The 141,775-nt window shown below is 44.6% G+C and overlaps 3 protein-coding genes across 6 annotated transcripts in view; 2 read left to right on the forward strand and 1 right to left on the reverse strand.

Annotated features, from left to right (window-relative positions):
• Positions 1-8,258: 8,258 nt before the first annotated feature.
• Positions 8,259-87,713, forward strand: RREB1 (ras responsive element binding protein 1). 2 transcript variants are annotated; one of them, XM_009990343.2, is made up of 11 exons: positions 8,259-8,623; positions 19,999-20,118; positions 21,493-21,695; positions 26,726-26,815; positions 28,158-28,321; positions 46,959-47,103; positions 48,224-48,363; positions 63,063-63,252; positions 65,041-67,783; positions 82,098-82,844; positions 86,015-87,713. In XM_009990343.2, the coding sequence occupies exons 1-11, from the start codon at positions 8,593-8,595 to the stop codon at positions 86,533-86,535; spliced, it is 5,094 nt and encodes a 1,697-aa protein (XP_009988645.2). In that variant the 5' UTR covers positions 8,259-8,592; the 3' UTR covers positions 86,536-87,713. The 2 variants fall into 2 exon arrangements, with proteins under 2 accessions (XP_009988645.2, XP_086464561.1); XM_086608435.1 differs by having other exon boundaries at positions 82,098-82,303; positions 86,015-86,108.
• Positions 87,714-103,844: 16,131 nt separating this feature from the next.
• SSR1 (signal sequence receptor subunit 1) lies at positions 103,845-114,960 on the reverse strand. 3 transcript variants are annotated; one of them, XM_086608981.1, is made up of 8 exons: positions 114,888-114,960; positions 112,631-112,749; positions 110,806-110,893; positions 110,366-110,628; positions 109,431-109,507; positions 107,673-107,751; positions 107,268-107,361; positions 103,845-104,096 (listed from the first exon to the last, which is right to left on the reverse strand). In XM_086608981.1, the coding sequence occupies exons 1-8, from the start codon at positions 114,958-114,960 to the stop codon at positions 104,029-104,031; spliced, it is 861 nt and encodes a 286-aa protein (XP_086465107.1). In that variant the 3' UTR covers positions 103,845-104,028. The 3 variants fall into 3 exon arrangements, with proteins under 3 accessions (XP_086465107.1, XP_086465108.1, XP_086465109.1); XM_086608982.1 differs by having other exon boundaries at positions 110,366-110,422; positions 110,795-110,893; XM_086608983.1 differs by having other exon boundaries at positions 114,876-114,960.
• An 18,237-nt stretch (positions 114,961-133,197) lies between these two features.
• RIOK1 (RIO kinase 1) overlaps positions 133,198-141,775 on the forward strand; it is a 17,196-nt gene continuing 8,618 nt past the window's right edge. The window contains exons 1-10 of the mRNA XM_086608436.1: positions 133,198-133,295; positions 134,455-134,647; positions 136,037-136,127; positions 137,146-137,215; positions 137,914-137,956; positions 138,661-138,753; positions 140,157-140,269; positions 140,396-140,476; positions 140,998-141,084; positions 141,604-141,741. Of these exons, the coding sequence (XP_086464562.1) occupies positions 133,225-133,295; positions 134,455-134,647; positions 136,037-136,127; positions 137,146-137,215; positions 137,914-137,956; positions 138,661-138,753; positions 140,157-140,269; positions 140,396-140,476; positions 140,998-141,084; positions 141,604-141,741 (980 nt within the window). The 5' untranslated portion in view covers positions 133,198-133,224. The remainder of the gene's footprint in view (positions 133,296-134,454; positions 134,648-136,036; positions 136,128-137,145; positions 137,216-137,913; positions 137,957-138,660; positions 138,754-140,156; positions 140,270-140,395; positions 140,477-140,997; positions 141,085-141,603; positions 141,742-141,775) is intronic.

Here is a 141,775-nt window from a genome sequence, read left to right on the forward strand (position 1 = left end):
GCTGGAAACTCAGTCCCACGCTGAGTTAGCAGTTCAGCCATCTTGTACACCTCTGTATTTGTCCGCTCTTTTCACGTGCAAAAACCACGTGTGGAACGCGTGGCCGTTTCTCTTGCAGTGTGATGTACAGGTGCAGGTGTAGAGTTTCTGGTTGAGGGGTTTGTCAGTGTAAGGTGAACACGTTGTTCTCCTCAGCATGCTTGACTTTGTAGGCGCTTCTGTTCCATATGGAGTAAGGGTAGCCTGAAAGTTGTCTGACAAGATTTGCGCACCTTGCCAAACACCACTGCTCTCCTAAATAAAAACAAAGGCCCAGAAGTTCATAAATACGTGTGCATGTGATGTAAACAAAGTTCCTGATGCAGGGGCCACATAGCCCTGCCTTGCAGATCACAGCTTTACCCCGGGAACTTTGTAGCTTCTGTTGAAGCTAATGGGTCTCTTCCATAGAAGGGGCCTGTTAGTGTCAATTAATTAGCAAGACTGAGGTCTTGATTTGTAATGAGCCCATAAGTGTAATTTGCAATAACCTGCTGACTGTATCTTATGAAGCTGCTGTGGGTGCAAGAGGGAAACAGATTGCGGCTGGAGTAATATTTGCCTTCTCTTCCAGTCAGGAGGAGTATCTGGAGCAAAAAGGAATGTGCCACACCTAGGATCTCCAGAGTTGGGTTTTCTGGGAACTTTGGCCACAGAGAATTAAATACCCTCGATGCTGTATACGCAGCGCGAAGGCGGCTGCTGTCTTTAAAAATATGCATATGAAAACGGAACTGGGAGTTACTGCAAAGCTGCGTTTGCAGGTATCGTAGCAAAGAAATTTTTAGAAACCAGACCTGAGAGGTTTTACAACAGTAAAACAATGACGTTTCTCATTTGCTTTGCTGAAAGGTTAAAAGTACCCCTGGTTTCCATAGCTATGGCTAGTGATTAATAAATTACTTTAGGGTTTTATTTTGATTATATACAGTGCGTATGTATAATATGTGGTTTAATGTGCATTTAAAAACTTTTTTTGCTTAATTATGGAAGGGGAGACTGTGGAAAGAGTATTTTAAGTTCTTTGACAAGACACTTGATTGAAGTCATTTATTCATGTTAAGCACTCTAGAGCAATATCGAATAGCTTGGTCCTCCTCTTTTTGAGAAGTTCCTTAAAATGAAAGAAAGATCTCTTTTTTGTTTGTTTTCCAAGAGAGAAAAAACTTAATTTCAAAATGGGTTAAAGAGTTTAGTGATGTGTATTCCATTTCTTGCAAACTTCCCTTTCTCTCGTGAGCCCAAACACTCTTCTGCTCTGCTCTTGCCCACAGAATCACCGTGCAACTAGTTTTAGAGGTGGGTTTGCACGTTTGTTTTAAAAGTGCTGCAGTCTCCATCTCTGGTAATCCACCAGGTGGAAGCAGATGTGTAGAATATCTGTACATGTATTTGTAAATCTGAGTTTGAGCAGAGGGGTTTTCTAAGAGGACAGCGTACATTCAAAAGCAAGGGAACCCTCAGCAGTGTAATACGGTCAATAAAGCAAAAATTTGCAGTTAACTACTAGCTGGGTTCGTTGGTGGTTTTTGTTCATGTGGTGGGCTGGGTGACTTTGTATTAGCCAATTCTTCTGATGGATGGTTAGAGATCAGTTGCCTGGCTGTTGTGAATTACAGTAGGGAGAAGGCTGTCAGGGAGAGGATGGGGAGAATAAGGTAAGAAGTGGTTTATTAGAGATGGGTGCTCTTGTACTAGCAGAAGTTTTGTTCTATTAACCTTGAGTGTGCTTTTCTGACCTACGAGCTCGTTTGTAGCTTACTGATGTCTTCCCTTCCAGCTGCCTTCCCCTTAACCACCTGGCATCTCTGTACCTCTCTGCTCTTGAAAAAAAATGACATCTTTGAAGTTTGAGGGATATCCCTTTTGTATTCAGCTCTCACAATGATTTTGCTTTGAGTGCATCTTTGTCAGGAGATATGCTAAAACTGCTAACATTTTTCTTTGGTTTAGTTGAGGGATGGCTGAGAGGGCAGGAGATGTCCATGTGGTGTCAAACGGAAAGCTTGAGGTAGCTCCGAGTGACCTCTTGAAAGCATCCCTCCGACCTAGGAATGCTCATGGTCTCCTAAAGGCAATCATTTGGAAAGGGGCTGCGCTATCCGGATTTACACTGCCTGCTACGTTTCATGTAACAGAATCACTTTGGCTGTGTACTGCTGCAGGTTCTTGTTCTGGCCTTCTACAATTTTTGTTGCTTCTCCATTGACCTGTTACACTAAAATCCACCTCACTGCCTAACAAACTCTGCTCTTAATAACTTAAGCTTTACCTATAGGGCAAAGCCTGGACAGTAAGACATGTTGAATATATATTGGCTTAAATAATTTCCTTACTGACGTGTACTCTTTGAGCTTTGCTTAATTCTGAGCATGTTACAAACAGTCAATTGCCTAAAAGTGGAGTGTTCCTTTCCAGCTTTACCAGTGAAGATATTTGCATTTTAAGTCTAGAGTTGCAAAACTTAGTTCTGTGCTTGTACTCGGTGCGTGTTAGGACAAAAATAAAATGGAGGAAGAGCTGAAAGAAACCGTTTGCATCACTTGAGGCCCAGTGGGAGCTTAGGGTCAGGACCACCCTGAGAATTAATCAGTTTACTGGAGAATATGATAATACAAGGAAATGATGGTATTCCAATAACGTTTTCTTTTCTTTTTTTTTTTTTTTTATTAGTAGCAGAAACTTTAAAAATAAAAAGAGGGCGAGAGAAAGCCTGGGAGCAGAAGTGGCCTGAAGGGGAAGTGACCAAGAGCAGTGTAGAAATGCAGAGGATGGTGGTTCGGCAGCGCTGCTTTGCCGCATCTTTGTGTGAAGCTCCTTTCTGCCTTGAGGAGGGGGGAGAGAGAGATCACAGCCCTGTGAAATCCAACCTCTTAATGCTGTTTTGAAGAAAACAAAATAGTTCTGGGCCTTTCACTTTCCTTGCGGATTGAGGATTTTAAACAGGAAAAAAAAAAAAACAAAACAAAAAGTGACTGTAATCGCAAATCTGAAAGCGGCGTGCGGCCTTTCTTGTCATTTTTAACAAACCAAAATGTCACAGAAATCTGCCTGGGCAACCTTTTGATCGTGCTGTGCCCCAGTGCAATAATTATAATGCAGAAACAGCTGATGGGTCACGTCTCCAGCCCTGCGCAGAGTTATGACTTGCTACCTACATTCCATGTTTAGCTTTGAGCGATCAGATGGTGCAAGCAACGTGAGCTAGCAGCGCCTGGGGACATGCAGCCAGGCAACACGTCCTTTCCCTCTGCAGCTTTGCTTTCTTTTCTCCACTTCTGTCCCATCCCTTCCCCTTAAGGTGATGCATTTTACAATAAATGCTGCTCTCTGGAGAGGGTCAGCTGCCTGTGCAGGAGCATGTGCGCAATTCCCACTGTGTTGCCTGTTAATTCCAAGGGCCCAAGGTTTGTAAATATTGTTTCTAAAGTACCTGAGGACTCCAGGTGAGCTGCTTGCCCTACTTACTGGGGACTCTGGAGCTGTGCTTGGTACATGTGGTGGCACACAAGTGGCAAACTCTTTCAGTATTGTTACTGATGCAACTTAACGAAGCATGAGTTGTATTGGAGGGGGTAAATTTCGTCTTTGTGCATGGGGAAAGGGTCATTTACAAATGTTTATGAACAAACAAAAAAGTTGAAAATTATGCTTGATTCAGCCCTGTAAAGACTGAGGGAGGTGGGGAGGGAGGGGGATATTTCGGACTTGTGTTTGTTTTGTGCTTAGCACTGTGCAAAAAGTACACCCAGTCCTTGATGTAGGAAAAATTGGATAGGTAAGAAGAAGATTACTAACTCATTGCCTGAGACTGCTCTTGCTCTGTTGCTCTGCTCTTCCAGGGATGCCATGAGAGAGGTCTGGTGCAGACATTTTAACTGTGGTAGTTTATTGTGAACTTATTTTCACTGGATTTAATTGGAGAACTGAACTTCAGGTAGACTTTTAAAGGATAGGAGTGTTCTTTGTGGCAGAGGGGTTGCAAACGAGCTCTGAGCTGGAGAGAAGGGAGTGAGGGATATCGGGAGGAGAGAGTTTGGAGATGGTGCCGGCTGTGGGTTCGTTCCACTACATCTTTTCATCTTTCCCTGGTACTACAGCACCGCGGGAGTAGAATTACCGACAACATTCTTGGTCAGGTCTCTCATCCCTCACTCAAATAGAGGGTGTAATTTGACGATGTCTCAGCTTCCCTGTGTGAAGGCTGTTGATGAAACTATATGTGTGTATGTTTTTAAGTGAAAAACAACAAAAAACCCAAACAAACGCAAATCCCAAAGGAGATCAATTCCGTGATCTGGGATCACCGTGTGGTTGTTCAAATGCGAGAACTGGCACGAGGCTGGAGGGAGAACGTGTGGCTGGAGCTGCAGGGTGAAGCAAGGACTGGCAGTCTGTCCTTCTGAATGACAGCCGTGGCTTACATCAGGTTAAATCAGTCTGTACACTGCAGGCTGAGGCGAGGCAGAATGGATTAAAAACAGGTTTTCACTTCTAGCCTTGAGTTTCCTCGCAACTGCACTCCTCCATCTGCTTGCTTGTATCTGTATTTGTGCATCTCAGCTGCCGGGAAATACAAGAGACATCTTTTTACAGGACAGTTCTCACAAACTTTAGTGTTTCCTAAAGTTTTCCGTATTTGAACTGCTGTGTTCACAACTTTCACAAATAGATTTTGAATCTGGATTTTTGTCTCCTCCTTCTCCATCTGTATCTGCCGTTATCGGCTGCAAACAGGTTAACAGCGAGGCCTGCTGGGCTGCTTGATGGGTGGCCGCCTGGCCCTGCCTTTGGGCTGATGCAGATCGTTTCTGTTGGCCAAGGTTATCTCCCCGCTGACCTTGTAGCCAGAACTGAGCCTCTCGGTGGCATGGTAATTGTGAAAAGCAGGGCTCCTGAAAGAATTCGTGAAGGCTGGAATATCCTTTCTGGTTTTGTAAAAGCCATGTTTTCTTTTCATCACTGCTCTGAACGAGGAAGGACAGTGAGTGCCTTGATGTTGTTTGCCAATTCAGAGACGGTCGTGTTTGAAGATTTTTTTTTTTCTTCTAAAATACACTGTGGAGACTCCCCAGATTTAGCACGGCACGAGGCTGCCGTACCACAGCTCGTCTCAAAAGCCATGTTTTGCTCCGTACTGTCTCGATTGTTTGCACACTGAGCATTGATAGGTTGCTGTACGTGATACACCGCATCTGATTTCTCCCTGGCTGTAGCCTTTCATACCAGAACGTCTGTTTTCTGGGTTGTAGTTGGTTCAGTTTACTGGACTAAATAGGTTTGCATGCTTTTGGGATGAAGAGGGACTTCTGTTAGCTGTGTAATGGAATGAGGCACGGGGATTAATGGGGGGAATGGAGAGAGAGGGAGGAGTCGGGTGGGTTTCCTTTTTTTTTCTAGAGGCATCAGGCTCCTCCCGTAGCCAGGGAGAGCATAGTACATCGAACCTAAAGACCTTTAAAGTACATGCTGAAATGGATGCTGGGAAGATACAGTACAGTGCTTGGGCACAACTCCAAGGCTCCCAAGGCAAGTAATATTTAAACAAGCTGAACAGCCCCTTTAGGCAAGCAGCAGGAAATCCAGCACTGAGCTTTGTGTTGTTGCATGGTCAGCAGAAGATAAAAGCTCGGGCTATGCAGCTGGGGTTCCCTCCTATCACTGGATGGCAAACTGTTAAGAAAAGATAAAAGGACAGAAAAGAACAGGGGGTCGTCTTATTGAAAAGCATTCCTTCATATTTTAAGCCGTCGAAGTACGTTGGGCCTGGTGTAAGTCAGAAACGGCACCACCGGTCGCTGTGGTGTGTGCTGGAGCTTGTACATCATTTGGCAAGCGAAAGGTGAACTCATCCCGCGGCTTCACCAGGGATAAATGTTTAACGTGGGTAGGATCGTGATACGCATAGGTGCCTCACTGTGAGCCTCGCAGCGGCCGGGAGCTTCCCAGACTTTTTGAGGAGGAGCAGGGTGTATAATGGTGGGTCTGCTGCTGACTGGGGGTTTGATTCTGAAATGCAACCAGCATTCAGCCATATACGGCCTTTCCTGGTCCTGCTTTCTGCAGCTGATCCTCGGTTGGGGACTATTTCAACAATGAGGAAGAGAATTCAGATGAATGAGATTGCTAGTTCGTCTAGTCATTATTTACTGTATTCCTCCCCTCTGTCCCTCCTTTTTTCCTGCATCACAGTGCTGGTGTCTTGGGAAAGAAAATGCTTCAGAGCATTTGTTACCAATTTAGCAGCAAGTACGTGCTCAAGTTTGGGATTTCTGAGGTCTGTGTGTGCCATATGTAGGCAAAATGTAGTATATGCTAGTTCCAGTAGAAGGGAACAAACACAAATTTGCTGTTCTTCAGATAGTATTTCTTTAATCTAGTGAGACTTACATTTGTGCAGCCTTTTTGTTTTGGTAAGACGGTTAACTGTCCTCCCTAGGGTGCCTGATTGCTTATCATGAACTAATCAGTCTCCTGGGTATATGAAGGGATGAAACACTGCCAAGATAGAGCCTGTGACTTCCCCCAGAGGTGTGATAACCCTCCCAATTACCCCACCCTTTGGGGAGCTTGCTTACTGCTATTTTAAAGACCTCGTCACTTCAGAAATTATCCATGTTTAGAGATTTTAGGAAGTTTTAAAGGGGTATATTTACTGAGGAACCTTTGAACTTGTCAGCTTTCATATTTTTTATGTCAAATCTGTATTGAATAACGTTTCAAGTTCGGTGTGAAATAAGCTGAACGTGTTGCTGCTGCCACTTGTGCTTATGGAAGTGCCTGCCTCCATATAGCTTCCATGGCATGCCAGACCCTGACAGATGAGGAAAGGGCCAGTTTCTGTCTTCAGCTGTCAGTAAGTAGGGATGACGAAATCTTCTAGCTTCAGAAACCCTGTTTGAACTTTAGATGAAGGAAGGAGTGAAACAAATCTGGTGGTGACTCTGTTCTAATTTTTGGTAAAATGATAGTTGCACATTACCATGTGTGAAATGAGTGGGTAGATTAAGAAAAGGGTTTTTTTTTTTTTTACAGTGAAAAATAATTTATTTAGCTGGTGGTTTTGCTTGCTTTCTCCTTGTAGTTTCTTGTTTTAACTCATTCAAATACACGCTTGTCTGCTCTACAGGTGAGACAGCTAACTTGATTTCTTGAATTCTTCTCTTGTATCTCTTTATATGGAATGGTTGAGCTCCATAAGGCATATAAAACTTGGGGCAAAACAATAATGTCTGAACTGGAAGTGGAAAATAGCTTGTGCTATTTAGTATCTTAGTGAAAGTTCGAGTTCTGGTGTTGAGGTTTTCTTTGTCCTTTACTTTTGCTCTGACTGAACGCCATTTTTATGTGAAGTTTGGAGGATGGGATCTGTCAGTTGGGTAGAAATACAGTTTGTTCCTATAAAGAGTTGTAACCTAATCAAATAAGAGTATCAGATTTTTTTTTTTTTTCTTTTGTGACTGTTTTAGAACACTTTAGGTCTTGGACATCTCTGGTCATAGAATAGATTCTAAGTAACCTCAGCAAGATTAATGTAAAAGTATATATATATATACACTGTCTTAAAACTGTAAAGCAAGGTGATTTCATTTTTAGAATTAAAAGGAAGTGGCTGTGTGGCTGTGTATGTATATAGGGCTGAGAAAATATTCGTGTGGAAACATCACTCCTCAAAAGATGTATGAATTTCAGTATCATAGGTCTGATTATGATACTTCAATGCTGCTTCGCTGTGTGTGCATATATGAAAGTGATTAGTCAAGGTTCCTCTCGCAAACTCTTGCTGTCCTACTGCAGAAATCGGGGTGGGTGTGAGTGGATGCACAGGCTACTTGGTCACCTTTATCTTTTTGTTCGTTTTTTCCCTATGATGAACATTTGCAACTACTACTTTACCTAGAATTGGATCGAATCTATCCATAATTCATGCTAGTTTGTTTCAGGCTAACGTTTTTGTATATTGTATGTCAATGGGAGTCAGCAGAAGGAAATGAGGTTCTCTTTTCATGTATGAATTGTGGGAAGAATTGTCTGTATCATCTGTTTGATGGCAATGTGTGAAGCACTAGCGGTGGAATTGGTTTTTTGGAAGAGGAGGGTGGTTTTGGACTAGCAGCAGACATTTTTGGCTGGAGGAATAGCAACTTGAAACTTCACTTACTGAAGAAACCTGTTCACAATTTTGTCTGTTTTTTTTTTTTTTTCTTCCCCAGCGTTCCTGAAATAAACTTCCTGCAATTCTTTGCAGTGTGCAGGTGTCCAGACTCCCCTTCACTCATGGTCGCCTGTGCAGCTCGTAAGGCGACTGAAGGCTGTACCTAAAATTCTGCCAGCAGTGTTGGGCACTGCAGTGGTCTTGATATAGTTGCGGTGGACACCTTGTACAGCTACAGGCTGTAGCATCCCCTCCTAGTCCGAACAGCTGAGTATTGCGTTCCAGGAGTCTACACGTGTGGAGGACTGCCTGGAATACAAAAAGGAAAGCTGCAGAGATTGTAAGCTGCTGCTTGATCCGTGTGGCTGTTGTGCCGAGGAGCATCAAAACTTTGCTGGATGGATCCGACAGCTCGTTGCAGAGTAGAGGGTCAGTCTCACTGGTTATTTGCAGTTATTAACCTTAGTGGATTTTTTTGCTGTTTGTTTGCTTTGTTTTTGTATTTTTCTCTGCGTGCATAAGAGGATTGTGGCCTCTCAACCAGAATGCTCATGTTCAGGAAACTTAAGGCTGTTCCTACTGAAGGGCTTTGAAGATCAGCAGGCGTTTCCTCCAGGGTTTACAGCATTGTTGGAGAAACCAGTTGCTGCAGAAGTCTTCAGGCCTGTCTGCCCAACTTTGGTCATTCCTTACCTCACCAACACATGGATTATACTGTTTGCAGACTGTCTAAGCTCCACGATGACCTCCATGGATTCCTCATGAGCTTTTACAAGGCCGGGCCTGTGTACTTTGTAAAATCCTTTAGAAATGCCTGCTAGGCTTTTAAAGTCCCAGAGCAAAAGCTATACTACAAGGAACTTGGAAGGTCAGCAGCTGGATGTGGTTGTGGATGAAGGGGGATTTGTGTGTGTGTGTGTGTGCAGTTCTTGTTTTGAAAATATGTCTTTTTCAAGTCGGAGGTATGTCATTTCTGAGAAGGTTTCTTGTACTCATCTGGTAAAGCTGAGGGACTTTTGAGTTCCATAAGAAAAAATTGTCAAACTGGATCCCTGTGCCCTTTTTTTGCATGTGTGGTGCAGTCTATGAAAATTAACAGATGCTGTTTCATTTTGTAGGGTGCAGGAAGCACCTCCCACAGGTTAGTTTCGCTGTGTGTACTTCAAAATAGAAAGAAAACTGGTACTGAAGAATACCATAGACAAGTAGCACTGCTGTTTAAAATTTTCCTAGTGACTTTCCTGTGAGGATCTCAATTTGGAGAGGCTTGCCGACACCATCTATTGCTGTAATTAATTCACCTAACTAAACCAAGAAAGAAACGTTGTATTTCAGAATTTAGAGCTCGGCAAACAGCCCGGAAGGCTACCTGCCCAGCTGTTACAAGCCAGTGGGTGTGCTCACAAGACTGTGGCAACTCGTTCATCGGTGATGAGAGAGAGACATTTTTCTCAAGGCTGGGTTCTCCCTTCACCTGGAGGAAGCAGTAAAGCTCAGTTTGAGTGATTTGTGGTACTCTGGCAAATACATATCTAGAATAACCCCAGATAAAATTAAACAGCCAGCTTGTATCTTTCAACTCGGGTTCAAAATAACAGGAGAATGGCAACCGATGGTCATCTATGCTTAATGTCACGTGGAGTTGATGTCGATGGTGCGTATCTGTTCCTAGTCCTTAGCAGGCTTGTGGAGGTGGTTGACTTGGGACCTGTTTGTGCCTCATACGGTGCAGAGCAGGGGAGTGGCTTTGGCTTGTGGGTCTGTGGAGGATCTACCTGGTGTGGAGACACAAGCTAGGAAGGAGTGCTACAGGTTACCTTGCTTATGAAAAAGCTGCGTAGCCGCTTTGGATTTTACAGTGGGAGGCTGGCATTACAAATGCCTCCTAGGCTGGATGGGAGAGCGAGGGTTGTACAGCATGATTCTGAATCCTTTTGCTCCAGCGCATCTCTCTTTCCTCCCTGTGGCATGTGGTTTCCCCTCTTAAAATTTCAAGCTATAACTCTCTAATTAAAAAAAATCTATTTCAGGGGATATGCCTGTTTCTGAATGCTTTAAATTGTCTTGATTATAGATTTGTTGTTGTTGTTGTTGTTGTTGTTGTTTGGAGAGTGCAATAGGGGGGATAGTTCCTGTGCTGACCAGAAACAGAAGACGGGAAGATAATGATGTTAACAAGGTGGGGGAGAAAAGGAGGTGTTTGTTTAGAAAAAGCCTAGTCACTAAAGCCTGTGGAGCAGAGGAACCCTGCTGATAACACAGATGAAATAGTCTGCCTCTTTCCTAACTTTAGAGGAGTGGAGCTTTGTAATAAATGGCTGCCATGTGGCAGCTGTCTCCCAGCTTCGTGAGCCTGGCAGTAGTTAATCCTGTCAGCAAGTCATACTCCCTGGAAAAGAGCAGCGAGAAGAGCTGCAAACTCTTGAATCATTTTCTCTGCAAAATATTTGCGTGTTGAATCTCTTACCGCTTAAATGAGTTTGGTAATTTGGTGGAGGTTCTCATCTTTAAGTAGCATTAGAGTGCAGCTGTGTTGGCTTTTAAATAAAACGTTAGAAACGTGCTGAGATGTTGTGATTCTTTTCCCTCTTTCAAGAAGAAAAAAATCCATTTCAGTTTTGGAAGGTATATGCTCCAGGGTACAAAACGTGCCGTGTAAAGAAGGGACGCTCTGTGTTGCTAACCCTGTGTGCTAAGAAATTACAGGTTGAGCATCTGAGATCATGATTATCCTTAAAAGCTTGAGGCTTTAAAATTAATCTGTTCACTTTAATTTGCTTTTTGTATTTTGCTGAGCACGTAAAGTTTCTGTCCTTTCTCCACAACCTGGAAAACTAGAACTTTGACTTCAAAAAGCTAGGAGATTTTCGTACAGTAATGTAACACCATCAGATTTTTACAGGGCTTGTGATAAAATCGTGATGGTTTGACACTACCACCAGGAAATGAGTTTTAATCCTTGTAATTTCTACTCTTTATTTTCTCATGTCTTGCATCGTTTTACTGCGTTCTCGTGCGAGGCGTGAAGTGCTTTGGTGTGCTACCTGTTACGGTGCTCCAAGCGGAGAGGGTGCGGGCGTCAGGCTGCAGAGGATGCACTGGGGGCTCTGCTGTAAGCAAACCAGTGCTTTCCCCCTTGAGCTTGCCTGTGCAAGGAAATGTGCTAGCATGTGGATGCTGTTACAGTGGTGAAATGCCGTGTGGGACATAGCTACTCTGAAAGGAAAGAGTCTTTTCCTGGTTTAGGGTACTATTTCTAGAATGGTTTTTGTAAAATTGCCCATGCGTTCAAGCCCTCTGTGAAGCTCTCCTTAAATGTGTCCTGGAGGAAGAGGATCACAACCAGGGCGCCGCACAAGAAGCAGGGCACTAGGACAGGAGATTTTCTGTATCTTCCTCAGCGTGATTCATCCTGCCCCTCTCTAATCCCTGCTGAACCTGTCCTGCTGCACACACGCAGCTCTGGCTACGTGTGAAGAGCAAGGCATGAAACGTTTGCTCGTTTCTCCCTCCAGAGATTTGCTTTAAACCTTTACTTTGAGTCCCAGCTCCAAAGCTGCCCTTGGCTGAGCTGCTGGCTGTCAGGGCGAGGGATGGGGACCGGGATGGGGATGGTGAGAGGCCATTCCTCCCTCCCTCCCTCCCTCCCTCCCCGACAGCTGCAGGCGCCAATTGCCAGCGAGCAGCCCGGCCGCATGGTTTCATGGCTTTTTCTTCCTCTCGTTACTGTTCCTTCTTGTTTCCGTGATGCTGTGTGGAGGAACAACCGGATGGATTGTCCCCTGTTGGGATGGGTGCCTGGGCATCTGCATGGCCAGTTGGTACGGCGCAGGAGCCTCTGTTTTTTCAGTGACACTGGGGGCTGTTGATGGCAGGCTGGGGCTGTGCTGCTGTTGCTGCACAGATGCTTGCTCTTGGCCCACCTTAAAAGGACAAGATATCCCGTGGTTTAGACTGGCCATATATTGTCGGGGATGTCAGCATCTCCGTCACAGCTACCCGGCTGAGCCCAGCGTCCCGCTTCGCTCGCGCTGCGTCCCTGCAGCCTCTCTTCTGTGGGAGCTGCGGGGTGCTGTAATTCGGAGTTTTTGGAGGGGAGGTCGCTTTTCTTCTCCGTTACTCAGAAATGTTTTCCATCTGGCTCTCCCAAGTGCAATCCATCTAGCTCACCCCTCGGGCTCTTGGACGAGTATCCCTCCCATTCCCTCAGCACACTGCTTGCTTAGCCATGTAGGTGATGGGACATCAACCTAGGGCTTCCCCCCCAACCAGGGTTTTAAGTTAACTGGGTTTGCTGGGGCAAAGGAAAAGTATAAAAAAAACCCCCAAAACAAAACAAAGCCCAAACCGAAGCCACAGAGCTACGTTTTAGGTTGTTTCCTCATTTTACATCCCTCGTCCCCTCTTGTTTGTGCGAGGCGGCAGCCGCAGCAGACGAGGTTTTGTGTCTGGGGTTGCCGGGGCTCCCCTCGGGCAGCGCGCCTCCCCTTCTCCGGGGTTTGGCAGGGAGATGCGCACAAGGGGGTGCCCGCCGCTCCTCGCTTTGGCTCCCCCTGCCACTCTGCTCCCTTGCCTCATCCTCGGCTCCTTCGGAGCCATGTGGGCTGTGGTGGTTTTGGCTGGCAGAGCGACTCCGCTCGCCTGACCTGTTTGCCACCTTTGCGAGACACCTCCATCCCGCCCGCGGAGGGAAGAGCCTTCAGGGCCTGCTCCCTCCGATCCCTGGCTCTGCTCCGGGCTCCCGCCCTCTTCCACACTGCATCCCAAGACCGTCCCCTTCCCCGGTGGGATGTAAGCCAGCCCTGGCCCCAGGGAGAGCAGCGGCCGGAGCGGGGAAGGCCGGTCGGTGTGGGGAGAGAGCCCGGGCGGTGTCCGAGGAGCGCCGCCCCGCTGCGGCCGGTGCCAGCCCGGGAAGGGACTTTTCTCGGGTCGCCACTTCATCTGAGGCGAATAAACTGGAGTCGAAGCCAAGAAACACATCGACTTCCTGGAACTCTGCGAGCCGTCCGCACAGCTGTCCCCGCTCCCCGAACACATGCGAAGCGGAGCTTATAAGGACAGACAGTATTGCTTTTGTGTCCCTCCTCAGCCAGCGGGGAGGGGGTGTGCCGGGTAAGGCCCAGGCCCCCCGCATCCCGCCCGCATCGCCGTGGCTCCCGGGAACCGGGCAATCGGGCCTGGCTCTCGGGGACTGGGGAAGGCTCCCGGCACTGGGGAACTGGGCCTGGCTCCTGGTAACTGGGGCCTGGCTCTCGGTAACTGGGGAATCAGGCCTGGCTCTTAGTAACCAAGGAATTGGGCCTGGCTTTTGGTAACCAGGGAATTGGGCCTGGCTCTCGGTAACAGGGGAACCAAGCCTTGTCCGCATTGGCCTCCTGAGGGCTGCATGGGCAGGCAAGGATGAGAATGGAGAGGCGTTTGTAGTTGTCCACACGGGAAGGAGCGGAGGATTGTCTGCTTGCAGCCACTTGTTTCGCTCTGCTGTTGGCCTGGCTTTGTTTTTTCACCTGTCCAAAAGTGATGCTCGCGGCCCCAGGTTTGTTGAACCATCTTCAAGTCTCAGTATCCTTTCTGCTTGAACAAGCTCTCAGAGCTGACTGCAGTTGGGTGACAGAGGCTTCCTGAAGGGCCAGGTGCTCGCCCACAAGCTGATACAAGCCGTGAGGATGAGGAACATCGTAGATACTTCTTTGGTCGGGGGGGAGGGGGGCCAAGGTGTTAGAAAAATCTCAGTTCACCAGCAGCTGTTGAGCCTAAATGCGGCCACAGGTTACTGTGGCTCTTGTGGTGCCGTGCGTTTGGTGTGGCACTGCCATCCCTGAGGATGGCAGTGCTGGTCAGGAGCTCGGATCGAACCCTCTGAGGTGCCTGCTGAGCGTGCTGGCAGAGACCTGGGCTTTCCTGTTGGGAGCCACCGGGTTTTGCTTTCGCTCTCGGCGCTGCAGCAGCGTGTGCCTCGGTTCTCCTTTCTAGCCGAGCAAGACCACAGGCTCCTGCGCGAGGGCTGTTCCCATGGCACACAGCACTTGCAAAAGGAGCAAACGTGGGTACCCTGCTCGAGTTAGCAAATTGAGCTCAGAGCCAAGAAGATAGGTGTGAATGCATTTTATGTTAAGGCTGCCCGAGTCTCCGTGCATTGCTGTAAACCAGTTGGACCATACAGGCGAATTTCATCTAGGAAACCCCTGCTTTGCCAGTACGGCATCTCACTGTTACATTCATATAGCTTCCTTGTTTCCTGTGTGTTGCATCAATGAGATACCAAAGCATCATGGTGACTCAGAGTTGTCGTTCACTTAAGGCATTAACTATGTTCAAATTCTGGTCTGCTTTATGGAGAGATGCTTTTGGTCATCTGAGCCAAAGTCCTGAGGATTATTAGTGGTCCATAAGTCCATCAGAAGGTGGTTGTCAAAACCTACATAAAAACTACATGCGTATCTCACTATACACGCGAGGAAATAAAACAGGAGGAGTAAATATATTTGAATATTTAAAATTTAGCCTAACTGTTAGGTGGTGTAGCAACAGCATACAAAATAATCTGGAAGTGCAGGGGTCATCTTGTTCTTGTTTGGTGCTTCTTCCCCGCCCCATCCCCAAAACAGAACGTGGTCCCTAGTTCAGTTTTAAGGCAGGGCCATGAGCATGTGCTTCACTTGGTTATTCTGTGTCTGGGCGATGCTGTCAGTGTACGTGTTAGGTAAGAAAAGGCACGTGGATGTTGTGGATTTGTAATTATTTTAGGAAGCAAAGTGTTACACGTGCGCTAACACAGGTAAAGCACTTGTGTCGCTAATAGCTCAGAGAGTTCATAGCAAGAAGAGCAGTCTTGTCTTTTGGTGCTCAGGGAGTACCTTTCAAGAGATGTTGCTCCTTTTGGTTGTTGTGTTTTAGCGTTTGCTTTGTTTAGTTTTGTTTTTCCCTAGAGGAAACCAGTAGTTACAGGTGCAAGTTCAAAACCTTTGGGATAGCACTCTTAGTTTTTACCAAATGCTAAGCGAAAGAACGACCACCAGATGAGATACTCCCATGCCACTGTCTTTCTTTTATGCTTTGTCTTCCTTTCCCCATAGGCTGCTCTGTACTGGTGCTCCAGCAGTGGTGACAGTGAGGTGACGCTGCCAGTATAATTCTCTACCGCTGGGGTGCCGAGTCAGCACCAACCCTTCAGTAGCAAGGGCAGGGTTGGTATTAAAAAGGTCAGTCGGGAGAGCGTTTTTCCTTTGGTTTTCCTTTGCCTTGCGGCAGTGCTTTGAATAGTGTTAACCCTTTCTTCTTCCCACACAACGCCTTTTCACCCTCTTTTCTTCCTGCCAGCTTGGATGCAAAATCACGTTCAGAATGGAGCGCGGGTGATTGTGCGTGTCTCTTGGGGTGGGAGCGACCGTTTGTGCTTGGGAGTGTGGCCATGTGCTCTGGGAGTAAAACCTGCTTCTCTGTGTAGAAGCTGAGTGGGAGAGCAGTGCATCGGAAACCACTTGGAGCGCGGCGTAGTGGTTTTTAGGTATTATAATCTCAAGGGTAAACGGTAAACTTTTGTTTATTCAAATGTGATATCCCTCTTTGAAGTTCTGTTCTCATCTAAATTTGTATACTAGAAGGTCTGGCCTTCATTTAAATGATCCTTGGGGTTTTTTCTACCACTTAGGAAAAAAAAAAGCAACAGTGGGAAAGCCTTGAATAAGCTAATAGCGTTGCTAAGATGGAAATGATGAAGAAGGCTCAGGATTCCTGTTTGGCCCTCACGGGAAAAAGTGGTTTGAAATGCATGTGTGTGTGGGTACACATTCCTAAAACTGTCATTTGTTTCCCCTGTTTCTCCTCCCCCCCGTGTTCTGCGCTCCGTACTACAGCATGTTTAATGAAACCCATAAAAGTATTTGGCTGAGAGTGCTAATCTTTCCCTGGCCCAATTAGCGCATGGCTTCTACTTTAACATTAATGTGGATTTTTTTCGGAAGGTGGAACAATGAGCAGCTTTGTGCTACACACCAGGTTTTCCCCCTCCTTGCCTGTATTGTGTGTTTCTTCCTATCTATTCCAAGGGGAGAGCTCATGTGCAAAGACAGCAGAGCAATCTGGAGCAGAGACTTGCACCAGCTCCCAGGGGCCAGGACGCGCTGCTCCGTGCTTGTGCAGCCACCTCTCGACGGCAAGTCAAGTGACTGTGACTCTGAAGACTCATAATTTCTTCTCCTTTCTTCTTCCTTCCCCTGTAGGCTGTGTTCTCCTTTTTGCTTCATCTGTGATGCTCCTCACCAGAAGGAGAAGCGGCTGTAGCTGTTGAGAGAGTGGTCTTAAACAAGAAAATTAAATAAAATATGTACACATAAGCGAAGAGGGGAAGTAACTGTTGATGGGCTCAGCTTTAACATACAGTGGAGTCACACTTTATCCCAAAGGAGGAAATAGGTCTAGCAAGTGTCTTCCTGTACAGACTGAATGGGAAGCAACAAGGCTTTTTTCTTTTTTTTTTAGCACTCTGCTTTCTCCGTGACTCTCCCATTAGCTGGTTATATGGGGCATCAGGAGCGGGCCTGTGTCAGGAGCTAAAGGCCCCTCAGGGTTCTCTGTGGGATCAGAGTTGCCCCAGTTTCATGGTTGCAGCAACACGAAACAGAGGGGACATGTTCCCACGGAAGAGCCAGGTTTCTTGGTGTGGCTGCGCAAAGAGGGCTGCCGCGATGTTTTGTTTGGTTCCTCCCCCAGCGCCACGTGTCTCAGCGCTGTTGCTTGCTCTCTGCTTTTTCTCCTTTTCACAGAGGATGGCGGTGACACTGGGGGGTTTCTTCAAAGTAGAAGATGACTTGAATGCTTGTGACCACTTCCCTGGTTCCTAGAGGCTTTGGTCAGATGTTGAATGCAACCTGAGGCTCCGCTGTTTGCCAGCTTATTTCCTGTTTGTCCTCTTTCCTGGAGGTCTTTGTTTTCTTTTGGGGAGAGGGAGGAAGAAGGCTTCATCAGCGTGACCTCCAAGTAGGGGCATCTGGTGTGAACTGAGAAGTTTTGCAGTCCTGAAGGCAGCATGGCATAGGGGGCATCCGTACTGGTTGCTGCCTATTTGATTCCCTGAGTTTCATAGGTGCTGTGGAAAAAAACCCCACACTTCCCCATCCTCAGTGATGCATTTATTTAAAGAAAAAAAGGGAAAAAAAAGCTGCAAGAGAAGTCTCTCTGTATGTTTCTGCCTCAAGGCGCTCTGCCGCGGGTTTTCCCACAGGAAGGAGTGATTTGGCCCAGTATTCTTATTGTTTCTGTATCCTATTGCAAATAGAAAGTTATGCTTCTGAGATCGGTGTGTGCTGCTCATGCAGTTGTCTTTGTTTCAGTGGTGCATTTTTGCTTCTTGCGAGAGAGTGGAAAATAAATACGTAAATAAGAACATGCAACCGTAACACCTATTTTTGCAGAAATTAAGTTGCAGTCTTTCAACTGCTTCCAAAATAGGAAACTTTTAATGTACAGAAAATGGTTTTAAAACCAAAATCTGTGACTATACATCTTTGTTTGCGTTAGCAGGAAGATGCTTAGATTCAGAAGCAAAATAACTGTTGGTTCATAGAAATTATGAAAGGCTGTAATAGCACAGTACAGAGTTTTCCTCTGGAAAGAAGAACTGAGAGCAAGCTGGCAGGTGTTTCTAAATGAGGAGGTAGGTTTGTTAATGTATGCATGGATGCCTGCCTCTTCTCTTTGTGATGAACATTTCCCATTTTCACGGTGGCTAAAAGCAGCACTAGGAATTCTGACTCTAGTTCTCTGGGAAGCTCCTGAGCTATCTTAAAGTTACCTTGACCAACACAGGAGTCTTCACAGTTACGCAATTGATTGACTTTTTCCAGGATGAATCAGTGGTGACATTAATGTCTTAGGTATTGACTGAAGGAGGAATGAATAGGTCTACTTTGGAAGGAAGAGTTGTTTGGTTGGTTTTTTTTAAGGACTAAAGCGCTTACTTGCATTGTTTTAACAGAAATCCCTCCAAATAATTTAAACTGATTCTTATTTTTGGTGGTACTAAGCAGATACAGCAAGCAACTTAGAAGATTTAGGCCAGTCTCAAATATAACTTTTGTGTTTATTTTATTGAAAATTAAGTCAGCTACCACATAGGTGGTTAAAAAAAGGCCGGGGGGGGGGGGGGGAGAAATTACTGTGTTACTGTCGAATGAGATGGACCTTTATTAAAAACAACAGCAAAGTTATAACGGCTAAGGACAAACAAAATAAAGACAAACAAACAGCTCCCATAATTACTGGAGAAAATGGGTGCTTGGCCTCACTTTGGATCAAGAAATCTCTGTGTTGCAGGGGCCACTAGTGTTTTCTTAGCGGAAAAGTACAAAAATGACTAGGGAAGTTACCTTGAGTTGTTCGGGTTAGCGTAAAAATAGTCATTTTGTCTGGTTTTGAAGATGTAGATTGAAAACAGTGTTTGTTAAAAAGTTGATGCTATCCAGAGCCTTGGATAGTGGGCTTAGTTGGGTCCTAGGATTTGTCTCTAGTCTGCGCTGGCTCACTGTGTCATATCATCCATGTGCCGCTCCTAAAAGGGTGGGTGGTTAAACGGAGGAAGGTTGGATCTGCTGCTTTGTCCGGCATCGCGTGAAACGAGGAACTGCATGACACGAGCCGGGCCCTTTCTCCGTGTCTGCCTTTTCTTGTGCGCTCTAAGGTGTCAGTAGTTGGGATAACGTGGTCATTTATTGTTTGCAAATGCTGTTCAGACATCATTTGAAGATGTGTTGCGTGACTGATTTGCATGTCATCCTTGAGAATATAGTTTTTTAAAAGGAAGAAACTCTGTTAACGGCTGTTTAAGGCCGATGGTCTCTGCTTCCTGAATAAAGGAAAACCTGTACTAAGTTTGCTGGATGAGATTTGTAAATCTGAGATGATGAAATGCCCACAGTGTGTTCATTTCCATAATGAAATAAATATTTTGCTTGTAAGGTTATAAAGGTGTATTTCTCCATTAAAAAAAGTATCACTAGTTTTCCATATTACAGATAACCTTTTCCAGAGGCTATTGCAGTGGGTGCTGCGGGCAGAGAACTCCTCTCTTTCTCATGCCTTGATCGTTCCCCATCACCTTAAAAATGATGTTTAACTGCCCTGTCATTCTGCAGCCAGAACAGGCATTCTTCCTGAAACCCCAACGATAGCATGATAAGTTTGTGGTTTCAGAAAGGGGTGTGGAGAAATTCTGCCGGCACGTACGGTGGTTGCTTGTCTTCAACTCATCTGGAAACCTTGGGCAGTGGGTGTGAGGAATATGCCAAATGGTCCCAGAAACCTCAGTAGTCATTTCACCACTGCTAGAAGGAAGAGAAAGGTCACCATGAATTCATGTATTGGAGTAAATGTTAATCCTAGAAGAAGAGAAGAGAGGAGGAGTGTGTGTGTGTGAAACTGAATTACTTAAATTCTCTAGCTGCAGAATATTCTTCCAATTTCTTAACCAAATGTCACGGCTGTCAGTGATACGCTAACTTGCTCTCTCCTCCTCTCCCTCCTCCTCTTTTTTGCTGGCTGAATACTGGGGACCAAGCCAGTAAGGGTTTCGTCTCTTCCTTTGCCCAGGTTTCACCACAGGCAGAGGCAGCAGCATCTCCCAGCCCAGTGCTGAGCCACTCATGGGAGCGGGCGCTTGGCTCCGCTGGCACTGTTTGTGTGCTTCTGTTGTCAGACCTGCATATCAGTCAGGGAGCCCTCAAACTAAAAGGCTGCAGTCTTATTTTACTAAAATGGCTTCCAGAAAAACTGACTCCCTTTCTCTTTTTCCCTTCTCCCTCGCATAGTGCTAGAGGGTGCTGCTGAAGAAGAGGCTGAAGAGCCAGACGCTACTATACATACTACACTAAGTGACGAGACCAGCAACCAAGAAGAGAGCCACAGTCAATCAGGGGATAAAAATGAAGGTAAGTGGTTTGACTAGCTAGCTCTGTGCAACTCTAAATTAAAGGCAATTAGGGCATTGATTAAGGCTCGTAGAAACATTTCTTATCCATCCATAGCCCTTATCTGTGTGAAGAGTATAAGATTCATTGAGCAGAAGCACTGGTGCATACGTTTCCATCCCCATCCCTAACCTTTATCTGCCTGAAAAGTATAAAATAGGTTGAGCAGAAGCATCGGCACATAAATACTTGACTACCACTGCAGGCTTCCAAACCAAGATTTTCTTGGCTCCCAGTAACTTGGCACCACATTAGTTAGCCTCAAAAAAGCACCTGTTTATAATGCTCAAACTTATCTTCCAAAGACAGTACTATGCAGAGATCAAATGTTGGGAGACAAACATGTTCCTCCTTGTTCACCCTCACATCCTCTTGTGTTACAGTGACTTTCTCACAACACACATTAAGATTCTGTGCTCTCCACCAGAGATGATGGAGCAATGGACTTGCAGGGTGTTCCTGTTTGTTTAGGAGACTTCTTCTGAAGGAAAGAAGTGTTGAATTTGAAAGTGTTTTCCTTTTCAGACTTGTAGAGAGGAGTGGAAGGCCTTAGCTGTGTGTTTGACATGTCTGTATGTTGAGAAACCAGAGATGAGATTGTAGGTGTGTGTTGAATTTGGTATCTGAGACAGGAGCATCCCTGCTACGTACAGAATGTGATGGAGAAGTCTGAATCTTGTTGGGGCATTAGTTGTGAATGTGACACATATGCTTCATGGGCTAATGTGGCTTGGTAGACCAAAAAGAAAAAAAAAAATCTACATAGATGCCAGCTGTGGCAGTAAAGAGGCACTTGGGGAGATTTGGGGTTTTGTTTTGGTTGGATTTTTGCAAATTTAGCTTATTCCATATACAGAGCTGGCTTAAGCTATGCTAGAAAGAGAACCCAGTACCCTACACTGTGTTACTAATGCCTTAATTGTGCGGTTCTGCTCAAAACACGTGCTTGCTTGAATGATTGTGCTTGCCAGAGCGTGCATTCATCAGTACTGCTCTAGTAGTTCATGGTGATCACAAGGTACCATGAATAATTCCATTTTACAGCAAGAGAGTTTAAGGTAGATCACTCTGTAAGCCCCATACTGAATTAAGGTTGAAAATGAAGGTAACGTGAATGTCGTAGGATGAGAAGAAACGTCCACCTTGTCCTATGTGTTCCAATGTGAGAAACTTTTCCTGTTGCAAGAATTCCCATTATTACGGGCTGTTGCCTGCACTCTGTGATGATCCAGCAGAGTGTGATGCAAGTTACAGGCAGCTGGAAATACAGTGGTATTTTATTTTATTTTCAGATGGCCTAGCAACTCTTGCATATGTTTTTGTTTTTAATTCCAGAGAAGCAGCTGGAAAGCTTAAACAGCTACAAGGTATCACCAAGTTCACCAAACAGTTTGGACGGAGCAGACTTGTCCTCCATTGACGCCATGATGTCAGCAGTGATGAATGTGGGGAAGATTGCTGAAAATGGCGGGAACTCTCAAAATGTCAAATCCCCCTCAAAGTCTCCTGCACCAAATCGGATTGGCAGGAGGAACCAGGTATGTAAACCCAAACACGGGGAGGGGGAAGAGGAGACAAGCAGCTCTTTTTTTTTTCCTTAGTGGGTATTTCTTGCCTCCACCATTGCTCCTTAGTGTATGTTTTTTGGTGATTCTCCAGAACGTAACTTCAGAAAACTGGGAATCGAAGGGGTCTATTTGCTTGGATTCGCATGTAAAACATTTGAGCATGAGCTCCAATGTCGTGCAATGGTGAGTGGGTCTAGCAGGTTTCACTAGCAGTGGTAAAGCCACCTGAAATTGCCACTTCTTCCCCACTGCGTCCTTTCTCCAGGCTCTTGCATTTCCGTAATCTGTTGGGGCACCAGCTCATTTCATGAAACTAGGAGAAAAGACATAGCTCAGAGAGGAACAGAGTGATGTGGTAGGGAGCTTGGCTCAGCCATCGTGTGGGACCCCTCATGAGGTGTGTGGCTGTCCCTGGGGAAGATCCAAGTGATTTAAGGTAAAGGTGGTGCTAGAATGAAACGTCCATCAGGATGCTCAGTTCACACGTGTGTAGTGTAAGGTGCCGGTACCTCATTGTCAATAAAATTATGAAGAGCTATTGCAGAATGCTTTGTACAAATCGTGCAGAGCAAATATATGTAGCTTTTATCAGTTTTTTTCCATTTACCAGTTGATGGCACCAGTTGATAGCAATATTGATCTAAACAAGTGAAAGGAGAGAGTTGTATCAGTTAAAACTGTGATTATTTATATCCATGTTTTTCTCCTGCTGAGCCATGCCCTACCAATGAAGGTGCTGCAGAACAGCAAGAAATACCCCAAATCCCTGTGTCCGTTTGACATTAGGGCTTACAGTGAAGCATGGAGAATTTGTAAATTAGTCGAGATGTAACAGGGACCAGAAAGGTTGAGAGGCATGACTCATGTGATGTTCCTATAGTAGTTTATTAATAGCTTGCTGAGTAGCTGCCCAGTTGACAGACTTATGACTTGTCTTGGATTTTTTTTTCTCCAAAGGAGTTAAAAGCCATTAACTGTAAGTGAACATTCTGAAATGAAGAGCCTAGCCAGTATAATGGCAACTGTGTGTGTGAGATTGTATTATCTACAACCTGACTTTAAGGTTTATTTGCAGTATTCCCACTTAGGGGCTGCCCTGGTTCCTTGATTTCATCGTGTGAAGTAAGTCACTGGAGTTCAGTTCAGTCTCAGTGGCAGTGCTGTTACACAGCTGTCTGCTGGAACACCATGTGGTTTGGCTTCAGGGAAGTTTAGTAGCGTTAGTGACCTTTATTCCACCTGATATTTCGATGGGCATCAAATCAAAGGAAGCTTGAGAGTAAATGTGACAGGATTAAGAGGGATTCTTACAGCATAAAAATAAACAAATAAATTGAAAACGTAGTAAATAGCCTGTTTGTTTTTACGCTGAAAGATGATTATCACCAGAGGGGCAAATGGCTACATTACTGAGGAAACAGAAGTGAGATGTGAAATATTAAGTGGGTATCAGTCTGGTTAGCAACCTCTAATACGGCGAATTTCCACTTTCAGCGTAGCAGAATGAAAGCACTGAATTGTTTCAGTCTGTAGCAGTGCACAGATCTCAGATTCTGGTCAGAATGTGCCCCTTATTATAATTTCCAGGATAATAACAGTTAGCTAGTTTTCTGGGTCTGACTGTTGTTTCCCATGAGTTGGCAGTGAAACATTTTGCCCTGAACCTTTGTCCCGAAGTCTATGGTTCTCTCTATAATGCTGACTTTATCTTGGCTCTAGTCTACCCATAGTCTAATAAACATGTTCTCCCATCAAGCAGCATCCATTTTAACTTCTTATTTGCTTCGCTCTTGGAGAGAATAAAAAACTGTGACAACAGTGTTTCTTGAGCTGGAGACAAACAAATAGACCTAATGCACAACTGCAAAAGTATTTGCCATCAGTTGAACGCAGAGCAGTCATGCCAGGCTGACATACTGAAGGAATAGTAGGTAACAAATTAGCTGCTAGTTTTATCTTTCAGTTCAGGAAGTGTGTTTTCACCAGCCAGGCTCCGGTGGGGTAACTGAGCGCTACGGTTTAAATTTAGGAGTGAGGGTGCTTTTACAGTAGGGATGCTAATGTTTTTTGGTCTGGATTGGGCCAGTCAGCAGCATTCCTGTTGTAGCCACCCTGGATTTGCTTGAGCTGTGTTACGGTATGCAGCATGTACCCTGTGTGACCACTGGAGAAAGTTTGGGTTTTAGTTAATAATAAACCTCAGATTCAATACTAATCAGCTCTGGCGGAGCTATAGTGTGTTTCTGATCTTTGCTTCAAGGTGAACCAGTAATTATCTTCTGTTAATTTGCTGAGTCGAAGAGCAGGCAGTCTAGAAAGGAGGCTTTGAAACAATTAAGTGCATCATGTAGAACTGTAGCACTCGTTGGGGGGGACCAAAAAAAAAAAAATAGTAGGTTGATAATTTTGCAGAAAGAACCTGGGGATTAAACACCATCTAAATTATCGGCACAGCTGCAGGGATTTTCCTCACAGTACAGTGTGTTTGTTCTCTGTCTTGAGCCAGCTTTAACAGGGTTGCAGTATAATTGGAGCTGAACATTACTCAACAGACAGGTTGCATATAGAAAAATCAAAGTTGTATAAGAGGATGGAATGCACATGTGCAAATTGTGTGTATATAAAAAGAGAGAGCACTGGGATAATGCATTTTAATTTTCTTGAGGTGTTCAGACTTCATAACGGCAGCCTTGCTTGCTTGCTTTCTAATGTTTTGTGAGTAATAGTATGTTAGGCCTTGGCCCATGTGCATGGCTTATAGTGATTAGCTTTAGGATAGAGAGCCCTGAAATACAGTTAGAAAAAGATTTACAAGATTACAGCAGGGAGGAGTGAGAGGACCTAATCCTTGCAGTCCTGGTACTTTTAGAAGTGAGGTCACAAGTTTTGTTTACTTCAGGCAAAATGGGAAAGTGTCTCTTTATCCAGATCCACAGGTCACTGAAGTTATAAAAGTATTGTGGCCCTATTTTTGAGAACACGGTGTTAGTTTTTTAATAGAGGACTCTCCAGAATGGTTACCCAAATCATGCAGGAGGGGGATATTCCTTTACTGAGACTTAAAATTCTCTAATACTGTGTCGGCACCTTTCCTCCTAATGTGCTAGAGAATTTATCACAGAGGTTTGTGTTAGTCATTCTCAGTGTTCTCCACAAATGCTTGTGTCGGACAATCTGGAAATGATTGTTTGATGTTAGTTGATGACTTTTGGGACAGTAGTAGGGGAAAAGAGCTGTGTGGAGAGAGGAAACGCACAGATACACTCATCAACTCCCTCCGAACTAAAGAGCTATTGAGGGTGGGTTTTCTGTTTTTGCTTGTTTTCATGACTTTACTAATGATACTTAAAATAGCCAGCAGAGAGGTTCAGAAGAACATGTCCTCTTGGCATAAATATTATACTTTCCCTTTGGTCATGAAGAAGTGGTTTTTATACCCTCTTGCTACCAGAAGTGTAGGTAACAGGTGGTGGGTCTATCTAGCTGGTGAAGATTTGCATCATTCTACAGCAAACAGGTTTAATTTTCAGTGCTAGACCATCTTCCTTTTAATGGACAGGCATTGATGCAGAAACTGCACCTGGGCTTCTTAGTGAGGTGGTGAAAATACCCTTTATGTCATGCAGTAGCCATCCTTGTGGACAATTCAGGCAAACAAATTTTTTTGCTTCCCAAAAAAAAAAGGAGTGGAGCATCTCCCTTATAAGGAAAGACTGAAGGAGCTGGGTCTCTTTAGCTTGGAGAAGAGGAGACTGAGGGGGGACCTCATTAATGTTTATAAATATGTAAAGTATGACTGCCATGAGGATGGAGCCAAGCTCTTCTCACTGGCATCCAATGATAGGACAAGGGGAAATGGATATAAGCTGGAACATAGGAGGTTCCACTTAAACACGAGGAAGAACTTCTTCCCAGTAAGGGTAACAGAACACTGGAACAGGCTGACCAGAGAGGTTGTGGAGTCTCCTTCTCTGGAGATGTTCCAAACCCGCCTGGATGCGTTCTTGTGTGATCTGATCTAGGTGGTCCTGGTCTGGCAGGGGGATTGAACTAGATGATCCTTTGAGGTCCCTTCCAATTCCTAACATTCTGTGATTCTGTGAAACACCTTTGGTTCCTGCTAGAGTGCCATTTCATCGTTGGCTGAAAGAGTGGCAGCTTGGCTCAGTGTCTCAAGGGCATACTTAAATCAAGTTGAGCTCTCCGGTCTGCTTCATTGTTTGTACTCGTGGTTTGACTGTGGTTACTCCTGATTCTCACCTGGGTGGAGAATAACCGGCTGAATAACCGGGTTCATGATGTGTTCTTTTTGAGTCACGTACGCTCCTGCGTTGTCACCTCTTTCTCTCGATGATCTCATCAGATCTTGCAAGCTTCAGAAGGGTTGGGCCTGGCCAGTGTGCCTGGATGGGATGCTTCCAGGAGAAACACAGGATGCTAAGGGAAATGGTGCTGGTGATTCAATAAACGCCGCTCTTCCTTCTGAGTCAGCCCCGGAGCAGAACGTACAGCCCCTAGAAAAGGGCACCAAGCTCGTGCTTTGCCATTGAGATGGGGTGGAAAACCTGAAGTCTTGACGACTTGTGCTTATTAAAGATCTTTTGGGAAGATTAGTGGCATTTGCCCGCATATTCTGGCGGTGTTCCAGTAATTACTTTCTGCTCACCTCAGTTCTTCCTGGCAGTTTGAGCTGGTCGCAATAATTGCCTTCACTTCCTGTCCTAAACTGCTACTGCTGAGTATCCGTGTGCTGTTAGAACAGCTGCTGTACTTCTGCGGTAGTTGAAATGGCGGCCCCTATTTATAAATTCAGAAGTTTCTGAAACTTCCCCTGAGGGATCTATCAGGATGATAAATGTGTACGTGCAAGTTGTTCTGTTAGCAGTGGTCTTTTGTACTTAGGATGAATTATATTTTTGCCATCTCCAGCAGTAACAGCTTTCGAGTTCTTTTTATATTGATATTCCTTCTGCTTTGTTTTTGTTTTGGTTTGTTCACAGGAAACAAAAGAAGAGAAGTCTTCCTATACCTGTCCTCTGTGTGAAAAGATTTGCACTACACAGCACCAGCTAACTATGCACATTCGTCAGGTACCAGCTCTTGATTCCTTACTTAAGAGTGTCTGGTTTGCCAGTGTGCGCTTTGCAGTGGTGAAAAACGTTTCCATGTGCAAACCAGAAGTGCTTCATTGTAACTTTATTCAATTGTTTTATTTTTATTTTAGCCTTCCCCTTAAAAAAAACAACCCACAAACCCAACCCTGAGGTGGGTAATTTTCCTCCCTTCCTTCCCAGCACTCCCCCCGCCTGCCACAGTGGCTCAAACAAGGATGTATGTCCTGTTCTGCATAGCTTAAGGTATCCCAAGGATTCAGAAAAACACTTCCATCATGAGGCATAAGTCTTGTTTTCTTATCCTGTTTGAGTACAGGTCCCTTTACTGGTCATGCAAATTAAGAAGCAGGAAGACAAAATTTTTAAAACCTCTCAGTGTAGAAGAGCATCTGAGTCCTTCGCAGAGTATAGCAATTTTGGGAGGCAGAATTAAAAATACACTTTCTTAATGGATGATGCACATTTTTGTCAGCTACAAGCCTCTTTTTGCTCCTCTTAAAATATATGCATACTTTATAAAGGAGGTTTGGCCTTTTCCGTGTCAGAAGGTTCTGCTTTGGATGCTAAGGTTGTGGTTCTCCTCTGTGAGTCCACTAGATACTTACAACCTCAGTTTTACCTCCTGTACTGTAACTGTTACTTTTTTTTTTTCTCCTTACTCTCCTGGATTGTGGGTTTTTTTTTTTTTGATATGTGAAGAAATCTTCACATCTCTGAGTGCGAGTAGGAAAGAGTGGGACATACAGCACAGTAGCTAATGGCCACATTTTGGCCCTGTAATGCATTCTTGTGGCCATAGAAGTCTGGATGTGCACTCAGAACCAGTTTACTTCAGTTTTCTTACTACGCAGTCAGTTTGAAATTAGTATCTTTAAAGAGTATTTGGTTTTATGTGTCTTTCTTCTGCCATGAAGTTTGTAATTACATCCTTTTCATGTTTTCCACCTTACTGCTCACCTAACCCCAAACCGCTGCACAGCTTAAAGTCTCTCAGGGTACCATTTTTCTGATGGGTTGTTGCTGGATCCTTTTCCGTCCCCTTCTGCTGCACACCCAGCAGAAGTGCTGAGTGTGGCAGGCTTTGCAGGCTATACGCAGCAGCTACTTGTGCTGGTGCATTAAGGAGTTAAAAATGAAGGGTGGGGGTGGAGCTGAGGGGGGAGGGCTGGGGAGGAGAGGTATATACAGGGCATACCTTAATATAAGATATTGTGAGTGGCTCTTTAAAGCTGCTTTTAAGATGTTTATAGTTCTCGATAATATTTTGCTGGCACTTGAGAAGGGGCATTCAATGAAAAAAAATCGTTGCTTTCTCTAGCATAACACTGACACTGGAGGGACAGACCATTCCTGCAGCATCTGTGGAAAGTCTCTGAGCTCAGCGAGCTCCCTTGATCGCCACATGCTGGTGCACTCAGGTGAAAGGCCTTATAAATGTTCAGTTTGTGGACAGTCCTTCACCACCAATGGAAACATGCACAGGTGAGTGCTGATCGTGACCCAGGAGTTTGGAAAGGATTACAGGATAGGGGGCTGTTTTGTTTCCTTGGAAAGACTTTCAAGCTGACTAAAGACACTTACTTGGGCAGAAAATGTGGACTATCTGTGATCTACAAGTATGGCATGACACATATACACACTACAACTATTAGGGTGCTTAAGTTGTGAGAGGAAATCAGAATTGGGACAAGATCTTCTAGCACTCTTCGCGTATTATGAAGAGTTGTTCTGGATATCCAGAAGTATTGCTTTTTTGTTTTTATTAGTAGTGTTATTTTGATAAATGGGATGGATTTTTCTCCGAGGATAAAAATACATAACCAAGCTGTATAGGAGCTTTTTGATTTTGTAGCTTCAGAGTTGTGGATGCAACTGGTTGTATTGGAACATCTGTGGGGGTGTTTTATGTTATATAGTTAGGTATCCAAGTGCCATCATGAAGATGCCTTTTCAGAAGGTATTGTTCTTATACTTGCTTGTACTATAGACAACTTCCTGCACTACAGATCTGGGAAATTCTCTAACACCTAAGTTGCCAAACATATTTCGTGTAGTTTCATTCATAGGGATGTAGCAATATGTACAGTTGTCAACTGGGGAAACAAAATGTTTAATGGCATGGGTGTTCTTTCCCCTCTCTCATCTCCCAATTTTGTATTCGTTTATTTGCGTGGGTGGAACACCTCAGAGCTGATTAAGACTTCGTGAATTCCCACACAGTTTTAGTCCCATATCAAAGAGTTTACAACCTACGAAGAAACTGCAAGACAAGTAGGAGAAAGGAATATAGCTTATAAGCAAAATCACAAGAGTGATGGTTACAGACTGGTTCTGTGTGGGAGGGAAGAAATCTTGTTTCCTTGATTATGACCAGTCATTTTCCAAGCAGTGTGCTGTAGGTGGAATGAAAGGGGTGATTTTGGTGGCAGTGGGAAAGATAACGTAATGCCAGACAAAGGAAGCAATAGCTATTATTGCAGCTTTACCTTTTCTATATTGTATTGTCCAGGTTAAACAGTTACATGAAAACAGTGGAGAAATAGGAGGGAATGCAGTTTCGTAATTCCATATCTATTTAACTTATACTTGATTGGAGCTGAGGAGAGTTGGAGAGAGAGACGTAAAATGAGAAGGGAACGAGACAAAGATGTTCAGAGGAGATACTGGCCTTGAGCATTGAATAAATCACACATTTGACTCATCTGACCAGAGGTGTTGCCAGCCACATGTTTGCTGGACTGGGTCATCACTCTGTCTGCTGTGAGGAAGACAGGGCAGCCACTGGGTTGAGCTGATGCCACTGTTGGCATCCAAGGGTGAGTTCCAGTGCTGGGACTCTGAGGTGGTTGGACACTTGTGTCCAGGTCCTCAGCCTGCCTGCTTGCTGAAGGACTGCTTGCAGGGTTTGTTTGACTTTGGCTCACTAGGCATCTCCTCGTCCTCTCCCAGAAGCAGGAAGGGAGGCTTCCCTTGAGACTTGACTCCAGGCCTATCAGATGTTGATGTAGTCAGTTTTGCTTATGTGAGTTTCCTTGTACAGCAGCTCTCACTAGGATTTAGTAGCAGATTTGCCAGAATTGTCAGGCTCCGTGACTTGCCCAAAAGAAGTACGTACAGATCAGAATCTTCTGATGAGAGGATTGTTTGGTTTTCAGTTTTCCCCTTAACGAGATGTTGCTTGAAGTTACCAGGATGCTGTGCTGTTTTTACCGACAGCACTAAGAAGGACCTAAGCTCATGCAAGGAAGATTTCCTATTAAAAGTTCTTTCCACCTGATAGGTTCCTGTCTGTTCTGTAAAAGTCCTTCTCGTGTAGGCCCATTCTGCAGCAGCTCGGTGGGACGTTGCAGAAAGCTGCTACTGAGCCTGGTGGCACTGCAACAAGTGACCCCAGACCCGTGACAGGCAAGATCCTGAGCACACTGAAACACGCTAGTTACGCTGCAGAAGGGTTGTGGTTGACAGGATTGTGCTGCCGACTTTTTGCAGTGAATAACCTTTTCTTGTTGCTGGAACAGATTATAACAGCGAATCCCGTTGCTGAAATGGAAAGCGTGAATGTGCAAGGAGGCAGATGAGGGTAAATGCAAAGCGAAATGAGATTTGTTATCTGCTGCTATGGCATGCACACAAGGAAGATGTTCATTTTGCCCACCATGTGCCTCCTTCCGAAATAGGTATTTCTAAAAAATAAAAATTCTTTTGTAGACATCTCAAACTTAGCAGTAGCATCAGGTCCAGTGCCCTGCCAGTGCTGTGGCTGAATGCCTGTCACGTCACGTTCAAAACTGCGTCTGCCTCAGGATCCTGGAGCAAGGACCTGCTTGACAGGTCCTGCCTTCTGTGCAACTCCTGTAGGCCTTGCCTGTGGTGGTGCCGTGTCTGTTCTTCTGTGCTAGCTGGATGATAATACAAGTCCATCTTTCTCTGCTTTTGTGCACAGTTCTTTTATGGTTCACCGTTTTTGTGCCACAGTAGTGACAGAGGTATGCCCAAAACAGCAAAGAACAAGATTTCTGATGTGCCCCTGGTAGCTGGCATGGTGGTATCCCTGGAGCATCACACAGAGTGTGGGATCAGTGAGAGAAGTTGTAGGCTTAGCAGAAGGTTGTGAATGTGCTGCTAAAGAACCAACATAGCTTGTGAAGGTCCTGCAGGAGCCTCCCCAAGTATTACTGCATTTACATCAAACAGTTTGGTCCATGAGAGAGAAGTGAGGGCGAAGTTAGTCTGCCGGTATCTAAACAAGGGAAAAAAAGTATAGACACGTACTACATACATCCTCTCTTCTCTTTTTCCCCCTCTGTCTTGTTCTGGTGCTTATTTAACTACACTATTTTTTTCTTCCAGACTTTTAAAAGACCTTTTAGGGGAAAAAGTCCAATGAAACGGTTTTGTCAAGGGAAATATTGTGCCATAGGAGTACTTATTGCTGTTCCGGCAGAGGATGAAATTTCTGATCCGTTTTTCCACCTTGTAGCAGCCAAGTCATTAGACATTCAGCTGAGCAGAGGAGGGGAGGAGTTTTGGTTGCTTTTTTGGGTTAGAAAATATCAGTGTTGTTACACTCTCAAGTGCCCATCTTCTCCATATAAAGTAATTTTTCTTCTCCCTCACTTTATTAAGTGAAGGGAGGAAAAGACCCTCCAGAGCTCTTCCTTGCTGTTCTTTTGCATGTGGGCAAAACATTTTTGCAATAGCCAGACTTTTTGTGGAGTGGGAACACTCTTTTCTGCCCATCTCTTCTCTGGGTAAGTCTACCCGCATTGGGGTGCTGCGTGTACTCTTTACCTGTTAAGTCGATGCTGCCCTCCCTGACTCCTACAATATGTGCAACACTTCATTTGAAAATGAGTCATAGACTCTCACGTAAAGTCCAGTTTCTTTTTGTTGTGCTCCTTGGCTCCTTGTCAACAAGCCAGGTCGAATGGGCACAGCAGACAGGGATGAAGGGGAAAGGTTCTCTTGTGCAGCACCATTCAGAAAAAGAAGTTAAAAGCTGCTTTCTTTTCTGAGCAGGGTGACTCTTGGCCAGGATTTTCAACAGGGAACCATGAGCCCAGGGCATCTCAGAAAACTCTCTCTTACAGCTGCCAGGCTGCTCAGGAGTGGCCTGAGCCTTGTGTGAGGACAGTTGCTGTTGGAGAGAGCAAAGGTGTCTGAGCAAAGGAGAGTGCTCCATGTCCAGCACAAAGGTCTCTGGAGAGTGCTCAATTTCCATCGAGAAAAGCTGATTTATTCACTCTTCCGAATGTGTCGTCAAGCTAACTGTCTCTGGATCAGTGCTGCTCCTACTGTTGGGGAGGGTTGTTGCATCTGGTGCAATTACTGGGAGATCTGTCAGTGTCTGGTATCAGGAACAGGAATTGCTCTGGAGGAGGAGAGCTGGAAATGATGCCCAGATGTTTACAGAGATTTCTTTTTGACCAGGACTGGAAAGAGCAAGTCTTCTTGGAAATAGCAAGTCTTCTAGCATCAGGGACTGATTTGGGCATTTGGGGGCTTGTTCTCTTGGGGCTTTTTAGGAATTTGGAGGAAGGAGTTAGATCATGGTAATTTTGACTTCAAAATTTCTGTAACTGGAATGGCACTGCAGTGATCAGGACACAAGAAAATCTGCGATTTAGGATATGCTAATTTTCACACTTTTACACTAGAGACACAGACATTATGGCTTTCTCTTGGCCACAGTAAATTAAAGTTGAATATTCTCAGATCTCCAGTAGGAGCATAAACTAGGTGGAAGGAGGGAAAGTGAATGTATAAAGAGTTTTCTGTAGCTCTGAAGAGCTGGGGATTTCCAAAGTAGTGTCTCCAATCAATAGATTGCAATTACTAAAGGCTTTCCGAAGGCTTTCCGTGTGTACTGTCATGGTAGCTCCCTAGGGAGTTTATCTACGAGTAGTGCCAACTCTGAGGAGCCTTTTTGGGTCTAGACACTGCCTCCAAATGGGAAGTTGCAAGCCTCTTACTCCATCTCCACTGCTGCATCTCCCCAAAATGCAGAGGAGTTAGGCTGCTGCCGTGGGTTTGAGGGGTGGTGGTGGTTTGTGAACTTTAGCAAGGGACCTTGAGTTAGAGAAAAGACTTAGCTTGACTTACTGTCTTGCATTCCAGTAGAACATGCATCAGGCTTGAGGAAGAAGGGCGATGCCTCCACTTGCTCCAAAAGGGTTTCCTTTGGGGGCAGGAGACTTTGCCAATGGCTCCTTTTCCATTTCTGTGACTGAGGATGATCTATGCCTATCACTTTAAAATCACATTTTCCTCCCTGCCAAAGACATGCTCTCCATGCAACTTGAAAATGTTAATAGGATATAAATGCCAGAAAGGAGGAGAAAAATGACCTTCCTGCCAGTTTCCAGTGGGTAGCTATTAAAGGCTCTGTGGCAAGTCTGAAAAGGCTAAAGGGATAATATATGTATTTCAGCCACAGCTTCCCCAGTTTGGTAACCGAAGCTGCGTGTCCGTGGCTGATGTTGACCAGGCTATCCATAGAAGTGCAGTAATGCAAAAAGTGTTTTATAGGAAACCAAAACATCACAGATATCTACTGTCTTTCTCTTCTTCTGATCCTTACTCCATACCTAGCAAAATTCTTCGTAATAGCTTTTTATTTACATCCTGCTTAGGTACTTGCAGGCTGTTTATGCACCATCTCAGGAACAGGTCTCAAAGTTTGGGGATTTTTTTTTTTTTTTTTTTTTTGGCACATGCGAAACACCACATGCAACAACCACATGCAGAAGTCTTTGAAACTCAAATTGGAAGATCTGGATCGCAGAAGCTATGCTTTGAAGCATGCTTACAAAGGGTCCTATCAAAGAAGGTATTTCTTCTTTTAATTAAGAAGGCACTTTCATTCTCCATCTTACTTTCAGTGCTGGATAATTTTTCCAAACTTCTCTTTTTAATGATCTGTGGAGAGACAAACAGCTGTTTTTGTTATCAGGGTATGATACTGTTCTGATGTTCAAATCAAGTCTTTTTTAAACGCCTTACGTGTGCGTATATGCTGCTGAATCAGTTTTTTGAGAAGGATGGAAAAGACACATACTGGAGGGTAAGCTGTGAATTTTGGTGTTTTAACTGGCCGTGTTCACTGGCAAATGAAGAGCGTACGCTTGGTGAAGATTGTAACGTACTAGTTGGAAGATGAGTGTTGGATCCTGATAAAGGCACAGGGGTTGAGATGCGTATGCTTTAACGATTTCCCTGCTCCCTTTAACATGGATCGGTGCTTCGTGGGCAGGCATGCGTACAGGCTGCCTGTGACTTTGCAAATACCCGGTAGGCAGAGTGTCCTCAAGATCTGGCTGAGTCCATCCTCTCCCTGCATTCCACCTGTGAATTGCTCCTGTGTTATTTATGGCATTGGCCCGCTTCCAGTACGTTGTGTGTGCTTTGTAGGATGCAGTGCAATAACAATGCCCAGCCTCAAAGTACAAATAGGATCTCTGCAGTCTAGCATGTGCAGTCTGGCGTTTGCTTAAGATGGCAGTTTTAGAGGCAGAGCATAGCCAAATGTGACACTGAGCTTTTTTTTCCAGAGGTGGGGAGGAACTGCCTTATTACAGCAGGGTTTGGTTTCTGGTGGTTTACAAAGGTGGCCAAGTGGAAATTTGGTGTTAAACGTTGGGTAGCTTTGAAAAACTGAGCATAGAAGATCTTGAAGCTAAAAACAAATAGCCAAGAAACTCACCACACTGAAAATGATTGATGCTTCACGCGTGTGAAAAGGCCTTCTCTTATTGTCTTGCACAATAGAAAAGTCTCTTTGGTCATCTCCTGAGGAGCTTTTATTTCAATGTAGTACTTGGTAGGCAGTGCTCTTAAATGTGAAGAAGCAGAGTGTATTACAGGGTTTCAAATCCATTCCTTATATGTGGGGGATGATTTAACTGTCAGCATGCTAGTGGAAGATAAGCTTCAGCAAGTGCAAGCGCCCTCATTCTTGAGCAGAGGTAACAAGCACAAAGGACTAATTTCTGCTTCTAGTAGTTGGTAATTGTAAGAGACAAGTGAGATGTGATACCTATTCTGGTTTTCTTTACAGTTAAAATTTTCTTTACATTTTTGCTAATACATTTTGTAATTAAGGATGGGGAAGCAAGTGGAGAGAAGGTGTTTTGGTCTTTCTCCTCTCAGCAGATACCCAGAGTAAATGTTTGGTATTCTGCTGGGATTCCCCATGTTTTGAAGAAGATTAAAAAAGAAGAAGAAAGAAGGAAAGGAAGGAAGAAATGAAGAAAAGAAGGAAGAAAGGGAGAAGGAAAAGATCAGGCTTTTTGAACAACAGTATAGCAGTAAGAGTCTGTGTCTTTGATGAGAATTAGAAGACTACAATATTTTTAGTGATCCCAGGCAGAAACTTTTGTCTGTCTCGCTGTTGCTGACCAGGTTGGTCATCTTTCGTAAAGACTTTATATAAACTTTTATTTAATTCACATGGCACATAAACAGAGTGCTCCAAAAAACCCCTCCATGGATATCTTCAGCAGTAAGAGACTCTGAAGGAGCTCTTGTGCCACAGTACCTCTCTGAGCTGTAAGAGCTGAAAAGAGATGCCATGATTTCAGACGTGTTACACGCTGCTTGCAGCCTTGGACAGTATCCCCCTTCAGTTATCATTAAAGAACAGCAAAGGAAGTTAACATAAAAACATGAATGCTGAGATCTGATTAGAATCAAGCGAAGCAAGGAAGTGCAGAGTTAAGATTTATACGCTGACCTTAATGAGCTCCATTGTTCTTGAGAACCCAAGCGTACACAATGAGGAGCGTTATACTTGCATCTCCAGAGCTCTTCAGTACCTAAACATAAGAAAGAGTTCAGTGTGCTTTTCAGCCCTAGATTTTGGGTGTGTTGCCTTCAAGTAGTAGCTACGTCTGATCTTGTGCTTCAGATCGGTTTTCTGCAGGCAGTAAAAGGGGACACGCTGCCCTCAGTAATCTGGTGCGACGTGTGCTGAGGGGAAGGTGGTCTGATGTAGCAAAGTAATACCACCCTCCTCATGGGCAATAACATAAATCTCCCTGTAACAGAGCGTATTGAGCGTAGCTTAGTGCTGTTTTGTTACCCATGTCACAGTTCAAATGAGCACAAGCCACTTGACAGATTAGACTCTACTCAGAGAGCACACAGCAGCGTGAGACCTTGATCTTTCTGCATAAGTACCCTTTCAGGAACATCACCTCCTCCGAAGGTTTAGTATTCTCAGGGATATTAGCTCCCCTTCTCACCTTGAAGAGCTACAAAATAAATACGAGCCTTAACTTGGCAAGCACTCGAAAATCCAGGTGATCTTTGCGGGGAGTTGGAGTGCTTTTAGTCCTTTGCCATAAGCCTGACATTAAGGCGATTGTTGCAGAGATGTTAACTCTCAAGGTTAACAAGTAACGCGTTGTTTTGTTGGCATTTCGGCTGGTGATTTGTCTTCTAGTTTGTATTTCGGTTGGGTGATTCCGTGTAGAAAATGCTGGTGGTGAGAAAGTTCGCTGGAAGAATGTGTGTGTTAAGGTGATCTTTGCTCAGCCTGTTGTGCGTGCACGTCGGAAATGCTTGCACATCACTTCTCTAATAAATGTGTGTTCCCTCTGTTCCTTCTGTTGGCTGAAAAGACTCCTAGGCCAAGTACCGATGAGAATGAGGAAAAAATCTATCCTGACCTGCATTTGTGGTTGCTGTCGTTCCACCTTTAATGTATGTCTTCCAGCTTTACCTTCTCTCCCCCCAGTATCTAACCTGCTCAACCTGTTCCAGTTCAGCATGCTGGAACCAGCAAACTGAAGAACATACCCCCTCTCAGGGTCAGCAGGATTCTTCTTCTTTCTTTACTCCCCTCTTTTAAAAATAGGCTATTTGTTAACAGCGGATTGTCAGCGTTTGGGGAAACTTCTCTAGCTATTAAAAAAAAACAACAGTGAGAGGAGTCTTGGCGTTTGAGCTTACTCGGGGCCTTTCGCTCAGGTTTTTGAGCCATGATACTCACCTGCATGATGCACACACTTAGATAAAGACACAGTCTATAGAGTGGTAGTGCCATTACACAACTGGTAAGTAGCACACAATATGCAAATACTGCTTTCTGTTTCTTGAGAGCATCTGTAGATATGTGGAGTTCTTCAAGCTGCTCTCTTAGCTGAAGTTTTCTAAGCACTCTCAGCAATTTTTGGTAAATCCTCAGAGTCAGCTCTCCAGTCCTTCATGTGAAAAATATCTTAAAACAGAGGAGGTGTACAACTTCTGTGTGGCTCATTTTTGACATCAGGCCACCACAATGTGTTGTCTTTCTTGATGGTTTCAAACTGAGCGTAAAGAGAGTAAAGCAATCTATATCGCTCATGGACTGCACCAAACTTAATTTCAGTTGAGGGCAAAAGTTGCCAAACTCCTGTAAAGTAGCACAAATCATGCAGGGACTTCTCCTTCCAGCTCCTATGCTTGACTAAGCGGATATGTAACAAGACATGAAACCTTTCCCTAGTGCTTGTCTGCTCGGCGAGGGAATGCTGTGAGATCACTGCTGGTGAGGAAGGAGGACCACATGTTCAGGAACAGGAGAGGAAATGGGCTGAGCACGTGAAACCTCTTTTGCTCAGGATGCCGTCCTCGGCGCTGGGAAAAGTTTGCACGACTTGTGTGTGTGCAGTGATAACCCCTCACTTCCTTGCCCCTCAAGTTACTGGGTGACTGCTGATACCAGGGTGATGCTGAGACCCTGCTTTAACGAAGATGTGCTTCCCTTATCTAGTGCAGCTTCCGTGCCCGTGCGTGTGTGTGTGTGTCTGTGTGTGGGGAAGTATTCAGCTCCATCTGCGTGGCGTCCCCAGCATTGCTGTGGCCGTCTATTTTTTCCTCCATGAGCTCTGTGACGCAGCAAGTTGTTGTGTGCTGTGTGCCATCAGGATTGCTCAACAGTGGAGTGTGAGAGGGAAGCAACTGCACGAGGGGTTTGCCTGGTTCTGGGAAGTAGCTGGGGCTTGTGTTTGCTTGGTTGGTAAAGAGGTGCGGTTTTGGGAGAGAGGCGGGACGTACCTGGCACAACTTCTTCCATCATATTTGCTATTAAGGATAAAACTTTTCCCCTTTCTGACATCCTTTCTCTAATTTTCTCTCTTTCCCTCCCTCCACCCTTTTTTTTCCCTGATGCTAAAATTGAAAACTGCTTTAATTGTCCTTAGCGTCTAATAACACTCATTTTCTTGAAACATGAAGTTTCCTGAAAAATCAGCAATGAAGTAGTTGACTAAGGTTATATACTGTGATAACTAAAGGATGTGCCTGAAAACCACAAATTTCTAAAAAGATAAAAGAAAACAGTAGTTCAGGATGTCCCAGGCCAGGTTTTTGGTACGCTTTTAAAAATCTTATTCTTTCTTAATTTTATTGTTAATAAACTTTTGTCTCCAAGCTTAAGGAAGTACAGGGGCCTCTGGAGGATCTTGTTTAATACTATCCCTTATGAAAGTGTTTCTCACGGGTTGGAAGTCTCCTTGCAGTATGGGGCATTGTTAATTTAGGTCTGCTCTGAATTTAACGTGGACTGCGGGCAGGCAGCTCGGAGAAGTGAAGCTCACGTGGCATTTCCCTCCGCTTTTGCCCTCCCTTGTGCAAGGATTGATGCGAACTGCAAACGGACGCTTTCTTTTGCTGTCCTTTGGGAAGCTTTGCTTTGGAGGCATGGTTTGAATCATTTTCCTGTCACAGCATCATCAGGCAAATATTTGTCTCCCTTTTTTCCTTTGAGGTGTGCTGACAACACTGCTGGTAGGGAACAGGAGTAACTGAGCCAAGCTGGGAATGCAGTTGTATCAATCTCAGCCTGTTTGAACTTGCTGATTCTGCGTAGCAAGTAGTTGCTTAAATGTGAATACAGCATAATTATTCAGAAATGGTACCCCCCCCTCCTTGGATTTGTAGATCAGTATCTTTCTTCTCACTCATGCCTACAACTCGCCTTTATTCACAGCGAAGCAAAATTCTACTCTAGGATAAAAATACAAAACGGTTTGTGTGCATGTATGTGTATCATATATCCTTAGGTATTGTGTCTTGGCAGCTGCATGGCACTGGTTAAACTTCGCAGACTGTCCTGGTGGCACTGAAAAGGGATTCCTAATCTGCCATTTGAACATAATCCCAGGTGGCTTTTGCAGCCTTAGTGCACCCAGCTAGTCCTGGTAGATCTAAATAATAACGCCTGTGTCATCCGAAGGATGCTGTCTGCCGCCCCGCTGTAAGGCTCTTTTTGCTTTGCTGGGAGAACCTGGTTATGCGGGGAGACAGACGGCGCGGCAGCCCGCCCTGAACTTGGGGGGATGCTTACGGCACCGCTGTGCGGCACCTTGGGCTGCAGCGGTTCCCGGGGGGATGCTGCACCCACATGCTGCTGTGCGGGGAGGCTCCCTGGGGCCGCGTTAGCCCTGATGGAGCTAATAAACTCCGGGGCCTCCAAGAGGATAGAGAGCCGTGCTGCTGTACCAGCAAGACTGGAGCGGCTGGGTGCTGTGGGGAGCGCTGGCTGGGGGATCTCCTGCTCGGCCTCATTGCAGGCATGCGGCTGAAATGAGTCAGTGCTTCCCGATCCGATCCTTCCTGGGACCCGTTCGCCCCACCCTGCTCTTGCACTGCGTGCGTCGTGGTGGCTTTCTTACCAGCATAGCATGGAGATTTCTTGCTGTTCAGCTTCATTTTGGTTGTCCCGTGCTAGTGTTCAACGCTGGTTACTGCTGGAATATTTGGTGGTACTTGAAATTTGGTTTGAGATTGCTCCGCGGTTCTAAGAGGGCGTTTCCCAAATGGTTGAGTTTTCGGCGTTTGAATGTCGCTTGACTTACTGTGAAGCCGTGCATGGTGTCTGAGGGCTTTTTGGGCCATTTTGTGGCTTTTTTGAGGATACAAGTAGCAAACAAGCCAAGAAGAGAAGACAAACAGAAACTCATCCAAGTACACATCATGTCTGATTTGCTGAATTGCCTGCATCTTTCTAGTTGCTGTGATTACAGCTGGCAAGGACTGAGTGGATTGCTGTCTTAAGTGGGTGATGTTGGTAATTAGCACTGGAATTACGTTGTCAATACAGATTCTCTACTTGTTTTAACAAACAAACTGACTAAACTCTTTAACCCAAGGGTATAATGTTACTGCACTTTTAAGTTCCAGTCATATTCACGAGACTCTTGAGGAGGGGGTTTGCAGCAGTACATTAAGTGATTGCTCCTAAAAATGCTGATGCTTCAGTTTCTCTTTGTTTACTTTCCATGCATGTCAAATGGCAGAAGCTTTGCAGAGGAGTTCCCTGTGTTTTCCCACATTTCTAGACAATTTGGGCTGAAGTAACATTTGTTAAACAGAAAATGTTTTTTTTTGTTAAAAACAAAAATGGTGACAAAAAAGATATGACCTAGAAATCTCTCAAAAGAGACATTATCGGTGTAATTTTGAAGGCTGTATTCTTTTACTCTGAAAAACGAGCCATTTTTCATTCCATGGGGCTTGAAGAATGTCATGGTCTTCGGTGCATCCTGCACTCTTGTTGGTTCTGATATGGTGGCATGAAGTTGAAGCTTAGACAAAGCAGAAGTTTTGTTTGTGGGTTTTTTTTAGAGTTGATTTATCATGTTCTGAATGATAGACATGCTTTTTCTTTACTGTTAATTATTGAAAACACATGGTTTTGATTTTCTGGAGATTATTTACTATTATATGGAGGTAGTAATGTAAGTGAAAGATCTCAGGGAAGAAAATAGTGGAAGAGGTAAAGCAATTGTATCAGCTAAATTGTACTTAGGGCATCTGACCAGCTCAGTCCTTCACAGACTAGCTTGGTGAACTCGAGTAACTCTTTACATTGGAGGGAGGGAAAAAAGTCTATTTTAAATAAGGTGAAGAGTGAAAAGCACTGATTTTTATTCTTAGTCTCTGAATAGTTATATGTGTGGCTCCCTTGTCTTTAGATAAGCATCAGATGTATGAGGATCGTCCCCTTGATTTTGATATCAAACTGCTCAGAAGTCACGAGGGAGATGAGGAACAGGCATGTGCATTACAGTAGAGTATAGGGTACATCTAGTGGTAAAGTGGAGAAACTTAGAATAATACGTGGGATATGAAACCAGAACCTGAACTTGATACTGTCAGATGATTTCTCTGGACTGATAATGCCCGGATTCATTGGCCTCCCCACTGCGTTTCCACAGGCCTGGAGACGTGAGGGAGGAGGAGGGTGTTTATACATGCGCCGCATCCTGCGCTCAAGAATTAATCTTGATTTAGATGCTGGGACTTTCCCAACGAGGCCTCAGTGAAATTGCTTGCTACTCCCCCTCTGGACATGTTGCTCCTTCTAATCAGACCTACCTGGCATAAACCTCTCTTGACTGAAAGCCAGCAATGCTTGTGCTGCCATAGCTGTAAGGGAGAGGCTCAACCCTGGACCCTGCTCAGAGGCTGCAGGTACACCCTTTTGTTCCACACCTTCCTTTTGCCTGGGTCTCTGAGCCAGGCAGGGCCTTTCTCTTAGGGATGTGGAGCACATGAGCAGCCGTGGAAACCCAGGGTGCAGCTACGGCATGGTTTTCCTCCCCAGAGTTAGAGGTGAGGGATTCCCACGAATGCTGAGGGATGCTTCCTTTCCAAGAGCCAAAGTGGCGCTGATCGGGTTATCTGCATGCAAAGCAGGAGCTCCTGGTTTTGTTTATAATTCGGTGGGACCCGGAGCTGGGAGCAGCTGCGTCTTGCAGTTACCTCTTCCAGGATGCTTTGACTCCTCGTTCTAGCCTTGAGCCAGCCAGTCAAAACCTGCCCACGTTCTGCTTTTGGCATTGAAGCTGTAGGCTGTCCTGTTTCGAGACCTCCAGAAAGCTTATATGATCAACATGCAAATCCCCTTGGCATTAAGAAAATACAGCAGCCCTTTTTGGAGATGCGGTAAAGACTGGGATGTGACCAGCAGGAGCTGCATGTCACTTCAGTAGGACACATGCTCCCTTTTTTTTTTTTTTTTTCCCCCCTCCTTCCTATGAATCACCTCCCTTAGGCACTGATCCAGCACCATCCACGGGGAGAAAAAGGAGTAAGGCACTTGAGTTCTGCATTTGTTTATTATTACAAAAGTCTCTTCTTCAATGTAAAGTAGCAAAGTATTCATTTGCTACTGTTCTGGGGGAATAATCCCCCTTCTGACATCACGCTCTGCATTACAGTGTGGGGCTGAAAACCTTTTCTGCCCATTTGTTTTAAAAAAAGGAAAAAAAAAGAAGCTGGGGGAGTTCTTGTGCAGTGTCATCTTAGTCATCCTCTTCACGTGACCGTTCAGAAGGGAGAGGAAAGTTGTGGCAGAAGAGGGGAAGCGGAAGGTGATCCTCACGGGGAGGATGGAATGAAAGGCAGTAAAGCACTTGAAAAATGTGATTGTGTCGGGAGGGCTGACCGGCAAACAGTCATAGAACAGTTGGATCCTCTTGGCTCACCTGTGAAATTCCTCGTGCAAGGGGGAGGGAAGAGATTATGAGGAAAGCTTTTTTACATACAGCTGCGCTGCGGAAAGCAGCGTGTGTAGCAAGTTATCTGCATTTTTTGCATAGCAGTTCTGAAACGCTGAGAGTTTAGTTCAGAGGTGGATCAGACCTTGTTTGGAAAAGACTTAATTTCCTCTTTCCATTTCGGGATTATTATTTGCAAATTCTTCTGGCTTTCTGTCTGGTCTCATTTTAAATAGAGTTCCACCACTTTCTCCGAGAGGTTCATCCAGGCTAGCGAGCACGTAGTGGAAGGGAGTCCTCCCTAGTAGTACACTCAAATTTTTATCTCCTTCCTTTCACCCTGTGTATCATGGTTGCATTTTAGTGTTGCACCCTCAGTACTGTCCAAGTTATGTGCTGGGGAGGCTAATAACCACCATCTGAAGTGCAGGTTTCAGGGCTCTGTACCTTCCTGAGCTTATCTGCTGTTCTTGAGTTGCTCTGTAGGATGGCTCAGAGCCACATTTCATTGATTTAAATTAGAAAAAAGCACCAAGTTTCATCTGCTGTGGCTCTGGCTCTCTTCTGAGCTGCGACAGTGGTCACTTCAGAGCTGCTGGCACATGTTACTGTAACTTGCATCTGTGGCTGAACGTGAGCATTTCTGTGCACGTCCTTATTTTGCCTTTCTCTTTTTTTCACTACATTCTCACTTCAAGTGTTGAGTGTTTATCTTTATTTTTTGGAACTAATGAATGTCATATCATTTTCCTTTATCGTTGTAAGATGCTGAAAGCCAGGCTGACTTACGAGCCTGGCTTTCGTATTCAAAGCATGCCAGTGTTGTCAGGCCAAATATGTTGTTATAGTCACAATGGGAAAATAACTTCTAAGCACAGCTTTGTTCCTGTTCTCCTTGTGTCTTGGCAGGCTAAACAGTGAGGTCGAGCATTTTCAGCATTACATGTAAGATCTAATCGAGGCAAACTCTTCTAAAGGAGGATAAGGCAACACAAATACTCTTCCCCCCCTCCTCTTAATTACAGTTAGGAAACTTTTTAAGTAAAAGAAGCCTTGGCGAAGGGACTGTTTAACTTTAAAAGAAAGATTGTGGATGTGGATGTGACTTGGCATCTGCTTCAGTTCAACCCAAGTTGGGTGATAAATGTTTTCTCCAGGCAGAATGACATCCATGTTGCAAAGTAAAAGAGAGAGAGATGAAGATTGTGTCTGTCCTTTGTACTGCTGAGCTTTATCATCCCACTTATCTTGGACTGTAGCTCTAGTAATCTTTTTTCCTCTCCACCCTTGATTTGATGTAGTGAAACTTGCTTAACCTGCCAAAGGAGCAAACCTCCTGGCTGTAATGTGGACAGGTTGTGACTCTCCTTGAGAACTCTGGAACCTGCTGCTTTGGTCTCAGATTTTTCTTTTTTCCTTAATGATCACACGCCGAGAGCTATCACAGCGGCTGTGATATTTGACCTACACAGTAAAAGTCAAAGGTGCTGTCAGGGTGTCTTCCTGTTTATAGCTCAATAGCTCGGGCTGCTTCCTTTCAAATATGCAAAACTAAAACATGAAGGGATTGCCACATTCCTTGCCGTGGGTACGGATTCGCTTCTCACTTTTAGGGCATGGCAAAAGCGCGCAAGTTGCAGGAGGGAGAACTGCAAGCTGGGGGCAGCTGATGACTTTGATACCAGACGTAGCAAAGCCCCGTCACCGTGGTGCTGCACCCGCGTTAGCAAGCCCTGCCGTACTCGCGTACGTTATATTGCAAACACGGCTGGACTGCTTTTGGGACTTGCAGGAGCCGGTATGTTTGCATGCTTTAGGTCGTGCCAGGTTAGACTGGCACTAACCCGGAGGTCTCAACAGTTTCTCCTGTTGGTACGCTGTGGATGTGCCATCGCACCCCTCTCCAGCAGGAGCAGCTCCGTCGAAACAGGTGGAGTTGAACAGGTGGACAAACGGTGCAACTCAGCCCTGGGGAAGCTGTTTTGCATGGGTAGCTACTGAACAGGAGTTCTGCACACTTGTTACTGGCAGAAAGGAGACTAGAAAATAGGAACAAATAGTCCCACGCTTAATGCATAGCAGTTTTTTTGTTGTTTCGTTGTTTTCTGGGTGAATGTGATTTAGCTTGACTGCTTTTGCTCTCTAGCTCTCTGAAAAGTAACTGCCCAAGTAATATTAGCTATGCATCAGCCAAGCTGCCAGAAGGTTAAGCATGCAGGCCATGTGTGTGTGTCTGGGGTGGGGGGACAGCCAGGCACAAGCAAAAGCCTCCGTCTCACTTTCAAGAGCTCATCGAAACTGGAAAGTGGTCTTTACTAAAAACAAAAAAAAAAAGAGGAAAAAAAGGACAACAAACCGCCTTCCAGGTTTTGCTTTACTTGTGCAATTGAATACTACGTTTTGTTGTTCCCAGATGCTTCTCGAGTTTTATCTTGAAGCATTGTGGACAGATGCCCTTTGAACAAATAACTGGTTTCTTCTCCCTTCTGATTGCATGAATACAGGCAACTGCTCCTCACGCTGTTGATTTATCACCCGTAGGAAGCTCTGGGATTGACTTATCTAGCATGAGAAATGAGATCAGTGCCATAAGGGGGGGAAGAAAAAAAGATAAAAGAATAAAGACAATCAGGCAGTACAGTAACTGTAGATGCCTTCCTTGCAGATTTTGAGAGACCTGGTAGCACTGAATTTATGCAGATAAACCAGTTTGCTTTGGTGCCTGTGGTGGCCGGGCTGCCAGAGGACCGAGCAGTGGGGTGGTGCACTGCAGAGTTGTGTCCACGCTCCGACATCTCCCTGGGTCCTGTCAAACCCAGAGAGAGCCAAACCCTCGGAGCTTCAACCTTCCTTCTGCTCCCGATCAGGCGATTGGGAGAGGAGGAGATGGGACAAATTCGGCAACGTTTCTGTCATGCTGTGCCCAACCTGCTGGACACATCTGCTCGCAGATGCTCTCTCCTCCTTGAACCTCGGACACTGTGACTGCCAGGTGTCACTGGTGTCCATCCACTGTTTGTGTGATCAGTGAGGGCTGCTGGGGAGCTGGGGAAGCCATGTTTTTCCTCATGTGGGCACAGTTCTCTGGGCAGCCCCAGCCTTGCCAGGTGTTGAAAGCAGGCAGTAGCCGAATAGCCATTTTAGTCTTGCATCACTTCTGGTACGTGCGGTGCGTTTGGCTGGAGGCTGTTCCCGCGTAACACCCTCAGGAGTCTGGCTGTAGTTTGGGGCGGTAATTAGATGCCTTTCTTTTTCAAAAAAAGGTTCAGAGATTGTGAAGGGAAATGTGAAAAAAAGCATTGTGTGAGGAGACAGTTGTCCCAGCAGCTCCAGTGGAGTCTGCCCGTGGGTCAGTTTGGTCCAGTGTGTTATCTCGAAGCATCATGCCCTTGGCATCCAAAACTAAAACGGATTTTGTGTCATAACACCCAAGCAGTTATGAGGACATGCGAGACTTGTCTAGGTTACAACATTCTCTCATGTTTGAACATGATAGCGTGCAGTCAAGTTAAATGGCACGGTCCTGAGCCGAGCTGGGGGGGTGACTTCTGAAGGATGTGCCCGAATGCCGTTAACATTGTCTCTGTTGTGCTGGTTTGGAGTCAGTCATACGAACAAAGGGCAGCTCTCTCCTGTGCTCCCATTTCTAAGCAAAAATTTATGTTGTATGTAGGAGCCTAAGTTTGATTTTTTTTTTCAAAAGCACTATAAATCTGAAGTGAGGCTAAAAGCCCTATATCTTTTTTTAAAAAAGAAAATTTATGATTTGAGCTTTCAGTACTCAGAAAAAGAAGCATGGGAGCAATACCCCGAACTAGACAACAGTGTCTTCCTCAGGTTGCAGGTAAAGAAATCCAAGAGGCAAGCGGGTTGGGTATGCAGATATTCGGGAGACTGCTTCCTGAGCTGTTTTGTCCCTCTCTGCTTTCCCGTATCTTTGTGACATGAAATAGTTATTTTCCTGGGGAAGGAGTTTGTGGACATGCTTTGGCAATACAGGGTTTTGCAAGCCAAACCTGCTGCAGCTTAACGGTGTGACCAGATACACGTTGACTTCAAAGTTGCAGTTGAAATTCGATACTGGGGTGCACCAGTGTGTTGAGGATGAGAAGGAAACAAATGTATTTAAGAAGTGTTGCTCTGCCCTTAGCATGTACTGACCCATTTGGGGTGCTGTCTGAAACTATAAAAGAGCTGAAGATGGGGCACTCTTTTTGCCCTGAGAGAAGTGGATGCTAAGCTGCAGGCTTTTACTGACTAGACCACCACAAGACTGGAAGGCTGGGCTTGTAGATGACTGTGCAGTATTAGGCAGAAGCAGGGCTTGTTGGATGATGGGGGACTGGCACGATGCTTATGGGGCCAGGTGGTAGTGGAGCAAGTGCTGTGCTGTGGGTCAGGGCATGGGGGAGAGCTGCCGGGCTCCCTGCCGCAGCCCCGTGCCACCCTGGGCCCTGCAAAGGGCCCGTGCTGGATCGTGCCCCAGCTGTCTTTCAGAAGAGCGGTCTGGTTTATGGGATCTCTCCTGGTATCCTTTCAAGGCAAACCTTAGAAGTGGTGTTGGCATTAAAATTTATGCGGACTTTCCACCTCGATGCACCTGCTGACAGCGTCTTCTTCCTCCTCCTGCTCAGGCACATGAAGATTCACGAGAAGGATCCGAACAGCACAGCAAGCACGACTCCCCCGTCACCGCTCAAGCGCAGGCGATTATCTTCGAAACGGAAGTTTAGTCACGATGCTGAGATGGACAGAGAGGACAGGACACCTGCAAAAAAGGTTTTTATGGGGCATGAAGCAAAGGACTTTCCTGCCTACCTGCTTAGCTGTCAGCTGTTGTGTTCATGCAGTCAGCGTAGAAATAGTAAAATGTGGTCTTGTTACAGCCCTGTATATGTTTTAAGATGCCATGCATTGAAATAATTCAGGTTTTTTTAATTCTTTATGGTTTAAATTTTTGCTGATGATTTGTATTAGATAATTGATGTTGTATAACAAGAGTATGATCTGTTCTTTTGCTGCTGCAGCTTTTCCCCTAGTATTTTTTCTCATATTTACTTCATAATAGTCTTGCAGGACAGTGATTTGAACTTTTAAAAAAACAGTGTTTACTTCAAAAGCAGCAACAGCTTAAGTCTGTTTTTGTCTTGATCTGGAGAAAAACAAAATTCTGTAGTACATTTCTCCTTCACAGTAGCGTAATCCTGTACCACTGGAGTTGCAAGAGCAACCAGAAAATATTTATTTGAAGGCTAGACATTTCTATTAGGGTTCTGTTTATGAAATATTTCAGTGCATTTCAGTAATTTATACAAAATGTATGGTGGCTGCCAAGCCTAACTCGACCCTTTGCACTTACTATCTCTAAATGGCAAGCTAGTAGCAATTCAATTTAGCTCAGTATCCCTTGTTTCTGTGCATGCTTTTCTCCCTGTAATCAGAAGAGAGCTACAGAAAACGCGCAGAAGTTCATTGCTTTTCCCTGGACCATTTGAGTTAGGAGTTGGCAGTATCTCAGTGGCATAAATAATTGAGGCTGACAGCTCGCCTGGTTTTCTGAAGGGGGAGGAATGCTAGTTCTGTGGTATATAAACATTACGGGTTTATAAGTTGTTCAAATCGCAGTTTCTCATTAGAACTGATGTTTCTGTGACTTAGCTGCACACTTTTTCTCCTACTGAGCCTCCTTTCCCATCCTGCACGTTCTCATACCCGCATGGAGGCTGTGTCAGTCACCCTCTCTCTGTTGACAAAATGAGTCATTTCTGGTCGCCTGCAGCAAAGTTACAAATGAAGCCCAACTGCTTCTTTTAATTTTAAGAGAAGGACTTCATATGGATTGCATGTTTGGTTTGTTGCTTAAAATTTGGTCTAGTGAGGTTTTTTTCCCTCTCTAAAGGTTGTCGAGGATGGTCACTCCGGTGAAGGGGATAAGAAGGCTGAGGAGGAAGTTTATCATTGTCCAGTGTGTTTCAAAGAGTTTTTTTGCAAGTATGGGCTGGAGTCCCACATGGAGACACATCCAGATAATTCACTGAGGTAAGAAATAGTCCCGAGAGTGTTTGTGGACACCACATGGCCTGAGGGAGCCTGCTGGGGAGGGACAGGAGCCATTCAGCCCTCTGCACTGTAAACTGCCCCCCTTTATGATATTAAACATGTTTTTAAATGTTTCTGCCTCATCTTATGTCACCAGGATGCTGTAGGGCTTAATTTTATTATTTTTTATGAATACAAGAAACCTTACCTGGTTGGGAAACCTTTCCTGGCTGGAAAAGTTTTTAGAAGAAATTAAAGCACCCCTTCCTCCCCTATAAACCCATCACTATTGTTACATGAAACTGTAAAATGCCAACATGGCAAAATTTCGACAAGTTCAGCTAAAGATGCTTAAAACATGAAGCAAAACTTGATAAAAGTATTTGGGTACCAACCTGTGAGATTATTCTGAGAAGAAGGTGGCTGGATATAAAGGTTTTGTTGTCTGTCGTGGGAGTGAGTGAAGATAGATGAGTTTCTGGCTCCAGACTTTCAATAAAATGTGTTAGGCTTTTCTGCCTGTTGAGGTTGGGGACTGATTTGGATTTTTGTTTATATCAGCTTCTCTTAACAAGGAAAAATTAGTTATTAATTGTTTGGGAAGGTGCTTGGGTGTTGTGTTTTGGTTCCAGTAATTGCCCCTGGGACTCGTGATACTTCTTTATTTCCTGTTTTTTACCACTGAAAAATGTAGAGCCAGATACTTGAAGATATCAAAGAGATATTCCAAATCTAGTTTAAACAGGTAGAAAAGCTTCTATTTTAGAAAAGGAGACTGTCCATTTGCAGAAGCTTGTTAGTGTTTTAAGCTTGTTTTGGGACATTGGACTCTAATGATCTTTTTGGAAGGGTGCAGAATCCAGCATCTTGAAGCATCAACACTCTCTCCTGAATACAGTTGCTTAATAGATTGACATAGAGCAGAGCCATCCCATTCTATTAAATGCGATTAGTTCTACTAAATATCCCAGTTTTTTTAATAAGAAAACCTTGGTAAATATGCGTAAAACCATTTTTAAAGGCATTGTAGTGCTGTAATTATTGGGGAAGGGAATTGGAAAGCTCTTTCTTAAACTTCGTCCAGCAAATAGTACTTAATTAAATGGAGTTTGCTGTTTCTGAAGTAAATGAAGTAGATTTTCATTATAGAGCAAAACTGAAACAGTTGTTCTCTAGTAAGAGCTCTGCAGCCCCACAAAAAAAAAGTCTGAGATAATTTTGCTAGTTACTTTACACTTTAAAGTAAGCAGCTGTCATAGTAGGTTTATCCTGGCATTAGCCTTATTTTGAAGCTTCTGTGGAGATATGACATCTTTGCAAAATTGCGTCGTGGACCTGAGTGGAGAGGTGTATTCTCTTGCTTCGAGTGATGGATAAAGGATGACAGAATAGATGACCCTTCTAGCCTGACAGCTTTGCAGTCTGCTGCGGCAAGGCAGAAAGACACAGTGGCTGTGCAGGCATGCTGTTCCTCTTCATGCAGCTCTCTCCCTCGGATCAGGAGACTTGCTTTTAGATAATATTCTTCCAAAATGGACTTTGCTACCCTTGATTATGTTGAGCAACAAAGACTAAAATGCGTCCCTAAATCAAAGCCATGATTGTCAAACTCTGTGCACATGAGTAAAGGCTAGTGCTGGGATGCTGGTTTTTATGAACTTGTCTAGAGGATGGTAAGGTCTGGGTTTTTTTGTCAAATATTTGCTTTAGCAATTTAAGACATGTCAATGGAGATTGGGCAGGACAAGGAAGCTGTGATTCTTCCTGGTCAGCTAATGTATTCAAATGCAACTCGCCCTGCCTATCTGGTTTAAAACACACCGTTTGTCCTAGTCCAAACAAGTCAAATGGCACTGTCTGCTTGGCCCAACCTAGCAGAAGATCCTCTGGTAAGCAGAGCAGTCTAGGCTGCTGTTAAGGTGACTCTTTCATCCTAAAGGAAATGGGTTAAAATCCTTGGCAGGCAGGGGCTGTAATCCTCTGGTTCCCAGGGTTCTGCAAGACTGTTTGTAGGATTCAACAAGATGTGCTGAATGTGGCATGCCATTCTCAGTTCTGAGTTCGTGTGACTGAAATGCTTCCTCTTGGTGAGGCTTAGGGTGTTTTTTTGAGTGAGACATGAGGAAAGGAGTATTTTGCTAGAGTATCAGAGCAGATGTTTGTCAAATCCTGGTGTTTCCCTATTACAGAAGACAAGGAGGAAGAACTCTGCTTAAACAAAGTTCTAGCAAACAAAAAAAGCATAGTAGCTGTGTTACGAGCAAAGAGCAGGGAGCAGAACACGCTCCCTCTTTTTATTGCCAGTATTGTAAAAGTAGAGTCAGTTGATCAGGACTTCTGTGAGGCAGGTATGGCATGTTGTGCATCCCAGAGCCAGATGCTCTGGGTCGGGCAGTTGGTTTGCAGCTACCACTTTAGGTAGCCCAGCACACACTGTTTTGTCATGACCAGAAGTAAGTGATGCTCAATCTGCCTAGCCATGCCTTTCTCTGTAAACCACAGGGCAAACATCGGCTCCTTGCAGCTCCCCCAGGAATTAGTATAAAAATGATTGGGACGTCGGCTCCGGAGCGATGTGCCGGGGTGCATTGCCATGGTGGTGGTACCAACCTCCCTTCAGGGATGCAGCCCCAGCAGCAAAGTGCCTGGGTGTGCAGGAGCTTCTGCCTGCCTTCCATGTGGTCCTTTAATCCTGCCATTGTAGTGGTGTTGTGTAAACACAGCCTCTTGCCCCTAGAGCATCAGTCTGTCCCGGCCCCCCTCTGCTAAGTAGCAGAAAAGGTAAGGCTGTCTGGCAGCCCCCGGCTCAGTCTGTGAGCAGCTAATTTCCAGGGTGGGCCATTACCCTTCCAGATGCTGTCAAATGAACAACTTTAAATCACAGGGTTAGCTGTTCAAAGTCAGATGAAAAGACACTCGGCATTGTCTTCCCCAATACTGCTTTTTCATGTAAAGCCCCGAGCGGGGAGCACCTCATTGTTTACTTGCAGCAGAATCAACAATGCTTAATCCACTGATTGTGTGAGAGGGGCTCCCGCTTGGGAGAGTCTCTCTTGATTATGTAAAATCCTAAATCGTGCATCTTTGTCTGCTAATTACGGTAAGAACTGGCCTGCTCTTGGGAGCGATAATAGGGCCCTTTGTCCCGCTGACAATGGGCTGTGGCACTGCATCTCCTTCATGGCATTACCCTCCCTGGTCAGTCTCTGAAGCCCTGGGACCTGCACCCTAATTAGTGACATGAGCTGGTCCCGGCAAGATTGTCTGCAGTCCCCATGAGCGGCGGGAGGTGGCCCGGGGATGCTTTCTGCCCCCCTTCGCCTCTCCACCTGGATTATTTAAAGACGCTGGCTGTTGCCCTGCAGCTGGGGCCTCAGGACACCGTCTATTTTGGTGGGTTTGTATCTGAGCGTGGATATAATTAGCAGAGCGCTGCAACGCTGTGCGGCCAATAGGGAAAACGAGAAACCTCACGGAGTGGGATAACTCCTCTGGAAACTTGTGGCGGAGGGTTGCTGTCGAACATGGTGATGTGCTTGTAAAGGTCGCCTGACAGACAGCCCTGAGCAACATCAGCAGCGCGAGCAAAGGAGACGCGAGGATTTCCTGGGGAGAAACCTCTCGAGGCGCTCTGTGAGATTTCTCCTCGTTCCTTTGGCAAGTACAATGGAACAGGCTTAAAGTAAAATGTGTGGCTTTTAAAAAAGTACATGCACTATAAAATTCCTGTTGGGTTTCTCTGTAACCAGAGCATACTCTTTATATTTCCTTTCCTTCTCCTCCAGGAAGCTTCTTACAGTACTCTCTGTACCAACAGCTGAAGGTTTTTCAATTTTTCCTTCCTCACAGCAGCAAGGAGACTTTTATGCCACCCCTCATGCCTGTGTATCTTCCTGAGGAAAGGAGGGAAGTGGTGATGGCATTGCAGTTACAGCCTTTCTGAGATGTGTTTCAAAATCAGTTCTCAGCAAGGATAGTTGTGCAGTTTGAACATGATTAAAGCCTGAATGTCAGTGAGCGTTACAGGGACTTTCTGATCAAGTTTGGTTCAGTGTGGCATTGCCTTCAGTTACAGGATTTGGTTTTGCTAACTTCTTAGAGGAGACAAGAGACAAGAAATGAATAGTGCAGAGTATGAAAGACACTGTCTGCCTCAGTCACTGAGATGACCTGGTGACCAGAGCCAGTAGATGCCTGTTGCCATGAATGGATTCAGAGTAGATTAAGTTTTTTGACCTTTTACAGAGCATGTCCGAACAGTGGTATAATATATGAAGCTTTGTAACTGGCCAAATCCCAGCCACATTTTCACAAGGTCAGCAAAAGCAGTTCTCTTGCTCCAGGGTAATGTGCTTCTGTAGAACTTCCAAACAAAGAAAACCGAAAGGCATTGACTGTCTACCTTGTTCTTCGAAACAGCCTACCCAAGTTTTGCTGAAACTTGTGAAGTGAAACTGGCTAGAGGTTGAACGCCACCATGGAAAGCTGTTGTTTTGAACAGTTAGATTGGTAACAGGCGTAGCAACAGAAGAGCTCAAGTCCTGGAATGAAAAGTGTCAGGACACCCTGATCATTGGTGTCTGTTGTCATCTGCCTCCAGTTTTGCCAGGGTAACCATTGCGAGCTCTTGTTTATGAAAACACTCCCAGGTGGAAACGCTCCCATGCTATTGTTGTGTCTTGGTGTTACCTGGCTTCACTCAGAAGGAGTGGACAACTTAAACGCCCTAGGAATGGTACCCTGGACTCTGTGGGTAAATTGTTTCACAAGATGTCACAGACAGCTTGTGATTTCATTGGGCTGGTCACCAAGTTTTCCTCTGTGCCAGCACGTCCCCATTCTTCAGTGCATGGTGTCAGATGGTGGGACACTGCAAGGCACCTGGAGCTACGTCTCAATCTTAAATGATTTTAGTCATGTGTATGAGCAGCCCTGTTTAAGTCAAGACAAAAGGAAGTGGGTTTTGAGTCAAAATTATTCCGGCTACTTAGGATATTACATGTTTATTGCCCAGTTACTTGTTCGAGAGGGCAGTTCTGCATATCAGCTTTGGGGAGATAAAATAGCCAAGAAAATAAATTAATGTAAATTTAAAGTGGATGGAGATTATTTCAATCATTAGCACCAGTAGCAAAGACTAGTACAAGACTAAATTTTGTACGAAGCAGCAATATGACCGAGTAAAAGTGCCATGTACAGGATGTAGAAGAAAAAAAAACACCAGAAAAAGCCCCTTAAGTTTAATTCCTTTTTTTTGCCAATGCCTGCTTAAGCAACTTTAGGAATTCACTTATTATTTTTTCTCTCCTTGTATAGTAGGGAATAATCTTGCTGACTTCATTTTTGTGAAGCACGTTGCTTTCTACATGTGGTCAGCCTTTTGTGGGAAGAGGGTGTTAGTGACATTGCAAACTTACAAAAGTGAATGTGTTTGAAAACTAAATGTTGTTTGCGATTTATGTTACTTGTGACACAAAACTATGGGTTCGTGGTGGGGACAGGAAGCTTTTTCCTAGTGGTTGACGCTACTGTTACTGGAAGCAACTTGAAGCATGAATGACAAGAAGTCTTCGTGCAGCATTGTGATATTTCATACTACTGTCACGATTGTTGGTGTGCACCTAGATAAGCCTCATTCTTTGTTAGCCCTTCAAAATACGAAACCTTGTGCTCTTTTAATGCAGCTGGATGATTCTGAGGTGGTTGTATCCTACGCGATTGTTGAGTGCCAAGAGAGAGATGGAGAGTGCTCCAGCATAGACATGTTCACAGGCCTCCTTGACCTTTGGTTTTGGCACACTGTACTTTGGCCCCAATGCTTCCCTTCTTAGTCATTGTTTGAGATAGTACCAGCAAGGATAAGTTGAGGTAGGAACTGCTGCTAGGGTTACTAACTGAGTCATTGCTACAGGACTTGTTATGGCCAAGGATGGAGGTGCACAAGGGTCAGTTTTGTGGCATTGCCGATTCAGCTGACTCTCCTGCTGTGCTCTGCTTTGCAAGCTGCTTGCTTGGTGTCATGCTGATAGGAACTAGGAACCGAATCCTGATCTCTGTTGGCAGCATTTTCAGTGCAGGAGCAATTCTGTGAGCCAGCTGGTGCTGATGAAATCCAGCTGTGGTAAATGCTAGGACCGAAAATATGCTGTGGTACAATGCAACTCTTAATGCTGATAAGGCAGAGGAGAGCGTATGCAAGCAAGCTGATGAATGCATCCTTTTACTGAGCAAATGGAGAAACAAAATCAGTGGGTTGAGTGTCTGGCTGTATGCTGGCTTGCAAAAGCAGAGTAGAACTGCGTTTTAAGTGCTTTCTGAAGTTTCTGTTCAGAAAAAGAGAGATGGGAAACATCTGAAGAGCAGCGCGAGTCCAACGCTGGCCTAGAAGTGGTCAGCTCACATCAGGGAGCTCATTGTGTGAGGAGACTGGGAATCCAGAGCAGCTGGGTAAAAATACCAGATAGTGAATGGACACAGGGAGTGAAGCTCTCATGTGAAACTGTGTGGTGTGTCACATGGTGTTGAATATCTTAGCTCGGTGACAAGAATAGAAAGTGGGTAAAATGCAAGGCTGACTGTAGAGGAAAGCTTCTCGTAAAAGGGAATACAGGAGGGAAGGAGGGCTGAGCCAAAATAGGTTATTAGCATGCCTGCCTGATCCCGATGGCCGGGGTTTGTTTATATGCAGATTCTCCGGAAGTGCTGGCTGCTGCTAGTGTTAGCAGTCACGTCTGCGTGCTGGGCATAGCTCACCTGCGAACACAGGTAAGGGCAAGGGTGTTCAGCCCAGATTCAGCTGCCCCTGCTTGCGAGCCCTGTTGTCGTCAGTGGACGGTTAAAGGATGGTCAGACGCCTGTAGATGTGTTTCTTATGTTACTTGTGAAATGTGGTGTTGCTTTTTTACCATGGTAGACACATACACGTTTTTTTTTAACTCTTGCAAGAACTTGGAAAAAAAGTTTAAAACTGCACAATTACTTGGCTTCCATATTTGAAAGAGGTGTTAGAAAGCAGGAAGAACTTTCCTTGTCTTACCGTGAAAGAATACCAGAGGTCCATTTGAGTTTATGTGCAAAAATAATGACTTTTGTTCTGGTGTTAGTTGACTACTGGCTTGATATGAGCCAGCAGTGTGCCCAGGTGGCCAAAAAGGCCAATGGGATACTGGCGTGTATCAAGAATAGTGTGACCAGCAGGAGCAGGGAAGTGATCCTGCCCCTGTACTTGGCACTGGTGAGGCCGCACCTGGAATATTGTGTCCAGTTTTGGGCCCCTCGCTTCAAGAGAGATATTGAGCTCCTGGAGCGAGTCCAAAGAAGGGCGACTAAACTGGTCAAGGGGCTGGAAAATAAAACTTATGAGGAGCGGCTGAGGGAGTTGGGGCTGTTTAGCCTGGAGAAGAGGAGGCTGAGGGGAGACCTGATTACGGCCTATAAATACTTGAGAAAAGATGGTGGGGAGGTGGGGGAAGGGCTCTTTACATTAGTGATGGGTGATAGAACAAGAGGAAATGGGCATAAGCTTAGTCAGGGGAGATTCAGGTTGGATGTTAGGAAGTATTTCTTCTCTGAAAGGGTTGTCAGCCACTGGAATAGACTGCCCAGGGAGGTGGTTGAGTCCCCATCCCTGGATGTGTTTAAGAATAGGGTGGATGATCTACTTGAGGATATGGTTTAATGGGGATTAGGGATGGTTGGACTCGATGATCTTTTCCAACCTAGAAATCTATGAATCTATGAATCTATGAATCTATGAATGCTGTGCAGCTTGCAGTTTGGTAGCTGTAGAGGACTGTCCTGGTCATGCCTTTTTTTTTCACCCAGGTCCTCTTGCCCTTGTTGTTAAACCCTTCATTGTTATTTACGTTCATCTTCAGCTCTTGCTCTGTGATTCTGTCCAGCCAATTTCTTGAAACTTCTGATTTTTTGGACTTTGACCTTTATTAAGTAAAAAGGTTGTTAGGAGAAAATGAGCTACTTTGTGCAAGTGTCTGCAGGCCATCTCCCATTTTCTCTTTATTTGTTCTTAGTTTCATGTTCATTCTGTTGAAATAAACAGCAGAGTAAGCTACTGCTGTTGCACTGGGACAGACGTATTAAAGTCTGGCACTGTTGAAGTGTTGCTCGTACACACAATTCATTACAGTGTTGGGATGAAGTGAAATCTTTCTTCCTGATTTTCTTTGCTCACCCACAAAAATGTCAGAGAATGCCTTGTGCCCTTTTATTTCACCGTGTAGCAGCTAACTTCACTTGTGTTACTCTGATGGTGGGAGTCATGATACACTGGTACAGACACTGGCTCCGCGGCATGCTGACAAGTTTCTGAGGCACGACATCACCCTGGTTTATATCGGGTCTGCCCTGGCTCTTACGTGGTACTTTTCTTGCCTGGACCACAGCATGGCTGTGGGAATGCACGTAGCATTGTGCATCCCTCTATTAATAGGACTGGTGCAGTGGTGTCAGCCTTTGCTGCACCCAAGGGTGACTGCTTTGGGGCAGAGGATTAAAGGGAGCGATGAGGCATGTTGGTAACAAAGCCAGACAGCCAGTGGGGAGGTGGGAGGGAGGAAAAGTTAAAAGAAAAGTCTTGCCTTTGCTGAGGAGGTGAAGCAGCGTGCACCGAACTTCTGGTGGGCTGTGTCTGTCCCCCTACGCACTGGGAAAGGGGAGGGCAGCCTCTCCAGCCCATCGTGCCTGGCAGGGAGTTGGCTCCCAGTGCTGCTGTGCCGCTTGTGGTTTCAACACTGACCCATGGCATTGGGTGAGGTGGAGAGGGGAGAGCAGCGGGTCCTTCGGGGTCAGCCATGCTGTGATGGTGCAGGGGAAGGAGGCAGGAACGGTCATCGCAGGACAGCGGGACAACCCACAGGGATCCCCGGGAGGGAGGGAGGCAGGAGCGACGTTCGCAGCACTGCTGCTTTTCCATCACTCATCTGCAGCAAGTGGGAGAGATTAGTGCAGCTGTTGGATGTTATTTCCCAGGGCCCTGGGTGTGGAGGCCAGGAAGGGTTTTTCATCCAAAAGGAGATGAGTATCTGGACATGGGTGGGGTTGCACAGGAGCAGAAACCAATTTGCTTGCTCTCATCTCCCTCCTTTCGCCTTGCCCCAAAAGAAGTGAGAGAAGCAAAGGAATCCTTTCCTGAAGCGGAATACATCTGTAAACTTGTAATTTTTGTTTCGTAGGTGGTGAAAGCCCTTAGGTTTAAAACCATCCTATCTCCCTCTCCTCCTCCTTGTCGGCTTCCACCACAGCACACGTTACTGGTGCAGAGGCTGGGAGCCTGCTCCTGTCCCTCGTGTGGACATGAGTCAACAGCAGGGAATCGCCCATCTTTCTCTTCTGCCCAGTTGTATTATTTTTAGGTCAGCATAGGATTTTCTTTTCTTGTAAGGAGGGCTGCATTGATTCTGCAAATAATGTGAGACAGAAAGGATAAAAATGACAAAGGTAGAAATTTTTATACAGTACGTATTAGGGATTTCAGTGGGAGGAGTTAGATGACTTAATAGCATAACTGTGTGATAATGACTTCTATCTCAGGGTATGTTTCATTCTTGTTTTGTTTTCCTTGCTTCTGTGTGTGGCAGTTCCTAAAGAGCACAGACAGGAAAGGAACAAAATGGTACCAAGCTTTTTATTTTACATAAGGCCTAGAAATGAATGCTGGTTTTATTTGGTGACATCCACAACATGGGCTGCATGGGTGAAAACTTAGGTTTTGGTCTGCTCTTGTGTGGTTCCAGAAGTGTAAGGAGAAGAATGCTAAATATCACTTTCCCTTTCCCACTGCCAGTCTCAGGTAATGCAGAGCATCGTGTTTGTTTAATTTCCTGGTAGCAGAATGATGGATATAAATATTTGGCATTTGCATCCTCGCTACCGAAATACAAAATTTTGAAAGAATTCAATGTTTGACTACATTACCCTTAATCAAAATCAAGACTGATTAATTTTGCTCAAAATTTGTCACTGCATTTCCTTTCTAAAATGTCTTTCCTTTTCTTATAGAAAGCAAGCTATTTCCATTGCTGACAAATTGGTGTTGGTTTAGGGGAGAATGTAATGCAAGGCAACGGGCATCGCTTATATATAAAGTTTACTTGCATAGGTGCTGGAAATTGTAGCAAATCCTGGCCTGCCTCTTGAACAAGCTGCACAAAGCATTGACTATTTCTTAAAGCCTGTTAAAATGCTTTTATATCCTAATTAGCATTACAGATTTCAAGAATACTAACTTGTTTTAATAGAAAGCTTTTTAATGGTGTGATTTTACGCAGAGACCGTGTCTGCATTTAAAAAAAAAACCAAAAAGGTGCACTGTGTAGTAATAATTAAACAGATTTGCCTGGTGTGATGCGTGGCCTGAGCACCAGGGTCAGCCTGGTCGTTGCACTGTTGTCACACTGTTGTATTTTGGTTCTGCTTTCGGTTGTAGCAGTTGTGTTTTCTCACCCGCTCGCTCTGTGCACCTCTGCCAGCGAGCCAGAGCCCTGGCGTTACATTCGCGCTGTGCGGGTATGAACGACGCCGAAACGCAAAGGCAGTTGAGGTTGGAGCTCATTTTAAAGTGGTTGTAGCTGCTAAAAGCAGATTTTTTTTTTCCATTTTACTTATAATTGAATCTCTGTGCTTGGAACGAAACAGCTTTCTTGTGTCTGCGCTGTAATCTTAGTCACAGAAAAAAGGAAAACTGTGGCCAAGGCCAGCAATCACATGATAACACAGCAGCCTTTATTTGCTACATCTGGAAACTTACCTTGCAAGTAGAGAGCTTTTATCTCCGCTCAGGTGTTGAGCCATTGCTCGGCCTGTTCTGCTGACAGCCTCAGAACCTGTTCCCATCTCTCTTCTCTGCAGCCACACCATCCGTGTTTGACTTGGCACTACACATGAGCAGACTTGTGAAACTGTAAGGAGAGGGTTTTTTTTTTTTGGTGTTTTGTTTTGTTTGTTTGGTTGTTTTTTTTAAAGTACATCATGAGCAAAGTATTACCATATGTTTCAGATGCTTTATTTTACATGCTGGACTTTTCAGACTTTCCACAATTATTTTTTTTTTTTTTAAAGCAATTTAAGCAAGATGAAAAAATATTCATATCACCTAGGATTCCTTTCTTTTGTCCTTCTTAGGCTGTGGTTTTATATTTAAAAATACTGTAGGCATTGGCACTATCTGAAGATGAGAAGTAGTACTGATGTCAAAACAGAGAAATCAATGGTTAGGCTTCCTTATAAAAAATTAGTGCTTCCAGTTAATGCATTGTTAGGAATGGCAGTTTACCCCATTTTAAATTAACACAAGCCTTAGCCGATGCAGCATGATGCTTGCCTTAACTAGTTAGGTTTTGAATCTGAGTATATCTAAGCTTTTCTTGGAGGTGGTAGTCATCCATATCTGTATCTGCATTGCTAATTGTATTCAAAGCTCAAGTCCTGTCATTTGGGAGAAATTGGGACTCCCTTCCTACTTGATCTGAGAGGGAGGGAGGGAGCTCAAGAAAAACACAAACACACCAAAACAATGTTGTGCACGCACTTGGGCAAACGAGCTGTGTATTTTAAATAGCTTGCATCCGTAAGGAAGACTGACAATCCCAAGTGAGGTCTGCAGAGCTTGAGAGACCTCCGGAGCCGGCGGCACGGCATGGTGGCACCCCTCGGCATCAGGAGCGGCTTTACAATGACCTCCCTCGTCCTTGGCGAGCGCTGCGGGCGCAAGGTGCCAGCACCGGAGAGGCCGCTCCAAATGTCTCCCAGGCAGGGCTTTGCTCGGGCTGTTTTTATTCCAGCTCTCCAAACTGCGGCAGCCTCGACAGGTGTGCCTGGATCGCAGAGAAAGGGGGGGCATCCACGAGTCCCCCCTGTGGTCCAGCTCCTGTGTGATCCTGTAAACTGTGGCACCAGGAGAAGGTGCTGAGCCAGGGCGCGGTGTGTTTATGTGCCCTGAAGTGCCTGCATCTTGAGATGACAGGCATGATTTATCTGAATGTTTCTTTTTGCAGCCAGGAGCTTCTTTTTAACTGAATGGAAAAAGAGCTTAATCCTTTCCCTGACCTCTCTTTTTGCTTGCTGCTTCTCCACTCATAGCAAGGAAAATAGAAGACTAAGAAGGAAAGAGAAAAATACAGAGAGCTGTTTAATTCTGTGCATTATAAAAGAGAGAAAGTACATACTCCTTTTTCAAGATGTATGACTTTTGTTTTGGAGGAGGGAAGGCAATTCCCTTTGCATGGAAAACCCCGTTTTTAAATTGCAAATTTTTACTGTCCTGAGGCACAGTAGTTGGTACAGGTGTCCTGTGAAGGACTTTCACACGGCTGCTGCTCCGAACGATTTACTCCCAAGTGCAGCTTTTGATGGGAGCCCTAAATAAACCACTGATTAAAATTAGCGTGTGGCACAGCTGATGGAAGTGAGGGAGTGTGAGGCACACCTCTCCGCTGTCTGCAGGGGCTGCTTGCCCAGGACCACTGGCTCCTGCTTGGCCCAGATCCGGGGGTTACCGTGGCAGGCACCAGCTCTCCCAGTAGCTCTGTGGTCCCATCAGTGGTAACCGTGCCTGCCCCGTCACGCACGAGGGGATATGGCCACTGCGTTGGCTTGCTGGTCCATGGAAGGCCAGGCACATCAGGGACCCTGGAGCTGCCTTGAGACACCCTGAGGTGAGGGTCTGTGTCCCTCTGCAGAACAGCTGGCCCCACAGACCACCGGCCATGCCCCCAGTGGTGCAGGAGCGTTGCTTGTAAGCCATATGCTGGTGGTCCAGGAGGAGCGTGCCAGAAGCACTGCTTGCTTTTGTGCAAGGCCTTTTCATCACCTCTGAAAAAGAATTTCTTTCAGTAGCCTGCAAGTTCTTCAGGTGACTGCTCTAGCCCTTTAATGCCCTCCTTACCCCAGTGGTTTTGGTGGTTATGTGTTTTTGTTTTCACTGAAGATGAAAGCGTTGCATCGCAGAATAGGCGCTGCCAAGTGAGCTGGAGGAGAGCCGTAGATCCTGGTGCTGGAGGAGCCCTACGAGTTGGCATTCCCTGCACCCCACCGGAGATTGTTGTCATACTTAGCAGGCCTCTTTAAGTAAACGTTTGCTTTGTAAATGGCATTGGTTTGGTATTTAATGGAATGCAGGGACTATGCTGGTAATAATTATAAAGGTAGGATGCAGGGGAATTGACAGGAGAGAGAAAACAGATGAAACCTCCAGCGCATAATATTTATGTCCCAGCCTTCTGGGTATGGTGATAACAAAGGCTGTGTTACATATACTTCACACTTGCTTCTTTCACCACTCAAGAGACTATGAGTCCGGTTGCTTTGTGGGTGACTTGATTATCTCTTCATTTTCAGGGAATAAAAAAGGTCTGTGGAAGTTTATGTAGTGATAAAAAGAACAACAATGGGAGTTTGTTAGGGACAGGACAGGGAGGGAGTGGTTTCGGGAATTTGTCAGAACTCATTTCTAATTGCAGGATGTTTTCTTAATGAGTAGGCACATGTCCTTTTCCTTGATGTGCAGTGTGAAGACAGTATGGGGAGAGCTAAGGCAGGGGGAGATGTGAAAAATTCCTAGCACATGTAATATTCTCACTAACAAAATCTGACTGACTGCTTCACGTTTACTGGTGTTTGCTTGGGTGATACTCACACTTTGGTTGTGAGCTGGAGCTGTAACCACAAGGAACTATGTTGAGTGAAGCTGCATGTCACTCGTTGAATGCAGAGTGGACATGACCTGTCGTGCTGCAGAGCTCAAATCCCAGATATTTGAAAGGCGATAGGCTTGTTTGTTGACGTGTTGACCAAATGTTGCTGCGTAGTCCCTACCACCTGTAGCATAGTTGCATTTCCAGTACCTTTGATTGTTTAATGCAAGTCTGCTTTATGTGAGAAACTTTTGTTTAGCTGAATTTGGGATTTGAGAACTTAAGAAACACAAGACATCATAGCAATAAGGTGTGGGTAGGAAAAGACGTTGCTTCTGCGTTTTTCTTTGGGACACGCTGACTGGGAAGGGGATGGATGAGAGTCAGAAGCATTGACCCTGTTTCAGGTCTTCCTCTTTTGACCCTCCTCCTTCAAGGAGCGCTAGTTTTTCTTCTAAAACAGTATATTTCTCATAGCAGCTTTGAGAAGAATCACTGAAAGTTTGTGGAAGGGCAGTGCAGAGAAAGTGCGTACACAAGTATTTGGGTGGTGTGCAGTAGTATGTTTTAAGCAGTAGTTTAAAAAGGTGCTGTTTATACGTTTGCAGCTGCCTGCTGCTTCGGTTTGATTTAGCCTCTCCTTGTCACTGATTGTTTAAAATATCTTTTATTTTAAAAGTACGTTGTAGTGAAAATGAAATGGTGTAAAACCATTGAAATATTTTATGTTGGACTATGGGAAGGTTGTCAGAGGGCTGTGGTCTCAGCTGCCACTTCACCGTCTGCCCACGTGGGACACTCAGTTCTCATGCACTGTATTCTTTGAACTTCCAGTGAACTTAATAGCCAGAAACTGGTAGCAAGTGACTGTGACTGAAATGACCTTTCTGTGGTGATAGGTTTTTGATGTGGTGTGGCTTCGTTTTGCATTTAGCAGGTTCTTAGTGTCGTGGGGCGAGAGGAAGGAGGCTGGCCTAACTCGAGAGGAATGCAGTTCTTAAGCTTGCAGCAATCAGTCAGTCATTTCTGGTTTACTCCTTTCCTTTCCAGGTGTGACATCTGTTGTATTACCTTTCGTACTCATCGGGGCTTACTGCGCCATAATGCAGTTATCCACAAGCAGCTTCCCAGAGATCCCATGGGAAAGCCCTTCATTCAGAACAACCCTTCGATTCCGGCAGGCTTCCACGACTTGGGATTCACGGACTTCTCCTGTAGGAAGTTCCCCCGCATTTCTCAGGTATGCTCTGTTCTTCATAGCTTGAGGTACCAACTGATGAAGTGCATTCTGAATTCATTGGAAGACTCATCTTTGATGAGGCAGAGATTGGGTGTAGAATATTTTGTGGAAAGCACATTACCACTCTTTGTGTAGGCTTCACACACTTCCTGCCTTTCCTTTTCCTTTTTTCATCTAAAGAATATTTGGGGAGGGGGTAAGGTGTCAGCATTCCAGTGGATAACTATTGATGTAAATATCTATAAAAATATTTTAAAGGAAAACTTGAGCGGTTTAGGGCCTGACCCTTTCCAACCTGCCCATTAGTTCTCGCCTTCCCCAAACCATCCCACATTTAAAATCAATAGGGAGGACACATGGTAAGGAAGGAATTATTTATTTTAATTTACTGTAACAAGAATGCAGTTGTAGTGTGAAAGATTTTATCGTCAAAAACTTTGGGAAGTCACCTTACTTACTAAACGGTGACATCTTCAGTAACTTCTTCACAAAACAGTCCCAAGTACCTTTTACTACATTCCTTACATGAGTTTTGGAGATGTTGCACCTTAGAGGGTAACTGACTGGGGAAAGGCAGAGAGATGGTCTGTGAATATTTTTCTGAGAGCAATAAAGCTTTCTGTTGGATGGTATTGCTCCCTCTGTCAAACCTTGCCTGCCTCACTTGCTTTGAGTCTTGATGAAGCTGCTTACTTCATTAAAAAAACCACAAATAAATCAACAGCATGATCCATCAGGACCATGCTTACTCAGTGTCTGCACTTTTCTTGTTGTCTTTGGATGAAAGCACATTGATTTCCAGCTCTTCTGGCTGCAGGGTGGTAGACCTTGAATTTGCTGCTGGTCCAGGGGAGCATGTAGGTAATTCTGTAACTCTAGTAGAGTTTTGGTGTAAAAATTACAAAATCAGGAGAAGAGAGAACTTTTTAAACAACTTGGGTTTATTTCATTTGTAATTAATGGCAGACATTTAAAGTTATTAAAGGATTTAAATGTTGGGACTTCCCTTTTGTAGTAATTTTGCTTGCACTGTGAGGCAAGACCTACAAAGTATCTGAACAAAGTGTGTAGAGTATATAAACATCTTGCCAGCCCTGTACTTAATTTATCACTTGTGCTCTTCTTCGATGTGGAACCTTTGCAACATGTGAGCTATCTAGGTGACGTTTAAATATAGCATTTGGATTCGTGGTCATTTTCAGGGTCAGGTATAAAATCCATTTGTGAGTTTAGTATTTTTCTTGAGAGCATAAACATGATCAGACTTCATTAACCAAAAGCCTTGGGCTCTACGTTTCATTGATTTGCTTTTGGGGGATGTTATTTTGGTTGGCTTATGTTGTTTTGCGTTCTTGGATGCCATTTTGGTTTTTCTCCTCTCCTCCTAGTTTCTTTGTAGTAATAAAGCTACAGGAGGTAGTTTGACTGCCCAGCTTACTGAAGTTTGCTGTATAGTCTACTGAGGCTCCTGTCCTGTCAGTGCAGTGAGAGAGGTTTCTGGAAGGGAAGTTCAGGATAGAAAAGTATTTGAGAGTCTGAATAGCCCTCTGAAGGAGTTTGTCTTTCTAGAAGGGAACTTTTGGAGAATCAGCCCCTAATTTAGATATACCACTTAGGTGACTTAAGGGCTATGAAGTGGGAATATGCCCATGCCAGGTAGGTGATGACTGCTCTAAACTCCTTAACTTGGGCAGTGGAAGAGAGAGTGAGCTGGTTTTGTTTTGCAGCAGCATGTGATGCCTTTCCAGTTTGAGATGTCTACTCTAAACATTTTTGCACGTCTTGCAGGTCTGGTGTGAAACGAATTTACGAAGGTGCATCAGTGACTTCCACCGATTTATTTGCGAGACGTGTAACAAGGCATTCCCCATGCTTTCAGCGCTCAAACTGCACACAGAAACTCATGTGATGGATCAGGGAAAAGACAAGCACAAGCCACAGTCCACGACCCCACCCGGCGAGAACCCAGACCAGAAAGCCTTCATGGCATCCTTGGGCCTACAGTACACCAAAGACATCAAGCCTGTCAAGCAGGAGGACAATACACAAGATGAGGTCCAAGAAATGCAGCTCAGAGCACTGAAGAGTAACCTACCTCAGGAACCCGGCAGCGCTGGTCTGCTCAGCCTCTCTCCTCTGGAAGCTGCCTCTATGGGAGGGTCATTTTCAGTCCTTCCCCCTACAAAAGACAACATAAAGCTCCTCTCACTGCAGCCTTTCCAGAAGGGTTTTATCATCCAGCCTGACAGCAGTATTGTGGTAAAACCTATCTCCAATGAGTCTGCCGTTGAGCTGGCAGACATTCAGCAGATCTTGAAGATGGCTTCTTCCGCTCCTCCTCAAATCAGTCTTCCTCCACTTTCTAAGGCACCTTCTGTCCCTGTGCAGTCCATTTTCAAGCATATGCCACCACTGAAGCCAAAGCCTTTGGTAACGCCCCGAACAGTCGTTGCAACCTCTACACCTCCTCCTCTTATCAGTGCCCAGCAAGCCTCCCCTGGCTGCATCAGCCCAAGCCTCCCACCTCCCCCTCTGAGGCTGATCAAGAACTCAGTGGAGTCCTCCTCCAACTCTCACCTCCCCCAGCCAGGAGCCAAATCGAGTCCTTCCTCGCAGTTGCTCCTCCAACCCAAAGTAGAGCCTTTAACTCAGCACGAGATGAAGACTCAGCTGGAGCAGGACAGCATCATTGAAGCTCTCCTGCCTCTCAGCATGGAAGCCAAGATCAAGCAAGAGGTGACAGAAGGGGACCTCAAAGCCATCATCGCAGGGGCAGCAAACAAGAAAGCCCCGACCATGAGGAAAGTTTTGTATCCCTGCCGTTTCTGTGACCAGGTGTTTGCCTTCTCTGGTGTCCTGAGAGCTCACATCCGTTCTCACTTGGGTATTTCCCCGTACCAGTGCAACATCTGTGACTACATCGCAGCGGACAAGGCAGCACTGATCCGGCACCTGCGGACGCACAGCGGGGAGAGGCCTTACATCTGTAAAATCTGCCACTACCCGTTCACAGTGAAAGCCAATTGCGAGAGGCACCTGCGAAAGAAACATCTCAAAGTGACCAGGAAGGACATAGAGAAGAACATCGAATACGTCACCAGCAATGCCGCGGAGATGGTGGATGCCTTCTGCTCCCCAGACACTGTGTGCAAGCTGTGTGGCGAAGACCTGAAGCATTACCGAGCCCTCCGCATTCACATGAGGACGCACAGCGGCTGCCAGAAGAAAAAGCCGTTTGAGTGCAAGGAGTGTGGCACGGCCTTTTCGGCCAAGAGGAACTGCATTCACCACATCCTCAAGCAGCACTTGCATGTGCAAGAAAGGGAGATTGAGAATTACATCTTAGCGGTGGACTGCAGTGCCCAGGAAAGCCAGACAGACCCTCCTTTGTTGGAAGACAGCACTTACATGGACCACAAGTCCATGACGCCTTTCCTGGAGCCACAGAATGGCTTCTTGCTTGGGACGTCATCTCACGTTCCCATCAAACTTGAACCTGCGGGCAACTTCCCGATGGATTTTGACGAGCCGTTGGATTTCTCTCAGAAGAACAAAAACCTGAGTGCTGTGCAAGTGAAGCAGGAGAACCTGTTTGGCCCTTCTCCCCTGTCCCTCTACGACTGTTCCATGGAGCCCATCGACCTGTCCATCCCCAAAGCCCTGAAAAAGGATAAAGATGATGTCCCGTGTGAAGCCAGGAATCAAGAGTTGGCTGCTTCTGGGAACAGTGATAAAGCCTATAACTGTCTGCAGTGTCCTTTGGGTTTTGGTGCCAATGGGAACTCAGAGAAAAACAGGGCTGTCAGACATCCCCAGCCACTGAAAGGTTCATTGCATTTGACTGTCCCGATCATTTCCCCGGCTCTCCTTGGCAATTCTGCCTTGCTGAGACCCTTGAGGCCTAAACCACCACCGCCACCTCTCTTGCCAAAGCCTCCAGTAACTACAGACCTGCCACCGTTGGCTTCCATCGCACAGATCATTTCATCTGTGTCTTCTGTTCCCGCTTTGCTGAAAACGGAGGCTGCAGACGCCGGTCCCAAGGCAGTGAGCAGCTCCACTGGGGGTGACAAGTCAGGGAACGCCAAAGCAAAAGTGACAATCGTGACCGCCGTTCAGAGAGACCCCAGCCTGCCCAGTGACCTGACTCAGGTGTGTGATCCAGAGCAGTCTCCCATTGTCGATGCTGGGTTGACTAGGAAAAGAGGTAGAAAGAAAGGAACGAAAAATAAGCCTAAACTTAGCAGTGGTGTGGATCTGGAGTCAAGCGGGGAGTTTGCCAGCATAGAGAAGATGCTGGCTACCACAGACACTAATAAATTTAGCCCGTTTCTGCAGTCCACTGACAATTTCAAGGAAGAAAGCGGCAGAAATGGAACAAGTGAGGATGAGAAGGAAACTGCTGAAGATAAGCTGCTGAAAAGGAAGAGCAAAGCTTACTCAGACTGCCTGCAAAATATCCCCTGTCCTGACTGTCCTCAAGTCTTTCCATGGGAAAATTCCCTGAAGCGACCCAGGCTCACTCACACAGGTAAGAACGCCTTGTGCTCACAGTGGGTTGTAGCCCCTGAGGATGTTCCTCATGGAAGGGCCTCCCCACGGAGGAATCTTCCTTTCTTGTCCTCTCTCTGATGCCAGAATGGTTATTTTGCAAGCCCCTAGCCCTTGCTGCTGTATAGTGGTGGTGTTAAATTTTTCAGGGATGGAATAATCTCTGGGCCTTTGAGTATCAAGGGGGCAAATTCAACTGCTAAAAGCCATTTGACTTCAGTGGCATAACTTAGTGTACCTGGGAAAAGATTCTGGTTTCAGGTGTTCTGTTATTATGGAAGGTCTTATCTTGACGCGTGTGTTGAATATTTCATTGTGCCCTACGTGGTTTGTGCGACTGCTTCCAGTGACTGTTTGTCTGCATCAGTAATGATAAAAAGATCCATAAAGACGAGAGCAAATAAGTATAGAATTGTGACAGAAAAATAAAATAATATAGTGTACAGCATTTTATTTTTCTTGCGGTGGCTTTTATTTGACAGATCAAAGGAGGATGATGTGAGAAACATCATCCTGAGCATTACGTAGTAGCTTGCCTCTAGGAAATAGTTCTTCTCAGTGCTAAACAACTGAAGGTGGGCTTATGCCCTTAAGGTGTGGAGATGTGTATGGAATCTTTAACGTTGTGCCACTGTATAAGGAACCTCAAACCTCAAACCTGGCATAAACAAAAGAAGGAATTGGGGGGGGGGGGGGGGGGCGCATTTATTCTAGGTTTGGGGTTATTTTTCAGCCTTTACTATAAAGTAAATACTGTGTTGAATGCTGTGCCCATTCAAAGTTCACTCCTTTTTCCACCCACGCTGTAATACAGTAATTAGTAGATTCTCATCCTGCTCGGAGAGAGAGAGGACGAAGCTCTACTTGCTGTTGCTCCTTATAAGTCAGTCACAGTCGTTGATCTTATTTTCTTCCTTATTCAATCTCAACTCCTGGTGTAAAGAAAGTTAAGAATATTCGTGAAGAAGCTTTAAGGAATTCAGTACAGCCTCATAAGTGATAAGATAACTTAATATTTTTTGATGGAATTGAGGTTTCATGAAGCAGCTGGTTCATACCTGTGCTAAAGAGGGAAACCTGAAGAGATAAAATAGGTTAAAAAGGGAATAAAGGGAATCTGAGCTGGAGAGCAGTCCCTGTTACTGTTTGCTCTGGGTGACGCGAGGGCATAACTTGCAAGGTGTCAGTGCAACAGTGAGGCTATTGTTTTCTGGCCCACAGAGACCAAATTATTTCGTCTTTTTAAGCTTACAGTTTACTTTCAATGGTGAAGGAGAGCTCTTTATTCATATCAATTGTTTTCTAACACCCTGCTCTCCAAAAACACCCGTATAGTTACCGAAGAACTGTTCATGAGACAGAAAACAATAGAAAGGCTTTTCCCAGACAAAGGGCTTTGACCTGGTTGTTGATGGCAGGCTTCCAAGGTGGCAGCACTGGTGTAACCCTTAACGAAGTCAGGAAAATGCACTCGGCCATGAGTTGTACTGGTAAAACTTGTCTACCCTACCACCACCGGGCTTGGAAGGCGACGCCATCCTTTTAGAAGGCCTGTGCTTCTGCCACAAGGAAGGCAAGCTACTGCGGCTGTAGCAGGGCTGGGTCCTCCAGATTTTTGGTGATGCTGAGGCAGTGGTAATAGTCACATTCAGGTCAGTACGGTCTAGCAGTGAAAACACTGAGCTCTTTTCTAATCATCACCAGAGCAGCATTGAGGGAGGCTTGTTGCCAGAGGACCACTGCACAGCAAGCTTTGACTGGCCTTGGAGCATCTCCTTTCAGGTGACACCAATGCTCTGTTTGTAAGCTGGGAGTTGGCAGCAGCTCCCCTGTGGCAGCAGCATAGATGAAGCTTGCTGGAGGAGAGAGGGAGAGGTGAAATGGGAAGGTAGAGGGGCTTGAGGCCGGGGAGGTGGTGCCGAAGCAAGCGCTAGGATGCATTCAGGTGGAGCGAGCCCTGTGTTTTCGTGGGGAGTGTCAGATGCTGGTGGCATAGGAGGAGTTTGGCAGCTGCGTGATAGAGGAGTTTGTTGGGTTTGTGTTCCGGGTGGGCGAGTTGATTTTCTGATGGGGACATCTACAGCGTCGTAGCACAACACACTGTTTCTGTCCCCACCTCTTGCACAGGCAGTGACTTGTTAGATAGCTCTGTTTCTTAAAAGGAGTTAAGAAAAAACTATTCACTAATCTTACTGTAAAGAGAAGAGGGAAACTTTATTCTCTGGGCTTGATGGCTGCTCCCTGACCTAGGGAGAGAAGGGGCCAAGATGTGAATGGGATAGATGAGAGTCCTGGTGATCTGCTTCCAAACTGCATGTGTTGGGTATCTGCTCCGTCGGGAATCACTGCAGGCAAGCTGGTCCGTGCTCCTAGACTGCTGTAGTACACTGCTATCAAAAACACAAGGCAGTCATTTGAGCTGAAAAGTGGCAACTAGCTCTTCTCCATCCACTTGTAGGGAAGTTGTTATTAGAGTAATTTCTGTAGGTCATCTAAGCTAATAATGAGTGAACATGGCTGAGGAAAAGGTGTATAATTTTGAGCATTTAAGTGTCTGTATATTACCAGTTTTAAACTACTGTGTTTATACAGACATGAAAAGATTTTTGCAAGTGTGTCTTTCATGTTCAATAAAATTTTGACATAGAGGACTCCTTCCATGCTGTGTCAAGATTGTATTTACCTTTTGTGAAAGTGCAAAAACGCACATGCTACCAGCCACCGACATCCCTCGTGCAACCAGAAGTCTCTATTGTGAAAGCTTTCGCTTTGCTTATTCTTTCTCCAACACCATTGTGTGTTTTTTAGTTCAAAAGCATTTCCCTGAAGAAGCATACACCTTCCTCACCAGTTTTCGCTTTATTGCAAAGCTCACAAGTGGGAGGGCACTGGGAATTTGGCATAGCTGGGTTTTATACAGTGTTTAACACAGTACCAGTGTTTTGCTTGAATGTGCTTGAACACTTGCTTTTAATACTTTCTTTTTCTTGAAGTCTTTATTGATTAATTTACTCTTCTACGTTCAACCTGGTTTGCCTTTCTTTTTTGTGCTTCTCTCCTCCTCTTGACTTTTTTCATTCTCAGAGCAGCAAGTGAGATTTGCTCCACAGTGGTGCAGTTAATTTTGCTCCTTTTATGGCATGTGCGTCAGACTAGGTTCAATATAAAATTAAAAGAATGGTCTTTTTTGGCTGTTAGTTTGTTATGGATAACCTGAATCTGTTTGCAGAGAATCAGTTGAGGATATTTTCAGAGTGATACTGCCAGATCATATTTGGCCCAAGATTATTTTTTGCAGAAGGTGAGATTTAATGGCAGAGGAGGTGGTTTTTTGTTTGGTTTTGTTTTGGTTTGCTGTTACAACAGGAATGAACTGGACAAGAAAAGATCTATTAACAAAATAAAGTAATAAATAAACAGAATACAGTTACACTTAGCCCATGAACCTGAATGTTTCCTCTTAATTGGAGGACACAGTCATAAAAAGGACTGGAGATGTTTTTATTCTTTGCTTTTATGACTTAAGTCAAAGTGAAGTTGTAGACATCTCTACTTTGCAACATTTGTCCTTACCATGGCGATAATGTGTTTCCACTAGGACAGCGGTGGCAGGAGATATCTTAATTGAGGAATCATCTTCTTGCATGCTGTGATTATTTAGACGACTCTTTATATTGAAAAAGACTCCCTTCAAACAACTGGCTTCCATGAAGCATCCAGCCTAGACTAGTCCTGCTAACCAAATTTTACAGTCAGTTCTGAGTCAATGTGCAGGCACGGATGTATTTTAATCCAGGCCATGTCCATTCTTATGGGAAAAGTTATTAAAAAATCAAATCATTTTATACTTAAACTGTTTAAGTTACCCTCCAGTGAGTAAGTATATTTTATCAGGAGTTGCCTTTAAGGGAAAATACAGGAAGCAGAGAATACTGCGATTTTGAATGATCTCTTTTATGCCTTTAAAGATGACATTTTTGGAAAGCAGTCTGGTTTCCTTTTGGGAATAGGACTGTAACTTGGGATGAGAGGATTGGAGTCAGCACAGAAAGCAAGATTTTTGTTTGGGTTTTGAGATCTTCAACTAGGACATTTGTGTGGAAAGAAGAGTATCTTATCTGTTGTAAGTATTGGTCTGTATGACAAATACTCAGTTGATATGAGAGTTTTAAAGGCTGAAAATAGGAGAAAATTGTGACCTGAGATGCAGGCTGAGTTTCAAGTAATTAGTCCCCAGCTAATCCTGTCATTACATGCTTGAAAAGAAATGTGGAAAGGAATTGGGCTGTCATGAAGCAAAAGGATTTCTGTTCAGCTTTGAAGTTCTGTTTTGTATTTGCGTTGTGAACGAAGCCAAATAAAAGTACAGAAAGTGGTGGTATTCGTAGCCTTAAATTTACGATTGACTTAGCAGGTACCTAAAAAGAAAGAGTGACTTGAAAGCCTACAAAAAGCAGTGCCTTGATGCTCCTGAAAAATTGTGTTGACACTGGAAGACAATTAAGAGAAAGAAGTAGCGCCTGAGATGTCTACAGGATGCGAGGAGTCCCTCGTACGGGTTGAGATGTTCATTAGAGCAGAACTAACTTGTGGAAGATTAAAGCAAGAAACATACTCACAATGTTGTACGAAAGAGGCTACTGGCTGGGGTGTGTGTGTGCACACACATGTGCATGTGTGTGTGTTTTCAAAGGTTTGCGGTGTGAGGTGGAAGGTGTGACAAGAGCTGATCTCCTTTTACGTGTAGCTATCCTCACAGTCTTTTTCTGCATCACGAAGATGTCTTGAAGGACCACTTTTCTCAGGGCACTGCATGATCTGGCTTTTCTTTCAACTCTTCCTGCACCTAGTCCCTTCCCTTGTTCTAGTCATTTAAATGAATTACAGACATGAAAAACTTTCTCCCGTGGGGAAGTACTTGATTGCTTATTCAACGTACGGGGCTTGATTCCTCTGAAGTCATTGGAAAGATGCCTCGTGGCTTTGATGGAAGTTGTGTCAAATTCACACAGGTGATAGACATCTCGGGAGAGAGTTTGCTGTTGAGGAGCTTGCAGTCAGGATGTTGTTGGTCACCAAGCAGTAAATGGGGAAAAGGAAACAAAAAAAAGTATCTTACTACACATTAGGAGGACAGACAGACATACTTTTCTCTTGTGTCAGGCCAGAAGTCCTTCCCCTGTCAAAAATGTGGTGTTGTCTTTTCTACCAAATCTAACAGAATTTGCACAAACCTGGAGTTGCCAGGTGCTATCTGAGGAGACGTGTGCTTATCCCTCAGTCTGAGGAAGAAGATGCTGGATCTCCCAGTGGCACACATAGTTGTTCCTGGCTGTTCAGCGTAGCAAGCCCAAGCTGTGTTAGGTCGGAATGAAGGCTGCAAGCAAGCGAAGCGTGAGGACGCGAGAAGCGCCCTGCCGCCTTAGAGCTGTGCTACATGCAGCCAAGTGCTCGTGTCTCCGATGGCGGCAGTAGGATGTGCTATTTAGGGTGAGCATGTGGGCCCGGCTGCTTCCTGTGGTCTGTTCCTCTTAGTGCTCCATCAGCACCTGGAACTGCTTCGTTAGAGTTGCACGAGAGGACACATCCCTGCCTGCTTCCTTCACTGCCTGTTTTTTACGGACCTGCTGTCTGCAAGTCCCCCAGATTGCTTTCTGAACTCGCTGGTGCTGTCGGCCTCCAAATTCATCTGGTGTCAAGCTCCAGAAGTTCACTACCTGCTGTGTAAGGAGCTATTTTTTAATCTGTTTTCAGCTCATCCTCTGCTGTTTTCAGAGAGCTCTGCTTCATTCCAGTATTGCAGGATTTGGTGAATTGCGTGTGCCCTCTCAGCTGCCGTCATGATTTGTAAACCCCAATTGTAACACCCTCTTCTTTCCTTCAAAATGAGAAGCCTGAGCCTTTCTGGTGTCTCCTCACAGGGCAGCTGCTCCATCGCGTGGATCAGGTTTGCTGTGTGCCGTCTGCAACACGGCTGTCTCCTTCCTGTGGCGTGGAGAACTGAAGTGGCACACACCGCCTGAAACGAGCACATCAGGGCTTTACTCAGCAGCGAGGGGACACCCTTGGTCTTGCTTACAGTACCCTTGCTTGTGGTACCCAGTGTTTCTTGGCTTTAGTTTGGCTGCTGCTGCAGGCCAGTGATCCTGGAGAGCTGTCAGGGATGGCTCCATGACCTCCTGCCTGAATGTACCTGCCAGTACCACATTCAGCATCACACAGGCATGTTTTAGATTATGTTTTCAGAGGTGTTTTACCTTGTATTCGTCTGCATTGCAGCTCACCTGCCATCGTGTTACCGCCTCTGTTTTGACAGTTTAGCGGCAAAGGAGATTGATTGTCAGATCATGCAAGGCTTTGTTGTAGGCAGGCGGGTGGCATTTAGTCAGAAAGGACAAGCTGACCCGAAACTGAGGGAGAGTGCAGTCACTCAGCGTTTTTCTGTGCTGACCAAATGGGATGGATGGAAGAAGGAAGCTCAGCAGATGGTGGGACGTGTCCCTTGCCTGGAAAGTGTTTGCCCAAGGGAGCTATTGCTGTAAGGTGTTCACACCTTCGGGAGAGATGGGGTCCCTTTGTGTCACTTTGGGCGAGTTTCACAGGAGAGTTGTTGGAGTAACAAACCGAAAAGCAGCAAGAAGTTGGCTCTGTGCATCAGAGTAGTTAGAATTACGAATGAGCTGTTACTCCCAACGTCAGGATGACTGCTGATCAGACTGCACAAAAGCGTGCACAGGGTTTTCCTTTTAGATTTCCAAACTCCGGTTGTTTGGTAACGCCTGCTGTCTTCCCAGCCTCTCTCATCCTTTTCTTTTTCTTTTAATACAGCAGGTTGCCTTGCAGTGATTCAAGTGTGGTAACGCAGGTCTCAGCATTAGTCTGGCATTAAAATCTGCCATGCTGGAGGCATGTTACGACGTGATTTGATCTTGCCTATCGTGAAGAGACTAAGTTGCCTTGTTACCATGTTAACAGCCCGTAACTTCACAGGGCTGCAGCACGGTATCTGGGCTGTCACGTGGGCTCATCCTGCCTGTGCAGACAACAGATGGCTGCAGCGTGAGAGAGGAAGACTCATGTTATAACATGATCCCCTCGCAGAACAAAAGACTGCAGAAAGGGCTCTGAAGGTGCTCACCTCCGACGATCTTCGCGGCAGGACAAAACTAGCATGTCCTCTTGGGTCTGTTGAAAACTTTCTTTGCCGTCAGAGGGATCCTAAGGCAGCTCAGCTGGTCGGTGGGGTGAGGAGGCAGGCGTTTCTAAAGCCACTCAGATGAGTGCTGGCGCAGCACGTAGGATGGGTAGGACTTTGGTGGAACGTAGATGTTGTTCTTAGCACTTGTGCAGCCAGTGCTGGGCTGGTCAGAGTGGTTCGACCTGCCCCCGGCAGACAGAGCCTTGGGCCATGGTTGGATAACACAAAGCACTTCTTGGCTGTACTGGCTCAACCTGTTCTCAACTGTTCATCCCCACAGCTGTAGCTGACCCAGCTGCCCCAAAAAATGAAAAGGGCAAGGGGAGGGACCAGCAGTCGTGAGATCAGTTCCCGGATCTAGCTGTCAGTAGGGCCCAAAAAGAGCACATTGATGTAGCTGAGGTGTGGAGCTGGCAGCATCTCCTGGGAGGTGCTGGGGATAGATGCTGTTGAAATTGGCTTTACTGTCAAACGCTTTGTGTCTTCAAACAGCAGCTTTCGACAGCAGCGAAGGAGCCCGGATCCTATACTGTGAGCTTTATAGCACGGCTTAGTGTTTATAACTGGCTTCGCCAAGTGGTGTTTAATCATGGTCCAGAATCGTTCACCAGCTTTGGACTTGTGGTCTCCCTCCATTGCCCAAGAAAAACAGATTTCAAAATCAGTGGAAGTAAATTAACAATTTGAAACTGCGGCTCAGTGGGGTCGTTTCTTTTTTTGTGCTGGTTTTAAAAGGTGGGTGAGTGGCACGTTTGGGGCTCCCATGCAGAGCCTGTGTGAGAGCTGTACTTGGAAGCCAATAATCGTCCAGATTTCACTGTGAGCTGAAAGGAAAGGGAATGAGGGGCGATGCTTACGTGATATTCGGTCAGCCATAAACAAAGGGAAGCTTTAAGACGAGGTGTAAGGCCGGAAGTGCAATTCAACAGAGTATCACTGGGAACAAGTTTATAGAGGGTTTCTTTTGGTCTTGTTTTAAACCAAAACAAAAAACAGGATGGTGGTTTTGAATAGAATTCAAAGGTGAAGAAGTGATGGGGCTTGAGCCTGTCCTTGCTGCATGGAGTGGAAGGGAATGATCTGACTAAAGCACCTGAAGCAAACTGAAGACATCTCGCCCAGCTGGCAGTGGTCAGACCAGGAGAGACCTGTACTGGTAGAGAGGCGTACAACGAAATTGTGGAGCAACTTAATGAATCGCCCACTTTCATCACGTTAAAGCAATCCTGCCTTTGTCTCCTTAGGGCTTTCTGAATGCTCCCTTCTTGCAACAAAATACAGTTGACGGAGGAGAGATGTGGGATGGGAATGGGGTAAGGGATTATCTCTTACGTAATACAGAAAGAGACTTTGCTCAGGAAAGATCCCTTTCTTAAAAAGGCTTGCCCCTCATGTGAGAGGGTCGAACACAATTGCTCTGTGCTAACTAGGCAAATATTTACAAAGTAAGTATGCTCAGCAGTGAATTTTCTGATTAGCGTTTAGCAGAATTCATCTTTGCTCTAGATATCTGCCACTCTGTGATCCCTCCAGAAGTCATGTGAGCCCTGGGTATAGCAGGAGACTTTTTGTTTTTACAAACTGTTCTAGCTGTCTGTACCTCTCGACTACATTTGTGGGTATTTCCTAGAGGATAAAGGGCTTTAAAACTGCTTTTTCAGTGTCAGGCAAAGTTTAACAGCCGCTCCAGAGCTGCAGCTCAGCGTGAAACGAGAGTTGCTTGCCCCTGGGGTGTGTGGCAAATGGAAGAGCCTAAGGTTGGGCTGAGTGCTGGAGCTGTTGTTTGGAAGATACTGAGTAGATGGTGTAGAACTTGCTGATGGTATTGCCAGGTTTACATCAAACAGCCTTTCTGCTAAACGGTGGAATTCACCATAAGCTGAAAGTCTGGGGTTCCCCCCCGCTTCCATGCACATTTCCACTCGGTCGGTGCGGTCAGAGCTAGTCCCAAACACCTTTCTGTTGGTGACTTCAGCTGCTCTCTTGAAGGTACTGGGGGATCGTAACTTGTGTCAAAGGCAGAAAGGATTTTTTTTCCAGAATTGTTTTTTCTCCTTTTCCCCTAGATATATTCAGTTCCATTTAATATAAATAATCCTTTTCTAGCTATCTCAAATGTTTTCATTTCAATAGGCATGCAGGTACAGAAGCTCCTTCAACTGTGGGCTAATTAAATATTTAACTTGTGTGTGTGCATGTGGTGTAATGAGGATGGCTAAATTTTAGTGTTCAGAGTGTTTACAATAAAAATGGACAAAGATAAACCCCAAAATTTTGCAAGTTGACTCTGCAGGTTGGAAAGATGTTCTCCAGTTCCTCGGTGAAAGTAGAAGCAGCATTGCGTGAGTGGGTCCAAAAAATCCCAAATTTACCAGACTGCTACCACCTAGTGGTAGCTGCGTCTGTTGTAAAATATCAGACGAACTGGGGTTATTTCAGTTGATGCAGGGGAAAAGAGTAAATCGTCGGCTCATCTGACTGATAATGCCAACTGCTTGTACAACATCCATTTCCAGTGCTCATTCTGCTCCAGTTTTGAGCGTTATTTATGTGACGGGTTTTCTAACACTTCTCTCGGGATGTCGGGAATGTTTGGCAATAAACACTTGCTTTAAAGTCACAAAATAGTTTCCATTGCAACACCCTGTTTTATCTAATATTTCCTTAGCATCTCAAGTTCTACTCTTCATTCCACCTTAGTTCCAGGAGGAAAGAAAACCACGGGAAAACGGAATCAAACCAGCAACCTCCCCACCTTGATCTGTATCTGCTCTTTTGTCTGACACTTTCCACGTTCGGTGTCTCTCTTGATAATTTGGTTTGTGTATGCAGGAAAGCAGTTTTGTCCTCTTTCTCTTCCTTTCTTGTCACCTTTAAGAGACTGAGCGGACTTTTCTGACTGGGCTGACTGAAAACTGCAACTGGAATTGTAAATAGACTTCAGCAAAATAGTCTTTTCTTTCCACAGTTTGAAGGAAAAATGATTTTGGCTGCAACTATATAGTGGTTTCTTTCATGCAAGCGGAAAAGTTTTCGCATTCTCAGATGGAGTCCTTGAGGTTTTGCTTATGAATATATCTCCTGAGAAGTTCGTTTTTTCCCAGGAGCTGATGAGGCAGCAGCTAAGCTACCAGTGGTTGCTTTGTGTTGCCTTCCTCTGTGTGTCCTTACCTCCCTGCTCATCTTCTCTCTGCCCCTTCCCTTGCCCGTGTTCCTTGACTCTGGTGTCAGAACCAACATCATTGAATAGTTTCACCTTCTTGTCTTCGCTTCAGAGGAGTGTCACACACTCTGGTTGTCCATGACAAGGTCATGTATTCTGCTCCCACGGTTGCTGAAGAAGTGGCAGTGGGTGGGAGCCTTGGCAAGCAGACCTCTCCGCCCTTGTCCTCTTGACTCGCCGGGTGTAAATATCTGTGGGATAACAAATGAACCGGAAAGCATTTTACAACCTTAGTAAGTGAATGATGGGAAAGGGGTGAAAGAAACAGCAGGCCTTTCCCGCACACCTCGCCTTCCTCACCGCCTGGATGCAGGTGGCTGCTCTGCACCATAAATCAGCAAAATTCTGGAAATGGGAATTACCTTTCTGAGAGGAGCTTGGCCTCATTGGAGGGGTGTTTGCCCAGATCTGAATACTCGGGCAAAATCTTCCTCCTTGTGTAAGACAAAAGCCTGCTGGAGTTTTATGTCCAGCAAGGTTTTCTCTTGCTGCAGATAGGCATGCAAGCAGAGAAAAACCAGTAGTGTAGGTCAAGCCTAACTTCTACTGGAGCAGATGGACTGGCTGCCAGTGCTAGACTTCCCTTACAGCTGTCCCTTGCGCTGCGGGAGAAATCCCACACTGGACCTGACACAGCTGTCGGCATGACCGCCGTGTTTCCCACACACCTTCACAGCTCCCCTGCTGCCGTTCCAGTTCAGCTGGACTCTCACCCATCCCCGGCCAGCCGGGGTTCGTGCAAAGCAGATGGCTTTTCCACCAGCTGCGAAACCAACCGCGCAGGTTGTGGTCACCGCAGAGCAGCTCGACGAGTCGGGAGCTGCCGCGTTGCGACGTGCGTGAAGTTTCATCAGGGGCCTGCGGAACTGCTCCTCGGCCAGGAGGGCAGCAGGTCTGGGTTGTGCCGGTGAGGAGGAGGAGCGCTCGCTCGAGCACGTACGCGTGTCAGCCTGTTCCTGGCGGCGTCTCTGCCTGAGTTTTGAACATTGTTCGTTCAGGAGCGGCAGGCTGGCTGCGGAAGATTTCTCTTCTGCCTGCGTGCATCCGTGCTCCCGGGGTCTGAAGTGTTCTTTGGCTTTCGTGAGGCATGTTGTTTAAACTTGGCATTCGTTTTTCTTGACGTTGACCTCATCAGTTTGCCTGTGCTAGTAAGGCAGCATCACTTACCTGTGGACCACCTCTCCTTTGCAGTGCATCCATCTCTTGTGCACTGGAAAATGTAACAAGAGCACCATAACAGCTGGGAAGAGGCCCAGGGCACAGAGGACAGTTAAAAAAAGAGATAGAGTTTGGGTAGAATTCGTTGAAGAATGAGTATACTATAAGAAAAATAATGTATTTTTAAGCAGAACAAGAAAAAGTTGGGGAAAAACAGGGGAAATGTGGGAAGTCATGCATGATACACAATATGTTGAATGTGTAAGTTGCAGCTTTTGCGTTCGAGTGTTTTAAAATGTTCTGGGTTTGGTTTTCCCCTCGTTCACTTTGCTCCTGATATTTCACGTTATAGAAACAACTTACTCTGCATCCTCTGTCTTCTGTCTGGTCAGCAAAGAATTATAAATCATCTCTCTTGGTGCAATAAAAGAGGAGCTCTCTCTGTCTCAGTCTTGTTGTGCTCTCCACTCTGCTGAACACTGGACAATACTCTTAGTCATATGGTTTAGTTTTGGGTAGTCCTGTGAGGAGCAGGGAGTTGGACTCAATGATTCTTATGGGTTCCTTCCAACTGGAGATATTCTGTGATTCTGCGATTCTCTCCATCCTTCCTTTCATCCGTGCTCTTGGGCCAAGGTGAGGCACTGCTGATGAGAGCCGGATGCGCTCGGCCTGCCCCCAGATGCAGCGCGGGGAAGAAGGCAGGAGGAAGGAACCCGTAGCCATGCCTCCTTTTTAAACATCTTCCCTGCCTAGATCTGGCCAGGGTTTGGCTTCTGGGCTTGCTCCTTCGCCTGCACTGGCAGCCACGAGACCTGACTACCTGCGTGGCGTGGCATCCAGGAGCACCATGCATGGGCCTGGCTTCTCATACATGCCCTGCTCCAGTTTCTCTGGGTTGCAGAGCAATGCTTCCCCATAATTATTGTGCATTGCCATTTCAGCTTGATTTTTAGAAATTACCTCTTTTTGTTTCTAATAGCTTTTTTTTTTTTCCTTAAAAATGCCAAGAGATAAGCAATGAGTCAAAACACAGAATTCAAATGCAAATTCATAGGGCACTTGTAGGTGACCTTTGTTTTCAGATGCCCACATTCTCAAATTCTCTAGCATTATACACAGATTATGACTGGATAGCATGTTTTAATGGGCAGATAATTAGAAGAGCAATTAACTTTGTGGAAAGCTTTTGTGTAATCCACTGTCTATGTAAATGGATCTGTTTTGATTAAAAGGGGAGATTATTTTTTTTGACAGGTCACTTCTCCCCCATTCACGCCCCCCAGAAAAAGCATATCGAGGATTATGCCCTATTAAGTGATTGTTAAAGATCACTGGAAATGCTGCTTAGCTTTGACGTTTGTTTAATGGCCATTTATTGTCACTTGTGCGAGGAGATGGAGTCAGTGCAAGTTCTCTTGCAAGACTACCTTAAAACTACTGAATGCCTGAGAACTATCTTCTTTTCTTCTGTCCCTACTCCTTGCTTATGAAAAAGAACTTGTAATAGGACATCTGGGCAATTTGGAGAGAGGCACATGTTGCACGGTGTCAAACGGAGAACTTAAACTGCTCTACTAGAGTTTCTAAATCCCTGTAGTTAGCCAGCAGCTACTGGGCTTGCAGATGAGTGCTGAGATACCTGGTGGGTTGTGCGCTCCCTTGGCTGCACGCAGTCAACAAGAAGGAGGTGGGGTGGAGGACTTAAAGCAAGGAAGGTTGCAACTTTCGGAAAGCATAACTTTCAAAGTTTGTGTCCTGGAACAGTTGCTGGAAAGTGGCACTGGGGATGCAGGTACGTGCTGTGCGTCAGTAGCAGCTTTGGCCTCCAAATCCAGTCCAGCCTACTTCCTACTTAAATGTACGCTATTCGTATGGAGCTCCAGCCCTTTGTTCTCCTTAAGCACCTTATTTGTTGTAATTTTTTGGACATGTTACATCTTCAGCAACATTAATGCTACAAACTGTTAGAGAAGCAGAAGACTTAAGGTGGATGTCTTAGGTGGATTTTGCCTTCTTGTTGGAGTCATTGTGAAACAGTGACGGGTGCTGCCTGTTACAGTATCTTGGCTTTATGTTTTGGTTCCAGGTGGTGTGTCAGAGACTCACATGAACTTCTGCATCTTTTGCTTATATGACATATACCCAACTCTTTTAACTGACCTCTGTGTTACTGTTTGCACCTTTAACATTTAATTGAGACAGTTGGTTGCATGAGGCCTTTACATTCCCTTTGAAAAGCATTTCCTGCTACTTACAGTTTATACATTAGTTTGAGTAATATGTGGATGTATATTACTTTGATCTATATCCATATTTTTCATACACGAGTTTGTAAATAATACATCCATTTGTCTCTGGAACAGTGTATTTGTAATAGTAGTGACCTCAACTCTTCTTTGGTGTCTCAGCATTTTGTCTTCTCTGGTAAAAGTAATTGTATTAAAAATGACTCCAAGAAACTGCCAAGAATGTGAGTGCATTTTGGAAAAGAAAGCATTTTGTTACAGATTTTTAATCATCTTGTGATTGGGTTCTGTGATGTTTTGATCTCTTTTCAGCCATAAGTCACTGGCCTGGGTCACAGGTGAGAGAAGCAGATGCTGGGACGCTTGATGGGAAGCAATGCTCGTGGGTCCACGTGCAGCCTGACAGCTGGTAGTTGTGAATTAGCAGAGAACATCCCACTGAAAGTTTCTCTCTGTTTGCTTGCAGACAGCCAGTCTGATGCGGAGACACTAACTACAGGAAACGAAGTCTTGGACCTGACCTCCTGCGAGAAGGAGCAGCCAGAGGAAATAACAGAGCTACCGGAGAGTGAGTGTGGCCCCAAGGAGGAGCAAAAGGCTGACTCCCTTCTGGCAGAGGAGGATGCTGAAGAAAAAGCGGATGGATATGAAGAGGGCCCTGAGGAAGATTCTGTAAGTAACAAAAGTCTTGACCTCAATTTTGCCAGCAAATTAATGGACTTCAAGCTGGCAGAGAGTGACCAGAGTGCAGGCAGCAGTTCTCAGACTGAAAGGAAACATGCCTGTGACATTTGTGGCAAAACCTTCAAGTTTGCTGGCACTCTTAGCCGTCACAAAAAGGCCCACATTCGTGAGGACAGAAAGGATGAAAGGAGCAGTGAGGATGAAAGCAAAAGCATTCAGGATGATGCAGGAGCTCCCTCGATGCAGGACTCTGGTCTTGAGCAGGAAGAGTCTCCGATGGACTTGAAGGTAGTGGAGTCTCCTGTGGACTGTGAGGCAACAGGAAAGGAAAATGAAGAGAGCGAAAGCATCTCTGAGGGGGAAGGCACAGAGAGAAAGTCCACTGAGAAGAGCAGTGATGACAAAAAACCAAAGACTGATGGGGCTAAGAGTACTGCAAAAGCAGACAAAAGAAAGAAAGTCTGTACTGTGTGCAACAAGCGTTTCTGGTCTCTGCAAGATTTGACGCGACATATGCGGTCTCATACAGGTAAGAGGAGGACTGAGGACAGAACACATGGCGAGCAGGTCTGCCACCAGACTGAGGCATCTGCTCTGTAAGTGCACGATCACTGCTAGCACTTGAGGTGGGAGACATTGCTTTTAGTCCTGTGGGTATTCTCAAGGTATCTTCTCTCCCCTGATCCCCCATGCTGCCTGCAAAGCCTGTTGAGGGAGCAGGAACTGTCAGCACTGCCTTATCTTCAATTCCCACGCCGTTTTCCCCCATGCTTGCTTGCAGAGTTTAGGAGTGAGGGCAGGTATGGAGATCCTGCTGCAGTTGTTCTGTCCATCTTCTGACTCCCTTCTTGTCATATGTGCGTGGCTCTACCTCTTCCCGGTATTTTGATGAGCAGCGGAGAAACCTGGCAGTATATGATAAGACTTCATCTCTGGGTGAAAGTTTAGAGAAAGAGAGCTTGGTTTTGTCTGATTAACCAAGCCTGGTACGGGTAATGTGCTGGTGATGTGTGTGACCTGCTGCTTAAGCGAAAGGCGAAGCTACAGTGGGCACCCTGCTCTTCATTCAGGCGTGGGCAGGGGGACACAGGTGGAACACAGGCAGTAAAATGCTTGTCTGGTGACTTGGCTCGGCACTTAAAATGTGTGGGATCACTTTATGTGATACAGTCTGCAGCAGCACCGTTGAGAGGAGATGAAGTCATGAGCCAGCTCAGAGGTGAATTCGTCATTCATCCTTTTTAATGCGTTCTTATTAATGATGCGTTTGACCTGCCAGTGAGCTGCTCTCACCTGGGAGAACTGGTGCAGTTTGACATTTTGGGTCTTGCAAAGATGCTCTCTGCTGAAGACAAGATCTTTATGATTAACAGAATATTTGTGGTGTTATTGGTGGTGGTGTTTAGTAAACTACATCAAGCACTAGTGTCTTAACCAAACGTTTTACCTTTCTGAATCATAAATATTGACCTCTCGAGTGCAAAACTGATCCCTTTCCTTCTGGCATTGCGGACTCAAATTATGAATTGAGGCACAAGTGAAACAGGGGAGGGGTCCCATTCTTGTGCCTATTTTGTTACTAATTCAGAAGCCTTGGGAAGATTCTAGTATCTAAAGCAGTGAGCTTTCCCCCTAAATGATACACTGGTGTGTGCCCATGGAGATTCTCATACTGTGTACTTCAAATTTTTGTGTTGCATACTGAGATACGTGAGATTCGTCAGTGTGGTTTTCCTTCCATTCCTTTTTAATTTGATGCTGAAAGATGTTTTGACACAGAGTAGGTGGTGAACAGGAACCTGGGACGGTGTTTTCTTCAAATTTAGTAAATGTAAATACCACCTATCCCCACTGTTGGATCAATGCATTTTGAACTGAGAATTTTGCCTCAATACTGTGGGTTGACTCTCCTCCTCCCCCTCTCCCTCCTGCTGTTCAGCTGTATTGACAAAACACTGTCAGGCTGTAAGGTTGCTTATACTTCCGTTTTAATGGATGGGTTTTGTCAAAGATAACTATGAGGTTTTGGAATTTCTGTACTCAAAAGAGGAGTGTTTGGGGCACGCTGAAGTGTACAAGAAACCTGTGCCTGCCTACTGAATGGCAATCGGTCTGGAAATGTTTCGTTCTCCCAGTGCAGGCTGCTTCCCAGCACGTAGTTACGGGATGCTCTGGTGCTGCCTGCCCACGCACAGGGTGAGCCACGGCGCTGCATCCGCCACAGCCAAGTGCCGGATGGGCAAAGGCTGTCGGCCGGAAATGCTCCCGGGGACCCGTGCCCTCCCTTGAGAGCAGGTGCCTGAGCAGGGCACTGAGGAGAAACATTTGTGAGAAGCATCAGGCTTCCCAGGGACAGCAGGACCTACTGGCACATTTCAGCCAGCCACCTCCAGTTCATAACTGGTTTCCTTTTAACGATCTCAAGCGTTACTACAAGCGAGAAATGAGCCACAAGTGTCTTGTTCCATATGCTCGTTGGCACGAGATGGTGTCTTGATTTGCAGTTTGTCTCGGGATTGCAGCACTGAAAAATCTTTAATAGGTGGAATCGGAAACAGAGAATAGAGCGGTCAGGGTGGGACCTTTGGTTCTTCAGGGCAGACAGCACCTTGGGGCACTGTGCTTGGTTGGGACTTTGGGAGAGTTTTGTCTGGGGGGCAACCACAGTTGCGTTGTTTTCTGGGGAGCTCATGCTTAGGAAAAGCATTCAAACATTTCAGGTACAAAAAGCAGCTCTGAGATCAGAGCAGAGTACCTGGTGATGACAGCAGAGGATGCCTGCAGCTGCTCTGTGGCTTGAGATTGCAAAATAAGAGGAAGAGTTTTGTCCTCTGAGTGGCATTTCTGAAATGGGTGTGAAGAGGTTTTTCAGGGGCTTTCACATGTCACTGCTGTCCTAAAGCACCAGTGAGCTGAGGAACACCAGCAGCTCTGTAAATAACATCCTGAGGCAGGCATTTTTCACTCGGCCAGTAAATTGTGATCCTCACTAGCAGACACCTCCTGTGCCCCATGAATGCCTGACAGGTCTAGGTCCTTCAGCTGCTCCGTGTCCGTTTTGAAACGTGGTGGCACCGTCTCCTGCTTCACAGAAGGAGAAGGGGTTGTTGTGGCAAGGGTAGTTCCTGACAGCTTCTCTTCGATGGGGTGATTAACTTGCACATTTCACCCTTGCCCATCCATCAGCATCTAAGAGAGCGGGAGATGTCTCCTCATGTGCTCTTCGGTTCCGTGTTTAAGCACTGTTGACTGCAGTTACCTGGGCAATATCCTCACCCTTCCATCTCAGGTCTTCTCCCTCCCCACGTATCAGGGACTGACCTGCAGCAGGGAGTCCCCATGGTGGGCTGGTTTCACAAAGGCTTTGGAGCTCCAGAGGACAATTGCAAACTTATTCCAGAAAAGTTGCTGACTAAATTAGACAGGATGCTAACAAACACCTGGGGTTTGTGGTCGTCCTCCCGCCTTAGTGCAGGGTCGTACCAAGCTTGTAGGCATCTCAAGACACTTAGTTTTGGATTTGTCTGTATTCCTGCTTGCATGCCACCAGCTAGTTTGCTAGTACACAATCACAAAATCTGCACAAATGCGACATCCGCGCTTGAGATCCATATGGAATTTCCAAAGCGTAGAGCTTGAAACAAGAGGGAGGCGCGTTTGCGACCTTACGGCTGACTTTGCATTTTAATTCTCTTCCAGGTGAGAGGCCCTACAAGTGTCAAACCTGTGAGCGGACCTTCACTCTGAAACACAGCCTGGTTCGCCACCAGCGCATACACCAGAAGGTCAAGAATGCCCGAAACCACGGGAAGGAGAGCGACAAGGAGGAGACCCAGTCAAGGTGTGGAGAAGACAGCGAAAACGAGTCTAGCCACAGTGGCACCAACCCCATCTCAGAAAACGAGTGCGACTCCGTGGGGGTTGTCGGTGGCCATATATCCCTCATGGGAAGCCGGAAAGAGTCCCTGGCCGGCACGGTCCAGGACTCCCCCAGCAGAGAGGAGAGGCCGAGCGGGCGAGGAGCCGGCACCTGCCTCGTGGAGCCCACCAAGAGTGCACAGAAACAGACGGCAAAAGACCAGGAACCTCGGGGTAGCTCCGAGCACGAGAGGCCCTCAGGTTTCATTCAAGACTTGCTGGAGATGCACAACAAAACATCTCCCATGAATCACATCCTTGCCTCTGCAGACAGCGCACCTCAGCTCCTGGGGGTCGAATGACTCGCTCGGAGGTTGGACCCGTCCCAGCACGCAAACCGAAGCCAGCAGAGCGGGGTTGCTGGAGTCTTGTTTTCGGAAGAGCGACCTACCGCTGTGGGGAGAGTATGGCAGACTGATGCGGTGCCATATGCCTTTCAGTACAATAATGCAAGAGACTACAGTATATACTGATTTGAGTGCCTTACTACTTTATTAGATCTTTTGGTATCATAGATTTTTTTCAAAAATGATTTTTTTTTTTAATATTTTAATGAATTATTTGGAGAGGACCTTTTTCATTTAAGCATTAATGTTACCTTTTGTATTGGTGTGCGTGAGCTCGTTCTTGTATATCTGTGATAGTCGCTGTGTTTGTTCTCTGAGCTGGAAATGGGGGCAGTGGGGTGGGAGGCCCTTGGATACCACAGCCAATAACTGGAAGAAAAAAAAATATGTGAATTTCATATGAAATAGTCAGAGGAAACGCAGATGAGATGTCGATTCATTGTTTTTTCTCGGTAGATGTTCTTGCATTTGCCACATGGTGGAGCATTAAGCCTTTTCCAGGCCTGAACAACGTGGCAGTCGAAGGTGTTCAAAGTGATTCAAGCCAAAAGCAGGAAACACAACGAATTTCAACCTCACGCTTGTTTCCACTTTTCAGCATTAGAAATGGTCGTCTAGGTCCTAGGGGAAAGTTTTTCTGGCCGTCGTGGACTGAGTGTGTACACAGAGAAGAGTTACATAGCAACGTAACCTATGGAAATTATGCACCCGCTGTTATATATGTTTGATTTGCTTCAGTATATTATTATTATTATTATTATTTTATTATTATTTTATAAATTCATCTGTTTGCTTGTCTCTGCAGTCAGCAGAAACCAATGGGCAATATTTGCCCGCGCGGATGCGTAACGCAGCTTGGATCCCCCTCTCCGGATGTTTTTGACTTAACGCTTTCACCAGCTCCTCTTCCTATGTTGCAGCTCTTCTACTGTACTTTAAAGGAAACCCTTCCTCCGAGCGGAGAGCCCGACGGAGGCCAGCGAGGTGTCGTCCATCACACCTGCCACAGGGGAACATCTCACTCGTGGCGGGGTGCGAGGAGCGCGCGCGCGTGCGAGCAGGGGGCCGGGTGAGGCCCCTCCGGGTGCGTAAGGAAAGGCACTGCCAGTAGTAGGTTCCACCTTGTTGCAGTAAAAAAAAGACACTGCAAGTAGTAGGTTCCACCTCGTTGCAGTGAGAAAAGGCACTGCGAGTAGTAGGTTCCACCTCGTTGCAATCCCGGCGGCGGCAGCGCGCGTCGCGTTACTCAAAGAGCAAAGTTATTCCGTCTTCCAGTGGAAAGCAGGCGAGAGAGAAACGCGAGCCGTACCGTCATCTTGCTACTGTCGTGTTCTGGAGCAAGAAAGTACTACTGGTAATAAAACTACGGATATAAGACATGTTAAAAATAAATAAAAGAAATTTAAAAAAAAAAAAAAAAACCATAAAAAAAAAAGAAATTCTTCCTGAGATTTTGGGGTTGATGCTTGAAGACTTGAGGTGTGTGTCTAAATTTCATATCAATGGTTTAACCCCTTTAATGCTGGCAGCTGGAATTTCTCCGTGTGGCTCCTGTTGCCGGCAACAGGTGACGCTCCAGCCACCGGGATTGAAGGGGTTAAGCGAAATGTATCCTACTGTAGCTGCGCATTTTTAGGAGTGCCCAGCGTTTTTTGTTGTCCTTGTTGTCGTCCTTACGTGTTGTTTGTTACTTGTCCTTCAGTCATGACCTCTGGGACAGACAGAGCCATAATAGCATTGCCGGAGCCTCACTGTGCTATTCCACCACTGCAGCCCCCAGCCCAGCCCAGTCCGCACTGGGACCCTCCCTCCCACCCCCTCTCCCCGCCAAATCGCTTTCCCTGCTCTCACCAGACATGGAGGAAGTGGGCCTCGGACCCAGTCTATATTATATAATATATATCTATATATATATCTATCTATATATTAAAATTCTCCGAAAATTTCTGGAGACTGAAATCTCACTGTCCAGAATTCAAAGGAAGAGAAACGTTCTCGAGTAATATTCTTGCAAATAGAATAAGAAAAAATGGTTGAGGTATATGTGATTTCTATTTTTTTTCGTTGGGTTTTTTTTTTTTTTTTCCTAAATAGGGATGTTTGAACCAGTCCAGAAACGAAGCTAACGCCAGACATAGATAAATCAATCACAACCAATGACTCGTTTGAAACTCTACCCAGGTGCATTCTACTTAATTAAAACCAGTTCACGCATCCCTTAAATTGTTATTACTATTATAATTATAATAATAATAATTATTATTATTTTGGGTATTTTTTGGTTTTCGTCGTTTCTTTTTTGTTTGTTTTTGTTTTGGTTTTGGTTTTTTTTTTTGCAACTCTCCACACTAAACTGCGCAATACTGTGGGGGAGAAGCCATTACTAAACTATATGCTGCAGAACAATGTAGCAAGTAATTAATTCCCAGCAGCCTGCCGGGACATCTGCTAGCAATAATCACTATTGATTTAAAGCTTTATTTAGCCTTTATCTATATCCTAGTAGAGTATAAGATCTTGCCACATTTTATTGACATTTTTATTAGCTGAGTTTGACTGAGAACCATTGCTGTTGTTGGGTTTTTTTTGTTTCCCCTCCTCCCCCAATATTAAACTGTGAAATTTATAATATGTTTAAACTATGGGTGAATCTTAGGCTTTAGTTTGCATGTTCAGCTAATTTGTCTCTATACGATTTTTGTTTGAATCTTTTTATTTTTTTTTTTTCCTCTCTCAGGGCTTTTACAAAAAACGAAAAAAAAAAAACACAAACAAAAAAAAAAGATCTTCTGAAATTCTTTTGCCTGAGTTGCAATGGACTTAACATTGAGATAATTCAATCACTACATTAAGCACTTGACTGTGAAAGCGCAAAAAAAAAAAAATAAACAAAGGAAAAAGAAAAAAAAAAAGAGAGAACCTTGTTTGAGGCTGTTGTGAAATAACTCTTGGAGGCTATGTGACAGTCTGATTCCATTTTCAGAATGATTCATCATCTTCTCTCCTCTCTGTGTGTCTCCTTTCTCTTCTCTCTCTCCACGAAGGAAGTTTAATCCTAGTGATTTCATCCCATGCAGGAAACAGTAATAAATGTGTAGAATTCATATTTTTCTAAAGGGAACTTAAACTGCTGCTACGAGTTGTGTACAAGACTGGTTTATGCCACATGAACAGAGAATCACACATTTGTTTTGGTACTTTTATTCCTCTTTTTATTCAGTTGTACAGTACTTCCAAATTCAAAATAAAAAGTAAAAGTTGTTCTGTATCAAACCATCTAAGCAATAAAATGTTATATTTAAAAATTATAGGTTACAAAATGGACGTGGCTTTTCTTGGGGGTTTGTCTAAGTTGCTTTCAGACTTCTCTGCTGGAGGACGACGTACAAGGTGGAGCTGCTCCGTGTGATTAGCATCTCTGTGTCTCTTCCTTCAGTCGGACTGAGTTCCAACTGGAGATGATTGTGGCACTTGGAAAATTCACGTTCATTTTGACCACCGTTTTCTGGTAGTCACACCGTTGGCTACAGTCAGACCAGTGACTCCCATTTTCTGACAGTCGAGCCCCTTCAAAGTGGTGCTTTTCTCCCAGGGCCGTTCCTTAACGGAGCAACCCAAGGCAGCAGGGCCGGTTTTCCTGCACAGGTGTTGGGTCAGGGTTCTCTGTCCTTTTTTTCGTGAGCTGTAGCCCCAGGATCACGTCAGTGAGCATCCTTCTGGCACGTCGCGGTGCCGAACGGTGTCTTGAGTTGTTCTCTGTACCAACGAAGCAGGTTTCTGCCACCATAGTTCTATTTTTACACAAGTGTGTATGGCTGTGAAATCTTCAGGATGTGTTTGAAAGCCACGTGTATGGGTCAAAAAAAGAAAGAAATCCTTTGGTTTAGCTTGTTGAAGCCACCTTAGTTGCATTTTACATGCTTTGCTATAAATAAAACACGTTTCACGGGACAGTGAGCCAAAGAATCATCTGAGTTGCGTGTCCAGTTCTGGAGGCCAGGGAATTGCAGCGAAGCTGAGGCGTCATCCGCATCATCCTAAGTCCTGGTGGGATGGTTCTTTCTGGTAGAGAAGTGAACCAGACCCAGAATCAGTGAGACGTACCCTGGGGGTAAAGTGCTGCTGCTTTCCTCCCTCTTCCTCCCTCCTTCCTCCTCCTCCTGTCCCTTCGTGACAGAGGTTAAACCACCCTCCCAAAAACCTCTCTCTGGTGAGGACCTGGTCTCTCACCGCTGATCGGGGACAGGTTGAAAGGGAAGCAGGCAGCCAGCTCTGCCCCCAGCCAAAGGGGTGTGATGGAGCCAGGCTCCGTGACTACCTCTGGGGGGGCTGAAGGGGTGGAAAGAAGATTTCTGAGGGAGAAATCCTGCAGGAAATCACTTTCTTCCCTCTCCCACCCACAGGCCTGAGAAATCTCCCCTCTTTTGGTGAACGGGTGGGAAAACCCGCATCCAAAGGGTGTGGGGCCCTGTCAGGAGTGTAGAATCAGACGGGATGGGTTTACGTGGCGAGGAAGTGGCTGTGACTAACTGCTTACGAAACAGATGACTTGGAAAGTACGTGGTTGTTGGCCATGGAAAGGTGCAATTTGTGTACCCAGCCCTCTTCTTCTGTCTTAACTTTGTGCCCATCCCTGAGCTGGGAACTTCCCTGCTCTTCTTGCCTTCCCCAGGGTAAGGTCCTGCCGGCCAGCAGAACTCCGCTCCTTGCTGGCGTGTCCCTCTGCCTCCTCCTGCCTCCGCTCCTCCCCGCAGGAGCTCCTGTGGCAGCCGTTACGGGAGCTGCCCCGAAACATCAGGCTGACAGGGATGGAGAGATGCTGGTGTCTCCTCGTGCCTCTTCGAACTTGCTGCTTCCTTGCCTCATTCCCTAAAGCTTTTCTTCCCACTGTTTTAAGGGTGAAGCTGCAGGTTAATCCTTGACGTGGGTGGGGAGAGTGGGACAGGGCGCAGCACCACGTTGTGGCTCCAGCTCTTGGCAGTGCCCCGGAGCGTTACGGTTTGGGGAGGACCTGAGCCCTCTGCCACCACCGGGATGCCGTGGCAGCGAGGGGCACCGGGAGGGTAGTTATTTCGGAAGTGTGGAATATGAACCTGGGGGCTGTGGACCATGGGGATGGGCAGGAGGGCTGGTTTGAGATGGCAGGCTTGGGTGAATAGTGGCTGTCCCAAAATAGGATATGGAGCCTGGTTGGAGCATCTTTGGAGTATTTACTGACACTGAAATGCAAACTGGTAAAGAGAAAGGAATAAAAGTATCCGTTTTCCCTTATCCGGCTGTCACAAAGTAGCCAGCTTTTGGGGGATCGGAGGACTATGTACCTACACTTGGGTTTTCAGAAAGTGAATACAATGAGAAATCATTTGCTGTTGGTACAATTAATGTAGTGCTTTTCCCGGTTCTGTTGGAAAAGTCTTTCCCAAATAAAACTAGATTAGTCACAATTCAACTCGCGAGGGAGGCGAGGGGCAAAGTTTACACAAAACCTTTCCTTGTTCTCCGTGTCGAGGAATCACACGCACCTTTTCCTTTAGGCATTTCTGTGGAGTTGCAATGGGATTGAAAATGTCGCTTTTGGAAACCCTGAGGCTTAGGACGCTCTGGGTAAGGGAGACCCCAGCACGGAATAACTGGCATTTCCCGTAGGTCAGTGGCAAAGGTGCCATCTTTTATCATCCACTCTGATAATGCACGAAAAGAACAGGATGGAGAAATGCATTGGATTGTTTAATCGGGACATCTCTAACTGCTGGACTGTGGAAAAATGGGGCCACATTGGCATTTCCCAGGACTTGGGTACCTGAGCAGCCAGTATCAGGGAGGAAAGTGAGTAAAACCTGTACTATGCACCAGGATCATGAGCCGGCAGTGCGCTCATGCAGCCCAGAAGGCCAACCGCATCCTGGGATGTATCAAGAGAAGCGTGGTCAGCAGGTCAAGAGAGGTGATTCATAGATTCATAGATTCATAGATTTCTAGGTTGGAAAAGACCTTAGAGATCATTGAGTCCAACCATCCCTAATCCCCATTAAACCATATCCTCAAGTAGATCATCCACCCAGTGATTCTCCCCCTCTACTCTGCTCTTGTGAGATCCCACCTCAAATACTGCGTCCAGTTCTGGTGTCGCCACCATAAGAGAGACATAGATCTGTTGGAGCGTGTTCAGAGGAGGGCCACAAAGATGATCCAGGGGCTGGAGCACCTCTGCTACGAGGACAGGTTGCGGGAGCTGGGATTGTTCAGCCTTGAAAAGAGAAGACTTCAGGGGGACCTAATAGCTGCCTTCCAATACATGAAGGGAACCTACAGGAAGGCTGGGGAGGGACTTTTTACAAGAGTGTCCACTGATGGGACAAGGGGAAATGGGTTTAAGTTGAAGGAGAACAGATTTAGATTAGATCTTAGGAAGAAATTCTTCAATACGAGGGTGGTAAGACTTTGGAATAAATTGCCCCGAGAGGTTGTGGATGCCCCCTCCCTGGAGGTGTTCAAGGCCAGGTTGGACGGAGCCTTGAGTAGCCTGGTCTAGCTGAGAGGCGTCCCTGCCCATGACAGGGAGGTTGGATTAGATGATCTCTGAGGTCCCTTCCAGCCTATGCCATTCTATGATTCTATGGTTCTATTCCTTCACTTGAGCTGTCCCACCTGGGAGCTGCTTAAAGAGCTTCCTCCTCTCTCGTCCCTTTCCTTGGCAGTTAATTGTCATCACCTGCGAAGGGGAGAGGCTCCCTGCGACCGTGCTCCAACAGCGAAAGGGGCAGTAAGGAAGATGCTGAGTTTTGCTCTCCAATCTGTTTAAAATAAGGGAAGTGGGAGAGCCACGTTTTGACTTGGGAGGCTTTTGAAAAACTCCTTTGTGCCAGAGAGGCGCTGAACGTTTCACAAAAAATGGTCCAGTGTTTGGGGATGAGGGAAGAAAGTGTGTGTGTGTGTGAAGGTATGTACCTAACCTGCCAGTGGGATGGCGTTATCTGACCAGGTATCTCCATCTTGGAGTGCCTGTGCGGTGGCCAACCTGGGGACGTGATCGGTTTCCTGGCTGTGCATGTACTGCAGGTTGGTAGCACCATGTCACTGAAGCGACCCCAGGACTTTGGGCCCTGGGCATGCTCTGGAGTTCCTGGGTTTGGCTTTGGCCTCCAGCCCCACTGCAGCGGCCCTTCTTGCTCCATGTCCTCACGTGCACATGCAGGGAACAGGGGAGAACGCATGTCCAAGAGCATGTCGTTGTCACTATCTGGAAACTGGTGGCCACTGGTACCTGTGGATTTCCTGGCAGATCACAGGATTTCCCTAGTCTCAGGCAACTGGTGCCGTGCTGGATCATGGGATTAGAGAAAGTGGGAATATCTCTAAAATGGCAGGAGGTTTGGCACAGCTGAGAATCCTAAGGCAACAGCTCTGCCGAAGGGGTATATGGTCACAGTCTGTCCCTCTGGTTTTGAAGAACATCAGCAGGAAAAGTGTTCTGTTAAGGCAGCCGCCTCCAGCGCCCAAAGCGTGTCCTGCAGACGCACAGACTTGCACTCGGCAAGTTTAAAGCTTGTGGCCTTCCTCAACATGGCCACGCTGGTGTCTTTCCTGGTCACCTCAGCTGAGGATTGTGTTACTGGGAATGCAGTTTTAGGTGATTAAATCCCTTCTCACCAGTCCTGGAAGGATGATTTATACCAATTAAGGACAAGGTGTTTCTCCTACATGTTGAGTGGCTGTGGGACACTGGTGGCATGTGCCCTTGGTCCTATGAAAAGTTATGGACTCGTTTGTCCAGTGGTGTGCACGTGTTTGCTTGGGATTTATTAAGAGGGGCTGTGAGGGCACAGGACAGAGAGGAGTGTCCTGGGGCAGAATTATTTGGATCTCTCACCAGCTGCACCTCTTCCAGGTGCAAAGGCTGCAAGAGCATCCCTGTGTGCTGCCAGGGCTCATCAGTGGCTTCACCTGGGCAGTAGTGAGGCCTATTTAAAGCAAGGGGTGGGGTGAAGGACAAGGGGAATAGTGTTGTGTTTGGGGGCTGTTGAAGAAACAGCAGTTCTGTGAAAAGGTATTTATGAAACTGTTTTTCCAGTAAGGTCTCTTTTTTTTGAGGGAATTAAGTGAATTAACACCTGGGAGAAAGATAGCAGAGAGGCAGAGGGAAGCTGGCTGCTCAAAGGTAGTGGTGAAGACACAGACTGATGGCACGTTACTGCTTGGAATGGAATGTCCAACAGATACAGGAATGGCTACATTGCTGTCGCTGGCTGTGCATGTCACCTCAGGTAAGTGACATGTAATCTGCACATATGTGTCATGGTCTTAATGGAGTGCCTGCCAGAGGGAAAATTTGACTGAATTCTCTAGGGAAATGAAAACCTTCAGAGTATTCCTAGGTCAGTGGCCAAGATGTCTTTGTTTTGGAATGTGTCTGAAATTGCCCTGTAGAGCCGAAACTAAGTAAAGATGGGGTTGAGAAGCATCGCTGAGGCTTTCCAAAAATTCTAGGACTGCCTCCTACTTTCAGTTCTCAAGTTCCCTCTCAGCCTGAAAAAAAATCCCGCCCCACATTGAAAGGAAGCAGGAGCTTTTCATATGTTAAATAGTAGTAAGTGGGAAGGCTTCTCTGGCTCCCCCAACCTCACCGCGTAATGTGGTAGAAAACCATGCAGCAGCAATCCTCTGAGTAGTGGGAACTGAAAATAGCTTTCTCCTTTGCTGTGCTTGTTGTTTATTTCTCCTGTGCCAGAATCGTCTCTCATTTGGCAGGGAAAACTGCCAGGAGTGTATGAGGAAACTCTGGACCACGGGTGTTTGGAATACACCGTTGTGAAAGCGTTTGAACTTCTCTAGGGCCTTTCAGCAAAGGGTTGTGAAGCGGTTTAGGAACATCTGTTAATGGGAGGCTGTAAATAAGGGCGAAGTTGGCTAGAGAAGCAGCTTTTCATCTATTTTCATCATCTCCGAGGCAGAGGTTAATGTGGCGAAGGCCAGCTCTGCTGAGGGCTGACTTTCGTTCAGCAATTTTTAGCCTGTGACCACCCAGGGAGCACGGCCACACCACTCGTAAAAAAACGTGCGAAGGTCGGGACAAAATGTCAGCCAGAGGGGCCGGTGGCTTTACTATAAAGCGGGATCCGAGCAGCTGGGATAGGAGGAACGGCAGAACGCGCCTCTGTGCAGCGAGATGCAAAGAACTGGTCACATGTGAGCGTGTGTGGTCTTGGAGTGGGCAAGGAGTGGGCGCAGGAGCAAGTTCAGTGGCGTTTGGGGAGCCAAGGCCATGGATGCGTTAGCCTTTCCTCCCGTCTCCTGTTACCTGCTTGTACACAGAATGATGGACAGCTCAGAGTTGCAACTAGATTTGTTGTTTTAAATGAGCAGCATCTGACTTTTAATAAATCTGCACTGAAAAAAATATTTATATTTTACTTTAGGGTGATGGCAGCGCTGGTTGGGAGATGTAGGCTCACTTTGACCAAAAAATATTTCTCCTAAGTATTTGTAACTCGAGCTTTATAACGTGACCTGTGCTTGGGAAGGGAAAGTGACTGAGTCAAAGCTGGCTGTAAACAATAAACACAACTCGCTCACTGCCATTTGCCCTCCCTCTACTCAAGCGTCGCCCTACTTGATGTAAAAGGCTCGCCGGTGGCAGTCAGGGAGGAGGGAGGACATGGGAGGACATGTGCTGCCTCCTGTGCTGCTGCTGAGCAGGACGCAATACTCCTACACTGGCTCACTTTGCCAGTAAATCCCTGCTTAGTGGCAGGACACAACACCACTTCATCCATTGCCTTCCAAGTGCTGATGTGACTAAAGCTTTACAGGTTTCAAGGTGACATGTGTCGGGTCCATCACACTCTGCAGCTGGAGAAAATGGACTATCAAGCTGCCTGTGTATACACAGTGATCCGTGAAAAGTCTGCACCACAACACAGCGAATTTTTGATTTTTTTTTTTTTTGATCTCCTGTCCAGATCGTTATTTGCCAGAAACTTTTGGAGTTGAAACCACAGAGGCCTTTTAGCATGGCTACCTGGAACCCAGAACTGGTGCTGAGCTGGTTAGAAAAGCTTGCCAGGGTTGTAGGTGAGGGAAAGGAAGGCATCTGGAGAACTTGGTAACCTGAGCGCCTTATGGTAACAGGTTTTGGCACAGGAGGCAGAGCCACATGCTGCTTTTCATGCATTTGGTTATTACTTTCTGGTGAATGCACCTCTTGTAAATGTTCTTTTTTTTTTAAATTTTTTTCTGAACCAAAACATTCTCTTTAGCTGCTGTAAAACACATGCTTAAAAATGCAGGTACTTAACTTGAACATCTCTTAATGCAAAGGTACAGCAGCTCCTCCCAGGGCTCCTTGTGGCAGTGCTTCACTGAACTGCAGCCGTGGCACGTTCTGCAGTTTGTTGACAGATCCCTGGTGGCCTGTACCTATCACCGCTGCGGTGAACCAGTGACATCTCTTCTGGTGCAATTCTACACGTGCACAAAATGGCAGCGATGGGCTGGTGGCCTTTGGGGACTGTCACTAAAGGAAAACCAGAGTAAGCAGGAGTGCTGCACCTAGCTGAAGGGACCAGGAGATGACACTCAGTGAGGTGCTTTTATCAGGAGCAGAGGGAGTTCAGCTTCAACAGGACCTTGAGGGAATGTCTTGTGTATTCCGTGTATGAACACGGAATGGCTCTGCTGGAGCCAGTGACTGTTCTGGCTGATGCCTCCTACTTCATCCATCATACCAGTTAGTTGGAGGTTGCAGTAACAGGATGCTGCGGTATCACAACCTGACAGGTTACCAATACATTGGAAAGGAGATGGTCCCTGTGTAGTGTGGGATTTGAAATAGGAGCCAAATCCTGTCTGGTTGTGTGTTTTCTTTCTGAAAGACTGCCTTTCCTGTGGTGCCTAAAAGCAAGGCATGCTCCCTGGTTTTCAGCTTGCTTATAGTAGCAACCGGTTAGGACTAGTTGGGCAAAGTGTCATTTCCAGCTGTGGGAAATACTTCCACAACCTATGAATGAACCACTAATACAGCCAACCAGGCATTAACTAAGTCTTAAATACTGGCTCTAAGGTGAACATAACACCCCTCGTTACCAAGTTTGTTAGGGCCCTGGTGCTTGCTTCTAATGATTACCTGTTATTTTGGTGACAATATTTGCCGTACTGTATGACAGTCATCAGATACTATTTAAATCCTGGCTTTTCCTTTCCCATAGAAACCTGCAATAGGGTATTTCAAGACTTTCCTCCTTTCTGTGTAGACTCCTGTTAAAGAAAACAGTTTGGTCTTTCCGTCTGCCCCTCTTGGAAATTTACTGGTGGACTTGCCAGCTGAGGCTGAGATCAAGTGAGCTGTCAGGGCAAGGTCCTGTGCACTGCGCACCTCCGTAGTGCTGTGGAACCAGGCTCATGAAAGGAACTATGTGTCAGTGTTCTGGATGGACTGGACTCAGCTTTCATGGAGAAAAATACTCCAGCTGAAGACAGAATTTGTGTCTGAACACAGTCAAGGTGCACATAAAGTTAAAAGGCCCAATTTAATCTAACTCCAAACACCAGAAAACTTGCTGAGAAGCCTCGGATGAGGAAACCAGATGAGGAGGAGGCAGTGTGTGTGCAGCATCACTATTATCCCTGCTTCTGCAACACCTGTAGCCACTGCCCTGACTTTTTTTTTGGAAGCAAATGCAAGACACTAGTATTTACAGCTCTTCAGAATTTGTTTCACATTGTCAGTTAAAGCACGGAAAAATGCAGTGCTTGGACTTACTTCAGTGAGTAAGATACAGCAGAGAAGGATTAAGAAAAGCCAGATACGGTTGCTCAGGCCCATCCATTTAGATGCTGCTCTTTGAGAAGGGACTAAAGTTCTCTGCTGTGCTGCTCTGCTATGAGCAGCAGCTGTCACCAGCTGGGAGATCCCTCAGCTGGCAGCTTTTGGTATTGCTGGCTACAGTCATTTCCACCTACTGAACCAACTATTGCATTTTGCCTGCAGGGTGAATGCTTTAATCACACGTGGTCCACCAATGCTGCTTCACCTGAATGAAACACCACATGCTCTAGCTCCATCCAGGCCCTGGAGGGCAGGACTGGATCTGTTTTACTCGAATATACACTGAGGTCATCTTGAAAATTTCTCTTGTTCAGACACTTGTGTGGCTGTAACATTAACTCCAAGTATTCTCCCTGCTATGTGAAGGAGCCAGCTCTTACATCTGATACATTGTGCAACTGTAACTCAGGTGGCACAGGGAAAACGCAGTTCAGGCAGGACAGACAGGCTGTGGTTCCCACGTAAGCTGAACAGACCAAAAGTGATGAGGCAACACAGATTAAGTTCCAGTTTTCCCCTACCAGTTAAGGGACTGTAATGGTGCAATGCTGACACTTTACTGCATCTTGGTTAAGATAAATTTACAATTAAGACTGTGAACATGAGGGGACAGAAAGACAGCCTACTGAAATCAAGTCTGCAATGACTGGCTTGGAAAGAACAGAGACCAAGATGAAATCTCAGAAAAATCTCTTATATTGATCCTTTCAGGGAAAGATGAGGCAGACCTTCAAATTTGAGAGTTATTTTTACGTTCTCTGGGAGCTGAAAATACATCTTAATGCATCTGCTCTTAAGTCTTCCCCCTTATTTATCCACAGATGTAGTTTAGGACTACAGGATCTCAGCATCCTTCATTTTCAAGCCATTTTTGGTTTGCTTTTTCCCCAGCAAGTCACACTTTCTTGTGTTCGGATGCAGCACACCTACTCAAACTGCCTCTTTCAGTATTACCTGCCTGGAACATTATTGTTTGCAATGGCATTCACCTCAAAGCTACAGGGATTTGGCCTTGTTATCACCTTGTGCTTCAGCAGCCTTTAAGCATCTCAACAGATCCTTTTCATGCTGCCTACAGCTTAACAATAGGTTATTCTTTCTGGAAATGCAGGGGACTATGGCTCAGTTTTAGCAGACCAGGATTTAAGAATTTACTGAACATTTTCCCAGGGCCTTCCCTTATTCTTATAAAGAATTTTTATCTTAATATTAGTCTATTGTCCAAAACATCACAGAATACTTTCTCACTATGATTCTCATCCCAAATACACTTGTAGAAAAGCAGCTTTTTAAGGATAGCATGTTTTCACTCTTTGCATATTTGCTACTACAGATTGCTTATCAAGGAAAAGAGCACCAGCAGGCTTTTTGGTGCCATACTCATGCTTTATTTAAAAAAAAAAAAACAAACCACTACATAATGTTAAAAAAAATAATCAAGTTTACTTTACAAAAAACCTGCAGCCATTTTCAAGAGATCTGATCTCACTTATAAATGAAAGTCAGCAGGTAAGAAAGTAAATGTTAATTTAACATTTCAGTTGCAGTACATCATCTGAACTTAATCATCCAAAACAATCAGTCACTTAAACTGACTGTTGATTGTATCTACACAAACAATCATCTATATGACTTGATTAAGAAATATCCCTGGGAGCATTTAGAGATAAATAGAAAAATGTAAGAAGAATGTTATTTAGCCCACTAAAACTCTTGCAGAAACTGAAAGATCTTCCTGGCTCTGTAAGCGAACTAAGTCCTGGGTATTTAAGAAAAGTCTTAGCGTAAAGCTGCTGAATTCTGTTCAGTGAGGGGATTAAACTGGTGTAACATGAATCTATGTAGTTACCATCAAGTTCCACTAGTGCTATGTCTTACTATCTCCACGGAAATATATTGTGCAAGTCTCAAGTAACTTCAAAACATTCCTGAAACAGCCCTTGTGTCCATCTATGAGGTAGGTACTGTCCTTCCTCTGGAGGAGAAAAGAGAACAGACTCTTAACTGCTGTTCAGTACATCAGGAACACTGAAAAACAGGACAATCAGCCTCCGTTAGTATTTAACCTTCCTGCTGCTTCCTTGAGCTCAGCGCTTTCAACTACCACATTTTGTTTAGCACCATGCATTCCAGGAACAGAGAGTGGATGATGCTTTTGATTACATTGATTCCAAGGGAAGGGTGATGTTCAGCGTGACTGTTTTGAAACAAGCAGAAGCACTGCTGTCACTAGTCTGCTCCATTCATCTCCACGGCCTACAATTTAATTATTTTGTACATGAAGAATAGAGATGACAGTTCAGCCTTTAGTCTGGCAGCAGTCACTCTTCCTTTCTCCCATTAAATAACACTGGAAAAAAAAGAACTGCTGCCACAAAGCAGGCAGCACAGAGAGGGCTACAAGTATCAAACGCAGTGCAAGTGTAGCTGAATTATGCTTTGCTACCAGTGTAGACACAAGCTCTGAAGCAGTTTTTCCTTACTCTAAGCACAGACTCATTAAGTCTTCACGATTTTCTGAACTAGTTAAGGGGCTCTGAGAAAGGAATTAATTCCCACTAAGGCCATAGTTTCTTTGCAGTCTAAAACCATTTTAGCATCTCCTACTAATAAAGAAGAAACCCTAGTCCACATCATCTTTCACAGTCCTTGCTCCTCATAACCTCACATAAGCAGTTACTGTAATAAGCTTGCTGAAAACTAGGCTGGTAGGAATGCTAGATAATACAAATGCTTGTGTTACCACATGGAAAGGAGCTGCATGGAGACAGGTAGAATTGCTACTTTTTCCATCTTAAAAATCAATGAAACTATACCTTAACTCAGTGATATCCAGTAACATACCTGTGACACTTAGCTATGTGTATGTGTTTAAAAATTGAGTAAGAAATCCAAGTACCAAAATAAAAGCTGTTAACCAACAAGATAAATCAACAACTACGTTCTCCCATTTGAAAAAAAAAAAAATCTAAGTGTCATAGACTGGCTTATTCACTAGAAATAACACGAGATGCCAAAGTTCAATTACCACTACATGCTACAATATTATTGCTAAATTTAAACTCCAGCCAACTAACAAGGAATTCAAAACTGTTGCTTCATTTATCATGAGTAGCAGTGGACCACTGGCCACTGTTTTTATGAACTGCTTGTGGTGGAGAAAGTTACTGTGAACACTCCACAGTGAATGCCAAGTTGTATGACCAGTAAGACAGTCTTGGTACAACTGGACTTTCCCATTGCTAGTTTCTATGCAAGTTGCTAAACCACCTCCTCTCTCTTCTTTCATGCTTACAACTCAAGCATGTGGATGTTAACCACTGAGTGCAGAGAAGAAAGCTGCAACCTTCAAATACTTATTTCTTACTTGTACAGTGCTTCAGTCCTTCAGCTTTTAAGTCCCAGTCAGTGTAAGACTTCTACAGGCCTAACTTGCTCCAAAACTCAATCACTAAAGGTTAAGCTATTTATCTGAACAAATAAAACTAGGTTATTATGAATTAGTAGCCTCTGTTCTCTTCCTGGAGTACCACTGTATCTAGAGCAGGTCTCATCATCACCCTCTCAGAAGAGGACATTCCTATCTTAGAAAGAATTAAGAGTACGCAGTCTAAGATTACTTATTACCAGATGGTAAGGAAAAAAACCCCACACTCTTGATTTCAGGTTAGAGATATAATCCGAGAGGCAACTTAAAAGTTCAGTACCTCAGGTGCTGCAATAGCTATAGGGCTTTAGTATATACAGTATTTAACACATAAACACTTTGTTGAATCAATGCAAGCTTGAATATAGCCCATAAGTCTACCACAGAACCGGTCAGATTACATCCCTAAGGACAAAGCTGTTCGACACAATTTGAGTGGAGATTCTTCTTATGAAGGTAGCATTCAACTGTTTAAGTGATCTGTATGACGATTCAGCAGTCTTAACCATTAAAAGTACTTTGCCTGGGCTAGCTATATCATCAGGAAGTTGAACAAATCATCTTTGGGGCTGCTTTTCCTGTTCTTATTCTTTCCATAGCAACATGAGTCAAGAGTATCTTCACAGCTCACTCTAGCAAAGCATATAGTAAGACAGTGCCAGTACAGGTAGTTTCAGAGCTTGGATGCTTCAAACACTACGACGCGATTTGCAAGTATTGCTCAGTGTTCATTGGCTCAGAAGCTCAGTCCCTGCAGAGCAAGGGTAGATCTAAAAGAGCACTTTCACAGGAAAAGAAGACGACAGAGGTCTCAAATCAATGCCTCCACAAGCTTCCAGACAACCTTCAGACACATGAAGAGATGCAGCTGAGACAGACACAAACACCTCAAGCCTTGCTGGAGTGCCTGAATGGCAGCAAACTGACAGTTTGCATTATCTGCTCTTTTTACTGCCAGTTAAATTCCTGAATGCAATGGATGCAAGTCAATACCTCAGTTCCTGGTAATCACGTAAACTGTGCCTGCCACAAAAGAAAATCCCATTCTGATTGCATATAGTTCAGTACTAAAGCAGGAAAGCTAACACAGTTAATAATGGATACGCATCTGCATTATGAGTAGGAAAGACGTGATGAAAAAGTGTAACTCAGACCAACGTACCGACCAGTGGAAAGAAGTCTGAGACTTAAAGACTGCAAAGGGTGAATTAAATAGTTCGCCATTTAAAAAGGTTACTAGAAGCCAAGTTTTTCAAATTCAGATTCAAGTGTGTACAGTAAATGTAAAGTCCTTGCCCCGTGTAAAGCTTTAAGAGAAGTCCACGTTTTGAAACATATGACATTCTAGTTTTTGTGAGAGAACCAATAACTTACTGAAAAGTTGTTCTGGCTTATTCAATAATTTCTCGAGTAAACATTGCAGAGCTACCACTATAATGAGAATACCTAAGCCGCTGGCATAACTCAATAACTAACCACTTAACAGGTTGGGTATACAAAAAAATTTATGTAGTAATACCAATTCAGCACACAAATTCCATGCTTCACAAGTTCTGCTGCTGTGTAAGAGTCTTCCTAACATCTATGCAGACAAGTTTAGATTTTTAGCTCACTGCACGCCCAGATCAAAACAGCAGCAAAGTATCTACCGCTACGAGCAGCTCTACCCGATTGTGCCTTTAGAATGCAAACTATGCAGGAACCCAGGACCACACACACAAACTGCAGTGTGTGCACGCTGTAGAGAATAAAGTTACGTACTGAAAAAGAAAAATACATACAGATTCTGATACAGACAGGATACAATCAAGACAGATTAAGTCACTACACATTCAGATTAAGGGGAGGAGAAAAATCCTTCAAAAACAGGGTAGAGATGACAAGCCAGCATCACAAAAGAACTCTAAAGGCACATTTCAGGTAACATAATTCTGTTAAGACCAACTGCTTACACACGCAGGCACGAGTCTTAATGGCTACCTCCCCTCCTCCCCCCTCCCTCTCCCCCACAATTAACAAAAAAAAACCCCAAAGAGAAGTGCATTTTCAGTAATATTAACACCATTCAGTTAATCTGTTCAGTCCAAATGTTTAGCAGTATTTTCCTTATGGTGATATGGATTCTCTGCACTACTCCAATCCAAAAAACCCAAACAGGCAGGATTAGTAAAGGTTCAACTGTTGTACTAGTTAACATTTACTCATCAGAGCCCGCTGATCTCTTCTGCGCCCTCTTGTAGGGCAACCTCCTCGGTGAAGCTTTATCTAAATTAAAAAAACAAGGAAAAAAAGATAGTTGCATCAGTTGCTACAGCTCCTTCAGATTAGATATTTTACAACCATGCATTTTTCTCCCTCCCAAACAAGCCAAACTGCCCTTCCAGTGCAATGCATGACCACAGAGAAGCCAGTTAAAACGACTTGTTAAGGCTTTTTAACTATTAGCATCCTAACTAGAAGGTAATAGAAGAGAGTGTTCCTATTCTGTAACATGCAACTCCAGGGTAAGGGTTGTTCAATTTGCCAGCTACTAAAATGCAAGAACAACCACCCAAAAAAACCAAACCCCACACCATCTCCTGATGAAACTGCATGCTCTGCTGTTTAGAGAAGCTCTGTGTTCAAGAATTCCGTATGTGACTATGAAGATGTCACTTTGTAATCAGATATCCCATACAGGGAACCCACCCTGGGTTCCCAGGGATATCTGGGATGCCAGAAGCATCATCCTACATCTAAGACTTTATGACAGACCTGTAATTGCCCCTTACAATTATGGTCCTTACATAGGTAGAATTTCAATACTGAAGAGAAGCAACAATGCTTTGCATGAAGTGCTAAAGTGACTGCTAAGGGTATCTGTTGACTCAAAAAACGCACGTTTCCTCAACCAGAACCATCTCCAGTAATTTCACTGCTTACACTAAGTGCAAACACAAGGAGCAGCCACTACAGGCCAATCAGTACAGTATGAAGCATCTTTCAACAATAACAGTCAAGAACCTCTGAGGATCTTGAAGGCCATGTATTTAAAAGGATTCTAGTGTAGAGTTCTAATTAAAACTAACCTGGAGCTAAACAAAACCACAAACAAGAACAACTTAAACATGAGTTTTTCCTAGACTTCAGGTATTAAAATATGAATATGTATTTAGCTTAAGGGATGGGGGACAGGACTCAATTTGAACCCATTTAAAGACAGCTTGCTCTCTGGAAAAAATTAGCATTTAGAGCTTCAGTCTTTTGCTAGATTGAGGCTTTTCAAATTCCAGTGTCTAGATTTTATACCATCTTTCTTGTGTCTTACAGAAGACAGTGTACAAGAAAGCTTACATTTTCAGAAGTAACACACCAGTCTTTATACCTGTGTAATGTAAGTACAGTTAAAAAGGGTGAAGGAATCAAAAAAGTGAAGTCAAACTCCTGGCAGAACTCCAAGAGAGCTCAGCCCTCTAGCCTTTCTACACTGAATAAAGCTCAGAATATGCTTACTCCATCAAAACAGGAGTCTCTTTCAAGTAAAGGTAGTTCCTACCAAGGGTTTTCAAAGCACTTCTCTTGTCCAGGGTGTGCTTTGTTTTAAGCAAGGTGCTCTCACCTCACACCAGCCAATGCTACTGGTGACAGGAGTTCACCTGGGATAAGGAAGACCCAGGAAGATAAACCTGACTATTAAACTGTTATACTCCAGGCTGAGATTTGCTTCTCACTGCAACAAGATGTGCTCAGCCATTAGCTGTGATCAGTCCTCCACCTCCCTCATGCAAAATCAGCTTGCTGCTACACCAAGGTAGCAGGGAAGGCAAGGTACACATCTGCATTTCAGATAGAAGGTTCTGGGACTGTTAGAGGAGACAACAGTATTTCAGCAATATTCTACTGGAACGACATTACTACAATACAACCAGAAATAACACATACACACTTATTTATAACATATGAAAACATAAATGTATATGTATATAAAATGTGTTTCTGTGGTTGTGTCCATCTGTTCTATAATCTTTTACTGTTCATGCTCCATCACCAATCACTGCATGCAGGAAGCCATACTTCTATCCATGCCTAAATATCACATGGACAACACATTAAGCACGTCCACTCTTTAGATCACCAGTTTGCGCCTCACCTCTTCTACTCTGCACTGAAGCCATGGGAAAGCAAAACAGAAGAAACAGCAAAAGAAGTTAGAAACACTTACAAACACACAAATGGTCTAAAGATATCAGATGTTGGGTTTACTCTTTCTGGCATTTCAGATATCCAGTAGAACTCAGCCTTTTTAGACTTGTGAAGGACATTAACACCAAGTCTTACTGTGGCTTTACTTAATACACATTCCTAACACTTATTTAAAACTTTGGTTTATAGGCAAACTTCCCAACAACTGACAGAAACTTTTAGATGACACGTTTTCTCCTATTTAAACCTCCTTTGTGATCCAGGTTTTGGGTAGGGATTTTCTAGAGATTTTGTTGAAAAAAGGCTACAGGACTGTGATGGTTTAATCCATCTGGCAACTAAACCCCATGCAGCTGCTCACTCACTCTCCCCCACCCCAGCAAATGTGGAGGAGAGTCAAAGGAGAGAAGGGAAGGAGGCTCCTGGATTGAGATAAGAACAATTTAGTAACTGAAATGAAGTTAAAAGTAATAATGATGATAATAAAATTTATATTAATATATGATAATATATACAATTATAACCATATATACTAATGAGTGATGCACAGTGTAATTGCTCACCAGCCACTGACCAACGCCCAGCCCAGCTGGCAATCCCAAACCAGAGAATTACTGAAACCACAATCCCAGAAGAGCAAGAGCCCCAAAAACAGAGATTTGAAGAGAGAAAGAGCGCACCAGTCCCAAGCTTCCCAACCAACCCTCATCTACATACTGGGCATGACGTTACATGAGATAGAATGTCCCATTGGTCAATTTGGGCCTCAATCCTAAATCTAAGCTCAAATCATAAGATCAGAGTTGTGGGTCCTTTGTTCCAGCCACTCCCCGCAGCCTGCCGTGCACCCGCACACTGGCAGAACATGGGAAGCTGAGAAGTCCTTGGTGTCTCAGCACCAACTATGAACACCAGTGTGTTATCAGCATTCTTCTCACAACAAATCCCAGACTAAATCCAAAACACAGAGCTCTTCTAGCTGCTAAACAGAAAACTCACTGTCCCAGCTGAAACCAGGACAAGAACAAATTGCAAAAGTCACCGATAATCGTTATTGTACCACCCAGTGAAGTTTGTTATATGCAAGAATAGGCTGCTAATGTAACAGTCTAATCACAATGCTTTAGACAATTTTTTATTCCCTAGAAGAAACGTATGCTGTTCTGAGAAACCGGTATCACCTACTTATTCAGTTAAAACTAATTCATTAAGTAAGTTTGTTACACTCTACTTTGTGGCAGGCAGATTACTTACTTATTTGATTTAAAGTCTCTTGGGGAATCCAGCTCATATCAACATCATTCTGATTTGATGTTCCCATTTCTACTTTCTGTACTGGTCTTTTCCTCTGGAAAATTCAAGAAAAAAAAAAAAAGATTTTTCTTTCCACAAAGTTCTGACAGTACAAATACTAGAAACCACTTCAGTGTGGTGCCTAAGAGCAGGCCCAAAGAGCATTAGGTAAGCAATCTCTAAACGTCTCCAGTTATGAACGTTTTTTAGACTCTGGTTTTCCCAGTAAGCTCTAAGGTCTTAGTTCTATAAGTAAATCTTCTGATGTTCTACCTGTACCATCGTATGCCAGAAGCGATTACTGAATTGCTTTCTTTTCATACCAGTAAAGGTCTTGTATTAACGTAGACAAAATACACTACTCACCTTCCTAGACTCTAGTAACTGATGCAGGCCAACAATGACGAGTAGACCAAGTCCAGCGAGGAACATGTACATGAAGATCCTTTAAAAAACAGTTTAAGAAACCATTAACTAAAAATCTTAAGTGTTTAAGAGAGTTTACAAAGCAGCATGGAAATTAAGCCTAGCTTTGGTCACGTACTTGATCTTTCCCAAGAACTTTTGCAGGGGATGGGTGGGGGAAAAAAAAACCCACAAAGAATCTGAAACTGAAGTGCTAACAAATATGAAGTAATTATTCTGACTTTGATTTCAGAAACTAATCCTAAGTTTAGTTCTGAAGAAAAGAACATTTGAAAAAGGCCATATAAACTGGGAAACTGTTATAAATACTTACTGAAACTTAGTAACTGCAAGAACTCTTTTGCAGTATCATGTTTCAAGATGTTGGGTCACAGGTAATATTGATGTTTGTGACAGCTTTAACCACTTAAAAACCCTTAAAAATCTCTCTGTGCTTTTAGAACACTACTGCAAAGCAAGCACTGCTAGGATGCTAATTTACTGGCAACACAACCTGGAAGACTTTGCTTGTCTTGCTCTGTGTTCCACAGTTAGAATTCCACCAACGCAAACAAGCATTTTTAAACCTGTGCATTTTGGTTTGTTTTGAAGAATTCTACCAGAAATACCTGTTGACACTTAGCAAGAGGTGAACATAAATTTTATCTAAAATTAATTTGGGGAACAGGCAAGAGTTTAAAGGTAAGGAATCTGTTCCAAGTTGAACATTGTAACTCAGGTTCCTGACGAAGAAAATTCTTTTAGGGTAATTATCTATTCACAGGACACTATCTCAAACTGGTTCTAATAATTTGAATTCTTTTGACAGCTCTTTTATCAGAGTACTACACATTTTTATGTGACCAATTGTTTTTTCACCGATGCTATTGTATTTGAGAAATACAAATTCAGGCGGCAGCTATTTCTTTTGGTTGACCTTTTTTAAGAAGGAAGCTTGCTCAGCAGGCAATTTCTACGTGTGGCAGGAGAATTAAAATATTCAGCATTGTCTACAACTATTTCTGAATATATTTTTGTGTTTTAACTCACAAGTTCTCTAAACATTCCACTCCAGTGTTAGAATACTTGAAAGCATATCAGCACAGCATATGCTTACAACACGTAAGACGTGTCAGATGTACTTAGTCTTTAAGACAATAAAAAGCACTCCTGAAAGGTATCTGGTACAGATAAGGGCTAGTGCAACAAAGAATGAGTGTGAGTTCTTCCATTTCATACTACAAATACATCTTTCAGTTTATATAGACTTGGATTACACTGGAGTGCTCCAGAAGCAAGTTATTCCAGTCTTCACAGTAGGACCTACAGCCCAATACTATGGACCCTCTGCATCTTTAAGTTTTAGAGGAAGCACAGTAGCACAACAAAAGCTTGACAGCTTTGAATTGCTATGTAGCTGTGTAACATCAGGTCCTAATCCAGGCTTAAGCCCTCTGAGCTAAAGGAGGTGTGTCAACTGCTCATTGATACAGTACCAATCCCAAAAATCCCTAGTATTAGTACAGATCTTAATTTGGGGAAAACGTTCATATTTTCAGTTCATCAATGCTGTACAAGTCAAATGCCTGCTACACCATCAGCAAAACAGAGCAGATCTAACATTCAATAAAATGAGGATACAAAAGCCATTCCTGTTGGCCCCAGCAATAACCTGTTCTACCAGTATACCAACTAAACTTGAATCGCCAGCCTCCTTACGTTTCTCCATCCAGCCCATCTTCTTTTTCAATAATTGTAACAGTTTGATTGAAGACAGCATCTTGAAACACATTGCCCTATAACAAAGTTTCCACATAACATTTAACAGTTACTCCTTGAACACATACACAAACATGTATCTTTTTCCATGTTCTTGGAAAAACTCTAGAAAGCAAGCAGTAACTCCTGCATGATACTTGATTAAGTTTATAAGCACTGCAAGTTTGACTCAAAATACAAAAGCACAAGCTTTTTGGTGCAAGTACAAAGAACAGTCTTGATATTAGCAAGAAAGGCACGTTTAGCCTTAAAGATGCTACTTCCTATAACATGAGGTATCACACATGAAGGGTTCTTATTACAACAATCAAAACACAAAAGTACAGAAGCCTGTTAAACTTTGACCTGCACTAAAAGAGAAAAGAATCCCCTATTTTAATCCCCATTTATGCTTCTGGATAGTTTTGCCTTGGATTGGTCGTTTATTTGCTCAAAGTCAAGTTCACAGATGGGATTCAGGCTGATAGTTAAGTTTGTTAGCAAAGTCCAATCTGAAAAGCACAGTGAAATTTAAGTTATCCTTAAGAAAGCTTTAGGTGGTGGGGTGGGTTTTTTTGGTTGTGGGTTTGTGGTGTGTTGTTTTTTTTTTTAAATGAGTACAGTCCACTACTACACAATTCTAAGACATTCTAGATTCCACTGCTAGAATGGAAGCTAGAAGTCTAACATAGTCTAACATAAACAGAACTAAATGTACATGACAGGCTATTGTGAAATATGTAGACAGTTGCTCACTGTGCTTCTCTATCTACTGATTTGCTTAAAAACCACCAAGGCATTCACTGTCTGAAGAGGTAGTGACTTGACTAAGCATTCCTTCCTGACATTTCCCCATCAACTAGGAAGATTACAATAAATTACAGTATCAGGCTTACATTTGCATCCCTGTAGTTGAGATTGATAACCAGTCCGAAAGGACGACCACCCATAGGCTCAGCAGGGATGAAAGAGTACTCAAACGTGGCTTGTTTCTGTGGTGGAACTACTGTATTCAGAGGGAGAGCTGTGAAGTTCTGGATATAAAACTGGTAGTCTTGAGGATACCGGAAAGAAGCATCAAGAGACTCGACAATGAAATCCTCTGTACCCTTATTGGTGAAGCCCACCAGGAATTTCACAATGTTGTTTGCTGGGAAGTCTAAAACAAAAAATATTCAATTGTTAAGACACTTCATATACACCACCTAGCCCGTTTCTAAACGGAGAGTGTCTAGAACAGATTATGGGGTTTTTTTTACAGATCCCTGTTTTATGCACACATTGATACAGTCTAAGCAACAGTAAAGAAGATTGTAGATTAGCACAGGACTCTTACCTTCACCCTTCACAAATAAGATGGTTGTATCAGCACTAGGTGAGGCTTTAGGTTCTCCTGACAAGTCTTCTTCCTCTTTTTCTTCTGTCTAAGACAAGAGACTTTTTTGAAAAAGCCTATAACGAACAGTGAAGCAGAGACCATGCTTGTTTCATGAGAATCCCATGTGTCAAAGCATGCAACAATGGTAAGCACTAGTATCAATATCCTGATGAGCACAGTCTGTTCTCCCCCTAGATTTGACTAGCATCATTTTCAGCATTTATCCTTCTACTTGTTATACTTGACAGCGTGACTACTCTCAGCTGCATTCAGCTGTATTGAAAGGTTTCTTGCCAGAAAGCAACGTAAGTTCTCTGTTTGGGGGTGGAGGGAAAAGAATAGAATCAAAATGTTAAGTTTTCACATCTAAGTTATTTCTATTTAGAAAGCAAGCATTTCCAAAATTATAGACAACCATAAGGCAAACAAGAGTTCCTTTCACTACAGAGGGAGTGTTTATAGAAGCTTTCTATTCAGTTTTAATTAGTTGTGTGTTACGTATGCCTGGAAACGGTTAGACTGTTGGAACTAACTAAGTTCATGGATTCACTTGTTCAAGCTCGCTTTTGTGACAACTCATTTTTTAATTTGGCAAACGCAGCCGTTAAGGGCTTATTTTCCACGTGGGGACTGTGGGATCACCACTTCCCCCACCAAATAAAACCAAGGCTGACTCCATTTTGAACTGTCTGAACGAATTGCTGGCAAGTTAGTTAGATCATTTGATTTCACTGCCTAACCACTTGAAGCAGTGGACAGCCTGCTGTACCAGTCATACGCGTACCAGGACCTAGGGAAGCTGTGAACCAGAGCTAAGCACGTTTCAAGATGCTATGCAAAATGCCTTCTATTTCAGTGACAAATACAAGAAACTGCCTAAAAAGTGTAATGTTTTGTACCCGAGTCATAGACTATTTATTAAAAGCAAATTACATCTAAAAGGTTATTTAGTAGTATTCTGTCAGCACTGAATACCTAGCATACCTTCTACCACTTAGCAAAGCTGGTCAACCATAAGCTCACCAACATCAGTAAAAACCTAATAGGATCAAAGGAGAGTTTACCAGGTCTCCATTTTTATTATGCATGTCTTCCCCTCCTAATAACATCCCGAAGTTTTTTATTTTACACCAGAAATGTGAGAAATTTCTGTACCACTTTAAGTCCACTAAGCATCTAGCAAGTCTAATACTCTACTGCTAAAAGCAGACCACATAACTACATAAAATATTTCACTTTGACAAGCTCAAGCAAATGACCCTGAACAGCAATACGCCCCCTGGTATAACAGGCGTACCCTGCAACAAGTGCCAGGGACTAGGAATGTAGTTAAGTGAAAATAGGCTGCAAGACAAGGCTTTCAGAATTAATACTGAGCTTAACTAAGAACTAAGATTCTGTTGCCCCTTGAAAATCAATACCAAAGAAGCCAGAACGAACTAGTCCTATATCCCAAAGTCCTTCTCAGTTTACTGAGATGAAGCTTAAGGTGGAAAAGAAGAACTACAAGAGGCTCCTATGAGAATCTGGTTCTCTCACTTGGTGTTGTTTTTTGTGAACTGCAGTTTCAGTAGTCAGAAATCAGGCTGTCCCCATGTAGGTTATCAACTGGTAATTCAGGAAGAAAAGATAAAGCCTTCAGAAATCTCCAACACCACAAGTTTAACTGGAGACTTGGAAACAGCAATTTTATTAAACTCACATTTAAATATATCTAAACTATCTAGCTTCAAGCACTTTTGGTCTAATTCATACTTATGAAGTAACGTTCATGTACAATTACCAAGTCTGTTGGCTCATCTTCTTCAACTTCAGCTTCATCATCTTCATCTTCAACTACAGTATCCTCCACAGCTTCCTCATCTTCTGTAGCATCTTGAGCTGCAACTAACAACCCTGAACCTGCCAAAACAAGGGTATATACAACAAAGCTTTTTCAATATCTAGGTAATCAACAGAAAAATAACACTGTAGTACAATTTTCAAACTAACATTCAAAGAATTTTTTAAAAATCTGTCAAATACAGTGTTTTGTTTTGAAGCCTCAGTTGCAAAAACCTTACATTTAAGTGATTGTGTTGATCTTTCAGCCTTTTTCCTTCTCTAATAACTTTCTGAACTACTCATTATGTGTCAGTGAGTTCAAAGCCAAAAAGTTTACAGCTGGATGAAAAGAAGTTCAGCATTCACACAAAAATGCTTAAATTCACAGAAGGAAACCAAATTGCCTTAAAAGCTATTGTTTAATTTTTGAACATATCAACGCATGAAAATATCTTAATTTTGTTTTGTCGTTACAAATGTGGAAATAAAAATACATTGCTAGTGCCAGGAAATTAATTTACTAAGTACTGTATCTTCGAAGACTAATAAGTTTAATAAATGATTAGAATGTCCTTTTCATCCGCTGGTGTCAGAACACTACGCTTTCACAGGTAGTTAAACAGCTATTATTTTTGCACTTATTTTCATTCAAGTTTTAAAAGATAAAAAAGCCTTTTTTTAATATGACCTCGTCAATATCATATACTACTATATCCGTATGTTCAACAGAACCACAGTGGTAGTCAGAAAAGAAACCTGATCTAGAGCAGGGCTCCAGAGCAAGGCTCCAAGACAAGAACAATCACACTTCTTTGCCTCTTGGCTTTTATGGAGCCACATCTCATACATTCAAACACCGGGCAGATACGATTAATACAAATATTGGCCACAGGACAAAGTTCTGTCTGTTTGCAGTTCCGAGCACATGCAGGCTAGTGAGAACTTTTTTACAAATACACAAAACTATGGATTGTTTTTTCGATAAAGCTAACATTTCCCAAAAACGAAAGAGTAGAAATGAATGGATGACTGATTTACACAAGCCTAAAAAATTGCTGTGAGTATACACTTTAAACAAATATTTTAAAACTCTCACGGGGAATAAGAACCCTTGAACCGAACGAGTACATCCAAGGACCTTCAGGATTGTCATGCAGAGCTAGAAAAAGCAAATACAATCCCCTTCCCAAGTGTCTTTGAAAGGTACACTCAAATACTTTTGCTCAACCACGTGCAATACTTAACCTAAGACTAACTACACTGATTTTATTTGCTGAAGTTTTTAAACTCGTAAGCCTACAAATAAAGATTTTGGGGTGTTTAACTAAAACCTTTGTATTTGAGCAGGCTACGCGTAGGTTACGGGCATCCTTCACAACCGACTGCGCTGGCACATTCTCAGACCCCTCATTTACAGCCTTCCCAGTGGATGTCCGAAAGGCTGATGATGTGGCAGTCGCGGGAATGGAGCGGACACCCCGCTGGAAGAGCCGGGCGAGACGGCCGCCCCTGCTGCCTCTCCAGACCGAGCAGCAGGGAGGCCATTTCCAGATGGCGGATCGGGTCCCGCTGTAGCGCAAACAGAGCGCGGCGCGGTGCAGGACGCCGGGGCGCGGGGGGAGCCTGAGGCGGGCTGGCGGCCAGCGCGTCTGCTAACGACTTACCGCGGCAAACAGCGCCGAGCGCGGGCAAAGACAAAACTCCTTGTTACAATCTCAAGCGAGTTGTTGGGTTTTTTGGTTGTGGGTTGTTTTTTTTTTTTTTTTTTTTTGGGTTGGTTGTTTTTTTTTTTCTCCGAGCGGGACAGCGGCGCCCTGTGACAGCGCAAAGCGCGGTTCGCTCGGCCGGAGAGGCCGGAGCCCGCCCCGCCTGAAGGGGCTCTCCTCGAACGGGGCACAACCCGCACCCCGCCGGATCAGATCCAGGCACCGGAGCCCCGTCCCGGGCTGGCGGGACGAGGAGGGAAGCGCCGGCGGCGGCCCACGTGCGCGGGGAGGCCGGCGGCGATGAATGAGCAGCGCCCGCCGCCACCGCCGCCCTCTCGCTCCCGTCAGGAGAACCGCGAGGGCGGCGCGGGGCTTCTCAGGCCCGGCGAGGGCGGCTTCCCCTCCTCACCGCCCCCGGGCCGCTCAGGGGAGCCTGCCGCCTGCTCCCCAAGGGCAGCGGCGGCCGCGCCGCTCCCCTCCCCTCCCGCCCGCTCTCACCTGGGCCGCCACCGGCACCTCCGAGCAGCAGCGCGGCGGGGAAGACGAGCAGGGCGAGCAGCAGCAGCCGCGACAGGCGCCTCATGGCGAAGGCAACAACTACCCCCCCTCCCACCCCCCTCCACCAACGCGGCGCCTGCCGCTGCGGGCTGTCTAAATGGCGGCAGCCTCCAGCCGGGGTTGCTCCCGCCCCCGGCCGGCCCGCCCCCGCACCACAGCAGACGTGGCTTCGCCGGGCAGGAGGCAGGGCGGTCACATGAGCTCGACACACATCCCCTCTCCACGCACCGCCCGTTCCGTTTCCAGGTCGGGAGCTGCTCTGCGCTTCGCGCTCCAAAGGGGGCGGGAAGGAGCGCCCGGCCTTCGCCATGTAATGCGCATGCGCGGGGCTGCCCGCTCGCTTCCTTCCCTCTGCGCAGGCGCCGGCTGGCCGGCGGTGGCGGAGGCGTGAGCGGTGGCTGTGGAGAACCGCGCTGGGAGGGGCGGGTGCGCTGCCTGAGGTGAATCGCGGCCGGGCGGCCCGACTGGGAGCGTGGCCATCGCTGGGGAGGGCCGTAGTGGCCCTCAGTGCCCAGGAGGTCGCGCTGGGACTGGGGGCTTCCTGCCGAGGAGGGGGTGCGGCTCCCGCCATTTGTGCGAAACACAGTGGGGCGGCTTTAATGGTCGCTGGGAAGCGCTGCCCCGTGTCCGTGCGGGGCGGCTGTCGGGGCCGTCCTGGCCACAAGAGGCGGACGGGTTCGGTGTGGGAGGACAGGGCCGGTGTTCTGCCAGCGTGCCCTCGGCACTGGGCGGTGCGGGGGGCTCTGCCTGCGGCTTATGCTGCTTGTGATGGAGGGAATGCCGTGGAGAGGAGGGAAATCCAGCAGATGAGGAGTCTTTCTTTTGCAGAATGGGCTGGTATACCTCTGGAAGGAGTAAGCATAAAGCGTGTTACTGAAACAGGTGCTGTGAAAATCTCATAATTCCACATTATTTAGAATAACTGGTTTCTGAGTCATATCTTGGATGGTTTCATTGGAAAAGTTTCCTAAAGCGTGATAGGCAACGTATATGAAAGCGATACGTTACCTTTTTCTCAGTGGATCTCTTGTTAAATGCGATGCAAGGCATATTGAGATGAAAAGCCTTCCCAAATCCCACCATCGAAAGCATTCAGTGAAAATACCAAGGCCAAAACCAGCCCTCAGGCTTTCTCCTTTCTCCCACAGTTAATTCAGCGATTTGCATACAGGGTGCCATGAAACATGAGTAGCGTTAAGTCACTTTCTGTATTTTATGGTAACTAGTTTGTCATTTGTGCGTATGCAGCTTGCTGTGGTGACAATGGTAAATGTAGCATAGAGTCTTCAGTCTTTCGTTTTCCACAATATTTTCATTCATTTGAACTGGCAAATTACACAAAAAAATCGAAAGTTACCTTTCTACCTGCGTTTTATCTTAATGGTGTTTTTAACATGCTGAAAATGTTACCGAAACACTTAAGTATTGACTGAAGATGAAGTGTCGTTACGAAAACTGAAGAACATCCATTGCTACTGATAAAAGTATTTCTAGTCAGGTAATATCCACCCAGTAGTATACTACTTTTTCTGCAAGGGTCTTTAAATTTGTTTAACATAATAATCTTTGGCCAAACATGTTTTACTTAACCCAGTCATGGTTTGGTTGTTTCATGATTTTTTTTTTTTAAGGGAGGAAAGCAGACAAATATTTTTTTTTATTGAGAAGAGAATGCTATCATGCTATAGGAGGTTTTCTAGTTAGCACTGTAGGATCTGAAACATTCTGTGTCTTCTAAGCAGTGACTATGTACTTCATGTGCTGCTTTTCTATCTGAGTTAACTGATCCTGATGTTACTAATTAATTAACTTCTGTGGTGGTCTTACTGAGTTTGCATGTGGTAGGGGCACAGCAAAGTGTTAATTAAAAGTACATGTGAAAATAATTGAGATACCTTGACTAGCTGTAGCAAAACACTGAGCCCAGACTGAGTGCAGTATTACAGCTGTGCCTAAAAGCCTATTAGGCTGCAGTTCTTTTGTGCTGCGTACTCTAAATAATGTGTAATCTGAAAGGAAAGACTGTATGCATAACTGAAGCAAGCTGCAGATATAGTTTTTCTTTTTGCACAGGCTGGTCTGTTTGTGTAGTCACAGGCATAACAAAATATGTGTTGACAATAATTGCTGTTATTGTAACTTTTAGATTTGTCATCTCTTATATCAGGTGCTAATTCTGAGAAGGCTTGTGTTCACTAGGAGTTCGCGTTGCCCGCAGGAATTCTGTATGTGGTCACAGATATATACAAGCGTTGTGTCCTTGCATTTAAAAAAGCTTTTCGGTTAGAAATTACAGGTGAAGCTGTCACTAGGAAAAACGCCTTCAGTTTCATAACATGTATTACAAAAAGAGTGAGCATTCTTAAATCTGTGGACTATAAATAAAATTTACTTCCTGTTTCTGGTTTCCATTTTGAACTTCTTAAATGATTCTCCCAGATGCGCGTTTCTTTTTCTGAGGTATCAGCAAAAGGCAAATAGTTGTTTATGTGCATATAGAGACACTTCTTAATACTTGCTTTTGGCATGGCAAAGCATTTAAGAATCTATTGGACTGCCTCTTCAGCATTTACTCAGTGGCTTCTATGAGAGAGAGATTCAGTAAAGTGCTTTCAGGAGCACTGTCATACGTACAGTCCTAACCTGTTGTTTGCTTCCTGTTTTTCCGTTTTGGATGCCTGAGGAAAAAGCTGTCTGAAATGTAATCTGACTAGGACAGGGTTCTTGTTTGTAATGTAGAGGGAAATTTTTGTTAAAATCAGGAGGTTCACTTTTTCACTTGCTCCCTGAGTTTTCATGGAATTTTACATACTGGCAAATTTTTTTTTTTTTCTCAGTTGTTTTTCCTCTGAGCTTTGCTATAGCTGTCCATACCTTGCAGTGCCACCATATGCCAAGAACTGCACTGCTTCCCCAGTCTCCTCAGGTTCAGGTCAAGGCAACAGTTTTTATGAATAACCCCTCTGATCCAGTGCACATTGAAAAGGTACCTCATTAGTTTTGCTGGGTCTTTTCATGGGCTCACAGATAAGACCAATTTTTTCTGCTTTTCAGAAAGTGTCAAAAGCTGTAAAATTTTCTTCTAGTAGTTGGTGATTTCCTACCCCTCTATATTTTGTAGAGCCTGCTGAAATCAGAAGAGGTAATCCTGTACTTCAGGAGAATTGTATCAAGTATTATCTCTTAATTACTTTTTGTAGTTCAGAGAGGTAATTCTATGGATATAGAATTTTCCCATTAATTTCTATAGTGCTTTTCAAAACAACAGTTACTCTGTGTGGCGGTTATTAATGATTCCAGTGAGAATCTCCCACTTGGTCCTATCCAGCTGTTGTTGTTCTCTCTCACCAGTGATTATAACTAGGAGATCGACTTATTTGAAATGGATGCAGGTGGAAAATACTCCTATCACAACCCTCAGCCCTGGGAGTCCTGTTGGCTGCTACTGACTGGGTGGCTGTACAGGAGACAAACCAGCATTCACAGGAGCTCTTAATGAGATCTGGTAGATCTTTGCCTGAATTGTGGGGGTTCTTTGAAGGTCAGGGCTTTTCCAGGAAGAAGTTTTAGTTATCCGCTTGCAGCAAAATTGTCTCAAAGGCACATGGATTCCTTATTTTTTCTGAAAAAAAAAAAAAACACCAACAAACAAACAAAACAGAGAGGGATACCTCTCTGGAGATCTGCCTGATACAAATACATGGAGAAATTGTGTTTCACGAGCTTGAATAAATAATTAGATGTTTTTCTGAGAAATGGGAAAAATCAATTTAAAAAATCTAATAATCTAGATAAATTTGTCATTGCTAAACATGATTGCTTAATCAGATTTATGAATTCCATATGCTCCCTATGATGGCAGCAGGGAAGGAACTTCAGAGCTCCCTTTGGCCTAATTCAAGGTTTCCCAGCTTAAGACTCTTTGTAACACTTTAGCTGAAGGCTGTTGTGATGGTTTTGCAATATATACAGCTTAAAGCATATAGATTATTTTAGCCGCCGGATTTTGGTCTTACCTCTGCATGAAGAGCAGAAACAAAGTTGTTGACACCAAAAGATAAAAAGCTGATTTTATTCTACAGAATCACGGAATGTTAGGGATTGGAAGGGACCTCAAAGGATCATCTAGTCCAATCCCCCTGCCGGAGCAGGACCACCTAGATCAGATCACACAAGAACGCGTCCAGGCGGGTTTTGAACATCTCCAGAGAAGGAGACTCCACAACCTCTCTGGGCAGCCTGTTCCAGTGTTCTGTTACCCTTACTGGGAAGAAGTTCTTCCTCATGTTTAAGCGGAACCTCCTATGTTCCAGCTTATATCCATTTCCCCTTGTCCTATCATTGGATGCCAGTGAGAAGAGCCTGGCTCCATCCTCATGGCAGTCATACTTTACATATTTATAAACATTAATGAGGTCCCCCCTCAGTCTCCTCTTCTCCAAGCTAAAGAGACCCAGCTCCCTCAGCCTTTCCTCATAAGGGAGATGCTCCACTTCCTTAATCATCTTTGTGGCCCTGCGCTGGACTGTTTCAAGCAGTTCCTTGTCCTTCTTGAACTGGGGGGCCCAGAACTGGACACAATATTCCAGATGCGGCCTCACCAGGGCAGAGTAGAGGGGGAGGAGAACCTCTCTTGACCTACTAACCACACCCCTTCTAATACACCCCAGGATGCCATTGGCCTTCTTGGCCACAAGGGCACATTGCTGGCTCATGGTCATCCTGCTGTCCACCAGGACCCCCAGGTGTAAATTTACAGTGTAAATTAATTATTGCTACTGCTTCAGTGATAGGGCTGTTTGGTAGATTTATGTCATTGTGGACCTGGAATTCGTAAGTCTAGTATTTCTCACCATAGAAAAGAGTGCTACACTGTAAAATTAGGAAAATACAAAGTTAGAGAGAGTCCTTACTTCTGAAGAGCTCCCCAGCTGAATCAGTGTGTTCCAGTTGTGAGACACTAGTAAAGAGAGAACCTAATAGGCTAAGTCTGTCTTATCTTCTTTAAGTAAAAGATCACATCTTTTGAGTTAAACAGTTTAACTGTTAAATTACTGTATCTAAAGAATGAATAGTAAGTGCAACATTTTTAAATTCTGCAAGAAAATTTAGCTTGAGGGTTAAAGTGAGTTTGTGTTTTTGGTGATGCTAGGCTAAAGATTCATCATGTCCAATTAATTATGTTTGTCTACTAATCCTTGGGTATTGGTTGAAACCTAACTGGAAGTGCCACAGAGGTCAATTTCAAGATTACAAATCAAATTCACATTTCTGAATGCGAATCAAGCAAATTGGTAGGTGTGAGTCTGCTTGTGTTAGAGCCTGGGTGGCACAGTAGCTTAAGGTGCCAGTATTCCCTTCTACGTAATTTGGACTCAGAGCATGGAAGAGTTCTGGAGTGGCAGCAAATCTGATGGTGTAGTTCTGCACAGCTAACTGGTGTGGTTCGAAGCTGCTGACAGTTTGTTCTGGAGAGGGTCAGGGCTTACACAGACGTGGGTGTTGATGGTGTGGTTCTGCACAGCTAACTGGTGTGGTTCGGAACAGCTGACAGTTTGTTCTGGAGAGGCTCGGGACTTACACAGACATGGGTGTTGTTTGCTAGTGGCAAGCTGTGAGGTGAAAGGCTGCAAACCACCTTCCCACAGTTCAGCAAGACATCTGATACGTTTTCCTCACATCAGAAGTAAAATGGCACTTGTATTTTTTTTGGCTAATGTTTCAAGTTCCTTGATGCACACTTTACTTTTTTGATTGTACTACCTTATGGTCCTGAAAGATAGCAAGGATGTCTGGCTGCTGCAAAGAAAACGGGTCCAGTTCTGAACACTATCATGTCTATACAGTTTGTCTTCTCCAGAAGGAATAAATAATAATAATAATGGGTGTGATGTTGATAAGACATAAGCCTTTGGAGTGGACGAGGAAGAGGGGATGAGGACATCTCTCTGCTAGAGAAGTTACCAGGCTAATGAAATTCTAAGTGCTGCTAGCGGTGTTCATCTGTCCTGTAGCACTTCAGCACAGCCCTCTCCTCCTGCTGTGTCTGTATAGCAAGGTGTAATGCAACATCCATACATTTTCCTGACTGTGTGTGCTCGTGCATCCCTCCCAGAGGAGCTCAAGTAACTGTCTAGCCAGGAGCGAGTGGCAAATACTCAACTAGCAAGCTGAGGAGGCCTGCACCTTTTGTATTATATATTTATTCCTAGGACATTAGTGCACCACAGGACTCTAATCAGCTTCCAGGCTCCACTGTATAAACTGGGGAAGAGGGCACAGTACACAGCCGTACTTGTTAGCAGTGCTCAGTACACGCAGAAAACCTCTGGTTTTTGTCATTGTGAATAGTGAACTCACCTCAGCAACTTGGAAAGTTCTAATTTCATTGATTAACTGTCTTGTGGTTGCTACGTTTTTCATGTGCTTTGTGACTAAACGTTCATGGTAATAAAGTTTGAGACTCAACTGTAATTTGTATCTGTCTTGTCTTATAAAAACTACCAATTACAGTAGCAATTTTTAAGAACAGACTGTCAGTGATAAACCCCAAGCAGGAAATAATGCTTTGCACATTCTGTGTGGAGCCTCTTTCTAATATGTGTTTTTAAACATTCTTTTGGCTACGGAATCACAACTATCAAATGTAATGCTGTTCAGATCTTTCCATCATGCCCTTCAGTCTGTTCATTATCTTCAACTAGCTTGGACTTTTCTCTGTTAAATTTTACCTAGTTGACCTGAGAGATGAGCCTATAGAGTAAGGTACAAAGCAACTAAAGTTTTTTATTAGACACTCTCCCTTCCTGGGAGGTAAGGAACATCAGCTCCTGGGCTTGCCTGGAGAAGGTAAAGCCTGCGGAGTAAAGAAGCTATAGGTTCAGTTCACATAATTACTCTGTTCCCTCTTTGGGTGAAGGATCTCCGAAGGATTGGTGTACCATCTGTGACACTGCACAGAGTACTGTACATGCTTAGGCGTGTGCTTCTCACTTTCATTAGAATGACTGAAAGCATCTCACTCCGTTCTTGATGATCTTCTCAATTAAGTGTACGTTACGGAGTAAATACACAAATGATTTGATTGGTTTTGGCTTACGCTGTAATGGGTTTCAGGTTTGGTTTAGAAGTAACTAATTTAACAGAAGTGTCATAGGTGAAGGGTGCATTTTCCCGAGTCATTTCCAAAGTGACCCCGAAAATCTGATAATTAAATCTCAATAGACATTATAATGACAGAAAACTAATATGATATTATGTGTAGTATTGGGCATAATTATGTGCTTACTGGACATAATCAAAATCAAATGAGCAATAATTTGAAGAGTAAACTTCCTTTACTGGGAGGCATATGGAAAGTGTGATGGAAACGCTGCGAATCAAATAACTTTCATAATCAGTCCCGTAAAAAGAATTACAAAGATTTCTATGTTCTTGTACTACAGAACCTTTCTCAATCAGCTGAACAGACCCGTTTGTATGTTCCTCAAGCATTTAGAAAAGATCTACCTTTTTCTTCAAGATTTTCTTTTCAAGGTTCTTCACTTTTCTTGCAGTTCAATAATAGTTTCATTCTTCCTGTTATGTTCAGTTGTAGAAGGATGATCCATGTTCTAGTGAGTGTAACAGTGGAAGAAAACTAAGTGTTTGAACAGACTGAGAACCAAAATGTAGCTCAGGGTTCATCACTGCATTTCCTTAGAGTTAACAGAATGGTAACTGTGGTGTCTTGACCAAGACCAGCTATAACGAATGGCAAAGAGAATTATGAGGAAGATCCTGAGCGCATAAGCTACTGATAGCAAATTAAAATGGTATTTCATAAATTTACTTTTTGAGTATTAAAATACAGATCATATAATGAAACCTAACATAGTTGTGTGTGTTTGAGGCCTTCAGAGCCTCTATTTCTAGTTAGTAATGTCAGTAAGGGAAAAGAATCTCAGAGCAGGCCAGTGTCATTTGTCATATATGGTGAAAGAAAAATTATGTTCTACGCCTAAAGTCTGTAGGACAGGGGAAATAAAATATAACCAGTAAGAGGACGTGTACATATAATTACATCTGGAGTAATCGATAAGTAAGAAAGCCACCTATGGCTATGGTAGAGTTGTCAATGTTAAAGAAAAAAAAAGGGAAACTGAAGATTCAGTTAATTTATAGACATTATGCTATGGGAAATGAAGAAAGCAGATCTGTTTTCTTTGTTGGGTGGCTTCCTGTACTGTTACTGGTGCATTCAAATTTGAATGATTACGTTCCGCGTCTGAACACCATTTTCTTGCTCTGCTCAGTGAAGAAAGAGCAAAGCTCGTTCAACAAGGAAAAAGCTGCTTTTACCTACAAGAATCAAGCAGGTTTTTTATTACCTATCTAGTTTTGCAACTGAACCCAACCATGTTGTGTTTCATTGTCATGGATCCATTTTCCACACAATTTATATAAAAAATTAGCATATCAAATCAATAAATGATCTAATAAATGAAGAGGTAGAATAATGTATCTAACCTTTGTCAGATGCACCTGGACTGTTGTCAAACATGAAACAATGATACAAGGATCATTGGAGGAGATGCTGACTTCTCAGAGGCTGAGATCGTTCAGAGTCACTGGGACTCTTGGCAGACCCCATTACTGTCACGTCTCATCCAGGTACTGTGGTTCTGTGCCATGGTTGGTGGGACACTGCCTGTGCTGGGGTCACCCTCATCTTCTGGCCTGTCTGCCCTTGTGGATCAGCCCCCTTCCTGCTGCATGCTCCCTGACAGTTGGCTTGGGCTTTCCTGAGCCCTGAGCTGCATACCATGGAACCTTGCCCCCAGGGTTTCCCAATAGTTCCTAGTAAGTCTCCAGACCTTTGCTAAAGACTGCAGCTGGGCTACAGAAGCAGATCACAGCCCTACAGGCTTCTGCATCCGAAGTGACTCCTGCCTCCAGGTCCTTGAACTCTTTAAGAGGGAATGGGTGAGGGTATGGGGGTTTATAAATCAGATGTGGCTAACTTCTGTCATCTAGCCAACAGTCATTTTCAGCTCAGCAGTAATCTGCTGGCTCTCAGGAGCCTCATGTTCTTTCTGGATGCCAGTAACAAGGTGAATACTGCTGAGGTGTGTCACAGGACCTGTCCAATTTGATATTTTTATCAATGATTTGGAGGGATAAAAGTGCTTCTAAGGTTTGCAGATGATGCCAAATCAGGTGGTGGAGTGGTGGTGGGGGCGGCCTAGCAGTTACACTTGAGGATGGAGCTGCCACCCAGAGGGACCTAGGCAAGCTGCAGGAATGAGCACCTTAAGAAATTCAGCAGACAAGAGTCCCGCGCCAGGGAAGGAAGAGCCCCAGTCAACAGAACAGCCTGGGGACTGGCCAGGGAGAAGCTTCTGCTGAGAAGGACCTGGGAGGTCCGTGTGGATGCTAAGTTGCCATGAGCCAGCAGCCTGAAAGGCCAAGAGCATCCTGGACTGTATCAAGCACAGCCAGCAGGTCAAGGTGAGTGACTATTCCCTCTCTAATTGGTGCTAGAGTGCATCTGGAATACTGTGGCCAGGTTTAAACCTCCCCAGCGGGGGGCAGATATAGACCAAACTGTATCTAGAAGCTTCTGCAGAGTTGAAGACGGACATAAGGTGTCAAACTTTAGGAACATTTACATTCCAATCTTTTCAATCCTTTTCCCCTTGAAGAAGTGGGGAAAAAAAAAAAAAAGCCATTACCATAACTTTTTATTCCCTCATTTATTTCAAATAATAAATTGCAAAGTGTTTGATCACTACTGGAAATTAGATGATTGCATAAAAGTCTATATAAGACAAAATTCCAAAACCTGGGACTCAAGTCCAGTAAAGGACTTAAGAGCAGGAGTGCTATCTTAACTTTACGGTTCTTGAAGAGAAACACAAGTTTATGTACTTCCCTGTTTCTCGACTTCTTGGGTCTGTGGAAGTTTGTCCAGTTTGTTGGCTGTGCATGACAACTAGAAACTCAATCTGTTGCCGATGCTTACCATGATTGCAGTGTTGTATCAGTCTGAATTACAACTTTATAATCTCCTTTTCCATCTGGCTGTTTCAAGCTGCAGGATGTGGTTTGGTTCTTGGTGCTGCAGGTTTTGGTTCTCTCTTCTGGACTCACAAATCTTCTGTTGCGTTTTCTTTATCTCAGCTTGTTCATTTTCAAATTCTGCTTGCAGGATTTTAAGCTGAGCAGCCAGCTTGTTATATTTGGATTGTAGCTGCTGACTTTCTGCCAACCTGCCGTCTCTTTCTCCCTGGAATTTTGTTTGCAAGGATAGAAGCCATTTCTGTGTATTCTTCTTTTCCTCCCTTAGCACACGGAGGGCTGAAGTTGCAGTCTGGGCCTCATCTTTCTAATTTTTTCTGAGATGCTGCAGTTTCTGTATCTTTTTGTCTTCTGTATGATATGATCCATCCCCAAGCACTATCTCCTAAACCTGGTCTTCAGTTGTCTCATGCTTTATTTGAAGGAGATAGTATGTTCATTTAAGTTCTTCCAGATGCTTCGGAGGGCGTGGGTTTTTTCCAGTCCCAGCATCCTGGGATGACATTTGATAGCACTGAATATTAAGACTAAATATAAGATATTTGATAGCACTGGATAAAGTTTCCTGCATGACTGTCAGCCAACTCCTAGCCTCATTTTTCTCCTTTGTGAAATTGCTTTTTGTTTCACTTTGATCTTCAGTATCCTTCTTTGACTTGTTCACAGTTTTTCACAAATGCTGTTGCTGGACTGTTTGTGTTTGTAACTCTTTAAAATTGTTCTTCAGAGAAATGATTTCATAGTAGGAATCAATAATCCATGTTGACTGTTTCTTCTGATTCCACTTCATCCTCCTAGTCACATGATCTAGACCTAAATGCCTTTTGTTAAGCAGTAGTTTTTCTCTGTTTTTAACGCTCTCCAAAACCATATCATCACAGTGAAGATCCATGATTTGGGTTTCTTCTTGCTGAGCCTGCTCTAGCTCCTTGATGGTGCCACTGAAGTCGACAACTGTTTCCCAAAATGGTAGTTTTTCCAAATGGAAATTGGAATATTTTGTTCCACACATCTGAGGATGCTTCATAAAGGCCTGGACAGGGGCTCACAGTTCTACGAGTGAAGAGAATCCCTTTATTGCCTGTATCTCCTTGCTTATATTCTTCATCGGGAGCAAGTGATACTCAGAATGCTGGAGTAAAAAGTCATTATCAGCTTTCAGCGTTTCCTAGGGAGACAACCACATTCTTTCATCAACTAATTAGGAAAAATGAGAGGTCACATGGCTTGACAGTAATCTATTCAGAGAAGGCAGAAAGGCATCTGAGGATAAATTTAAGTAAGCTTCCTCCATACTGTTACAGTACTAGCAGAGTTGGGTCATTCTTCTATTGCAAAACAATAGGTGACACCCTCTGTTTGATTTATGTGAACTATTTTTTCACCAACTTCAGTGGTAATTTTCTGTCTGTGAAGATAAGTTAATGTGGGCCAGTGTTACGAAATGATGGAACTGCAGGAGCCCACCCTGCTGCAATGCCTACAGTCCTCGCGCCTGCATCAAGCTCCAGTGCAGTGCAAAGTCCAAAGAGTGTAATTGGCCTAACTTACAGTAATCTTTGACTTTAAAGCAAGAATATGAAAAACCAAGAAATCTAAATTAAACTTGGCCAAACACCTTGACTGTAGAAAATGGAAAAAAGAAACATTTACATTAAAGCAGTAAGAAGTCTTCCAATGCTCTGTGCATTGCTCTGTTTACTGAATTTTGAGTAGACTGATAAAAGGGAGACTTACTCACTGAAGACAGAGGTAGAAGGCAAAAAAATATGCTTGAAATGCTACTGAATTAGTCTGTTGAAAGGGGTGGGACAGTCAGAATATCCTATAGTACCTTTTGTAAAAGGCCATACAATCTTTTCGCTGAATTTCCTAGTTACTGTAATAAAACTAACAAGAAACGGGAGTAGAGTTTGATCCACCCTTTTAAAACGTTTCTTTTTAGTTCTTTTGTTATACTCACTGTAACTGAGAAGAAAATAGAAAACCATAAATAGGAAAAAGTGTTTTACAGATTCTGGTGGAAACTCTTGAGTGCTTCCTCTTTTCTTGCACTGTGCTTTGTGCCTCTTTTCACTTCTCCGTTTGACTTTTGGTCCTGGTAAATACACTGTGTTTTCATGGAAAGACTTAAGATGATGTGCTATTGTTGCTCTCTCTCCAGTTTTTTGGAGGGTCTATCTGTTGTCCAGTGACTGCCTACCAAAAGAGTGTTAATTTGTAATCTGTAATCATATGTAATTTGCAATAATCATAATTAAACATAATTTAATTTAAAAATTAATAATAATAATTTGTAATAATTACAATTAAACATGATTTAATTTAAAAATTAATTAAAATTAAAAAATTTTAACCGTTTGTAATCTGAATGGGAACTTCAGTGAAAGTGCACTGCCCCTACATTCAGAACTCAGTTAATTCAAGGTGCAACTCCAGCACCTGCATGTGATATTTTTAACACTTTTATATTATACATCTGGGAAGCTCAGCACTCACATATAAAATATGGCAATTTGCGTGTCATTTAAAGCACTACTACCAGCTTTATCAGAGAAGGGTATTTTCTTCATTCGAGCCTCCATTCAAGCAGCATGAAATCTTACCATGACTTCTTCTGGACTAGGAGTTTTGCTAGCCAAGTCTAAATTATCCTCTCCAGAAAACTGTTTCTCAGTACGAAAACCTGGATGTAGCTTAGAGAGCCATGGGGTTGAGGGAGAAAACAAGGCACACCTTTTATGGGAGAGTCTTCAATAATGCAATCCAGTAGTGACTCCCCCCATTTCTAAAAATGGTTCTTCATGAGGAACTACAAGGGGCTCAACTGGTAATAGTTCTGCCAGTGAAACCTCTTTTCTCCTAGATTCCTGCAATTCTTTTTTAATAGTGTCTTTTCCATCTGTTTTCTTCTCACCAACCTAGCATTCTCCTTTGATGTGCTGGTTCTTCTCTAACTGTGGATTCCTCCTCTGGGAAAAATGTTGTGTCCACACCTGAAGACTCCTTCCAGTTGGCTATGCAGAAAGGTGTGCTGCTTCTACAGCAAGTGTTTCTATGACTTAGCAACTCTGTTGTTTTCTGAGAGATATCTTGAAAATCCATGTAGAATCAAAGAAGAATTAAGTTTCTTACAACAGTTTCAAAGAATATTCATGGAAATAACATAGCTGTGGAGAAGAGGTACTTTGCTTGGAACTTAACACACGAATCATTTGCCTCCTCAGCGCGTATCATTGTTCATCAGGAGCCACCTAGCCAAAACACGATGGAACTACAAACGTTCACAGCAGCACTGAAGTACTGTGTTACCTAATTTATTTTTCCTGTATGTGTATGCCTCTTCCATTTAAACCAGTGTGTGTATAAAGTTGGAATATAACCTGCAATATTGGAACATCAACATACTGCATGAGATGGAGATTTCGGCCTCCTGCTGTGCTGCTGTACAAAGAGAGTCAAAGTGAAGGGACTGCAAAAAGCAGAGCAGCGTTTCTCTTCACGTCCAAGACAGCATGAACAGGTTTTTCTGACAGTCACGTGCACTTGCTTGCTATCAACCTTTGATATAAGTCGTTGTTGCAGTGAAGTTGGAGAGCCTGACCTCAGCTGAGTCTGTATCTCAAGAAAAGGCCATCTACCTTGGTGGGTGCGTGTAGCTCCTCACAACTATTCATGCTCTGCGTATTGTGACAGCTTTCTGTGATTGTGGGCAAGAAAGAGGGACTCGCAGCTTGGAAGAAGGTGGAAGGACTCAGCCACTAGGGAAGTACCTCACTCTTCATTACACGGGCAGAGTAAAGGGGGATCTATCAGCAGCAGCTTACTTTTAAAGCTACACGTAAGTGAACTGAATGCTGATCTTGTATTTCTCCTCTGTATGATCACTGTTCAGGACGTAGATACTATTTTCAGATAGCTTTTTATGTGAATCATCTAATTTTAACAGTTCCTTGGTCATGTGCTTTCTCTTTCCCCCTGCTGTGTCCCTCCATGCTCTGTACAGTCCCTGTTGTTTCCGTCCTTCATTCGTGCCGCGCCAGTAAGGCATAAGCAGCTGACCTCAAAATCTAATGAAATCTGTTGACTTTAATGGGCTTTGCACCAGCTCAAGATGTGTGAGACGGCACTGTCTGTGAACCACAAAGTACTGCCCTGACAGATTTTGGCAGGGGAGGGGTGTGCAACAGGTGAAATGCCATTGTAACTCATCCTAGCACGTGGCAGCTGAAGTCCCTCCCGTGCTTAACATCACCAACAGGAACATCGCACATATCAAACTTTCCAAGACAGGCTGAGAAGCACAGGTTCCTTCACAAAGCTGGCAGTCAGTGTCTTTTCTTCCCTTTGGGTTCTTTGTTTCCTCTTGCAAATATAAAGGGAATTGTTAGTGGTCCTCTCAAGTTGCTTTTCCCAGGAAGGAGCAAGACTCTCAGAGATTCAGGGTACAGTCTCTGCGACCAGTTTCCCAGTTTCAGTGTGAACCAGAACGTATCCCTGACCTACATAACATGCATGCAGCTTTAAGTACAGCTGTGGTGCGGCTCCGAGTGTGAGTAAACATTGTGACTCTTAATTTTCAGGAAAGATAACAATGTAGTCATAGGCAGAGTAAGGGAGACCATAGTTTTCCAAGGACAGTCTTATGTGAGGAGGAACATGGAGCTACAGTGGTCCAAGCTGAGTTCATGGGCTGGTAAAGGTCTATACTCCCAGGGATTAGGGATGCTGACTGGCGAACCTCTGTCACCTCCTTTCCCTGTCATATTCATAGATTCATAGATTTCTAGGTTGGAAAAGACCTTAGAGATCGAGTCCAACCATCCCTAATCCCCATTAAACCATATCCTCAAGTAGATCATCCACCCTATTCTTAAACATATCCAGGGATGGGGACTCAACCACCTCCCTGGGCAGCCTATTCCAGTGGCTGACAACCCTTTCAGAGAAGAAATACTTCCTAACATCCAACCTGAATCTCCCCTGGCTAAGCTTATAGCCATTTCCTCTTGTTCTATCACCCATCACTAATGTAAAGAGCCCTTCCCCCACCTCCCCACCATCTTTTCTCAAGTATTTATAGGCCGTAATCAGGTCTCCCCTCAGCCTCCTCTTCTCCAGGCTAAACAGCCCCAACTCCCTCAGCCGCTCCTCATAAGTTTTATTTTCCAGCCCCTTGACCAGTTTAGTCGCCCTTCTTTGGACTCGCTCCAGGAGCTCAATATCTCTCTTAAAGCGAGGGGCCCAAAACTGGGAACAATATTCCAGGTGCGGCCTCACCAGTGCCGAGTACAGGGGCAGGATCACTTCCCTGTTCCTGCTGGTTACACTATTCTTGATACATGCCAGTATCCCATTGGCCTTTTTGGCCACCTGGGCACACTGCTGGCTCATAACAAGCCAGTAGTCAACCAACACCCCCAGGTCCTTCTCCGCCAGGCAGCTCTCCAGCCACTCTTCCCCGAGCCTATAGCGATGCTTGGGGTTTTTATACCCCAAGTGAAGGACTCAACTGAATATGGTGGCTGGCACACGAAACCATAATGCTGCTTCTCCCCTTCCCTCCTGCTGACTTGCGCAGTGGTCCGTAGGGAGTGGAGAGCCTGAAGCCCCTATTATCCTTCAGTGTGAACCTGCAGGGGAATGCTAAAAATAAGTTACTTCTTCAGAGAGGTTGAAGGCGGAGGGCAGTATCCTCCTGCTTTGTGTCCCGTTGAGGTGGAGTGACTGTTGCCTGACTCCATCCTTCTGATCAGTTTGTTATATCTGCCTTATGCAGTCCATCTACACAATTATAGGAGCCTCCTCTCCTCTCCAAATGCCTTCTAAATGCCAATATGTTTATCTTCGTATCCTGTTGCGTGAACACGAACATTGCCGTTTCCATGAGAAACTAAACCCTGGGAGTTCCATGAAGGGAGTCGCTGAAGGCCACACTGCAGTTCAGCTGTGATAGATCCGGACCAAGAGTCAAAGTGAGCCTAGCACTTTGGAACACAGGAGATTCTCCTCCTGAAGGTACCACCATCACCTGCTGGGCTGTTTAGCTTAACCCTGTTGCAGGTGAATCATTTGTAGAACAGTTTGTGCACGTTTCCAAATGAGTGCTTAAAGCCTGGGAAAAAACAAAGCATGCTGCAGTCTGTGGCTGTGGTGGAAGTTACGAGGAAGCTTGGAGCAAAGAAGGAATAAAAACGCACGTGGGAATCTTCTGGCAGTGTTATGTTTCAGATGATTCCCTGTCATTACAACAAACAGCTATATTTACTTAAGAGCACTGATTAATTATTAGGCAGTGAAATACACCTGTAGGAGAGCACATTCTCTGCAGCTGCTCCTGCATGGATTAAGAATCCTCCAACAGCTGGTTCTGGGAAAAAGATCAGTAAACAGGTGATCTCAATCCAGTTTGTTTCATGTGGTTCTGCACTGGGAAAAAGACCACACAGCGTGCCTGCACGAAGACAGATCTCGCCTCCCAAAACTGGAGGCTACCCAGATTGGGTGACATCAAGGCACGCTGGTGGGGCTGCAACTGGAACTGAGCGAGGTGGCGATGTGTTTTGGGGTGTGACACTGGCTCTAGTTCTCCCTGTCCCCAGACTGGAGATGAACCCTGCGCTGCTGCTGCTGTGTTTGTTTTGCAGCTAAATAAAGAATGTCACATGTAGCATCGCATCCACTTCCAGAGAGGGCACTTGGCAGCGAGCCCCTTGGTGTACAGGCTCCTGGTTTTGTTCAGCATTTGTATAATTTCTGACATCATAAAGCATGATGGGAATTTCCAAGTAATACAAGATAATAAGAAATAGCAGGGCAGTTTGTTTTCATATGAAATCTACCTTTTCCTTTCCAGAAAGGTGTCATGTCTCCCTCATGACACACCAGGGAATTGACTTGGGTATTGCAGCCATGGAGTAGCACGAGTGCCCTCCAGCAGCGCTCCCTCTCTCCTCTGGCTGAGGCCACCAGTGTCCAAGCAAAGCAGTGCTACCTTCTGATGCGGTAGGGCCTGGTCAGGGGTTAAAATGTTCTTTGGAAAGCAGTTGTTGTACTGCTTCTTCAGGCTGATGCTGTCTTCTCCTCCGCCTTACCAGCTGGCACTGTTGCACGGAGAGAATATTTGACACAAGATTCTCTCTTTTGTGCAAAAGGAAGAGAAAGGGGTATTTAGGCTCCGGGTGCTCCAGTGGCAGAAGCTGAAGCGGCAGAACTTGAGGACAGTCTGAAGTAAAGCTGTAGCTTTAGAAATGTCAGAAACTGGCTTGTTGCTTTCCGCTTTCAGAGTCTCTCAATGAGTTGACTTTACGGAAGCGTTGCGGATGGAAACAACATCCATCCCGTTCAGTCTTCTTGAAAGCTTCTCAGTATGAGCATCCCTGTTTTTTCTGCACAATTGCAGATTTTCGTTAGCCTTTACGTGCAGCACTTGGGTAATGAGCGAACATCTGCAAAGAAAGATTGCGTTTTAAAATTTTGCCGTATGTACCAGAGAGCAAAAGCTCGGCACTCGCTTTTATTTTCTCCACTCCTGTTATATCGGTACGCAAACACCGCATTAGCACGTCATTCAGTGGGAAAGGGCGTTACGGCGACCCAGGATGCTCCTAGCGAGGCTTGAAAACGTGGGATTCCTTTGGCTGCAGTTGGAGCTTTACTTTAATTAAGCTTAGAATTTCGTATTTCAGAGTATGTTAGCGAAAACCCTTACCAGTACATACCACAGACGACACAGAACACAACTAGCGTTTTAGGGAAAACGACCAGGAATCTGTGGCGTAGGCGGTCATTTCTAAAGAGAAGAGGGGTTTGGAAGTGCAACGTTTTGAAGGCTCTATTACGCCATTTAACGGAGATGTATCCCGGGTGAGTAATTCCTTGTTTATTTACTTGGCAGCGGTTGCTGCGAGTTCCCCCGAGGAAGGCTGCGGCTGCCGGATCCACCCTCAGGGCGCGTATCGCGGCGCCGCGGTCTGCCGCCGGGCCGGGGATCGCGATCCCGACTCTCGCGCCGTGCTCCCCGTCGCCGATTCCAGACCCGACGGCGACGTGACGTCAGGCGCTCGGAGCCAATCCCCGCGCCCGAACCTGAGAAGCGGGCGGGGGCGGGTCCCGGTCCCGCCCACCGGAGCTGCTGAACGGCCGCGCTCGAGGGTTTTGGTCCCTCTGCCGGCGCCGTAGGGAGCAGCGCGGTGCCCGCTGCCCCGCGTGCCGGTTCCCTCCCGCCGCCATGGATTACCGGGCGGTGGCGATGAGCCAGGCCGTGCCCGGGCAGTTTGACGATGCGGAGTGCTCCGACGGGTAGGAGGCGGCGAGCGGCCTGGGGTGGGCCGCTCGGGGGCCCGGGCCTGTCGTGAGGCGAGGCCTGGCGGGCCGGGGAGCGGGGCCGTTCCGAGCGGGTCCCTCCGCTGGAGCTGCCCGTGCGAGGGGATGGGGTGGGTCGGGTGCGGCTGTCCGCAGGCGCCACCGGCAGAAAAAGGCGACGAGCGAGGAAGGGGACGCCGCCCGGTAGCGGGGGCCGGCCGGGAAGCTGCGGGGGAGGGCGGGCGCACCGCCCGAGGTACGAGGTGCGTGAGGAAAGGCTGCGCGCGCGCGCTCGGCTCCCCTTTTCCAGTATTTTGATTTCTGCTTCGCCACCAAAACGGGCGGGCCCGCCCGCGGGCTCGGGGTGGCAGAGGCGGTTTCACCTCGGTGGTGTTTGGTTGTAGCTGGACACGCGGAACCACGTAAGGAACGGCGAGTTCCTGAGAGCAGGAAACCACTTTGGTTCGTTTTGGAATTGAAACGTTCCGTTGGCCTGAAAGCCTAGGGCTTGTCACGTTTGGTGAGAAGTGGATCAGGAGTAGTCTCGTGTTATGGGTTCAAGCCGCTTTCCAGTTTACCATTCACTTAATTAAACGTCGAGTGCTGGCAGAGAATCTGCTTTGGGACATGCTCATTCTGGCAGAAAAATGTGGCGTGCTACAGATGTTAAGACATCAGTAAGTCAAAAGGGTTTATTTCTCTCACAAATTCTTTTTTAGGTCTGATTTTTTTCATGTAGGTTGTGCTGGTGCCCTGAGTTAGCAGCAGGCTGGCTGCCTGCCTCTGGTGAGATTTTGTGCGACACCTTGTCAGGTGGAAATCTGCTGCGGCAGCGAGTGGTGTGGTTCATCTCTGGCCAAGGAGCCAGCTGGCCTGATCTGGTGTGCCCATCTAATTGGAGTCAGAGAGATCCAAAAGCGTGTAGCTGCAGAACAAGTTAGAAGGCAGCACTGATGTGGTGAAGAAAATAATTTAAATGTAGTCCATCCCTTAAAGGCAGTGATGGCCTCCTAAGCACTTGCTTAAAGACAGGTGAAGTGAGAAACATCTCATGGAGAGCTAACCTTATGAAATCATTTGTTGGGATAAACACATGGAATTTTTGATGCCTGTAACAATCACTTTTAATTATCTAAACATCTGTATTTGTTTGAAGTGAATTTACACAAGACACAGAAACAGCTGAAGAAGATGAAGTCACACAGAACTGCCAGTCACTCATGTGTGAAGAAGTTAACTCTGAGAAAGAAGATGCTGATGATGACAGCCATGATGAAGAGGAAGATGAAGACTGGGACTGGGATGATGAGGTGGGAAGACTCATGAAGCGCAATGGATGCAATCCACAGGTATGCTGAAGGCTATTTTGTGAGCATCAAGGGTGCCGAAGAGCAAATGGGGCCAACCTGAAGGCTTTGTTCTTTGGCAGTGTTATGTTGAAACTCAATGTAAGTGGAAGTTTTTCCTTGAGAGAATCCCCTTCCTTTGAGTATGTTCCTCTGCCGTGCTATGTGTGTATGTATCATAGAATCATCTGGTTGGAAGAGACCTTCCAGATCACCGAGTCCAACCATTCACCCTGTATTGTCAGGGTCCCTAAACCATCTTGCTCAACACCAAATCCACACGTTTTTTAAACACCTCCAGGGATGGGGACTCCACCACCTCCCTGGGCAGCCTGTTCCAATACTTCACAACCCTCTCTGTAAAAAAATTTTTCCTGATATCTAACCTAAATTTCCCCTGGCGTAACTTGAGGCCATTCCCTCTCGTCCTGTACACTGTAGCCAGAGCTCTGCTTCTTTTCTCAAACCCTATCGCTGGATTCTCTTTGTCACTGCAGTTTTCCTTCTGTTCCTTACCTTTCTTAACTTTTCTTACTATGCCCACCCCAATCTCTACTGAAGTTGCTTACTTTTTATTATTTGTCCTCTGTGTTTTTGAGCATCTTACCCATTTTTTCTATTTAAGAGCGTACCTGCTTGTCACACTCAGGGCAAAACGGGTTATATTTTGGACTAATAATGGAGGAGGCAAAAGAAAGCACAGGAGATGGAGGGAGGTGCTAGAAGTAGTTTAATGTAGAGCGTATGCTGTTGGCATAGAAACTCTGGTGTTGTGCAGCGTGAAAAGCACACGTGATGTGAGTGGAGGTTCAAAACCTTTTCCCATATTGCTAACAAGCTAACAGAGTAGTTGAGATAAATCAGAGTGGTGCTGATCATGGCATATCATGTCTGACTCACAGCACTTGTCCTGGGTGATTTGTTCTTGCCTTTAGTCAGAGGTTTATGCTGTCCGGAGTTGGTGAAACAGTGTTCAGATATTGTGTTTGGAGAAGACTACGTGTTAGAAGAGATAGCGTATTGGAAAGCTTTCTCTGTTCATCACCTTCTAATTTTTCCTCTCATCTTTCTCCTTGTTTCTCTCTGCTATTTCCCTTCCTTTTACAGATAGAAAAAGTGTTAAAATGAGAGACTTGCAGCATATTGCCCAGACTAAAAATAGAGCCCTGAATTGGGACACTTTTTGGAATTTTAACAGATGTGTCACTTGTATTTTCTTTTCTTGAATTAAATAAAATCTGATGTTCATCCATATCCATTTTCTCATCCCATCTGGTTTTATTTGTGTAGCTCTAGGCATAGGCATTTGAGGTGGCTTTTCTGATGATATTGTCTGTATTTCAAAGGGCTGTTTAGAGAAGACAACTTATATTAACAAATGCTTTGTTTCAGGCAAACAGACAGACCCCTAGTTGCTGTTCAGCAAAAATGTCTACCCCTACAGACAAGGCTTTAAGGAAATTTGAGCATAAAATTAATTTAGGTGAGTATAATTGCATTGTCTTCTTTTATGAAAACAGATACCATTCTGTGACATTCTTAGACTAATTCAACTTACTTTAGCCAGAACTCACCGAAATGGCAGTTAACCATTGCCAGACGGATTAAAAAATGGCTTTTGTGTACTTGAAGTTGCCTTTAGTCTCCCTTAACCAGCTGTTATACCCCTTTCTCTCCCCCTTCTGCATCACAGGGCTGATTTGGTGTTTTGTTTTGGTGTTTGTTTTATCTTCCCCTTGACTTCCCCAGGCCACATAAAGTTAAAGTATTTCTTCCCTAGCTTCTCAGTAGGAGCAAACTGTTTGGCTGGAGGGAGGGTATCAGCTCTCTGTTGTGATGATGTTGGTCATTCTCAAAGCTGCTACCACAGCTAAATTTTTCTAGACTATTACAGTCCTCTGTAGTATTAGGGTGGTACGTCATGCAACAGTTATCTCCCAGAGGCAGAGTTTCTGTGATGAGCAAAGAGGCTGCTATCCCAGCCGGTGTAGTTTGATGTTTACCCCAGGATGGAAATGGCTGCTCAGGTTCTAAAATGAAATTTCAAGAGTGGTGCTGGTATGTGTAGCCAAATACAGCAGCTTTTATACATTTAGCAATTACTCAAACACCATTTTAAATACATCATGTGGAGAGAATCCTGGAGGCAGTTACTGACTTTGTTCAGAAAAATGGCATTCAATTGTGGTAAGAGAAGGGCGGACAAATTTGGTGGTGAGGTGTTATCCAAAAGGCATTACTTGTGGATGGCATTACACCACAAAGTCTGTGGGACCGTCTTACTCATCTATGTTGTTACCTTATAGTCCTAATTTGAAATGTAGACAGAGTGGAGAGCTGGATTAACTCTGGAATATAGCTAAGCTTCTGTGCTTGTTCCAGAGAACTCCACCTGTGTTTTAACGTTGTATTGTGGCGTATCGCCTGGCAGCAGAATTGCAGGAGCAATTCTGAACATAGCAAACTTTTTTTTTTTCATTTCTTCTTACATGTTTTTTCAGATAAGCTGAATTTTGATGACTCTGTTATAAACAGAGTCACAGAAAAGTCTAGACAGAAGGAAGCAGACATGTGAGTATTACTTGTGGTTCCATTTTCATTTAAATAATTTGAACCCAGAACAGTAGTTCTTATTTCCTAGTGTGACCCTGAGTTTTGAATACATTTATTAAGAAAAACAACATTTCTAAGTAGCCTGCATGCAGTTTGCCTTTTGGTCTTAAACTTTTTGGTTTCCCAATCCTAAGCCATTCTAAAGTTTCGATTGTTCTGTCACTGCTGCTGGTAGCACATCTCATTGTATTGGTGTAGTAAGACAGAAATGATGGGTGTCACTCCTAGAAAAGACTATTTTATCTCTGATGGTCTTTTTTCTAAACAGAGGTCCTTAAGCAGTTGGGCTAAAAAGGTTTTGGAAGCCTTTTGAAGGTTCCTTCTGATGATTTGGTGAGGGAAAGGTACTTATTTTAAGCCTACAGCTTGTAGCCCAAAGTTGTTAAGACAGATACCATTTTCTCCTGAATGACCATAATTCAGCTGAGGCAAGAAGATATCTATAAAAGTGAAGGCATTGATGTTTCTGGGTTTCTTTTTTTCTTACACTTTCCCCCTCACCTCCACCTGCATGAGAAGCCTTTGCTTTTGTGTGAACTGGAAGCCTTGCTTCTTGAGGCTGTCATCTTATCTTTGATGCAGAATGTCATGTTTTACTCTGCCAAAGTACCGAGTCCATGTGTGAGGCTGTGTCATTGTACCTTCACTTCTGCTAGGTACCGAGTCAAAGACAAGTCAGACAGAGCAACAGTAGAACAGGTAAGTCCTTAATTCATCAAATTTCCCTTTGACAGGAACAAATAATGTGGAATATTGGAATCAATGATAAAACTGATACTGTAGGAACAGAGTTTTGCCTCGGAATTCTGTTTCCCTTGTTATCCTCAAGGGACCTGTTGTTTATGTTTCTTTCTTGTATGAAGGTTCTACTTGCTTCCATAAACATTTTGGAGCTCATTTTTGTGCTTAGCGTTGTGATTTGATCATTTATGCAATGCAGAATTTCATCTTAAGCTTTTATTAAATTCCAAATAACAATAAAAAAATGCTAGGTTTGCTTTTTTCTTTTTTTCTTCTTTAGCAAGACTGAACTATTACTGGCCCAAGGCTGCATAGCTGCTCTATTTCAGTTATGATAGCTGTATCTCAAGAGAAACCTTATTTTAACACATTTAATGCAACTGTGGATAGGGAATAATTCTCTTATGTCTCTTCTAGAGCTAGCTGAAGGATGTAGGCTTAGCTTAAACAGAAAAGAAGTAATCATGTTGAAAGAAAAAGTAAAGTATTGCTCCAGCATCATGGCAAAATTCTGAGTGCTGTTTGGGTTGTCGTTTGATCCTTAAGACTAGTCTGATGCCCTGGCTCCTTTATTTAATATGGCACTAAGACTGGACTGTACTATTAGGTGTTGTCCTCTTCAAAGACAGCAATTGTGCTGACTTTTCTGCATTAAATTTGAGGTGTTGGATCCAAGGACCCGAATGATCCTGTTCAAGATGCTAACTAGAGGTGTCATAGTGGAAATCAATGGTTGCGTCAGCACAGGGAAAGAAGTAAGTTTTTTTTTACAAATGGCATAATAGTCTTTTTCTCAGCAGACTAAGTGGAAGTTTGTGGTGCTCAGATGTGTTGAAATACTTGGGTTTAGCACTGCTCTTGTTTTTGTATCTTGACTGGTAGGAAGTTTATCTTAATGTAAAATGCAGTTTATTTTCAAGGAAACAAGTTTCCCCAAGCATGAAAGAATTTGTCAGAATACTTAAATGTTATCTTAAATTTGTGGATCGTCTTAATTGTATGTTACAGCTGAAATTGTTGGAAAGGATATGTGCACATGCAATATTAAACAGTGCCTGAAAAACCATACAAACCCAGGTAGTTCTTTCCTCACATGAGACTCTTGCATGCAGATCAGACCAGGTCCACATGTCAGCAGACATGGGAGAATCTAAATGGTGCAACAAAATTCTGTTTAAAATACTGCTAAACCTTCATTGCTTTTACAAAACTAGGATGTTTGTGTGCTGTTATTATCAAGTAATATTGCAGGTAGTTAAAACCAGACCACAAATTTCCAAGTAAATTAATAAATCAGTTTTAGAATGCCTAGTCCCTAGGCTGATCTGGTTTTCATAGAATGGTTTGAGTTGGAAGGGACCTCAAAGATCATCTAGTTCCAACCCCCTGCCATGGGCAGGGACACCCTCCACTACACCAGGTTGCTCAAAGCCTCATCCAACCTGGCCTTGAACACTTCCAGGAATGGGGCAACCACAACTTCTCTGGGCAACCTGTTCCAGTGCCTCATCACCTTCATTGTAAAAAATTTCTTCCTTACACCTAGTCTAAATCTGCCCTCTTTCAGTTTGAAGCCATTGCCCCTTGTCCTATCACTACACACCCTTGTCAAAAGTCCCTCTCCAGGTTTCCTGTAGGCCCCCTTTAGGTACTAGAAGGCTGCGATAATATCTCCCTGGAGCCTTCTCTTCTCCAGGCTGAGCAACTCCAACTCTCTCAGCCTGCCTTTGTAGGAGAAATGCTCCAGCCTTTGGATCATTTTCCAAGTCCTTCAATGTTGATTAAAGGCATACTTCCACCTTATGTAGAGATGTGAACGTGAGATTTTAGGGCCTAAATAGTGCACAGGCTCAAATTAACCTTCACACAAGGGCTTCTTTCAGTCTCCAAAATGTGGATGAGGGGGGGTTTTCTTGAGCATTGTTGTTTTTGTGCTATATGCATTCTCATACCCTACCCAGTCTTGTGCACTTCCTGTAAGCTGCCTCTAGTAGAAAGAGAGATTGCCCTCGTGTGTCATCTCACTCAGCTGGATGCCACGTAGAGGCTGGGATGAGATCAGATCTTTTCCAGGTGTCAGAAAGAGAAGAAGAGGGAAGGTTATGTTGGTTTAAAGAGTTTTTCTTTAGTGTTCTTTCTTCCCTTTATAATCTGATAGGCTAATGTATATCATGCCAGTACTGCGAATGGAGAGAACAGAGCAGTAAAGATTTACAAAACCTCTATTCTGATGTTTAAAGATCGCGATAAGTATGTGAGTGGTGAATTCAGGTGAGTGTGACTTCTGCCTGGTTTTACTGGGGAAGAGGGGTTGTTTGAAAGGTGGTAAAATCACTAGTGCCAATACTGCATTGATTGGCTAAGAGTCCCTGTTGTCTTATATTTCCTTATTTAAAGATTTCGTCATGGATATTGCAAAGGGAACCCAAGAAAAATGGTGAAGACATGGGCTGAAAAAGAAATGAGAAATTTAATAAGGTGATTCTTCCTGTTTTTATTTCAGCGTTCAGAGGTAACTGAAACTTGTAAGTCCTATCACTACCTTTTAGGGTCTCTGGAGTATTCAGGAAAGTGTTGTAAGCTTTCCTGTGGGAGAGAAAAGAAAGAGGAGGGAGGAATAAAGGTATTCTTTTGTCTTGCTGCTCATGGTCTAAGCTCTTCAATGTCTGAACATGTCTGACATGGCTGAAGAGTGAGGAAAAGCTGGAAGTAGCTGCTGCTGAGTAACTGCACACTGTGTGATATGGGTTAATCTGGGATTAGCCTGAACTGTGTAGACTCTTTGTCCAACGCAGGAATGCTTAGAGAAGGGTTTGAGGCAGAACAGTTGTGGCTTTTTGTGTTCATTTCCTAGTTGTTCTTCACAAGTGAGAGTTTCCTGAGTAGCGGAGCTCTTGTTGTGTATTATGTTTAACGCAACAGTGCTTCTATAGGCGTTAGTGCAATGCAAATAATAGAGTTTGGTTTTATTTTTTTGTGGCTTTGCTCCTGTGTTACAGGTTGAATACAGCCCAGATACCTTGTCCGGAGCCAATTATGCTAAGAAGTCATGTGCTTGTCATGGGCTTTATTGGTAAAGGTGATAGGTAAGTATCCTTAGAAAAAAATATTTTTTTTTATGATTAGTAGCTTTCAAAAAAGATTTATTAAAAACAAACCAACCCTCTGAATTTACCTACTATTACTTTAGGCCTGTAAAGTTAATATGTTGCTTTTACATGTGCACGTGACCTGTAGAGTACCCAGACATTTGCAAGCTCGAAGCCTCAGTTGTGTGCAAAATGAATTCATAAAGTGGATTAACCAGAGATAAGGCTGGAAAGGCTTGCTCATCATACATGAAGACAGCTCATCATTTTGTACTGCAAATGTTAGTGTAGCATGGTCCAAATTAGCTCACATTGGAAACAGGGCTCTGGTGTCTTTGGCAAGCATATACCAAGCATTGCTGCCCTTCGTGCTGTCTCCGTGCACTTAGCTGCTCATGCTGACTTGTATGATGCACTTAGTGAGTGGAAAGATCAGGTACAGCAATTAAAGCATTTGCAGCTGGTATGAAGCAGGAAAAAGTATTCACTTTCTGTTATTCGTGTTGTAATTTCAAGGCCTGCTCCTCTGCTGAAGAACGCCCAGTTATCTGACTCCAAAGTCCGAGAGCTGTACCTGCAAATCATCCAGTACATGAGAAGAATGTACCAAGATGCCAGACTTGTTCACGCAGATCTCAGCGAATTTAATATGCTGTACGTTTTCAAACTCTGGTGTGAATTGTGACAT

Source organism: Tauraco erythrolophus, chromosome 3 (genome assembly GCF_009769465.1).
Source record: "Tauraco erythrolophus isolate bTauEry1 chromosome 3, bTauEry1.pri, whole genome shotgun sequence".
Lineage (NCBI taxonomy): Eukaryota > Metazoa > Chordata > Aves > Musophagiformes > Musophagidae > Tauraco > Tauraco erythrolophus.

What these genes read in the sequence shown, in the direction of transcription:
- RREB1 (XM_009990343.2), top strand. Translation starts at nt 8,593, where the DNA reads ATGGATCCGACAGCTCGTTGCAGAGTAGAGG. An exon ending in ATCAGGGGATAAAAATGAAG is followed by an intron (nt 20,119 to 21,492) that starts GTAAGTGGTTTG and finishes TTTTAATTCCAG; the next exon opens with AGAAGCAGCTGGAAAGCTTA. An exon ending in TAACTATGCACATTCGTCAG is followed by an intron (nt 26,816 to 28,157) that starts GTACCAGCTCTT and finishes TGCTTTCTCTAG; the next exon opens with CATAACACTGACACTGGAGG.
- SSR1 (XM_086608983.1), bottom strand. Translation starts at nt 114,960, where the DNA reads ATGAGGCGCCTGTCGCGGCTGCTGCTGCTCGCCCTGCTCGTCTTCCCC. An exon ending in AAGATGAGCCAACAGACTTG is followed by an intron (nt 110,894 to 112,630) that starts GTAATTGTACAT and finishes CTCTTGTCTTAG; the next exon opens with ACAGAAGAAAAAGAGGAAGA. An exon ending in CTTATTTGTGAAGGGTGAAG is followed by an intron (nt 110,629 to 110,805) that starts GTAAGAGTCCTG and finishes TTTTTGTTTTAG; the next exon opens with ACTTCCCAGCAAACAACATT.